We start from the raw sequence: 121,896 nt of genomic DNA, 5'->3' as shown, positions 1-121,896 counted from the left end.
GCCAGCTTTTGATGTTCATTTTGACCTTTGTTTACCAACTTTTGTTTGTTTAAACTGCCAGGCTGAAGTAAGCACTTTTGAGTTAATCCGGATTAAACTCCTGTTTAATCCGGTTTATTCCTTCGAACTGTTTTAGTTCAAACGGAGCTGTTTCTGTTACTTTTCACACTGAAGACAAGTGTTTGCCTAGTCCTTTGTTTTCTACGGGCATTTTTGTGTTCTGTAACTTTAATAAACTGTGTTGTACTCTATTTGGTGGTGTTCTGTCTATGACATGGTATTATTATTAGTATTATATTGTATAACATTATAATATTATTAATATTTTATGTATATACAATATATTATATTATTTAAAATGATATAAAATATTATATTATAAAACTGAGGGCGGGGGCCATGTAAATGACCTTGGAGGGCCGCATCCGGCCCCCGGGCCTTAGTTTGGAGACCCCTGATCTAGAAGAACAATGATCTATCAGGAATATGGAGGGACATCCGAAAGGAAGTGGGCATACAACTGTGGAGCAATGAAACACTCATTGTGGTAGGAAGACCTACTTATTATAGGGGATCCTTCTATATAAACATCGCTGAACTGTGATGAAGTAGTTTTTTCCTGGGTTTATTGCAGAGGTAGAGAATGTCTGGTCTCTCAGATGTTCTGAAGAGCAATTCCCATCAACTATGGTCAGTATAGCTAATTGTGAAGTACAGTATGAATTATCACTCAACTATAACTGGCATTCTGTTGAGCAATTATGATGCCTGGAATCTGTCTTACTACTACTACTACTTTTATCGACATTGTGCTATTGCAATACTTAGAAGTCAAACCCCCTAAATCTACTTTGAATAACTGTCAAAAAGAATAAAATGTCTTGTACTGTATTGCATGCATTATGTATGATCTTTTTGAGCTGAGACTCTGTATCTGACATCCTTTCAGGCCTGAAAGTAATAAACCTCTGCCCTTGTTGCCTTTAAACCAAGCTTGTATGTTGATCTGGTCTTCAAGACAGCAGAGCATGCCGGGCACCGGACTCTGGTCCCGCTTCTTTGGCAGGTAGCTGAATCTCGGCTTCAATTGCAGTGCAGGGGAGGGCTGCATGGAGAAATGTATCTACAAGACATAGCTATGCCTCCACATTTCATCTTGAGCAATTTCTGAAAGGCCACATGTTTCCCATCACTGGTTTTCTTTTTTTGAATGAGCTGCAATTTATTTGCCTATCTCTTTCATAAAGGTAACTCATGCTTAGCCAGGAGTAGAAAAGATTCAGGGCCTCTTTACACACTCAAAAGTACTGACACAGGATTTTAAAACGACTCCAGCATCTTATAGGTTAACTTCACTTCTGGTTTAATGAAAAAAACTCCAAGATCCTATGATGTGCCTACCCCTGATTTGAGCAATAGAATTGTGGAATTGAGGAGAGTTAAAAAAAAAGAAGGCATAGGGCCAACAGAGAAACATATTCCCCAAATAAACTGTATTTGTTTTAAATGCTCAATAAGCTTAGGAAAAAATGAATTATTTTATCCAAAGTAGGGTAAAAGTAAATATAAATACATTTAAAAGCCAGGCTTAGCACAGCGGGCAGAAAAAAAATCTGATGATCGAAAGGTCAACAGTTCAAGCCCAGGTCAGGGTGGGCATCCACCGTTAGCCCCAGCTCCTGTGCTCACCTAGCAGATCAAAAGCAGAAATGTGAATAGATAAATAGGTACTGCTTTTAGAAAATCTGTCTACTCAAAGTTAAGGCACGCTATCTGCACTGCTGTTTGTTCCTGCAAATGGCTCAACTCCAGTGAAATCTTGAGATACATTTTTCAGTTCTTTTCTGTTATAGCCAGAATGAAATTGTACCCATATACAGAGATGGAAAAATTTCTTTTGGGGACTCAAACTTTCAGAATTTCTCGGTCAGTAGCCCCAAAAAGTAACCCCTCTAAACTGTGCTCACATGTTTGTTTAATGCCCACAGGAATGGAGAATGCTTGGTACAAAAAGTTTTCAGTATAAGAATAAAAATTCAATTGGCTGTTTTACATGCATGTTTAAACCACAAATATGAAATTGGCTTGGCATAAGTAGATTAAAATATGAAAATACAGATGGGTTTGCATAAAACAAATTAATATACTGTGAGACTGGAGATATTCTAGCATGAAAATATTGCAGTAGTGCAGATATGGTAAGAATTTGTTTTCCTTGTTAATGTAAGCATGACTTTGAAAAGCATAATGCATTTCAGAAGGACCACCTGGATTTCAAACTAGGGACCTTACCAGACACTGTCTTCTCTACGTCTTCTCTCTATTTTCAGGCGCTGGAAAAACGGAGTCCCACAGAGGCCATGCCATGACACACAGCCACTTCGTGTGGCTGCCCTTGGAAATCCATGGTGCCAGTACCTGAAAACAGAAAGAAGACTCCGTTTTCAGGAGTCAGGTGCTACCCAACTCTTAACTGCAGAAAATGGGGAGGAAGAAGGGAAAGCACGGGAAATGATGGGTAATGGGAGGCCACCCCAAAAGACTGGGAAAGATGGTAGGAGATGAAGCTTTCCCTGTCTCATGAAATGACATGAAAACGTTCTGTTTACCTCTACAACCAGATAAGGACCTCTTTTCTCTCTTTTCTAATAAACAGGCTGACCTTTGCTGGGCCTGGGAACTTTCCCTTAGTTTACAGAAGTTTTGCCTCCTATCTTCTAGCTCATTAAGCTCTTTACCTGAGAATTCATCCTCAGAAGACAGTTCCCCAGAGAAAGGCTGCCGTGGGCTTCTGTCAGGAATTTGGCCTTCAGAATCTACAGGACAAACACACAATTCATTCTCAAGACTAGAAACCTTAGGCCTTTCAGCAAGGTCAGGTTCAGGCCTTTTAGCAAGGCCATCATCCCCAGTGACATCTGACACAATCTCAGGTTGAATTATAACATTTTTAGGGATTTGGGAATATCTGTATTTGCATATTCTGTATGTGGATCATGAGATATCCTGAAGGTAGAACACATTTCAAAACAAAAAATTAATGTATGTTGCAGGTACACCTTATTTACATTGCCTGAAAGTAATGAAAGTATTTGTAATAATGTTGTGCATGAAACAAAGTTTGTGTACATTGAACCATCAGAAAACAAAAGTATCATTGTTTTAGCCACCCATGTGGACAATTTCAGATTTTGAGTTATTCTGGATTCCAGAAATCAAGATAAAAGATAGCCAACCTGTATATGATTATCATCAGAATAATATTCCTGATCAGGGCTGTAGCTCCCGAAATTTTTCAGGTTTTTTTTTTTAATCTGGTTTACTAATGAATTTTAACTGAATCATAGAATCATAGAATCATAGAATAGTAGAGTTGGAAGAGACCACATGGGCCATCTAGTCCAACCCCCTGCTAAGAAGCAGGAAATCGCATTCAAAGCACCCCCGACAGATGGCCATCCAGCCTCTGCTTAAAAGCCTCCAAGGAAGGAGCCTCCACCACGGCCCCGGGGAGAGAGTTCCACTGTCGAACAGCTCTCACAGTGAGGAAGTTCTTCCTGATGTTCAGGTGGAATCTCCTTTCCTGTAGTTTGAAGCCATTGTTCCGTGTCCTAGTCTGCAGGGCAGCAGAAAACAAGCTTGCTCCCTCTTCCCTATGACTTCCCTTCACGTATTTGTACATGGCTATCATGTCTCCTCTCAGCCTTCTCTTCTGCAGGCTAAACATGCCCAGCTCTTTAAGCCGCTCCTCATAGGGCTTGTTCTCCAGACCCTTAATCATTTTAGTCGCCCTCCTCTGGACGCTTTCCAGCTTGTCAACATCTCCCTTCAATTGTGGTGCCCAAAATTGGACACAGTATTCCAGGTGTGGTCTGACCAAGGCAGAATAGAGGGGGAGCATAACTTCCCTGGATCTAGACGCTATTCCCCTATGTATGCAGGCCAGAATCCCATTGGCTTTTTTAGCAGCCGCATCACATTGTTGGCTCATGTTTAACTTGTTGTCCACGAGGACTCCAAGGTCTTTTTCGCACACACTGCTGTCAAGCCAGGCGTCCCCCATTCTGTATCTTTGATTTCCATTTTTTCTGCCGAAGTGAAGTATCTTGCATTTGTCCCTGTTGAACTTCATTTTGTTAGTTTTGGCCCATCTCTCTAGTCTGTCAAGATCGTTTTGAATTCTGCTCCTGTCTTCTGGAGTGTTAGCTATCCCTCCCAGTTTTGTGTCGTCTGCAAACTTGATGATCGTGCCTTCTAACCCTTCGTCTAAGTCGTTAATAAAGATGTTGAACAGAACCGGGCCCAGGACGGAGCCCTGTGGCACTCCACTTGTCACTTCTTTCCATGATGAAGACAACGCATTGGTGAGCACCCTTTGGGTTCGTTCGCTTAGCCAATTACAGATCCACCTAACCGTAGTTTTGTCTAGCCCACATTTTACTAGTTTGTTTGCCAGAAGGTCGTGGGGGACTTTGTCGAAGGCCTTACTGAAATCCAGGTACGCTACATCCACAGCATTCCCTGTATCGACCCAACTCGTAACTCTATCGAAAAAAGAGATCAGATTAGTCTGGCATGACTTGTTTTTGGTAAATCCGTGTTGACTATTAGCAATGACCGCATTTGTTTCTAAGTGTTCACAGACCACTTCCTTAATGATCTTTTCCAGAATTTTGCCTGGTATTGATGTGAGGCTGACCGGACGGTAATTGTTTGGGTCGTTCTTTTTTCCCTTCTTGAAGATAGGGACCACATTCGCCCTCCTCCAATCTGCTGGGACTTCTCCCGTTCTCCAAGAACTCTCGAAGATAATTGCCAGTGGTTCTGAAATAACTTCCGCTAGTTCCTTCAGTACTCTTGGGTGTAGCTGATCTGGCCCTGGGGACTTGAATTCGTTTAGAGAGGCCAAGTGTTCCTGGACAACTTGTTTCCCTATTTGGGGTTGGATTTCCCCCAATCCTTCGTCCATTCCGTGTTGCTGAGGTTGAAGATGGCTTTCTTTTTCTGAGAAGACCGAGGCAAAGAAGGCATTAAGTAGTTCTGCCTTTTCCCTGTCCCCTGTCGCCATCACCCCATCTTCTCCTTGCAATGGCCCTATCACCTCCTTTTTCTTCCTTTTTCTACCAACGTAAGCAAAAAAGCCTTTTTTGTTGTTTTTTATGTCCCTGGCAAGCCTGAGCTCATTTTGCGCTTTAGCCTTGCGAACCTTTTCCCTACAGGTGTTGGCTATACGTTTGAATTCTTCTTTGGTGATTTCTCCCCTTTTCCACTTCTTGTGCATGTCACTTTTGAGCTTTAGCTCAGTTAGAAGTTCTTTGGACATCCATTCTGGCTTCTTTGCACTTGTCTTATTTTTCTTCTTTGTTGGCACTGTTTGCATTTGCGCCTTGAGTATTTCACTTTTGAAAAACTCCCATCCATTCTTAACTCCTTTGTTTTTTAATATCGGCGTCCATGGAATGCCGCTCAGTAATTCCTTCATTTTTTGGAAGTTAGCTCTCTTAAAGTCCAGAATGCGTGTTTGACTTGTCTTAGTTTCAGCATTCCTTTGTATTGCAAACTGCAGGAGCACATGGTCACTTGCCCCTAAGGATCCAACCACTTCAACGGTATTGATCAGGTCTTCCACATTTGTTAAGATTAGATCAAGAGTTGCTGATCCCCTTGTTGCCTCTTCTACCTTCTGGACCATAAAATTATCTGCAAGGCAAGTGAGGAATTTGTTGGACTTTGTACTCTTGGCTGAGTTTGTTTTCCAGCAGATATCGGGATAATTGAAATCGCCCATGACTACTATATCTCTTCTTTGTGCCTGTTTCGTCAGCTGTTGACAGAAGGCTTCATCAAGTCCTTCATCCTGACTCGGAGGTCTGTAGTAGACACCCACGACAAGATCTTTTTGAGTCCCGGTTCCCTTGATTCTTATCCAGATGCTTTCAAGCTGGTTTCCCGGATTACAGTCTTGCATTTCTTCTGCAACGTAACTGTTTTTGACATATAAAGCTACTCCCCCTCCTCTCCCCTTTGTTCTATTTCTGTGAAAGAGGTTATAGCCCTCAATGGTTAAATTCCAGTGATGGGAGTCATCCCACCAGGTTTCAGTGATGCCTATGACATCGTATGTGTGGTGCTGTGCTAGAAGTTGGAGTTCGTCTTGCTTATTTCCCATGCTCTGAGCATTAGTGTAAAGACATGTAAGCCCCTGTGACCTCCCCTTGAACTGTTTATTTGGGATTATTGTGCTCTCTGTACTTGGTCCTTGCTGTGTTTGTGCAGCCCTCCGTTTAGCCTTTCGGCGGTTCCCTGTGGTCGTGGGTAATATAGTGTTCGCCAGGCTGTTGTTCCCCTCCCCCAGTGGATCTAGTTTAAAGTGCGCCTGATGAGGTTTGTGAGTCTGTGTGCAAAAAGATGTTTTCCTACTTGTGTGAGATGCACCCCATCGCTTGCCAGTAGTCCATCCTCTTGGAAGAGTAGACCATGGTCAAGGAAGCCAAAATGCTCCTCTTGACACCATTTTCTGAGCCAGTTATTGACCTGTACTATTTTTCCGGCCCTTGTAGAGCCGTGTCCTACAACAGGGAGGAGGGATGAAAAGATCACATGTACATTATACAGTTTTAGCTTTGTTCCCAGAGCTCGAAAATCATTTGTGATCTTTTGAAAAGTATGCCTAGCGGTGTCATTGGTACCTACATGAATCAACATAAGGTGGGGAGGGTGATGGGGCTTTAGGAGCCTGCTGAGCCTCTGAGTGATATGGTGTATTTTTGCCCCCGGGAGGCAGCATGTTTCTCGAGCCATCCCATCCGGTCTGGAAATGATGGCTTCCGTTCCTCTAAGGAGGGAGTCACCTACTACCAAGACCTGTTTCCTTTGAGGATTGACAGGGTCCCTTTTGTGCAAGACAGTGTGTATGTCCCCTGAAGAGTGTTCCTGTTGAAGTGAGTCATGTAGGTGTAAAGTGTTGTCCTCCTCCTCAACATCCCCAGTGCATTCATCAATGACAATCCATTGAGATACATCCGAGAGCCCATTACTCTCCCAAGGATGTTCCTGTTGCTCCTGGTCTATGATTGGGGATGGAGCATTTGCATGATTACATAAGTGTGACTGTGGTGATGCACTGTCCCCGTCAGGGCTATCCCCTGTGCATTGATCCAGGGTGGTCCACTGAGTGGTATCTAAGAAACTGTGGTCCTCCACAAGATGTGTTTCCTGATTGTATGTTAATGATGTAAGAATTTCAAATCTGTTGTGTAAATGCAGCTGAGCAGAGGAGTTCTGCGGAGGCTGCCTGGTCCTGCGTCTCCTTCTATGGGTGACCTCCTTCCAAGCCTGAGGGTTGTCTACCTTTGAGTTGATCTCCCCATAAGGTTCCTGATCATGGTCTTGGTGGTGTTGGTGTGATGCAGGCTGCTGATCTACAGCAGCTTGTTGTGCAGTGTCCAAGAAGAGCTCGAGTGCCTGAATGTCCTTAAGGGTCTTAATACGGTGCTCGAGCTGTTGGATCCTCTGCTCCATCAGAGTCATCTGTTTGCATTTGGAGCAGATGTAGTTGTCTAGTTTTTGTGTGAAAAAGCGGAACATGCCACAGCTGGTGCATGTGATGGGAATGTTTTGCTTTTGTTGCATCTCTTGGTGAGAGTGGTGGCCAAGTGGGATCTTTGTACAGTTAAGTAATATGCACGCACTTTATGTGCAAACTGCAACAAACCACCTCTTTGTGTATTTGTTTATGTTGCTTTGTTTCCTGTATGTACTGCAAAGGATAGTTAGTAAAGGTGCCTCAGTTTAAAATCTTAGCCAAATCTTAGCCAAATCCTACCTGAAGCCAGGGAGCAAAAATGTCCTCCTGCTGCCTCTGCTTCTGCGAGAACCAACTGCCCTTCTGGGATCAGGCTCTGGCAGAAACTCACACTGGCAAATAAAGCTTTCCCAGAAACTCAATTAACAGGGGACAATGCCTGCTGTCAATCAACTTAAGTACCTGGCTCTCTTTCAACACAACAGTCACACAACAGTTAGACTTTGACCACAGGAGCCAAGCCCACACTCAGTTTAAAATCTTAGCCAAATCTTAGCCAAATCCTACCTGAAGCCAGGGAGCAAAAATGTCCTCCTGCTGCCTCTGCTTCTGCAAGAACCAACCGGTTAACCAACCTATGAGTGTCCACTGAAGTTAATCTGTCATGAGTGTCCACTGAAGTGTATCAATGGAGCCTGATTTCTAAATTATTTTGTGTTATGGAACTACTCCTAATGATTTGCTTAAAAAAGGGTTTCAACACCCCCGCCCCAAATATTTTTATGGCTATGGTCCTGTTCCTGATATCACTTTATGGCAATCATGTGTTATCAACAAGCAATGATTATTGAGCTGCAATGATTTTTTTCTAGACTAAGAAAGAAAGAAAAGTGAATTAATCTAATGGAACATACTTTTTTTGGTCTATGGAAACAGAGGCTCTCAGTTTGTTTGAGCAGACCTCTATTCATGAAAGAAAGAACACCTAAATTCCCTTTCAAGAAATGTTCATCTTGTTCATATCAGTGAAAACAAAGTTTGTGGGAACTCACTGTTTCTCAGCGTGTAATTCTTGCAATAACACAGTAAATACTTCATTCCACATCACACTTATGACTACCAACACTTAATAATAGAGGTGCCATTAATCCCCAGCCACTTGGGTAGGACTCCTTGTCTGGAAACTGCCTGCTCTCATTACTGGAAGGCCTTCTGAAATTCAACATGTAGCCTACTAGTCATAAAACAGGAGTCCTCTGGTTTCCCTTTTAAGTGCAAGAAAATTATTAGCCCCGATTCTTTCTTGGCTGGGACTGTGAAAACTCTCCTCACATCTGTTTTCCTGCCACCTTTCTTTGATTTGATTTGAATGAGGCTTTTAGTTGACTAGGTCATAGACAGACAGGCTGGGTCTCACTGTGAAGCCTTCATTTCCTTAAAGGTCTACTAGGACCATGAGTGTATACAATTTTGCAATCAACTGGCTCAGTTTTATTATCTGTGAAAGGCTCTATAACTAGAGAAATATTAATGTTTGTTGGTTTTTCACAAGACTCAAGAAAGCGAAAGTCTGACAAACACATCATCATCATTGTCATGATTCCACTATATCCTGCCCTTCTTCTCATGAGCTCAAGGAAGCGTACATTGTTCTCCTCTCCAGAACTCACTAAACTGAGAAATAGAGAGTGATCAAAGGCCATCTAGGGAATCCAGTTTGAACCCTTTCTAACCAGCCCTAGTCCAGCCATATATGTTTTCTTGCTTTCCCATGTGAATTTGCTCTTATATGCCTGACATATGTCTGAGACCTGAGACATATTACCACTTGTGCATCAAATGAGTTACACAAATTCCTATTTCTAATATTTAATTTGAACCTGGAAGTTCCCTCTCTAGACAACAAGGCTAATTACTTTAATATTTCTTAGTTCTATCAAGCTTGTAAGCTCAACGGGCATGTTTAGCCTGCAGAAGAGAAGGCTGAGAGGAGACATGATAGCCAAATACGTGAAGGGAAGTCATAGGGAGGAGGGAGCAAGCTTGTTTTCTGCGGCCCTGCAGACTACGACACGGAACAATGGCTTCAAACTACAGGAAAGGAGATTCCACCTGAACATCAGGAAGAACTTCCTCACAGTGAGGGCTGTTCGACAGTGGAACTCTCTCCCCCGGGCTGTGGTGGAGGCTTCTTCTTTGGAGGCTTTTAAGCAGAGGCTGGATGGCCATCTGTTGGGGGTGCTTTGAATACGATTTCCTGTTCTTAGCGGGGAGTTGGACTGGATGGCCCATGAGGTCTCTTCCAACTCTACTATTCTATGATTCTATGATTCAATATTTTGGAAGCCAGTGGTTCTTTATTGGGCCACTTGGGACAGTTTTTCTCCACAGAATGTCATTTTCTTTTAATTTACAAAACAATGTACTTCTATATATTTAGAGAGGTTCCTAAGTAAATAAAAATCATTATCTTTTGGCTTGGTGAGGCCCCATTTCACTTCCACACTGACAAACATAATTTATATTCTATTATTTAATAGACAGAAGAAAATGTAATATCTTGGTGGAGAGGCACAGTGGTCTGAGTGTTCGGCGACGACACTGGAGACTAGGGATTGGTTCCTTGGGTGAGTCAAACACTCTCAGCCCCAGAAAACCCCATGGTAGGTTTGCTTTGGGTTGCCATAAATTGAGAAAGGCTTGAAGGCACACAACGATAATCACAATGCAATGTTTAACAAGATGGATAAATATTCATAAACTCATATATTCATAAACTCCAACAGTCCTGATTTGATATGGTTCAAAAATAATTCTCTACCATCCAATTTTCTCAACTTCTTTTAATCTGTCCCTGTTTTTCTCTCCTCCTTTCTAAAAACTGATGAAAAAGCAGAGTCATGGCCATTCCCCCTCATATCTGTCTCTAACATGGTTTGTCTTTTTTAAATTATCTCCTCGAGGTAATTAACTATCATGCCGGCCAAGGCATCCCGAATCTCAACAGTTCCATTTTTGCCCAAATCTTGACTATTCCAATGGATCAATCTTCAGTTGTTTCAATTCTTCAGCTGATTTTAAAATATTCTAGTGTTTCTCTCTCTTCCCCTCACTTTTCTCCTTTAACCTCAGATGACTTCAGAAATCATAAACTACAGAATGCAAAGGGTAGTAGGGGGACCAGAGAGGAGGGAGCCGAATCATGCCCTTCCCAGGAAGCCCAAGAAAGAGCAAACTGCTGCTCTCTTCTTCCTCAGTAGTATCTTTTGTCATCTTGACTTTGGGTGCATCGATATGATACAGGTTGAGAACCACTGCACTAAGCATTATTTGGAAAAGAAGGTTGAAGGCCTTATAAAACTACAGCCGGGCTGTGGCGCAGGCTGGAAAGCAAGCCAGCTGCAACAAATCACTCTGACCAAGAGGTCATGAGTTCGAGGCCAGCCCGTGCCTGCGTCTTGTCTCTGTTCTATGTTATGGCATTGAATGTTTGCCTTTATGTGTGCAATGTGATCCGCCCTGAGTCCCCTTCGGGGTGAGAAGGGCGGAATATAAATGCTGTAAATAAATATATAATTCCAATGATTTCATAGCATTAAAATGGCATCAAACTGCATTTATTCTACAATGTAGATGCAACCTACAATAGCTGACTGCTTGCATTCCATTTTTATGTGTGTAATGTCAGCAGGAGCCCCGGTGGCAAAGTGCGTTAAAGCACTGAGCTGGAGACCGAAAGGTCCCACGTTTAAACCCCGGGAGTGGCGGGAGCGGCCTCTGTTAGCAGTTCGAAAACATGCCAATGTGAGTAGATCAATAGGTACCTCTCTGGCAGGAAGGTAACGGCGCTCCATGCAGTCATGCCAGCCACATGACCTTGGAGGTGTCTACGGACAACGCCGGCTCTTCAGCTTAGAAATGGAGATGAGCACCAATCCCCAGAGTCAGACATGACTGGACTTAACGTCAGGGGAAAACCTTTACCTTAATGTCAGTAGGGATGCATATTCAATTGCATTCTTCCTTCAGATCTGTTCTCCACACTATCTGGAATGAGTTATCAAATGAATTGAATCTTTAGCATTTACAACCTTTTCATGAGGCTATTTATCCAGGGAGAAACCCTTCCCATTTAACCACTCTTGGTGTGCAGCTTCCTTCAGCCAGTGTTTGGAAAATGCCCTTTTATGGATTACAGTTCCTAGAAGCATATCTGCCAACATTTCACAGATGAAAACCAGGATGTGTGTGGTGAGCAACAACGGAGTGTGGTCAAAAGGATGGCCAGGCTACAAGAGGGCAAAAGTTATTAAGGAGGAAGAACACACAAAGCTACTCTGTTGAGAGAAACGAATTAATACACTGAGCTTCAGAGAGCCTGAAGGGGAAAAAAACCAATCAATAAATACAATACTCTTTGTGTATGCATGCATGCATGTATGAGCACAACATGATTCATAATAAAAATGTTATAGTATAATATATTATTCTAAAATGATAATGCCTTTATTAGACTTGTTCAGAATTACATTAACCCATCTCCTCTGCCCAAATGCACATTACAGATCAGGTCAAATCCTAGTTTTAAGTGGTTCTGTGAGAAAGAGATACAAATTCAGCATCCCTTATCAGGAATTCTGAAATCTGAAATTGTGCCCATGGGTAGCTGAGATAATCGCACCTTTGCCATCTGATAGTTCAATGTATGCAAACCTTGTTTCATACACAACATTATTTAAAATGCTATATAAAATTACCTTCAGGCTATGTGTGTAAGATTTTTTTCGTGTCAGGAGCAACTTGAGAAACTGCAAGAGAATTGGCCGTCTTCAAGGACATTAGACAGACCATCCTGTGGGAGGCTTCTTTCATGTCCTCACATGGGAAACTGGAGCTGACAGACAGGAGCTCCCTGGATTTGAACCACCAACCTTTTGATCAGCAGTCCTGCCAGCATAAGGGTTTAACCCATTGCGCCACCGGGCACAATTATTATTGCATTTTATGGTGCATTTTGAGAACAATGTTGAGGAAAATAAGGTATACAAATAGATTCTGAAATGTAAGGAGAAGCATCACACATCAGTAAGAGAATGTCATTCTTACAAAATCCACTGGAATATAGCAATTTATTGACTTCCACAGAAGCCAAAAATGCAACACAGAGAACGAGAGACAGAGCCTTCTCAGTGGTGGCCCCTCGGCTATGGAACTCCTTCCCCAGTGATATTAGATCAGCTCCCTCTCTCCTAGCCTTTAGAAGAAAAGTAAAAACTAGGCTGTGGGATCAGGCTTTTAGTGACTAGGGCAGTGCAATGACAGATATGGAAAAATATGGAATGACTACAGAAAGTCCTGGACTATGACTATGGTTGGCATAATTTCTTATGTAATGTAATGTTTTAAATGTTTAATATGTCTGATTATAATCTAATTTAATTTTAATGTCTGTATTATATGTTTTTAAGGCATCGAATAATTGCCTCTATGTAAGCCGCCTCAAGTCCCCTTCAGGGTAGAGAAAGATGGGGAAGAAATAGAGCAATTTACAAATTACAATTTATTTATTTGTCCGCAGCTCTTCTAAGGCATTGGTTTAACCTCTAGTTTGCTGCTAAAACTGAATTACTGTGTCACAAAATGATGCATGCCTAAAAAGTGTGTCACCAACATGAAATGTTTTGAAAGATCTGCTCTAGGTCTTCCAACACAACACTATGGTTAATTTCTGCCGGAATTTCACAGGCCCGGTTCTTCTTCTATCTCATTCCCCTTAAGTTTGGAATTTGAATTTGAAATTTGGTACTGCAACTTGGACATTTTGTCCTGTTTTGAAGCATTTGGGGAAATGTCCCTGTGAGTTATGGCTGAGACACAAACAACAGGATATACATGAACATATGCAAATACGTATTTCTATTACAATACAGCCAAAATGATGTAGTGGTTTGAGCATTAGACTATGACTCTGGAGACCAGAGTTTGAATTCCCACTCAGCCATGGAAACCCCATGGATAAACTTGGAGAAGTCACACTTTCTCCCTACTTCAGAGGAAGGCAAATCTTGCCAAGAAAGCCCTGTGAAAAGTTCACCCCAGAGTCACCATGAATTGGAACCAACTTGAAGGCACACACTGCCCTTGAATAAATATTACTAAAGTTGTTCACAAAACAGGCACACCAAAATAATTTTTTAAAAACACAGGGGAAAAGTAGTAAAATTTCAGTCTTAAATATGAAATGTTATGAAATTATACTAGGCAAAATCTTTATTGCCTGGGGAAATAAAGATTTTGCCTAGTATCATAAAGTAAACCACCCATGGCCTGCATAGGCAGGACAATACCACAGAAAATACCTCATTTATCAGCTGTCTTGTTGAAATAATCGGGGCCCTTAGAAAATGTCCTCTAAACATCAGTTGGTTGATTAAAGGAACCTTAGCTTGACAAGATTAAAGTACTGTAGCAATACTTTGAGGAAAGACATGGACAATGTGGTGCAAATTAATAACAAATGAGCTTTGAATGTGCAAAATCCCCAAATCTACCCAAATGAATGGAATAATAATTGTGTCCATTTGTCAATGTGCATATTATAACCACAACATGGATTATTTTGGCCATCGTATGTCAGAGTATATTTGCATTTTTATGACATGCATATCAATAGTAACAACAAAAAAACTTTTCCAGCTAATCGGCTCAGGACTGGGCATCTATCTGTGCTGGAAAATCTTGAAACTGTCAAAGCATCAATGATTTATTTGCACTCTGGTTGACCTAACATGCATTTTTATTATAGACTTCTCATAATTTTTTAAAAGCAGGTGAGACAACTTTATTTTGCATTCTTACCTCATACCATATGGGTGGTAGGTGAAAGGTATTTTCTTTTCACTACTTGGAGGCTAGAGCCTTGGTTTCCTGCCTTTCCCAGGGCTAACAGAGAAAGGGTGGTTTCTTGACCTAATTTTTGCCAGCTGTGCTTTCCTGTAAACAGCTTTATAAAAGAAGGTTTTCTTTACTGTAACTGATTGAATTGCATTGGGGTCATGGCTTCCTCGCATTGGAAAATATCTCATGAAAACTTTTCATTTATATGTATATTTAAAAATATGTGAATTGTTGCTTAAATATATAGCTTTGTATTAATAAATACAAGCATGTTGTGTTGATACAAATGCTTATCAACAGTTCCCAAATGTCTGAGATATTGGTCTTTAGGTTATGTGCTGCAAATTTATCCATCCTGTTTTAAAGGGCTACATCTTCCAATTGTTGCTTATTTCACATATACTCATTATATTTGGACGGCACATACACACAAAGATGTCATGACACACTGCTTGGAAAGCTCTGTCTAAGACTTTAGTTAAAAAGTAAAGTGTTTAGTTAGGAGCCCCCTGTGGCGCAGCATATTAAAGCACTGAGCTGCTGAGCTTGCGGACCAAAAGGTTACAGGTTTGAATCCAGGGAGCGGAGTGAGTGCCCACTGGTAGCCCCAACTTCTGCCAACCTAGCAGTTTGAAATCATGCAAATGTGAGTAGATCAATAGGTACCGCTCCAAAGGGAAGATAACAGCGCTCCATGCAGTCATGCTGGCCACATGACCTTGGAGGTGTCTACGGACAATGCCGGCTCTTCGGCTTAGAAATGGAGATGAGAACCAACCCCCAGAGTTGAACATGACTAGACTTAATGCCAGGGGAAACCTGTACCTTTTACTACACCCGGCATTGCCTGGGAGTTGTTGGTACCTCTGCCTGCCTACTTTCTTCTTTCTCCAGCTCTGAGAGGGCCTACCTAATAATATCTTCATGGTAACACTCTGCCAACAGTGTGCAAGCTCTCTTTGTAACTCTTTCTTTCCTTTCTCCATTTCCCTCATATATCTTTCCTTTCTTCTTTCCTTTCCTTTCCCTCATACTTCTTCTTCTTCTTCTTCTTTCTCTTTCTCTCTTTCTTTCTCTCTCTCTTCTCTCTCTTCTTTTGTCCATTCTTTCTTCCCTTCCTTTCTCTTCCCTTCTTTCTCTTTCTTTCCTTTCCTCATAAATTTTATATTTAGACTTCGGTCCCATCTCATAAATTATAAAATCATAAAGTTGGAACAGACCTCATGGGCCATCCAGTCCAACCCCCTGCCAAGAAACAGGAAAATGGCATTCAAAGCATTCCCGACAGATGGTCATCCAGCCTCTGCTTAAAAGCCTTCAAAGAAGGAGCCTCCATCACACTCTGGGGCAGAGAGTTCCAGTGCCGAACAGCTGTCACAGTCAGGAAGTTTTTCCTAATGTTCAGGTGGAATCTCATTTCCTGAAGTTTGAAGCTGTTGTTCTGCATCCTAGTCTCCAGGGCAGCAGGAAACAAGCATGCTCCCTCCTCCCTATGACTTCCCTTCGCGTATTTATACATGGCCCTCATCATACCGGTATCTCCTCTCAGCAGGCTAAACATCTCCCTGGAATGTGTCCAGAGGAAGACGACTAAAATGATCAAGGGTCTGGAGACCAAGCCCTATGAGGAACGGCTTAAAGAGCTGGGCATGTTTAGCCTGCAGAAGAGAAGGCTAAATACATACTTTGTGATAGATAGATAGATAGATAGATAGATAGATAGATAGATAGATAGATAAGATAGATAGATATGAGACACAGTAATATTTTATCCTATATTCAGGGCTTCCAGTGCCTACTTCAGGAGGGGCTGTAACACAGTGTTAGAATAGAAGCTTTGGAGTGAATGAGTCTCCTTGTGGAGAGAAAAAGCCATGTGGCTGGAGAGCAGCTGCAATGAATCACTGCAATGAATCACTCTGACCAGGAGATCATGAGTTCGAGGCCCACTCAGAGCCTGTGTTTGTCTGTCTTATTCTATGTTAAAAGGCATTGTATGTTTGCCTATATGTGTAATGTGATCCGCCCTGAGTCCCCTTCGGGGTGAGAAGGACAGAATATAAATGCTGTAAATAAATGAATAAATAAAAATAAATAAATAAAAATATAAATAAATCTCATCATCATCATCATCATCATCATCATCATCATCATCTCAGGTTCAGTTTCCAGCAGTTCTCAGGGCTAGAGAAAGATTGCTGTCTGAAATTGAGAAGGAAAACTTGCCAATTAATGGAGACCATTCTGATCTCAGCACTTGAGGAAATTTTATTTTGGACTATAAAAATATTTCTCCAAATCCCTTAGTCAGCATTTGTTTTCCTAATTGGAACAAGGGTCCCGCTCAGCATCCTCCTTCCTCCTCAGTCCCATTCATAGTTATCTTTTTGTCTACTTACTTCATTTATCTTAACACCTTTGCTGAGCAATCACTGAAATGTTAGAAGATATGTTTTAATCATGTTTTTCTTTACAAAAACCGACTTCCAGTTATACACGATTTTTTTTAATGCTTTGCAGTCAGACAGTGGTACCCTTGCTTCTGATTGTAAACAACCCCTCATTGTTGTTTGTTTGTTGTAAATGTAATATATTTACAAAGCTTTTTTAAAAAAACATTTACTCTCCAAAATCAGGGCTTTAAAAAAATATTTACATTCAAAAGCACAGCAGCCTTGTCTCTTACTTAAATCTGGCAGTTGTAGGCCAGTCAATGCCATCTAGTGGCCCTAATGAGCAAGTCAAAACCTTTTATAGTGGAACCTAATTGCAAAATTGAGAGCATTATCACACTGTGCTGCTATACCATCATAGCAACACATTATTCACATTATTGCCTTGACCTTATTGCATGACATTGTTTCATCCTGGCACTATTGCATTGCAGGGGCATTGAGAAGGCTTTTAAAAATAATTGAAACAACCTGATAAGGACCTTGTTTCTCCTAGCACCTCAAAAGCCACTTAAGGTGTGTATGTTTCATAGCACTTTCTTCTTTAAAGGCTCCATTAGTGGGTATGTTGTGGGTGTGAACAGGTTGTCCCATCCTCAAGGATTTCCAAGGAAATGTTTGGCAGATAAACCTCAGGCCACTTCTGGTGCCCATCAGATGTGCAAGAGCATTCTATGGGGGAACCTGTTTCTTAACTGTGTAGAAATACAAAGACTTATGAATCAACTCCAGATGGTTTTCTGTGCATTTAGATGTGATGGGAATTGTTTTCTATTCCTGTATTCTTTCTCGTGTGTGATATTTTCCTGTGGGCTTAGATGTGCCCCAAAGTTATAGTTATCACCATTATTGTAAGGCAGTGGTTCCCAACTTTTTTTTGACCAGGGACAATCTTCAACATTAGTACCAAAAGGGTTACAAATCAGGTTTAGATTTGGTTTGGTTATTTGGGATGCTGATTCAGAAAACTGCATTGGATAGACCACATCAGCTCTAGTTTCTAATACAGAACATATGCCATCCAGTAGTCATCACCTGCTCGCCCACAGAAAGCCATATTTAATAATCTAGAGCTGATGTGGTCTATGCAATGCAATTTTCTGAATCAGCACTCCAAATAAGTCCAGGAACAGGCCTAAAAATGAAGACACCAAGACACCCCTCACTTCCAGGTGCCATATGGAACAGCTCCACTCGGGGGGAAGGAGAAGGAGGATAAGAAGTCAGGAGGCTTGTTGTTGCATCTTTGGTAGGTAGTCAGCCTCTCCCCTCCCGACATCCCCATTGCCTTGGCACTATAAGAGGGTTTCGTGAGACCAGTCGCTCTCGTTGCAACAGTGTAGTAACAGTGAGGCCGCGAACCATATTTTAGTTCTTGGGGACCACTGGTGGTCCACCGACCACAGGTTGAGAACCAATGCTGTAAGGACAGCAGACGGAGTAGTAAATAATTATATTAATTTGCAATACTAAAGTAATGGTACTTTGCTGTAAAGGAATTAAGAAGTTCTCTTTAAAAACACAAGGGGAGAGAAACTGGGGGAAGCCTGAACTCTTCCGTGTGATGGCAAAGCAAACGGATAATTTCTATAGAAACGGGAGAAGGAAAACACGTGTGATGGGGTAAGTTCTCCAGATCCTCTAGAGATGAAGCAACATGCAACACCATGCTAAGAAGACAATATCCACTGCTCCCAATTGTGGAACGAAGTCCTTGGGGAGATCATATTAATAAAATTCACAAATAATCAAATTGGTAAAAGTGGAGGCAGACTGTACTGTATAATATATAATGTGGAGAATTTCTTAACAAATCTGACATCTTTCTATAACACTGCTGCCCTGGGAGTCATTTTAAACAAATTCCAAATCCCAGTCTTCAAACCACCTCTCCTATTTAAAAAACATGGATGAGGTTTCTTACTAACTGGGTAAGGAAGGAAAACATTGTACTAGGCAAAGCCTCAAAGGCCAGAGAGTCCTGATCATAACCAGCATATTCACAGGCATCTGACTGCAAGCTGACCAATATTGCCACTGGCAGAACATCATGTTTTTGCCACAGTGTCCCCTAGAAATGGGAAAAGTTAATTTCTTCATTTTATATAATATGCATATTTTTTCATCTAGCAGTCTGTGGATGAACAAACATCCCTTTCCACAAGAACGTTTACAAAACTGCTTATTACAGTCTTACTAGCAGTTCACCAAATGTAGTGGGTGGTCAAACATCCAGGCGTCCCCTGGGCAACGTCCTTGTAAACAGCCAATTCCCTCATACCAGAAGTGACTTTCTCAAGTTTCTCAAGTTGCTCCTGACATGAAAAAAAAAAAAACAACCTTAGGGTCACCCTAAGTCTGAAATGACTTGAAGGCATACAACAACATCAGCCAAAAATAAGCCCACACTTCCCACTGAAATGCTGATATGTTTATGTTTGTTAAATTTATTTTTCATTTTAAATATGGTATTTATTGGGGGGGGGGAGGTTGCACTTCAAATAAAATATGTCAGTGCGCATAGGAATTCATTCATTTTTTTTAACTATAGTCTGGGCCCCCAACAGTCTGTGGGGCCAGGAACTGGTCCTCTGCTTTAAAAAAATGAGGACCCCACATCTAGAGATTCCTGAAGAGAATACATTAATCAAATCCACAAATGATCAAATTGTGGGCTGAAAAGGGAGCTTTTGCACAACACATTTACTTTTATCAAAAGTCTGGAAAGGGTACTTTTCAAGGATTACAGCAACCAGGATCTTCCAGCCAGCATGCTCAAGTTCTTCTTTGGCCAAAGGACCCCAGTGTGTGTTCCCTGTCTTAAATCTATGCTTATGTGCAAAACCCCCACATATGTAGGCACAATGTTTTACAGAACTGTCTGCCAGAACTATCACCATAACAGCCTCATAAGGAAAGAGAAAAACACACATAACCTGCTTTCAGTAACACTGAATAAGCACAGAACTTGACAACACCATCTGTCCAGGCTCATTTCTGATTGAAATGGCCCTTTAAAGAAAAATAAACCTTCTTCTCCAACTGCAAATTCCTTTCCTGAAAAACACGATTAGGCATCAGATGCGTATTGCTTTAGTGTGTGCTCAGACTATTAAAACAAATTGCACTATGTCAGTATAACTAAGACTTATTCATTCACAAATAACGATGAAGGAGTGAGAAATATCCCCAAGGAGTGAGAGAAAGAATTAGCTCATTATAAGTCCAGACGCTGACTTATTTAAAAATCGATTTATTTTGCTAATACTGCAAAACGAGTCCCAAGAGAAAATAACATAAAGGGATCAATGCTGATTTCACATTCTGGGTATTTACTTAGAAGGAGCACTCATATTGCCATTTTCCTGAGTGTGGAATGATGTGGCCTTGTCCATTGTCTAGCAAACACCTTTTTTTTGTGAGCACCTTGTGAAAATTACAAAATTAAATTGTGTAGCACAGAAGCAATGGAATCCAGACTCTTTTGAAATGAGAAATACATTGAAGGCACACCAGATTTTTCTGGGCTATGGTCCCCATCATCCCTGACCATTGGCATCCTGGTAGGTGATGGCTAGACTTACAAACAGCAGTTTCTGAAATGCTGCAGGTTTCGAACTAGCTTTGAATTTTAAAAAAATTAACAGATGTGTAGTAAGCAAATAAAAATGTGCCTGCATAGATGTGCCAATTTGTATGAGGCAAGAAGGTTGTTATTATGGGATTGTACACAGAAAAGTAATCCAGGCTATAGTTACTTTTTTTTCGTGTCAGGAGTGACTTGAGAAACTGCAAGTCGCTTCTGGTGTGAGAGAATTGGCCATCTGCAAGGATATTGCCCAGGGGATGCCCGGATGTTTTGCCTTCCTGTGGGAGGCTTCTCTCATGTTCCCACATGAGAAGCTGGAGCTGACAGGTGGGATCTCACCCCACTTCCTGGATTCAAACCGCCAACCTTTCAGTCAGCAGTCCTATTGCCACAAGGGTTTAACCCACTGCACCATCAGGGGCTCCTGCAGTAGCTGCTGAAACATATCTTAGATGCCAGTAGAGAATTCCTATGCATATTGTAGGCTAAATACGAAACACATAGGCCAAGATCCTGCACTAGAGGCATAGCCGCAGTCATGTAGATATGCTCAATCTCCTGATCTGACCCTTGAATTAAAAGCCAGACAGACATTCTGAGAAATGGAGTTGGTAAATGTAATGCTGGTAAACAGGATGCTGGTGGATAATGTGATCAGGCTCCTCTTGCTAGTGAGGGTCCTGTGGCAAGTCTTCATTGCACTGTCACTCACTTGCAAGAGGGAACTGATGAGTAGCAGGCAGTAGCCACTGAGCCATGAATCCATAGAACCATTGTGAAGATGGTTCTATGGGCCGGGCTGTGGCGCAGGCTGTTGAGCAACCAGCTGCAACTAATCACTCTGACCAAGAGGTCATGAGTTCGAGGCCAGCTCAGAGCCTCATGTTTGTCTTGTCTTTGTTCTATGTTAAGGCATTGAATGTTTGCCTTATAAGTGTAATGTGATCTGCCCTGAGTCCCCTTCGGGGTGAGAAGGGCGGAATATAAATACTGTAAATAAAATAAATAAATAAGATAAAGGACCTCATCAGACAGGCAGGGGAAAAGCAAGGGAAAGTGGGAGGGAAGTGGAGGGAACCGTCCTCCTTTGTTCCCTACCATCTTTCCCCATATTCTGGATGACTTCCCATCTCATGTCATTCCTTTTGGAAAACCAGAATCTCTACAGCCGCTTGGAATTGTGACCCTTTTTGGAGATCAACTGGCATTCAACCTATTTGGAATAATCATAAACTTTTGAAAAGGCATGGCCTTGTTAGATATCATAACCCTTTTGTGAAGTATGATTTTCCTGGGAAGAGTTATAAACTCATCTGAGTCAATCTTCTCCTTAGTGGTAAATATCCACTAGGCAATTTAGGTTGGTTGCTCATTTGTTAGACTGATATCCCTGATTTTCTCTTTAAACTGTTAAGGAACAAAGATGTGCCAATGCACAAAATATATAGCAGACCTTCAGAAGTGTTATTTCAGTTACCCAAGAGAACATCTACTCTTCCATAAAATATATTGCTTTTAAATCATGCTCTCAAGTGACCAAAAAAAATAAGTAGTCTTAGTTAAAAGTTAACATGGTTGATTTACTTACAAACTTCATGTATTCAGCATTCAAGTACATTGCTTATTGGTTCAAAGTTTAAACACTGTGTTCTCTAAAACATTCTGTTCAGTCGAATACATTACTGAACATTGACTCAATGAAGACTAACTATACACTGCAGCATATTGACACTGACTGACTTCTAAACTGTACTGCTTCTGATATAAACTCTAACACACAATGTACTGACTAAGGTTTTAAACGGCTTTCAAAATGGAGTCGCAGATCTAGTCACATGGTTTGTAGTCTCTCCCACAACCTCAAACAACATAGAGTTAAGGGAAAACTACATACCAATATAGTAAGCAATCACAATCATATACAGTAGAGTCTCACTTATCCAAAATAAATGGGCTGGCAGAACGATGGATAAGCGAAAATATTGGATAATAAAAAGGGATTAAGGAAAAGCTGTGTGTTGCTGCTAGAAAATCAGCTGTTTGAAATTCTGTCTCCACCTCCCAAAGTTGGGGCTGCCGTGTGAACATTGTCCACAGGAGGTGAGCAAGGGGGCTGTTTGGGAGGTGTAACGTGTTTGTTTTGCTGAGCACTTTCCTTCCTTTACCCAGCTGTAACATAAATTTGCAGCAGTGTAGATTCCTACAGTAATAAGGTAAAGGTAAAGGTTTCCCCTGATGTTAAGTCTAGTCGTGTCTGGCTCTGGGGGTTGGTGCTCATCTCCATTTCTAAGCCGAAGAGCCAGCGTTGTCCGTAGACACCTCCAAGGTCATGTGGCCGGCATGACTGCATGGAACTCCATTACCTTCCCGCCGGAACAGTACCTATTGATTTACTCACATTTGCATGTTTTCGAACTGCTAAGTTGGCAGGAGCTGGAGCTAACAGTGGGCACTCACTCCGCTCCCCGCATTTGAACCTTGGACTTTTCGGTCTGCAAGTTCAGCAGCTCAGTGCTTTAATACACTGAGCCATCGGAGGCTCCTCCTACAGTAATAGACAGATGCAAATCCTAATTCGTTACATATTACTGGACATGACCCTGCTAATATTCATATATGCATTTGTTTTTAAAATTAAAAACTAAATTTAAATAGAGTTAGTTGGCTACTCCATGTTGCATATGCTGAAGGTGGAGAGGGACAGTGACATGTTGGAGGAAAGAACAGTGTTTGACATGTACACTGTTAGAGATTTATTTATTTATTTATTTATTTATTTATTTATTTATTGTGTCAGAAGCAAATTGAGGGTATAGTTATAACGTATTTTTAAAAAAGCAAAGTTAAAAACTTGACATTATACTTATTTCCTTTTACCAGAAGCTGACCACTTGGAGTGCCTCTGGTGTCGCTGTGAGAAGGACTTCCATTATGCATGTGGCAGAGCTCAGACTACATTGTAGTAAGTGGTCTGTGATTAGCCCTTCTCCTCACTCACATGTAGATCTTAGAAAGCTGTTTCTTGATTTAAGGCATTGGCATGCTGGCCAATATCTGCACAGAGGATGGCCCAGAGATGTCAATGCTTTGGTCCTTTCATTACTGGCTGCTACTTCCCAGCGGATGTCAGATGGTGCAATACAGCTAAACAATATAATTTCTCCAGTGGTGTAGGGCATAGACATCCTGTGATCATGCAACATGTCTCATTAAGAGCCACGTCCACTATTTTAATGTGGTGAGATGTATTCAATACTGGGTATGCGTATTCATCAGCAGAGTAGCAAAGCACGAGGGCAGATGCCTTCACTGTATCTGATTATAATCTCCTGGTACAGTGAACAGGGAAGCAGAGATGTAAATCTTCAAATGCAAGGATCAATATTTAAAGTAGTTTCCCCCCACTGCTGGAAAAATTGAATATTCTTCCACTGCATTCTTTGCATACTTGATTCTCCCATAGTGTTGCTCAAGAATTATTCCACATGCGTTTTGAAAGATTTTCTTTACAGAAAATATTCTCTGCCCGGAAAGCAGGGGGACTTACCCAAAAAACATGTTTTTCTTTCGGAATGTTCCTTCACAACAGAAAATTCTTGCTTTTCTGTTATTCTTCTCAACACGATTGCCCAATTTTTAAGATAATGGAATTTCAATGTATGTGTGTGTCCAAGGGAAATGTGTATTGGGCATGTAAGTTTTAAAGGTGTTCTGTGCTATGTTTTTATTTTAAGGCTTTCCCCTTAAAGCTCACTGACGTTTGAGTGTTGGACAGTAGAAGAGAAGGTTTCGAGCAACAGTTATGTTCTAAATCCTTGACTATGGGAATGCCAAGTGTGGTAAGAGACTCAAACTACTACTACATTGGGGCCTTGCTGGAACATGTCATTCAGAATATATGTATGTTTCAGATATATATTCATTGCCAAACTTTGCAAAGTCCATCATTCTCTCTGCTGTATTCATTCCAAAGATTAGCTCCATAGAACTCCATAGATACAAAGCCGCAAAACCTATAAAACATTTAGTGGTACTTTTTACATGTGTCTGCTGTTAGGCACCTTGTGTCCCATTACTGGGATAAAAATGGATAAAATAAATAAATTACATCATTCCCTGTTTAGTCACTGGGATACTGTGGCTTTGATTCATCCATGCAAATAACCACTCTTCTAAAATACAATTGTAATTCTTCTGGCCCGTTAACAACTCTGTATTCTGGGTTGTTGTGTGTTTTCCAGGCTGTATGGCCACGTACCAAAAGTATTCTCTCCTGATGTTTCGCCCACATCTATGGCAGGCATCCTCAGAGGTTGTGAGGTATATGGAAAAACTGAGAAAGGAAGGTTTATATATCTCTGTATTCTTCTTTGCAAGGTTGTAATCTGTAGCTCAATGAATAAATGCATGTAGAGTGTTTTATCTACCTAAATCTCCTTCTATTTCTCTAGCCTTAAATAACTGTTCTTAATTTCCTGTTCTCAGGTGGTTGGGTTGCTCACCAATTCAAACAAATACAGCTGCAAAACTATACTTTTCAGTGATGAATGAAGTCATATGGCAATGCTAGAATGGCATAAAGGATCTTCTGCTATGAAACTCAATGTGTAAATGTGTGAAGGGATTCTGGTGTTCTCATATGGCTGTAACATTCCTTTTATTCTGAAAAACACATCTTCAAAGGTCTGCAAACTATTATCTTTTTATTTGCTTTTCTTAACATGAGTGCTTAAGAATTGACCTTTCTTATAAATTCCAGCCACTTTGATTCATAGATGTATTTGGAAAAAATCTCTTCTATCCCAAAAAGCCAAAATAGCAAAACAGTAATTTGGCTAAAGTTAAACAACTTTCCTTAAGGGTCAATTTACATATATGGACATTAAAATCAGAGGTCTTCTTATTGTCTTTTGTGTACATGCACATGTATATACTTACTCTTAAGAACACTGAGTGTTAAGACAAACACTGCTATAGAGTGATTAGCACTAGAAAAGAAGCAAAATGTTTTATTTATATGTATTTTGTTGTTATTTATGTATCATGTTAGAAGTGAACCGAGTGTACAAGTTGTAATGTATTTGAAAACACAAAGTTTAAAAAACAACAACTTGGCATTATACTAAATGTCCTTTGACCAATAGCTGCCCACTTGGAGTGCCTTTGGTGTTGCTGTAAGAAGGTCCTCCATGGTGCATGTGGCAGGGCTCAGAATGCATAGAAATAGGTGGCCTGTGGTTTGCCGCCCCATTTCTTAAGACTGGCTCTGCATCTCGTGGTGCCAGAGCGCAGTCTGTTCAGAACCTTCCAAGTTGCCCAGTCTTCTGTGTACCCAGGAGGGAGTCTCCCCTCTGGCGTCAGCTACTGATTGAGGTTCCGGGTTTTAGCCTGCCATTTTTGGACTCTCACTTGCTGAGGTGTTCCTGTGAGTATCTCTGTAGATCTTAGAGAACTATTTCTTGATTTACGGTGTTGGCGTGCTGGCTGGTACCCAAATAGGGGATGGGTTGGAGATGTCACTGCTTTGGTCCTTTCATTCCAACTAAACAATATCATTTCTCCAGTGGTGTGGGGTGCAGATATCCTGTGATGATGCAGTATGTCTCATTAAGAGCCACATCCACTGTTTTAACGTGGTGAGATGTATTCCACACTGGGCATGTGTATTCAGCAGCAAAATAGCAAAATGCAAGGGCAGATGTCTTCACTGTGTCTGGTTGTGATCCCCATGTTGTGCCAGTCAGCTTGTGTATGATGTTATTTCTAGCGCCCACTTTTTGCTTGATAGTGAAGCAGTGCTTCTTGTAAGTCAAGGCACGGTCCAGGGTAACTCCAAGGTATTTTGGTGTGCTGCAATGTTCCACTAGGACTCCTTCTCAGGTAATCCTCAAAGCTTGAGATGCTTGTCCGTTTTTATGGTGAAAAACACACGTTTGCATTTTAGATGGATTGGGGATCAGCTAATTTTTCCTGTAATAGGCAGTATTGTTGTTAACTGCTATCAAGTCAACTTCAACTTATGGTGACCCTGTGAAAGAGAGACTTCCAGGTCACTGTTGCTTCTCTGATTGAATCTATCCATTGACAATGTAGTCTTCTCCTTTTCCTACTCCTGTCCATTTTACCAAATGTTATTTTTTCAGATGAGTGATCTCTTCTCATGATACATTGAAAATATGAAGCTGCAGTGTAGACATCTTGGCTTCTAGGAGGCGTTGAGACCTGATTTGTTCTAGGACCCCTTTGTCTTTATAGTAGGACACAGTATTCTTCCCTAGCACCACAAATGAGTTGCTTTTCTTCCTATCTGTCCAGTTTTACACCATTTATTTTAAACACAAATGAAAGTAAATAAAAAGGCTTTACTTCAGCCAAAATAAAGATAATGCAATAAGTGAAACAGAAAGTACAATCCCAATGGTAATGCACAGTCTTGAAACATAAAACAGAAATCTTCACATCAGACAAAATTAGAGTCTTTAATAAACAGGCTTATAGGTTGCAAAAACAAACGTCAATAGCCAAGAGCCTTCAGCAAGATCCGATGCTGGAATGGAGACACGGTGCTTGGAACAGGAACTCCCCCAAAGTAGGTCAGTTGCAGCCAGCACTGGATCCCTGACTTTGCTGCTAATTTATAGGCCTGAGCTTCCCAGCACAGCTGTCTCTAGGGTGCAGTCTGATTGCTCAGTGTTTTCTCTGCTAACCTAGCTGATTTCCTTCTGACTTCTTTCTCCCTTCGACATTCCTGAAACGTAGGGACTTGTGATATGTCTGCCACCTCTTCTCCTTCTTCCTCACCATGTAGCCCCAAATCCCAAGTGCTGCTTCTTCATCCACTTGTCCTCCTTCTCCCTCAGAATCAGAAGATCAGTCCACAACACCATCAGCTTTTTTCACTGTCTAGCTTACATAGTGGCATGAAACCCTAAGTGTCAACTCCACCTATTCTATGATGGCACCAAAGGTCTTTCACTCAGAGTGAAGACTGACCACTCTGGGGTTCAGTCTGAACTTTATAGTAGCCATCCAAGGTGGGAAATCTGTCTGGAGAAAGGCATACCTCACCTGAATAACTGCCTTAAAATTTGGACATAATGAAATGAGGTCACCCAAACACAATGTACAGTAGTGGTTTCTGTATATTCATGCAGTCTCCAGAACCTATTCTGTGCCCCACTGACACCATATCTATCAGCTGCCACTACTTCCTCCTCAAATGTAGCTCCACACCCAAGCTGAAAACTGCTAGCCTCCACCCCTGCTTTTTCATTGGCATTGCTTTTATTGTTTTGAATGTTCAGTTCCCCAAGAAGAACCGTATACAGGTAGATTTCTCATCAAAGGCTTTCTTTTTACACACACACATCTTATTAAAGTAATATTTTCCTGTATACTTGGGAAGTTGCATGAGTACACAGAAACCACTAACATTGTGTAGGAGCAGCCTGGTTTCATGTGCTACCTAGTGTGACACTAAGTCACCAAGCTTGCTGTACATGTCAAAAAGAAACTCCTTCCAGCAAACAACTTCTTGGGTTCTCCGTTGATAGACATCCTGTGTGACTTTATGAAAACCACTCTGCATTTCTCTACTTCATTTCCCCTAATGTGTTAAAAAAATCATGTTTCAGTCTTTGGTTAGGCTTGGCATTATGCACAGTGCTTTTAGCAACAACAGCCATTATGTTTCAGAAATAGAGATAAAATAAGCATTTAATATTTTGGAATGTTGTAGTGCTAAACATAGGTAAAGGTTTTCCCCTGACATTAAGTCTAGTCATGTCTGACTCTGGGGGTTGGTGCCCATCTCCATTCCTAAACTGGAGAGCCAGTGTTGTCTGTAGACACCTCCAAGGTCATGTGGCCGGCATGACTGCATGGAGCGCTGTTACCTTCCCATCGGAGCAGTATGTATTGATCCACTCACATGTGCATGTTTTTGAACTGCTACATTGGCAGAAGCTGGGGCTAACAGCGGGAGCTCACCCAGCTGCCCGGATTTGAATTACCAACCTTTTGGTCAGCATGTTCAGCTAAACACGGACAGCAGAAATCTTCCACCTTGCCATAACCTCAGATTTCCTTGTTTGTTGCACACTTGAGGGGGAGTTTGTTTACCAAGAGTTTACCAAGCCATTAACTCAGAAAATTCACACAAAATGCCACAATAACTAGGGCAAGGTGATCCAAAGGAAGACTGAGCAGTGGTTTGGATGTAGGCTTCAACTTCAGGCTGACACCCAACTGATAACCGTACTTTCTGCTATATTTATTGATCTCCTTCAAATGTACAGATACATCTGAGATTGTTGAAAAAGACATCATTTCAATAATGTGTTGTACAGTTGGATCTGGCAATCACAGCAAAATTGAAACTCTAGCAATACTATAATAAAATTTAGTAAATAATGGAACTCTTCCCCTCTTAAAACACTTCTTTTATAAAACAATTCAACTAGAGAGGTTTTTTTTCCTATTTCAGCCTATACGTTAAGACTGCCCAAGACAACTATTAAAATAAGAATGTTCTGCTTGATTTCGACAGAACAATGAAGCAGTCTTTATAACTGTCTCTTCACAGATTGTTCTAAACTGGTATCTAAATGCTGGGGCTTATAGAGGAAATGGAGAGAAAGAAGGCTTGCCATTACCAAATTGAATATTCAAGAACAGTGGGATTTTTGGAAGGATTCACTGGAGCCCAGGCAGAACTTCAGAATTGATCATCTCCACTTATTGTGTATCTCTATGTGAAATCATGGACAAGTCCATCCCAATTAGACAAAAACACAATCATATAAGAATTTTGATGGATAAATAAGGCAACATTTTTATTGGTTACAGCAGTAAAAGGGGTTCCTTCAAACACATAGGTTGTGGATCTGAGCATCAACCAACTCACCTGCTGATAAATTATCCTGAATCTCCAGCCATCAGCTGAAACATTTGGGATGACAAGAAAACAACTATGAGGGTGGATAAGCCGGGCATAATCCTCCCCCATCACCAGGAGCTGCCAGAACACCTTTTGCCTCTTGTGCTGGATCAGGTGCACCCTGAGTCCCATAAGAGAACCGCCAACTTTCACAGTGCCCAAAGGGAGCACTGGTGCTCAAGGTCCCAGATTCAGAACCATGCCAACTGCTCCCTCCAAAAGTATGACAATGACCGAAACACATAAAAGCAGCTGCAGAATAACAAAAGGAGAACAATTGTAATAAAGGGTGGGTGTGGTAATGCTCCAAAGGTTACTACCATGAACATTCTGCCCAACCAGAGTGAAGCCTCTCATGCACATCATTTTAGTTGAGCCCACCAGGCAATGAGCTCAAAGCAGATTCAAACTCCTTGCCTGGCAACTTGTGCCTTCCCCGGGATCACACCAGATACACAGATTCCTGAGATGGAGAAAAACAACACTATGCTGAGGCAGTTCCAGACCTGGAAGCGGCAACCCCCTTTTGCTCCAACCCACAAACTTTCTGCACAGTGAGTTGAGCATTTCCTTTTGCACAGAAGACAGCGAACTCTGGCTTTGCAACCAATGACAGTGACAGGAGCAAATGTAATGTTAGAGACAATGGGCTGTTGATGATGCAACTTAGGTGCACAAACCAAATTGTTTCCATGTTCAGTGGGAAGGAAGGTCTCTTTAAAGAAATAGCATGCCGTCTTCACTGTTACTAAGTAGGGGTTTCCCCCCACTTTTAACACATCTTCACAAAGCTTGGCCTAATTGATGGCTCATGTTGAACTTGAAAATCCCGGTGAGAAGTCACTTGCTTTGTCATAGATCACATTTTCCACTTGCACAAAGGTGGCATATGGTTGTGTATCACTCTCCTACAAAACAAAGGCACAGCTCTTGAGAAGAGTATAGCAAAAAGCGGTAAAGTATTTTTAAAAAGTGAAAGGAGCATCTGAAAACCCATTTGTTTCTTCCATTGCATGATATACAGTACATTGGTGAAAATCTTTAGACTTACCTTGCTATAAATAAAGTTAACCTTGATGTTATAGCACCATTGCATTGCAAAGTACACAGAGCTTTACAAAGTAAAGATATTTGACAAGCTCCAACACTTTTGGGCTTCAGAAGAGCCCTAAAAACATGGTTATGTGATCAGGCTACAATATATTGAAGCAATTGTTCCGCATTCTAGTCTGCAGGGCAGCAGAAAACAAGCTTGCTCCCTCCTCCCTATGACTTCCCCTCACATATTTATACATGGCCTTCATCATGTCTCCTCTCGGCCTTCTCTCCCGCAGGCTAAACATGCCCAGTTCTTTAAGCCACTCCTCATAGGGCTTGTTCTCCAGACCCTTGATCATTTTAGTTGCCCTCCTCTGGACACATTCCAGCTTGCCACTGCATCACATTGTTGGCTCAAGTTTAACTTGTTGTCCACAAGGACTCCAAGATCTTTTTCACACGTACTGCTGTTGAGGCAGGCATCCCCCATTCTGTATCTTTGCATTTCATTTTTTCTGCGTAAGTGGAGTATTTTGTATTTGTCCCTGTTGAACTTCATTTTGTTAGTTCTGGCCCATCTCTCTAATCTGTCAAGATCATTTTGAATTCTGCTCCTGTCTTCTGGAGTATTAGCTAGCTATCCCTCCCAATTTGGTGTCGTCTGCAAACATGATGATCATGCCTTCTAACTCTTCATCATGACATCATGACTCGTGACTTCTTTCCAGGATGAAGAAGAGGCATTAGTGAGCAGCACCCTTTGGACTCATTTACTTAGCCAATTACAGATCCATCTAACTGTAGTTTTGCCTAGCCCACATTTGACTAATTGCCAGAAGGTCATGGGGGACCTTGTCGAAGGCCTTACTGAAATCCAGATACGCTACATCCATGGCGTTCCCTGCATCTACCCAGCTTGTAGCTCTATCGAAAAAAGAGATCAGATTAGTCTGACATGACTTGTTTTTGATAAATCTGTGTTGACTATTAGCGATAACTGCATGAGATAAAAGCAAGGTTTTAAATTATTGCTATACTGCAGTGTTGTATAAATTGTATTGTAAAACTTTAATAAAAATTATATAACTAATTTTTAAAAGGTCTGTATTTACGCGGAGGATAAGATCCAGTATTTTAGGCAGCTCTTTTCTATAATTTAAAGCTCAGAGTGACCCTCCACTGCCTTCCTCCCCTTTTTCCTACTTCCTTATACAAAGAATACTAATTTATTGACCAGAAATAAAGTTAATACATTATAAAATCTAATAGCAAAAATTCTATTACAACACCTGGGCTTTGTAGGGGAGAAGGAAAAACTAGAGGAAGATATGAGATGTACACTCATCTTATGGAAACCTCAAAATTGCTGAGCATTGGAGGAAGATAACCCCACACAAAAGCTCAAGTCATTTCCAAGAAACATTTAGTTTTCACTGATTGTGAAACCTAACCCTTTGGTGCACATGGTTTTTTAAAGGATGTCCAAAACAGCTTTTTAAAAAAAGCAGCTTCCAAGTGGATGATGTTTAATAAAGCAAAAATTCATTCTGTGCACTTTTACAAAAAATGAAAGCTAGGAAAAAGCAGAAATAAAAAGAAAGACATGCAATGAATGGGGGGAAATGCTGTCAAGGTACACTTCATATAAAAGTTATTGTGTTATCAGTACAGAAGTACTAAGAATTTCCCCTTTTCTTCTCCTGTGTAAACGACTTCAATCTCACTCATCTACTACGGAAATGACAGTTTCCACCAATGACACTTGGGTGTTCTGAATAGTGATTGATAAATTCAAGGAACAATGGCCTCCACAAAGGAGAAAGATTGCAACTCACAGCACCCATCAGCCACCACAGAGATTTTGAGGCTGTATCTACAATGCCCTATATCCTAGGATCTGATCCCAGATTATATGGCAGTGTAGACTCATATGATCCAGTTCAAAGCAAATGCTGTATTTACTCAAGTCTAATTTGCCATTGAATCTAATGCGAAGCTCAGTTTTTAAAACCAAAAAAAGTATTTGCTTGTGAACGTAATGTGCAGCAGTAAAAGGTGCAGTCTTTATCATTTGCCCATTCCAGTTGCTGTCTGCATAGAATTCCTTCTTTAAAAAGAATTGTGTTACAACACCAAAGCTTTCAGTAATGGAAAAGAAGCCTTAGGGCACATCTATACTACAGAATGAAATCACTTTAACTGCCTTGTTTCAATGCTATTGGGTCATGGGAGGTGTAGTTTTACAAGGCCTTGAGCCTGCTCTGCCAAAGAATGTAGATGCCTTATCAAACTACAAATCTATGACAATTACATTACAGATGCCTTCCTTCAAATAGAAGCTCCATGTGCTTCTGAAGAAGCTTCCCCTAATGCTTTGGTTCAGCACTAAGATTGCCTTATTACACAAATCTCATGCGCACCCTGATTTTGGCAAAGCAATTTAACCGAAAATTGTGAGTGTTAGATTTGAATAAATACAGTAATCTGGGATCAGATCTTGGGATAGAGGGATCTGTAGATCCACTCTGAGATCTACAGCCAAGAAAAGTAACAATCCCAACCTCTGGCAAAGTGTACTAATTGGCTGGCTCCAAATTGGCCAGATGTGCTTGGTGACATCCCACCATCCTCAGCCAACAGCTCTAGGACTCTGTTTATAGAAGATTATGGAAATTGGAGTTCAACATATGATAAATGTGCCAGACCACTCTAGAGAATAAATATAGCTTCCTTTCTTTTGTGAAAGCATCTTTTGTGTTGTTAGGGTTGCAGAATTGCAAACCACAAAGCTAGATGCAGCTTACTAACCGCATGTTTGCTTTTTATTAGCCTTCGAGTTTTTAATGCTGACTCATGTTTTAACAGATCTAACTTTTAAGAAGTCATTTTTTACTTGATGTGCGATCTGTAAAAATTAATATTCACTGTTATTTCATATGTTTGAAAAGTAACATGTTCTGTACCTTGCTTTGTTGACTAATACTATTTAAAAATCAGACTTGATAAAAGAATAGCACGAAACTTAGAATATTCCACTAGATTTTTCTAAAATACTGTACTTTTAAAATTAACTGGAAACAGTAACTAGAAAAATATTTTTAATTTCCAAATTTAAATTACATTCATATTCATTATGTGAATATTGAAATGTAACACTATTACATGGCACTCATGCACTCATCTAAGCTCAGCTTAACCTTCTATGTCATTTGGTTTTAGGATCTTAATTGTTTTAATATTGGGATGCTGTTAACTACCTTGGGCACTCAACTTGCTTCTGACATGAGATAGATAGATAGATAGATAGATAGATAGATAGATAGATAGATAGATATCGTGTCAGAATCAAGTTGAGAATATACTGCAAGTCACTTCTGATGTGAGAGAATCGGGCATCTACAAAGAGGATACCCAGATATGTTACCATCCTGTGGGAGGCTTCTCTCATGTCCCCACATGGAAAGCTGGTGCTGACAGATGGAAGCTTACCCCATCTTGTGGATTTGAGCTGCCGACCTTCAAGTCTTCAGGTCAGCAGTTCAGCCGGCACAAGAGTTTAACCCATTGCGCCACCACAGCTCCTACTACTTTATATCATAAAGACACAAATGGCTTCCCTTTTTTAAAAAATATACCCAACATTTTAAACATATGGAAACGAGGAAAGCAAAGCAAAACGTGAACATGACTGTGCCGTCCGCCGGACAATAAAAAACTATAAAACTGAAACGTGCTGTCCTTTATCCGGGCGAACTGCAAATCCCTATAAGCTGTCCTATAGATATTGAACGACTGAGTCTGGATAACTTCAAAAAAGGATGTTTATTCATACAAGGTTGTAAACCTGGCACAGATCTTAAAGTTGCAGAAAATGAAACAAATTTCTATAGGTTTTAGGTACAGAATTATCCCTGGTTCCAGAAAGCAAAGGTGATTATAAAACCACTATACCCTAATCACGCTGCCTATATTAGAAGGAGAAACTCTTTCCTTCCCTATCTTTACAGCAAAGATTAGTTCTAGAAGCGACAGAATAACCCTGCTCCTCCAACTAGATTTCCTATTCCAGATCAATATAATTCAATACTTATCTAATTTGGATAGGCTTAGATTGGCCTGGTTTTGAGGATGATTTGTCCCAGTTAGCTTTGCACAGCTCCAGCACGTTGGAAGACTATAGCCAGAATGAAGCTCCAAAATGGAGACTAGACCCTGGTAAAAAGGGCGGTCCTAAGATGTTGCATTCTTTGACCAATCACTGCAAAGAAAACTGCAGCCAGCTCTTGCAGATTCCAAGCCACTTTTCCTAGGCTATTGCAGCCAGAGGCTCAAACAAAATGTAAAGGAGGGAAAACAAACAAACGACCAATAGGTAAGGCAAACCATCGTCCTGGGGGACGGAACACTCCCCGCTAAATTCCCAGGATGTGGGAATTTACCAATCAAAAACATACAAACACCTTTGTATACACAACAATACAAACACTAGAACTTTAAACATCTCCAATAAGCAACACGAGGTCACTAATTGGTCTGTCCAAAATGGACACTTTGCCTCTGTTGCAAGTCTTTAATTGAACTTTCCTGACCTTACCGTCCGGGCAAGGAAAGGTCTTTAATACAATGCCCATGGGCCATGCATGGCGGGGCAAGTCTTTGTCCTTTAACAACACAACGTTGTTAACCTCAATGTTGTCCTGTGGGCTTTGCCAGATTCTTCTAGCTTGAAGCTGGCTTAAGTACTCAGCTTTCCACCTTTTCCAAAAGTGGTTGGCCAAGGACTGCACCTGTTTCCACAGGGCACGGTGAGTTCCGTCCGGAACTGGCAACATGATGTCCTTCCATCCTGGCACCTTTTGTGTCAAAATAAGTGTAGGAGTCAGTGGTTGTAAGTTCTCAGGGTCACTGGTAAGGGGAACCAGCGGCCGGTTGTTGATAATTGCGGTAACTTCCGCCATAAGTGTCACCAAAACATCATGCGTCAATGACCTATGACTCAAAAGCATGGCATTAAGGATTTTGCGACTAATACCAATCATCCTCTCCCAAACACCACCCATATGGGAGGCGTGAGGAACATTGAAAGTCCACATAATTTGTTCAGTATTCGTAAAGTTCTGAACCTTTGGGTCTCTCCCAAACCTAGACACACAATTGAGTTCTTTGGTCGCACCTACAAAATTGGTGCCACAGTCCGACCGAATTGACTTAATTGGCCCTCTGAGGGCTATGAACCTTTTTAATGCGTTTAAAAATGATGAAGTGTCCATCCCTTCTATGACTTCTATATGGACAGCTCGTATTACTAAACAAGTAAACAAAACTGCCCACCTCTTGTTATTTACAACACCACCCCTGGTTTTCCTAGTGACAACCTCCCAAGGACCAAACACATCGATTCCCACATGGGAAAAGGGTGGGTCTGTCAAAGTCCTATCCTGAGGTAGTTCTGCCATCAACTGACTTTGACAGTTTCGCCTAAGGCGCCTGCATTTAACACATTTGAAAATACAACTGTTGACCAACCTTTTGGCATTAACTACCCACAGACCTTCATTTCTAAGGGCTGCCTCAGTTAGAGTTCTACCCTGATGATGGATCCTTTCATGGTGATGCCGAACGAGCAGCAATGCAGTGTGACTATTAGGGGGTATGATGATGGGGTTTTTTATGCACGCCTTGAGTTTAGCTTTGGCTAACCTTCCTCCAACTCTCAAAATACCCTCCTTGTCTAGAAATGGGTTTAACTCATTTAGAAGACTTTGATTAGGGATGTTGAGCCCTTGCTCTAGCCTAGCTATTTCCTGCTTGAAAGCAGATCTCTGTACTGACTTGAATATGACGCTCTTAGCCTTTATCATATCCTGGACGTGTAAAGGCTCACTATCTTTGCAAGCTAAACGATGTATAAGCCTAGCAACTGCTCTAAGAAGACTGTGCCACTCCGAAAAACGTTCAAAACGGTGTGGTTCCAGGCAAGATCTTTGGCCCATCTTGATTTCTGTGGTTGATTTGCAGGCTTTCACCTCTGCACTTCGTGAGACTTGAGCATTCATAATGTCCGAAAACCTTTGCTCATCTTTCGAGAGCGCTGTGGCTTCGTCTCTCTCAGAGACTTTGAAGATGGAGGAATACTCTGGAGTTATTGCTTGGCAGTAGACTGAGATGTGACTTAGGCAACTGCGCACAAGTGTAGGACGTCCACCTTTAAGCACCTGTGCTTGATTGGAGTCCAACGACGATGGTGGGTGCATCTTGTTTATGCACACTGGGCCTGTAACTGTCCAGCCTAGTGGTAGCAGCTGAGCAATGGGCGCCCCTGGAGGTCCCTTAACTTGGTCGTTCACATAGAACAAGTTCGGACAGTCCACACCAAGCAGAAGGGCAATGTCCACATCTGGACGGAAAGCAGGTATGGCATTCTTTAATCGTCGCAAATGTGGATGAGCCTCCACAACTTCTCTAGTTACAATTTGTTTTTTGTTCCGAGGGATGGAGGAACACTCAATCAGGTCTGGCAACTTGAACTGCCTCTTCTGGTTGCAAGAGGAAACAACAAAGCCGGATGCTATGCGACCCTGCAACTTCTTCTTCCCTACACAGGTGGACATGGTGTAGTCGACCGTCTGGGTTTTTATGTCAAACAGTTGGAAAAACTCTGGAGTCGCCAGGGAGGCGTCGCTTTGTGAATCCAAAGCCACGTAAAGTCTCTTTTTAAGCCAAGGTCTTCTGGCTGGATATACATCTGCTAGGCAGATGGGATGGCAGACTCTGAACTGGTGCACGTCAGAGCATAGTTCAGTGCAGGCGACTGATGGAGCATCCTCCTGCATCCGTGACGCGGCCTGCATGTTGGTGGCTTCAGTAGATGACCCTTCTTTGGAAGACGTGTCCCCTTTGGCACGGGAGACAGCGTCAGAGTTGTGCATCGCGGTGCAATGCTTAAGGCTGTTACACCTTGCGCATTTGACGTCCTCTTTGCAGTTGGATGCAAAGTGAGGAGTTGCTCCACAGCACCTAAAACATATGCCCAGCTTCTGTACAATCTGTTGTCTTTCTTTATAAGGCTTCTTGCCAAATTCCCGGCAGTTGGCCAAACTGTGAGGCTTTTGGTGAATGGGGCAGAGCACCTCCTTCACCTCTGACTTGGATTCGTTGGCCCTGTGCTGAGTTTCAACAGCCTTAACACTAACCGGTCTTTTGGCCTCTCTGGATGGTTTTTTCTCCACTTTAGGTGCCTTCTCTGGCTGGGTCCCTTGGTATAAGGTGGGGAGGCCCGTCTGCGGATCATTCCTTTCTCTGGCCGCCCTGGTGATGAACTGGACCAAATGAGAAAATGGAGGGTATGCCTGGGAGTGGGCCTCCTTGTAGTTGAAGACCTCCTGTCCCCAGCGTTCTTGCAAAGTGAAGGGCAGCTTGGTCAAGATCTGCCTCTGGGACAGGTGCTGATCGAGGCACTTCAAACCGGGCAGTTCTGGATTCTCCTTGGCCGACTCTAATTCCGTAAGGAGATCGCTGAGGTCCCACAAGAGTTTGAAGTCTTTGAGTTTCAAAGCTGGGAACCTTTGGAGCTTGTCCATAAGAGATGCTTCAATCTCTGTGCTGGCCCCATACCTCTGCTGCAACCTGGCCCAGGCCTTTTCCAGGGCTTTGTCGGGATCGGCTACGTGGGCTGCGTAGATCTTCTTAACTTGTGAGGATGAGGCTGGGCCCAACCATGCAGCCAGAAGAGTCAGTTCTTCCTCAGGCAATAACTTTAAGTCTCTGATTGCTCTCTGGAAGGTGGCCTTCCAGAGAAGAAATTCCTCAGGCTTGTCCGAAAACTTTTCGACACCCTTGTCCTTAAGATCTCTTCTGGGGCTTCTGATGATGGAGACAAGCTGGGACTCTGGCGTCGAAGGGAACAATTGAGGAGTTTGCTGTTGTGGAGTGGACTCCCACCGTGCACCTTGCGTCAACCTTTGGCCTCTTGGAGGGATGACATCGACCACTGACGAATCGGTGGCTCCCTGTGCAGCTGTCTGTAAGGGCCAACTAGCACTTGGCCTTGAGGCCCTGATTGACTGACCTAGGGATTTAGCAGGAGGCACAGGTAGCTCGGGCAAGGGTGAGCTCCCCGCTATGACGCTCTGCTCTGCAGGAAACTCAAAAGTGACTTTGGGGCCCTGCTCTGGGTAAGGAGAGAAGTCTTCCTGTTCCTCATCCGAAAACTGGCTGTTTAAGCTATTAAGATGCACAAGCACCTTGGAAGAAGGGTCCTGCTTCGGCAACTGACTTACATTTTCTTCTGTGAGTGGCTCAATTAGGGCCTTGGCCAAAGTCTCAGCCCTTACCCTTTTGGCTGCGGCATCCATCTTTATTCTAAGCATTTCTATTTCACATTGCCTTTGGGCCTGTTCTATTTGCATTTTGCTTTGCAGTCGTTGCTCTTCTTCTTTAAAGGGAAGGGTGAGATCAGCTGCCTTAGCATCAGCCTCCGCCCCCGCTACCTTGCTCTTTAGCTCCAGACGTGCAGCCTCCTTAATGTGCAAGGCAGCTAGGGAAGAGATGGCACTCCCAGCAGCAGAAGACTTGCTAGAGTGGCTATGTTTAGATGATGCACACTCCCTTAGTTTAGATACGTGGCTAGAGCGGTTGGACTTAAGACTAAGTGCCACAGCAGGTGATTTTAAAAGATTGGTCTCATGGCTGCATAAGGAAGACTGATTTCCTTTTGGCTCAGACCTTAGATTAACAGGTGGAGAACTAAATTCCAAGGCATCTAGAATTGCCCTCACCTTATTTTCTTTCTCATTAGTGTCAGCTAAGACACTCACTATTTCTAACTCTGAATCCTTGGCGTTAATGCGCTCGAGGACCTGGACTATCTTAGACACCAAACCCCTCCAGAGACCGAAGGTCTCTTCAAGGTCGGTCTGTAATATGGATGGCACCCTTGTAATACCCAAGCTCTCAATTCTGTCCATCAATGTTACAATTCGCTCCCATGCCGAACCTAACCTCACATGGAGGAGCTCCCTTTCATCTATTAGATGGGCTAGCATCTTGGCTGAAGGGTGCTTTATCCTTTGGGGCCTTTCATTCCTACTTTCAGCCTCAGAAGGAGGTATACCATCTGTATCATCTTGAAATTGCATAGACATTATGTATTCTTAATAGCAAGTAAATTTACAACAAAAGCAAATACAATATATAATACAATGCACAACACTTAACCATAGCAATATATATCACTAAGTAACTATACTTTACAAAGATTGTGACCTTTGGCGCCAGATTTTAGTGGGCAAGCTGCAAAATGCCAACTGACAGCAACTTGCCACTTGATACCTCCCTTGCCCGAGTGACGTAAACTGCCAAAATGGCGACTTCGCCAAATTTTCAAGCACCTCGTGCCCTGCGGCTCGAGGCCTGCCGCCGAAGGAGCACCGAGGCTGGCTTTGGAAAGGAGGAGAGAAAAGACGCCTCCTCCCCGCTGTGAAGGGAGGTCACCACCGCAGGACGATGAAGCAGGTCACCACCGCAGGACGATGAGGCAGGTCACCACCGCAGGACGATGAGGCAGGTCACCACCGCAGGACGATGAGGCAGGTCACCACCGCCAGGCGATGAGGCAGGTCACCACCGCAGGACGATGAGGCAGGTCACCACCGCAGGACGATGAGGCAGGTCGAAGCCGGCCGAGTGCTCCGGCCGAACTCGCAGCAGCGTTGCCAGGCCTGTCCAGGTTCTAGCCTGGTTCTGGTGGGCTTCACGCCTCAGAGCCAGCCAAAGAACTGTCGCTGGTGCTCCGCGGCTCGAGGTCTACCGCCGAGGGAGCCCTGGACGTTGCTGGGAACTGCACAGCCTGTGCAAACCCAGAAAGCCACTGGGCCACGTGCGCACACGCGAGCCAAATAGCAAGGAAATAGAGCCCCACTATTTGACTCCTTCAGGTCTGAGAGCGGGCTCCACTGCCTCAGACGCTGGTAGAGTCTTTAGGTATGCAGACTGAGCTCAGGCGGAAAAGCCGCGGCCTAAACTAAACTTCCTAAACTATAAAAAACTATAAGCCGTGCAAGCTAGCTCAAGCGGAAAAACCGCTGATCTACCTCAAAACTGTGCCGTCCGCCGGACAATAAAAAACTATAAAACTGAAACGTGCTGTCCTTTATCCGGGCGAACTGCAAATCCCTATAAGCTGTCCTATAGATATTGAACGACTGAGTCTGGATAACTTCAAAAAAGGATGTTTATTCATACAAGGTTGTAAACCTGGCACAGATCTTAAAGTTGCAGAAAATGAAACAAATTTCTATAGGTTTTAGGTACAGAATTATCCCTGGTTCCAGAAAGCAAAGGTGATTATAAAACCACTATACCCTAATCACGCTGCCTATATTAGAAGGAGAAACTCTTTCCTTCCCTATCTTTACAGCAAAGATTAGTTCTAGAAGCGACAGAATAACCCTGCTCCTCCAACTAGATTTCCTATTCCAGATCAATATAATTCAATACTTATCTAATTTGGATAGGCTTAGATTGGCCTGGTTTTGAGGATGATTTGTCCCAGTTAGCTTTGCACAGCTCCAGCACGTTGGAAGACTATAGCCAGAATGAAGCTCCAAAATGGAGACTAGACCCTGGTAAAAAGGGCGGTCCTAAGATGTTGCATTCTTTGACCAATCACTGCAAAGAAAACTGCAGCCAGCTCTTGCAGATTCCAAGCCACTTTTCCTAGGCTATTGCAGCCAGAGGCTCAAACAAAATGTAAAGGAGGGAAAACAAACAAACGACCAATAGGTAAGGCAAACCATCGTCCTGGGGGACGGAACAATGACTAAGCATATGCATTAAGAGAAGTTGATCATATGTTTAGAAATACATTTTTCTTGATATTGACTTTCAAAAATATATAAATTGATATACAACTTCTCTGCAACTTCTCTGCATATACTATTAGGAAAACAAATATATAGCCAACCAGCAAGCATCTTATCCAGCGTCATATTTGCAAAATATTGCAAAAAAATGGCAGAAAAGGGCAAACCTTCAAGCTCCTTCCGGGCTTCAATGCTTTTTTTGTACCCTGTTTGGTTTGGTGGATCTCATGTTTGTGCATGCATGTTATTCTACATTAGAGCCAATGGACCCACATGGTTTATGGGCTCAGATACATATGCATTATGGACCCAACACTGTTGGTGCAACCCAAGTCTTAGGACCACTTTACTGTGAATAAAAAAAGCATTGCAGTAACAATATAAAGATGAGAGGTGTGGATCCATAGGTAATTATCACAGACCATCTCCATCTGTAATGTTTTTCAGTATAGTCATTTCACACTGCATCACACTACTTTGCAATAGGCACCATGTTGTGAGATTTGCAGCCTGTGTCTGCCTACTACAGTATTGTAAGTATTACATTATCTTCTTTGTCTTACCTGGAAGCTCAGTCGTGTTGAAATTGTTTCAGGGATTTTCAGAACAGTGACATCTGTTTTTCTGTAATTGGAAGGAAAATGCAGTCAGATGCTATATTCCAGATTGACGCCATACAAAATGAGTTGAAATCAGCATGTTAAATATAAGATATAATTTCTTTATTTCTCTCTTTATTAAAATGTTTATATTTTGCCCTCTATCTCAAGGTCTTAGGGCAACATACAACAAAGCCACAAATGACTCATTTAAAACCGTGTAAGTAATAAAACAATGTTGGAAGGCTGAAACATATTCTACTATTTATAAAAGATATATGAAAATTGGTTAAAATATCTGAAAAGGATTCCAAATTATGTACATATTATAGTTTGTGTAAGTTAAGTATGTAATACCTTCCACGGAAGACCCTCCATAGGTAAATGAAAAGTAGAAGCATGAAGATTCCCAGGAGACAAATGAGGCTGCTATAGAGAATTCGCGTAAGATCTGTCCTTCCTGCATTGTTCATGGCTGAAGATTCAAGGTGTCAGAAAAAACAGTTAACAAATATCATAACTTTAAACTTAACCGAATACATGAATACCTTCTAGATTATGGAGTGGGTAATGTGCAACTTGAAAGCCAAAAAAATACAGACATTTTAACCACATTTTTTGGTCTCCTGGACCAATTTATGTCCTGGAAAAGGCTTTGTTTGATGTGAGTGGAATGTGATTTTTGACCACATCCTATTATTTCAAAAGCACTTTCCTGAGACATCATGAGAATTGCTCACAAAAAGGCCGTTGGAAATGAAAAACTTTTTTCTATTTTCATAGGACCAGGTTTTAGAACAGCAGATTAACCACCAGCTGCAGTAAATCTTGCCTGTCAAAAGGTTGGCAGTTTGAAGCCCAGGTCAAGGTGAGCTCCTGACCTTTAGACCAGCTTTTGCCTACCTAGCAATTCGAAAGCAAAATGTGAGTAGATTAATAGGTACCGCTTAAAAAAAACAGGGAGGTATTTTAAAGGCACCCAGAAAAAATGCCAGCAATTTATCAAAAAGGAGGAGGTTGACAAACAAAGCTCTTCAGCAGGGAGATGGAGTGACAGCACAAGAGCCGGAACCGAGCACAAGCCTCCAAGACGCCAAAATAGGAAAGCCTATATATACTTCTATGTATTAATGTCTGTCATGTCTGTGTATAAACGGCATTGAATATTTACTGCATATGTATGTTCTGTGATCCGCTCTACACCATCTAGGTACCTCTACACCAACATGCATAGGATCACACAAATAATACATACTTTTGATGAATCAATTTAAAGGAAACGTATTGATTAGGTTAGAATTTGTGCACAGTCCTCTGACATTCTTATCCATGACAAAAATATGTTTAGGGAGTTCTCTTCCAGTGTGTGTCCAAAGCAAAGTCTGGAAAGGTTTAGGTTTTTGTGTTTTTTTGGTTTTTTTGGCTACAGCTCCCCAAGACAGGACAGCTAAAATAACTGATTTTATCTGTATTTGCTGTTAATTACTCAGCAGCCCTGACAAGTAGAGATGCTATAAATAAACATTTGGACAAATACCGTAGCTAAAAATAGCTGATGACAAAATACTTACTAGGAAATAACTAATAACTACCCAGCCAACTAATCTCCTGAAAATAGAAATTGCTTGAAAACTCTGATATTACTAATTGTTATATTATTTTTAAAACAGTTAGTAATGTTAGTGATGCTTGTATACAAAAAGGAACACATTACAAGTAAGATTATTTTTGTAACGTTCTACTTGAAACTCTGCTTTCATAACATTTACATTTACTGCCTTTTTATTTTGGAACAATTGCTTATTTCCAACAGAACAGCCTCTACTAAATATACCTTGGTAATTGAAACAATTAAATATCTTCGCATCTTTATAAAATATCATTTCACCGATTCACTGTTAGGGACTGTTTTCAACAGAATATTCCCCTTTGTGGCATCATTGTGGAAGCGATTTTACCAAAGGAACAGAGGTGCAGAACATTAGAAAACCTACATCAGCCAAACCTTGCAGCAACCCAACACGTTCTTTAAGGATCTTTTAAAAACATATCAATACGATCATCCAACACTAACGTTCATTTTTTTCCATGCCAATTACTTTCATAGGAATAATTCCAAAGAACTGTTTCCAAATGAAAGCTCTTAGCCAGAAGAAGAAATACCAACCAGTTTTTGGAGGAGAATCTCCTTCTTTAAAATAATAATAATAATTGTAAGTCAAATATACAATGGCCAGTCATGGCCCATGGGATATATTTACAAATTGATCTGTGTTTGAATGAAGAGATACTGGCTTAAATTTAGGGTGCATCTACATTGTACAATTAATGCAGTTTGACACCAATTTCATTGTCATGGCTCAATGCTGTGGAATTATGGGAGCAGTAGTTTTACATGGTATTTAATCTTCTCTGAGTGCTAGTGCCTCATCAAACTACAAATCCCCAGGATTTAGCATTGAGCTATGGTTGTTAAAGTAGTGTGAACCTGCATTAATTCTACAGTGTAGACCAGTGGTTCTTAACCTGGGGTCCCCAGATGTTTTTGACCTACAACTCCCAGAAATCCCAGTCAGTTTACTAGCTGTTAGAATTTCTAGGAGTTGAAGGCCAAAAACATCTGGGGACCCCAGGTTGAGAACCACTGATATAGATGGATCCTCAGTCAACTCTAATTGGAGTAGACCCTTTGAGTCCATAGAACTTACAAAGGCGTTGAAATGTTTGTGTGTGTGTGTTTGTGCCTTCAATTTATGGGAATCCTATGAATTTCATAGAGTTTTCTTAGTCAAGAAACATTTAGAGGTGGGTTGCCATTCTCTTCCTCTAAAATAAAACCTTTAGCAATTACCAAGTTCTTACTAATCCAGTAAGTCTCCTCTAGTTGGGACTAACAACCATTGGTTTTTCTTCCATCTTATTTCTGTCACAGAACATGTCACAAGCTGGCTTTTGAGATAAAACATGTTTGAAGTAGTATATAGAAAATAAAAAAACATGCACCAAAATCCATTAACTGTTCCACCCAGAAAAATGGCACACAAAGAGAAAAATAAGGCCTAAATCCAACTACTAGTTCCAGTAGGAGAAAACTCACAGAATCAATGGGATTTCCTTAAGCATTTCAACAGTTCTTTAACATGTTAATAGTTTAGCATTTCAATAGTTCTTTCAGTGATTTCATGCTTCTTGAGACTAGCAGTTGAAGCCTGAGGTAGAAGCAGAAGCTCAAACATGAAAACTTATTTTTTTTCCAACTACAACACCACAGAATATCCCAGCCAGTTCTCATATTGGCAAGCGGATACTGGGAGTCTGAAAAAATGAATTGTTTTTGCAGGTTCTGGCAACAAGATAAAATCAAGTTAATTGTCAAACTTCAACACACGCTGAAGGGTAGGCACTATGGCGGAACAGTGAGGAAAAGTATCCAAGTACTTTGGATTGTGTAATTTTAACTGTTTTACTTGCGATGTTTTAATCTGTTTTTACTTAGGATGTTTTACATGCTATGGGTTTGACCATTTTAACACTATGTTCATTGTTTGTATAGTATGCTGTAAATTGCTTTGGGTCCCCCAGGGGAGGAAGGTGGTATATAAATGCTGTAAATAATAATCTTCTATACACATAATAAAAGTGAAAATGTGTATGTGTGTATGTGGAGGAGGAGTCCACTTAAACAGACAGTCTTCCACCTCCACAAACAGCTATAATTCTCACTGAGCAGGAGACACCCATGGCCCTCCCTCCACTGACATGCAGGTTATAGTGAGTACCATGTACATGAAGCCCAAACCCTGCCAGTGTCATCCACACACACCATTTTGTCCCCCACCCAAGTGAAGGCTTTCATGCAGGAACAATTTACTCCTACATGTTCTGTATTCCTCCAGAATGGACATCCCAGGGTTCCTTAATTTGCATGATCCCACCCTCTGCTTCTACCTTAACCCTTTCCTACCCTTTCCTATGGCATACAGTTAACAGAGGAATTGATCAGTAACAACAAGGGGTTTCGGGAGAATTCACCATTATTTACAAGAGTTGTACTTGACCTACATCCAGAGAGCACTGTTAACCCAACCAATGATGGATCTGGACCAAACTTGCCATTGGATGATGGGATTTGCAGTATCTTCACTGATACTGTGACCACCACCAACAATGGACTGGGACCAAACTTGGCACAGAGAAGCCCATGATCAACTGAACATACTGCAGGGGTTTGGGCGAATGGATCTTGATTTTGGGAGTTGTAGTTCATCTGCATCCAGAAAGCACTGAACCCAGCTGACGTCAGATCTGGACCAAACTTGGCACACAGACCCAACATGGCCAACTGTGCATACAGGCCTGGTTTGGGGGTGATTGACCTCAGATCTGGGAGTTGTAGTTTACCCTTATCCAGAGAACCCTGAAGCCAGCTGACGACGATTCTGGACTAAACTTGGCACACAGACCCAACATGGCCAACTGCAAGTACTGGCAGGGTTTGGGGGTGATTGCTATGGGAATCTGGAAGTTGCTGTTCATCCTTACCCAGGGAGCACTGAACCCAGTCAGCAATGGATCTGGACCAAACTTCAGTGATATTAGCTAACATCCCAAAACAAACAATGCCTTCTTCTAATAACCCGGGCACTGTCGGATCCCCAAGCTAGTAAATAAATAATAAGTAGTGTTACCTAATGAGAGATTGAAGACATGGGACTTTTCCCAGGCAGGATGTGAGACGATACAAGCTATGTCATCCTGAGTGGCATTGGTGACATAGTATTCACTGATGATTGTCTCTGTGCCCTTAAGTGAGACTTCAGGTTTCGTTTTATAATCTCCTGCCGGGATCCATGAAATCTGTGCAGCTGGTTTTCCAGCAGTTGCCTTGCACATAGGATTGCCATTGACGTTATAACTCAAAGACACTTTGGGAGGCACTGAAAGGGAAAAAAAGTCAGATTTATACCACAATTGAAGGGGTCATTTGGGGACACATGGAAATGAGATGCAAATGAACTGAATAATATTTTAGTGACTCACATAGAAAATTGCCTTGCCTTTTAAGAAATTTAAATTTTAGGATTTATTGTTATATTTGCTTATAGATGTATAGATACATATATGAGTGAGAATAGAACCTGCCTGATCCTGTAAGCTGAGCGGGGTCCGGCCCAGTTAGTACTTTGATGGAAGATCAGCAACAAATAGTAGGTATTGTAGGCTATCTTTCAGAGGAAGACAAAATCATTCATTGTCCAGGAATACCCTGTGAAATTCCTAGAGCCACCATACGTGGCAGGTGACTTAAAATCACATATGTACACTAATTGGATCATTGATAATTGTTATATATTTTATGCTGGTACTTACTTTTCTTTAGCACACAGATGCATCCTGGTATATATGCAAATTTCAAAATGTGTAAGTTGCTACCTTAACAAAGAGTGAAATGTTGTATGAACTACAACTCCAGTTATGCTTGCTTTTGGAGCCTGAGGGGCTTCTCTTCTTAAGACAGAAGGAACCTTAAGAAGATGAACAGTCAGGCAAATGAAGAAGTGACTCATTCTCAGTTTGGCAGCATCTCAGGAATTTGGCAGTATATTGCCTTGTCATCTCTTTCTCTGCTCAGCTTGCCCCCCATCCCCCTTGAGATATGCAATGCAGATCTAGCACGAATGCTGGAAAAGGATTGGTAGGTTACACAATCGTCAGAACTGAACTGAAAGGTCAGCACACCACATGCAACTGACACGTCTCAGTTTCACATGGCAAGGGCATGCAATGGGAAACAGTACGCATCTGGAGATAATGATCACATGTACATCATTTAACTGAGGGAGCAAAGTTAAGCCAAACGCATGAGATATTTGTTCATTTTAGTGCTGGAATTGTAATGACGTTTAACACCCAAGAGTCAAGAATGCCCCAGAGCAGTCAGTAGTAATAGGATTAGATAATTCAAGTGACCCAAAATGTTTTCCCTCCTTTTTATCTCTATCTATCTATCTATCTATCTATCTATCTATCTATCTATCTATCTATCTATCTTTCTATCTACCTATTCTGGTCCTTCTGTGATGTAAACTGATTTTCTTAGGGATGTTTCTGCATCCTTCTCAAAGCCTTTAGTTTATTCCTCCAAGCCATTTGTATCTTTATACCTTAACTAGGATCTCTGACTGCTGGACATACTATTAGGTAGAAATCCAGGCTTTGGTTATTTTCAGAGGTCTGTAAAAGGGTTAAGATACATCTAAGAGCAAGCCAGCCTTTGAGAACCACCTCCTAGAGTATTGAGCTTACAATTCTCAAATTGACAGGAAGAAACTTCTCAAACTGCATTTGAAGAATAGAACTGGCTCCCTACCTATCTAGGAACGACCTGGCTACGGTGATCCAGGCGATGGTCATCTCGAGGCTCGACTACTGTAACGCCCTCTACATTGGCCATCCTCTGTCAGTGATCCGGAAACTGAAGCTGGTGCAAAATGCGGCGGCTTGTCTTCTCGCCGGGGTGCCGGCGAGGTGGCCTATCACCCCAATTCTACAACAGCTGCACTGGCTACCGATTAAGTACCGGATTACTTTCAAGATAATGGTTCTAACCTTTAAGGCCTTACATGGTTTGGGGCCGGTGTACCTGAGGGCCCGCTTATCCCCCTACCAACCCCAGAGATTACTTCGGTCCGAAGACCAAAATTTGCTTGAAGTCCCTAACATACGGACTTATCATTTGTCTTCCACTAGGCAGAGAGCCTTCTCGATTATAGCCCCTCATTTATGGAATGCCTTGCTGGTTGAAACTCGAACTATCCGAGACCTACCTGCCTTTCGGAAAGCCTGCAAAACCTTGCTCTTCCGACAAGCTTTCAATGGGTGAAAAACTCAGGGCTATGTCTGTTTTTATTGTTGTTTTTACTGTTGTTTTTATTGTTATTTTAAAGCTAAGGGTATTGTTTTAATCTATTTCTGTAAACCACTCCGAGCCAAACTGGGAGTAGCGGTATACAAGTCTAATAAATAAATAAATAAACAAGCAAACTTCAATTAGCAAGAATCTGGTTCCTGGTTATCTGCAAAAAACAAGGCCAATGGATGCTGACAGGATCCCAGCATGGGAAGCTAAGAACCCAGAAGCATGTGGGCTCATTGACAGCGTTTTCACTAAGAGGACATATAGGTAAATTAGGAATAAGAAAACTGCTAAATCAATGGAAGGATATCTTGAAAAGATGCACAAGAGATTGTACACCTATCCACATCTTTTATTTAGAAGTACTCAGCTGGCAACTCTACATCTTCTGCTATCTGTCCAGTTCCACTTAGCCTGCTTTGGATGTAGGTGGAATTGGGAAATACATATGTAAGATGGCAGATTTAACATGCTATCTGAAGGAAAGTGATAAAGAAAGTTGGCTGCCTGAGGTAAAGGACAATATAGTAGATCTGCCATTGTGAATTCTTTCACATTTCTTGTTACCCTACAGGGTTTGGGTCCAAGTTCCCTACAGAATGGCCTTCTCCTGTATAATCCACCCCGAACATTGAGGTCATCTGGGGGGGGGGGGGGCATCTTCTCCAGTCTGGGTGGCAGCTGTCACCCAGAGGACCTTTTCATTGGCTGCCCTACAACTGTGGGGCAGAGCTGGTAGAGCTCTGACAGCTAGATCAGTTGTCGCAATTTAAGTCACAAGTGAAAACCTATCTCTTCCAGCAGGCCTACCCAGACAGTTTTAATGATACATTTTAAAATTCCACTCTATGTCTAACTTTTGTTTTGTGAATTTTAATATGTTTTTTATGGAAATATGTTTTATTATGTGTATTCTGCATAGTGTTTTTAAATGATTATGTGTTTTGATTATGTGTTTTATCAGTGTTGTAACCTGCCTCAAGCCGTGGGAGGTAAAAAGAAGAGGCATGTAAGAAATAATAATTATTATTATAGCATGTTTGTTCTCTCTCTGCCCATGAACATTTGTGCAATCAGATAATATTTCAAGAACACTTGTTATACAAATTTCAAGAGATGAATTGTGATATGATGCTTCTGTGCTACCTTTGTTTCAACCTGATCTTTCCCGCTCCCTTTATCAAACCAACGCACTCACCGAACACCCACATTAAAGCCTTTCTGAACTGTCATAAGCTTGTTTTAAACTTGCCTGTACTAGGCTCAGTCTAACGAGAAAGCCTCCCCAGATTACAAACCACTGGATTCTACTGGATATTCCCACGGGAATCAAAGTATTTATTTATTTATTTATTTACAGCATTTATATTCCGCCCTTCTCACCCCGAAGGGGACTCAGGGCGGATCACATTACACATATAGGCAAACATTCAATGCCTTTTAACATAGAACAAAGACAAGACAAACATAGGCTCCGAGCGGGCCTCGAACTCATGTTCTGCCTTGGTCAGACCACACCTGGAATACTGTGTCCAGTTTTGGGCACCGCAGATGAAGGGAGATGCTGACAAGCTGGAAAGCGTCCAGAGGAGGGCAACTAAAATGATTAAGGGTCTGGAGAACAAGCCCTATGAGGAGAGGCTTAAAGAGCTGGGCATGTTTAGCCTGCAGAAGAGAAGGCTGAGAGGAGACATGATAGCCATGTACAAATATGTGAGGGGAAGTCATAGGGAGGAGGGAGCAAGCTTATTTTCTGCTGCCCTGCAGACTAGGACACGGAACAATGGCTTCAAACTACAGGAAAGGAGATTCCACCTGAACATCAGGAAGAACTTCCTCACTGTGAGGGCTGTTCGGCAGTGGAACTCTCTCCCCCGGACTGTGGTGGAGGCTCCTTCTTTGGAGGCTTTTAAGCAGAGGCTGGATGGCCATCTGTCGGGGGTGCTTTGAATGCGATTTCCTGCTTCTTAGCGGGGGGTTGGACTAGATGGCCCTTGAGGTCTCTTCCAACTCTACTATTCTATGATTCTATGATTCTATGATTCTATGACCTCCTGGTGATAGTGATTCATTGCAACTGGTTACAGCTGGCTTGCTCTCCAGCCTGCGCCACAGCCCGAGTAGAATGATAACACTATAATTCCACTCAATAGAAGGAAGCACTTGCCATGTTTGGTCATTGTTCACTCTTGAGAAGAAGAAATGAATGTGTCAGGGAATTATGATAGCTGCATTAAAAACTAGACTGAGAGTCAAATTAGTCCTTAAAGTGCATGAATGTTGCCCTTTGAATCTGAATGATGGATGCAAGATTCACAACAAATACATGGAAATAGATTTTCATACATTACATAATTACATTCTCCATGGAATTTGTTTCCACAAAATGTTGTGAGGACTTTCAGTATGAGCAGTTTCAAAAGAAGAGTGAGCCAATTCATGAGGACGAGGCATTCAGTGCCTTCAAGAAATAACAGATCTATATTATCATCAGTGACATAGACGTTATGTCTCTATATATCTATTTCTGAAGTATAGAAATAGGAGTGGCAGTGTGTTCCTGTCCTGCTTGTGTGCTTCTCATAGGCACTTGGATGACTGCTGTGTGAATACTGGACTCATTAGGCTTTAGTCTAAGCCAACAGAGCTCTTTCTACAGCCTTAGAGCAATACAGCAGCCCCTCCATTTCACAGGGTTAGTAGTGTAGGACTCCCACAGAACCCATCTCAGACAGAAGTGGAATAAAAAAGAATTTTCTTACCTAACACTGTTAGATAGTATGAAAAGAAGAAAGTTCCATTAGTATCTGAAATAGAACATCGGTATAATCCTTCGTTGGAAATTTGGGCTGACTTTATCTGAAGAGAAGGCAGGTGCTCTGGTCTAGATAACCAATTTGTATCCTCGCTGCAGTTTTTGCTTTCCTGCCATTCATCAGTCCTGTATGATAAATGGCACCACATTCCATTATGTAAGTATACATTCCATACTGCCAGGTCATATATGTGATGAGGGCAATCCAATACAACAGCTGTGCCAATTACTGCAGACTTATTCACTTTACCTGAAAGGACAGAGAAAGAAATATGAGGAGTCACCTTAGTTGAATTCCTCAAATCTGGGTATATAATTGGCATATTCTAATTATGTGAATTCAGCACATTAGCTGCTACATTGTTTCTTCCATTAATATCATTTGCACCATTTTAATATTTTTACATTTTTACAACTGTTTAGGGAGAATCAGTGCAGAGTATTGTTTGAAGTGCTGGGCTTAGAAGATGGAGACCAAATTCAAATTTCTGCTTGGTCAATGAATTTACCATGTGGCCTTGGGCTACCACTGTTGGTGGTGGTGGTGGTGGTGTGTGCCTGCAAGTTGTTTGTGACTTTTGGCAACCCTATGACAAATCTAATGAGGTTTTCTTGGAAATAATTTTTCAGAGCGGGTCTGCCTTTGCCTTCTTATCAGATTGGGAAAGTGTGACTTGTCATGGCTGAGTGAGAATTGGCACCCACTTGGCAACATGAGTAAGAGCACATATGGTTCAATATTCCAGAGGATTATCACTGCTGTTTTCCTTATGCCTCTGACTCCTGAAACCATCAAACTTGTGTTGAATTGAACCTCAATGCTGGCAACAGCATCTGAAAGAAACAGTCTAGATGAAGGAGTAATGAGCAAGATGCATGGTATGCACAGCTCTCCTTGCCAATACTTTGCTACTTTTGTCATATTGACAGCATTTGCTGGCTGAGGCGGTCCACTCAGTAATGGTAGGACTGGCCCTACTTCTGGAGGTAGGAAAACAGCAGACTGTCTGAAGCTAATCTCAGATAATGGGCCATCACATAAAACTGAAAGGACAGGACCTTGCAAATTCCTATTAGTACTGTTGTTATGGATCCATAATGCAACATTTTGTTAGAACCATGTTTAATTTTGTTTTTCAACATATCCAGTTTACTATAAGTCATATTTACCATATTTTAATTTTGTTTTTAAAAATATCCTATTTATATATGGCTAACTAGTAATCATGTCTATAGGTCCTATTCTGCCTTCAGATCAAGTACTGTGTTATAATGGAGGAAAAAATAGAATATAGTAATGTAAAATATCATTTTTATATATTCTGCAGTGTTATATACTGTTCATAAGAGCAGGTATGTACAAGATGTATTATGTGTATACAGCATAATTATATACAGTACATTAAAATATCATTGTTATATGTTATGCAATGTTATATACTATTCATAAGAGCAGGTATGTACACGATGTAATAAGTGTATACAGCATAATTATATACATTACATTAAAATATAAATACAGATATCCAGAATACCTTCTGCCAACTGAGATGTAACCTTGTTCACTGTCACAGATCTGATGGAAATGTTGCCATGGCGCTGCATAGAATTATTTTGATTGGTCTGTCTTGCAAGAGATGACCCTAAGAAGAGTGATGACAAGAAATCATAAAATCAGGACCACTACATATACCTGTTTTTATTTCTATTTTTTACAGCATAAAGCTCATGACAATGCTACAAGCACTGAAATAAAATTATTGGGCAGATACATTTTAAATTAATTACATAAGCTTGCGGATAGAGGAATCCTGTCACAATCTGCTCCTGTAATTAACTTATTTATAAAGGAAGACCAGACCTTGGAACAGCTTCCACTATCATTCAAAGATCATTCTTGGAAATATAGGCATATATGGTGTATGTGTGTATATTTATTGCAGTTTCCATATGGCTCTGTCATGTGTTATTCTGCTGTACATGTATATGATAAAGTTGTTGTGGCTGGATGGTTGATTTACAACTGGGAAGATCCAGGTTCAGATTGCTATAATGTGTAAGATCTGATAGGAATATCTGGGTGGTAACAACCCAAAACCAGGCTCAGAATTCTATGGAATACAACCATAGTAATTAAAGTAGAACAATAATGCTATAATTCTGCAGCATGAATGGGCTTAGGTTATGTTATTAGGTATAATACATTAAGCATCAAACACAGTTGCACATAGTATGCCATTCAAACAAAAAGCTCCAAGTCTAAGGGAAATAGGCATAAACACAGTTTCCAAACAATTCTCGTCCTGAGATTCTTACCCCTTGAGAATTGGGAAATAGGTCCCAGTCCTGAGACCAGGGGACAATAAGGTAAAGGTAAATGTAAAGGTTTTCCCCTGATATTAAGTGTAGTCATGTCCAACTCTGGGAGGTGGTGCTAATCTCAATTTCTAAGCCAAAGAGCCAGTGTTGTCCGTAGACACCTCGAAGGTCATGTAGTCATGGCTGACATGACTACATAGAGCGCCGTTACCTTCCTGTCGGAGCAGTACCTATTAATGGACTCACATTTGCATGTTTTCGAACTGCTAGGTTGGCAGAAGATGGAGCTAAATGTGAGAGCTCACCCCGCTTCCCAGATTTGAACTGCCAACCTTTTGGTCAACAAGCTCAGCAGCTCAGCAGTGTAACCCGCTGTACCATCAGGGGCTCCTGAGAACTATAGTAATGCAAAACCCCACTAGATGAGATTAGATTTGTCACCATTTCTTAGCTTAACTTGTCCCGCTAGGGTCACTGTAAGGATAAAATTGCGTGGAGGCATGTTTTCCAAAATCTTCTGAAGGACGTTTATGATATAAATATGCTAAGCAAGTAAGAACTGAAATCAATAGACGCTGAACCAAAATCTCTACAAATACTATGAAGGATAAGCTTTGTGCTACAAGCAAAAATACCTATAAAGCAAAACCAATAAACCTTTGTTGGGTTAAAAACACACGCATGAGTCATTGAGAGCAGGGAAACAGTGGCATGTTTATTGGAGGGGGTGGTGGAGTGTTGATCAAAGCCAATATGCATCTGAAACTCTCAGAGTTAGGAAACCTCTTTGTAGGAAGAATGTGGTGAGAGAATGGGGTACACTCCTTACTGCTTCTCAGAAACACCTGCTCCCTCGCAGAGTGACTTTTCATGCCGAAAGAAAGGGCCATTTACATATCATTAAGCATGTAATATTTTACGAAGGCTAGGTGATACATGAAAGGATAAATTCAGTGTTGACATTTATGTGGGAAAGAAATAGGAGGTGCTCTGTCCAAAGGACTGTGGGAGTCCTGTTCCCAGAAGTGTTGGTTGATCCAAATGATGTATATGGGATTTTAGCTCACTTACTGCTATAACCACCAGGTAAATTTATAAATGTTTGGACAACATTCAGATTGGCAGCTCACTTTCCTCTGAGCATAATACTTTTAGCAGTTTTCCACCAGTTCAAACTGGTTTGGGCAACTGGCTGGTTGGCGAAGAAGAATTTGGCTTCCAATTGAAGGCTGGATTTCCCCTCCTCCGTTGTTTTGGCATTCTCTCTGGAAGGAGGTTCAATCTACTCCCAGGTAGGCAAAGACCTCCTTGTTTAAACAGACCTCCAGCCTTGGCTGACTGGGATGCCTTGTAACTTGGGTGCTTCTACACACTTTGACACCAGTGTAACTGGAATAGCTCAATGTGTGGAATTGTGGGAATTACAGTTTTGCAAGGTCTTTGCTTTCTCTTCCTCCCCAAATGACAAATTCAGTTGCAGTGAGCCATGGCTGATTAAAGTGATGCCAAACTGCATTAATTTTACAGTGTAGATGTACCCTATGATCCCAGAGACCAAGATTTCACTCCCCACTCAACCATGGAAACCCACTGGATGGCCTTAGGCAAATCACACACTTTCAGCCCTAGAACACCTTGATAATTTCTGCTGTTCCACCCAGATTTATTTCAAAGTTTTCTTTGTCCAGAGGAATAGAAAGGCAGTTGCCTCAATTCGAAATGCCATTTGTTAATTGATGAAGTATATTGAACAACAGGAAATTTTGTACACAACACAAACTGATTATAGGAACACATTTGATTACAATATGTAACAAACTTTGAATTTTTTTCTGTTCCTGATTTGAAAGTTTTATTTCCTGTTTAATTGTGTGATGCTTACTTTGAAAGTAGTTGTTATACTCCAGAAACTAGGTTTTTGTGGCTGCCACAAACTATGTTGAATTGGTTGAGACTCTACGAGATAGTCATTGGAAAACCATAGCAAAATTTGCTACAGGATATCCCGCAAAAACAAAGCTTTGGCAGTTTAATAAACTTTTTCCATGTTTTTATGATAAAACCAATTAGGAAATGACATTTATAATCCAGGAATTAAAATAGTGTTACATATTGTTATCTACCACGCACAAGGATTGAGAAATGCCTTGAAATTTTAGAAATCAGCCAAATCATTAGAAAATTGCTCTGAAATACAGTATAATAAAATTGTATAATATTCTGTTAAGAGTAACTGGAGCAGAACTGGAGAGAGTTAATACTCAACATCAAAATTTTCAGGATGATTCTCATCGCCTTTATATGTTATTGCTATGATACCAGTTACAATTTTATTAAAGAAAACCAATCATGGATATAGGATATCAAAGCCAAATGGGAAAAAAACATTCTTTATTGATAATATAAAACTATATTAATATAAAAGCCGCCTTGAGTTCCCACAGGGAGAAAGGCGGGGTATAAATAAAGCAAATGTATATTTGCATCTTTACATTTTGACCTATGTTTTGCTAAAATAATGTTCTACTACGACATGAACTTAAAGAAAGGCCAGCTGTCAAATGCTACATTCGTTCTTTACAAAATCTTATGTTTTCTGTATACATTTTGCATATTACATGTTACAATATTAAACCATGACCCTAAGTATTATAAATAAATTGTGAAGTTTAAGTTCCTGATGCCGGCTCTTCAGATCCTTTGAGAGATATCCTTTCATGTGGGCAAAACTGAAAGGCAGAGACATTAGAAGAAAAGATAATATCGCCTGTGAAAAATTAGACTTACCCATTACTGCCATGGCCAGTATGATAGGGAGCAGCAGGACATACATAGTACCCCATTTTGTAAAACAACTAATGCCAGATTTTGCATCCATGGTTCAGGCTTTTCATCATTCTGTAGTATGTCTAACCCACAAGCATCTTTGGGTACAAATGCTTCATTCCAGCCAGCATTTCTTTCCACGTCACTTGATTTCTGCGGTAACTCAGTATGTTCTTCACTGATTAACTCCTTTGGCTTGGCTTGGTTCCTCCTTCTGCCTTACCACTCTTTGGGACTTCCTTTGTGCTTAGAGTTAAAAGTGATCACTGAGGAAACAGACCAAGATACTTTTTTCACTGCTGTCTATGCAAAGATAATTGCCTACAGTAGTACTCTGTGAAAAAACTGAACTTGTGCATCAAGCCCAAGAGGTATTTATTTCAAGAGAATGACACATAATAGATGACGATAAGATGTTGGGTTGTTGTATGTTTTCCGGGCTGTATGGCCATGTTCTAGAAGTATTCTACTCGAACATGGCCATACAGCCCGGAAAACATACAACAACCCTGTGATCCTAGCCATGAAAGCTTTCGACAACACATTGACGATAAGATGTTTGTAGAATAGCCATATATCACATAAAAACAGGTCCATGATATGATCACAGCAGAATCCACCAAAGATACTTCTACAGTGTTTCTCATACATGAAGAAAAAGCACAGTTGCATGGCACGTTGTTCAGTTTCACCAGTGCTGCTGCTTATAGATGTCATTCTCTTTATGGATGATATAATCTATAAGCAGGGGAGGGGAGCTATATACACCTGTGTATTGTTAAGTTAGTTCCATTTCTGATGACTTTTAGTGGGTGTTTAAGATTCAGAATTTCTTTACTTAAAGGAAAACTTTGTTTTCACTTCCATGAAATGACTCAGTGTTATGTAGTAATTACAGTTGTATATGTGTGTGTTTTAAGTAAAAGCACGGCTCATCTTCCAGCAAGTTTGACCCCTTTGTGCTTCATCTCTGCTTTGCCCTCCCTTCGCTGATTGAGATGGAGACATTATATTCATGGATATCAGGGGCTGAATGCAAACTAGTAAGAGTTCATTGGCCTTCACATGTCATTGCAGTAGATGGAATCAAGCAAGTTGTGCAAAGGTAAAGTCCCAAGTAAGTTTCATGATCCACTTCAGAGAAGGCAAACCACAATGAAGTATAGATACTTTGTCAAAGGATAGAAACCGAGTACAAGCAGAAGTTGGAAATCCTTTTGCCCCAAGAATCACAAGCCAGTGATGGTGGACATAGCCAAGAGCAACAATACTGGAATCATGATCTGGCAATGGGCATGAAGGATGTCCAACCTAGGTTCTCAACCTAGGTGTTTTGGCCTACAACTCCCAGAAATCCCAGCCAGTTTACCAGCTGTTTGGATTTCTGGGAGTTGACGGCCAGAACACCTGGGGACCCACAGGTTGAGAACCACTGATGTAGGTAATGAGGTCAAGAAGCATGTTTGTTTCTATTCTATGAAAAACTGTGAAAGTTGTACACTTGGTGGGAAGACTGAGAAGATTATAAGAACTTTAATGTTGGCAACTGAAAAGATGACACTGTTGAAACATAGCTGGCATTCACTTTATTGAAGACATTTAGATCCATTGTCTTCCTCTACAGGATAGAATGCAAAGATATAAGCATGTTAGGGTTGTTGTGTGTTGTGTGTCTCTCCTGACGTTTCGCCCACATCTATGGCAGGCATTTTCAGAGGTTGTGAGGTTTAATAGCCATGTTAGTCTGTGGTATCCGTATGCAAAAGGATCTTCTAGCACCTTACAGACTGAAAGAATGAAGCTGGTATCATAAACTTTTGTAAACTAAACCCCTTTCTACACTGACACCATAATGCATAAGTGATCAGATTGCTATGCCTGGAACCAGTTCGAGGCCAGGAAGGTGATTACATTTACCATGGAACCTGATCTCAAACCTCTTTTGAGATCCCACCCCCCCACCCCCCAATCTCCCAGAGAGATGAATATCAGCCCACTGGAGGCATGTTGGGTGAAAAAGAGGAAGAAGGGAAGGTGTTTAATTAGTCCCCTGTTTTGGCAGCCCTTCAACAGGAGGAGGTGACTACAACCCATTCTGCATTTCACTCTGGATCTGGAATACACTGGAATCAGTTGAGATATATAACTTAAATCAGGCTTTCCTGAGACTTTTAAAATGTGCTGCTTGCAATTTTGATGTGCAGCTTGCTATGGCCACTGCAGTCTTATGTGTATATGGTTGAGTGTAGATGTGCTCTGAATCTACTTCCTCTCCTCTCTCCTCCTCATCATGGGGAAGTAGATTTAAGCTGATCTACACAGGTCAAAAGGGCAAGATTTAGGTAAATGGACTTTGTGGTGTTCACATGATGCATGAAGCAATTTGCCCTACTGCAGCAAGACCACTTAATGTAGCCTTGGCCCACATTACCCAAATTTGGGGGATGTTCCAAAGCTTTCCTGAAGCTTTGGAGCTCACTCACACCTTGGGAACATGTAAGCAGTTGAGCCTCTTCTGAGTTGGATCCGGCAGCTGCTGTTTACTCAGCCATGCAATTTTTCCCCAGTTCAGGAGGCTCAAGGACAGATGATGACATTTACTGTCACCATCCATCCTTCCCACAGTGCTAGCTACAGTATGCAAAATTACTGGTGATCACTGTTTGCTACAAATGCTGATGCTACCTGGAGTACCAGAGCAATCAGAAGGGGAAAAGGGAATGATTCCCTCCTTTTTCCTCTCCCCTCTCTCGAGTTGTTCTCACCTCACCCAGCATCAGCATTTGCACTAAGTGATGACCACCAGCTATTTCATTTGTCATCACTGCTACAATGGGTTTTGTGACTCAGGGACTATGTCCCATTCTTTCTGCTGTTCTAGTAACAGGCATGAGCAAAGCTATACTGTAACTCCCTCCATCTCTCCTTCCTCTGACACATATTGACCTGTTCCCACATCTTCCCACATTCAATGCTTTCCTCCTTTTCTCTCTCCCCATCCTTTATTGCATCTCCTCCCTTTCTGCTGCCCAGTTGAATATGTGTGTGTGCATTTGCCTGTCAACTTATGGCAACTCGATAATTTCATAGGGTTTTCTTAGGCAATAATAATAATAATAATCTTTATTTATATTCTGCCCTATCTCCCCGAAGGGTTTCAGGGCGGCTTCCCCCGGGGAGATAGGGAAGGTTACAAATAAAGTCTTGTTGTTGTTGTTGTTATTGTTATTATTATTATTATCCTCAAGAACTACAAAAGATATAAAAGAGTCTTCAACAATAATTATGTATGTATTCAGAGTTGACTTGTCTGTATATTAGGCATGTCCGATCGATGAAAAAAATGTTTCAATTCTCGTTTCTAAAGTAGGGGGCGCTGGTGCTTCGATATAGAAAGTATTTCCGATTTTTTCACTCAAAAATTTCAGATATTTCCAAAAATTCGTAATGATTCTAAATGTTTCTAAAATGGCGGACGCACATGCGCAATCGCCAAAAAAAAAAGGAACCGGGGGGGGGGGACTTTTACAGAGCTCTCCCACCCTCATTTCTTGAGCTATCCTCATCAAATTTGCAATGCCCTTGCAAGTTGTGCAAAGATACTTTGAAAACTAGAAATTCCCTTGCTATATTTGTAAGCAAGAAGGACACTGGAAATCAATGGTGTCTCTGGCTATGTAATCCCACAAGCCTCAACCCAATGCCTTCAATTAGAAATGGACCAGTGACCACCACGCCAAGCAATGCCCTGGCAAGGAGTGCAAAAATACTTTGAAAACTAGAAATTCCCTTGCTAAGAGAAAGAACCAGCAACAAAACCCTAACCCTTTCTCCAAACCCCTCTGTGGGAACAGCCAGACCAGGCCCCTTCACCCTCTCTCTCCCTCAAGACACGAGGCTTGCTTGCTCTCCGTTTGCAGACCACCACCCTCTCCACGCAAAGCCCAGCCCAGAATGGCTCACCCGGGCTACACAACAGGCTTTTATGGCAATCTTCCATGTGGATGCAGAGGACCCTAGCCCCCACCTTTGTGTCCACCGTAGAAGCTTCTGATTGGCCGGGGAGTGGCAGCCAAGTTAGGCTGCGCTAAGCTCCCATTCAAGGTAGGTTGCAGAAACAAAAATAAATGAAAAAATATTTTTAAAAATATATTTTTAAAAAATATTTTTAAAAATATATTTTTAAAAATGGGGGGGGGGGATTAATGAAACATTAAGAGACAATTAGAGAATGGGCCAACAATGGTTCGAATTACATTGCTGGTTGCGCTGTGAGACAATGTCTCGGAATGCATATCAAAAAGCGAGAACAATCCGAAATAATTCCAATATACGATTCAAACGATTATTTGGACATGTCTACCGTATACAGATCTTATCTGCTTAGTCAGGAACATTATGCCTTAAAAGCCTACTATAGCTATTTTAAGTGATTTAAAAAATCATCACATTGTCAACTATAGCTTGGCCTTCGTGAGTTTACAAAAGTGGGTGATGAGATAGAGTGGGGGTAGAAGAATGAGATGACTAATAGCTATGCAATAGTTGCATAAAAAAATGCTTGCAGCATTACAAAACACACAAACACCTTGTTATGCCCTAGCATTATCTTATTGCTTATCATTTTGATACATATACATGCCATGCATATTGCCTAGGTAGAAACTAACAATGATTATTAGCTCTGTATGCACTGAAATATGCTCGGTGTATCCTTTATGTAATTGCTAAATGGCGACTGCTTTCTTTATGATAGCTGTTTTCTAAACATCATTCATGCAAAGGACCTAACAGATGTGAATTAAATGTTACCATCCCTAATCATGAGAATTTGTAAAACTACAGCTTCTATCATTCCATAGCACTGGATCATGGCAGTTAAAGTGGTGTCAAACTTCATCAATTCTACAGTTTAGTTGTGTTATTAATCAAGGAAGCCATGGCCCTGAGTTTGCAGGAGTTGAACAGAGCTGTTGACATCAGGGAGACTTAGAAGTATTTCATTTGTAGGATGACCATCAATCAAAGTTGACTTGACTTCAATTAACAACAAAGTGAAGACTGTTTCATACAGAAAAAATGCATTTCTTTCTGTGAAGACTAAACCTTGACCTGAAGGAGAGCCTTGTGTTCATGTTGTCTGCATTGCTCATTCCAAGAAATACCTACAAAGCTAAAAAAAAAAAAAAAGTCTGACTCCTACAGAAGTGAAAATGTAGCTCTTCAATTTGTGGACTACATTTTCCCCAACTGGCAGAATCTTGGTTTTGTTATTTGCAGTGTCATGTTCACTATGACTTTAGCTCCACAATTAGAAGCTGTCTGGTGAGAGGAATTATAATTGTCAAGAGTGGTTTACTGACAAAATTCCTGTTTCCCATTTCTACCCGCAAGTGTCAGCAAACAGAGTTCCTGTTTTCAAAACATTCTAGACTATGAGCCAGGTGGCTACTCCAGCATAGTGCTGACTTTTCAACAATGTTCGTTTAAAATTTGGCCTTCATTGGAGACTTCAATGCTAAAAGAAAACTGTAGAAGACATCTTTATCTTGAGAGGTCTGACTGATCCAGTTCTTAGAAAAGTTACTTTTTTGGATTGTAATTCTCCCAAAAAAGACCTCTCCTGGGCCTAAAACAGTTGGAGGAACATGATAAATTGCACGACAAATTGCTATCCTTTAGAAGGCTTTTGGAAGTATTTACTGGGGGCAAAAGAATTGATTTTCCTTTCAAGGAATGTATCAGGAGTTTGGAAATGCCTTTGACTCTGCATTATAAATTATGGCAAATGATGTTTTGGCAGGTCCTCAAAACCAAATGATTAACAAATGCAGTATTTGAAGTTCAAGTGCTCATAATGTCACCCCCATCCCTCCAAATAACCAAGCTCCAAGAAAAACACAGAAAATACACCGCTATGTTAACTCACATCAACACAAAATTCTAGTAAGTAGGCACTTGTACCAGTAACAGGTCTTTTGTAACATTTATTTATTTATGACATTTCTACCCTGCCTTTCTCAACCCCGGAGGGAACTCAAGGTGGCTTTACACATAGGCAACTATTTGATGCCTTGAAAACAATGTACAATTGAGATAAACATTTTAAAATAGATTTATAAGATACATTAAAACATTTAAAACAATATCATCACTATTAATCATGCTATCCACAATCGTAATCTGGGCCATTCCAATAGTCTTTGCACATAAATCCATATCTATCTATTGCACAAGTTCTCCAAAGTTTGATCACAATGCCACGTTTTCACTCTCTTACAGAAGGTAAGGAGGGAGGGGTTTGATCTAATATCCCTAGGGAGCAAATTCCACAGATGAGGGGCCACCACTGAGAAGGCCCTGTCTCTCGTCCCTGCCAGTCACGCCTGTGAAGGACCAAGAGCAGGGCCTCCTCAGAAGATCTTAACCTCCGTGATGGTTCATAAAAGGAAATCCGTTTGGACAGGTAAGCTGGGCCAGAACCGTTTAGGGCTTTATAGGCTAAAGCCAGCACTTTGTTGTGCTCAGTAGCAGACTGGCAGCCAGTGGAGTTGACGTAGCAGGGGGGATGTATGCTCCCTGTACACTGCTCCGGTGAGAAATCTGGCTACCACCCATTGGACCGTTTGAAGCTTCCAAACAGTCTTCAAAGACAACCCCACATAAAGTGTGTTGCAATGGTCTATTCAGTATGTAACCAGAGCGTGGACTTCTGTGGCCAAGTCTGACTTCTGTGGCCAAGTCTGACATAACTGGCACAGAAGTTTTAATTGTGTGAATGCTCTCCTCACCGAAACCTGAGGTTCCAGGCTCAGCGATGAGTCCAAGAGAACTCCCAAGCTGCAAACCTGCGTTTTCAGGGGAAGTGTAACTCTATCCAACACAGGCTGTAACCCTATACCCTGTTCGGCCTTGCGACTGACCAGGAGTACCTCTGTCTTGTCTGGTTCAATTTCAGTTTGCTCTCCCTCATCTAGACCATGACAGCTGCCAAGCACCAGTTCAGGACCTCAACAGCCTCTTTAGTAGCAAGTGGAAAGGAGTGATAGAGTTGAACTGCATACAGATGACAACAAACTCCAAAACTCCAGATGATCTCTCCCAAGGCTTCATGTAGATGTTAAACAACATGAGAGACAGTATTGAACCCTGTAGGACCCCACAGAACAATGGCTGCGGGGCCAATCAGGTGTCTCCCAACACCTTCTGGGAACGGCATTACAGAGAGTGAGACACTGAATATCATTCATACCTAGAACTGTTGGCAACTATCTCTCCCTTTTCTGTGGATATCTACCTAACTCTAAATGCTCAATAGATATTTTGTATCAAAGCAATTCTAGAAATTTCAGGGGGCGAAGGAAAATTTCATTTGGAAGACAAAATTCTTATTTGGGGGCCATAAACTCATTTCCCAGTCCCTGTAGCTGCAGTCCTTGTGGAATAGTAGGTAAAGTCCTTTTCTTTCCACTTCAAACCTGTGAATGTTGCCTCAGCTATATTTATCATGCCCAAAGAAAGTCCCCCATTCTATTTACACAAATCTAGTTGTTTGCATTAGTCTTGCATGCATATTAATTTCACCCACTGCAAACACACTTAGGATATTTATATTAATTTATGGTATTCTGTGATTTTTCCAGCTTCTCCTTAAAACACGCCCTTTGGATTAATCCCTGAAGCCTTACTTCTAATTGAAAATGAGTTTAAATACTAGACATGTAAATGAGAGCTTGTGTAATAATTGAGCTTTCAGTGTTGGACTAGGACCTCAGGAGGCCGGTTTCAAATCCCTGTTTGGCAATGGCAACCCACAAAGGTCCACTGTAGAATAGATGCAGTTTGATACCACTTTAAGTACCATGGCTCAATGCTAGGGAATTTGGTGAGTTGTAGTTTGGTGAGGCGCCAGAACTCTATAATGGAGAAAGCTTTTATTTGGGGGGGGGGGGGGTCACCTTCGACTACAGCAGTTAAAGTCGTGTCAAACTACATTACGTTTATAGTCTGTAGATGCAGACGTATTCCCCACATCTAGTTTCAAACTCTCCCTATGAAAGATGAGACAATGTGTTGTCGAATGCTTGGCTGGAATCACTGGGATGCTGCGAGTTTTCCAAAAGCATTCTTTCCTGACATTTCACCTACATCTATGGCAGGCATCCTCAGAGGTTGTGAAGTATCTTGTAAACTAGTCAAATAGGGTTTTTATATATCTATGGAATGTTCAGGTGGAAGAAAGAACTTGTCTGTTTGAGGCAGGTGTGAATGTTTCAATTGGCCACCTTGATTAGCATTGAATAGCCTTGCAGCTTCAAGGTCTAGCTGCTTCCTGTCTGAGGTAATCCTTTGTTGGGGGGTGTTAGCTAGTCCTGAATGTTTTTTGTCTGGAATTCCCGTTTTTGAGTGTTGTTCTTTATTTGCTGTCCTGATTTTATAGGGTTTTTTTTATACTGGTAGCCAGATTTTGTTCATTTTCATGGTTTCCTCCTTTCTGTTGAAATTGTCCACATGCTTGTGGATTTCAGTGGCTACTCTGTGTAGTCTGACATTGCTTTGATGCTGCAAGGCCATTCAATGCTAATCAAAGTGGCCAATTGCAACATTCACACTTGCCTCCAACATAAACAAGAGTTCTTTATGCAAACCTGCACTTTCCACAGATATATAAACCCCACTTGCCTAGTTTCCAACAGACCTCACAACCTCTGAGAATGCCTGCCACAGATGTGGGCGAAACGTCAGGAGGGAACGTGGCCATACAGACTGAAAGACTCACAGCAACCCAAAGCAGTAATAGATTTCTACGCCTGCAGCAAAGGGCTTTTTCCTTCTCTCTATTGCCACCTAGTGTTGAACAGCTGGTAGTCATTGTTCATTTGTTACAGCTGGATAGAAATCATGCAGAACTCTGGAAGTTGTTGGAACAGGGCTCCCATCTGGATAGAGAGAAATGCTGAGACTGGGAATTCAACAACATCTGGTGAGTTGCAAAATTCCCATTCCTGTGTTATTGTTGTTTAAAAGCGGGATAGCATTACACAATGAACCCTGTTAACCAGAGAAATATAATAAATAAATTAATTAATAAAAATTTAGCAAATAATCTTGTTTACATATGTATCTTGTAAAAATGTGGCAATGCTATGTGCAGATGGTATATATATATATGTATATATGTATGTATGTATGTATGTGGACTTGCAGCATTTGGCTATAGTGATTCAGAGCAGAACAGATCCTCATTTGTATGATCACCACCAACTGGGAATTAAACTTAACAGCATTATTCACTAAAGGGAAATGATTCTGTTGTACGAATTTGGATATATGGGGACCAGATTAAAAATACAGAGCAGTACATTTGTTGAGTTGAGAATGCTAAATGTCCCCCCAAATTGCAAATCTCAGGAGCTCTATCACCATAGCTCTATAATTCTGTCATAGTCCTCGCATGTCAAAACCACTCTCACACATTATAGCTCTAGGTTCCACTCCATTGCCATGGCAATATCGCATGGATTCCTGGGACCTGTAGTTTAGGGCGGGGCGTTTGGAACGTTCAGCCAGGGAGCCCTTGGGCCTCACTGAACTACAAGATCCAGAATCCTACAGAGTGCCTTGTCTCCGCGCGGCAAGAATGATCCTGACGTCGGCCTTCTTTGTACAGCTCTAAGGTCGGCCTTAAAGTTGAACGCTTTCCCCGGACTTCCGGTTTTTGGATCCCAGCCTCCTCCTAGTTTCTGGAGCGTGAGTTTGCTGCCTTTTCTGTTGCTATCATTTGCAAAGAGGTCGGGGCGACAGTGAGCTTTCTTTCTGCCATCTGCTTAGAATGATTCCTGATGATATGAAGGACCCTTGTTGTCAAAAATCTTGCAGAAATCAGCATCACAAAATGCTTGCTGGTTTTGAGCCACTCTAAATGCATCTACACCAGGCATGGGCATGTTTTGGACTCCAACTCCCACAATTCCTAACAGCCGGTAGGCTGTTAGGAATTGTGGGAGTTGGAGTCCAAAACACCTGGAGGGCCAAAGTTTGTCCATGGCTGATCTACACTGTAGAATTAATGCAGTTTATGACCACTTTAACTGCTATAGCTCAATGATACAGAATCCTGGGATGTGTAGTTTAGTGAGGCACCAGCACTCTTTGGCAGAGAAGTATAAAGACTTTGTAAAACTACAATTCCCAAGATTGCATAGCAGTGAGTCCTGGCAATTGGAGCAGTATCTAATTGCATTAATTCCACAATGAAGGAGAAAAGCAGAGTACAGTTGTTGTTGCTATTATTATTACCATTACCTATAGGAATAGGAGCTGCAGTGACGCAGTGGGTTAAACCCTTGTGCTGGCTCAAATGCTGACCTGAAGGTTGCTGGTTCAAATCTCACACCAAAAGCGACTTGCAGTATGTTCTCAAGTCACTTCTGACACAAAGAAAACCTATAGGAATTCAGCATTCTAAATCCAAAATAGACCTGAGATTTGCTCCATCACATGCAGGTTAATATCCTTCATGTCTAATTATTTAAATGACAAAATATTTTTGGAAAACTTTTATACTCCTATTGTAATCCATGTACAACAGACTCTCAGTTAACCAGAATTCAAGTAACCAAAACACTCAAGCAAAAAAAAAAAAGACAATTTTTTTCACAAAGTATTCACAAAGCTGCTTTGATAATTCAGTAGAACTGTTACATTAACTTAGATTTGTCTTTATTTGCCCTTAATTACTGTGTTGCAATCTTAGCATCGAGTCAGTACAGTTAATAGAATGTTGCAGTATAGGGTGTAGTAATAGTTAGGCCTATTTTTAATAGTGACTCTCAAGCAACCAGAAAATATAAGTTGCTGTGTGTTTTCCGGGCTGTATGGCCATGTTCCATAGGTATTTTCTCTTGATGTTTCGCCTGCATCTATGACAGGCATCCTCAGAGGTTGTGAGGTATAGAATCATAGAATCATAGAGTTGGAAGAGACCTCATGGGCTATCCAGTCCAACCTCCTGCCAAGAAGCAGGAAAATCACATTCAAAGCAAGTGGGGTTTATATATCTGTGGAATGATCACCTCTCAACAAAGGATTCCCCCAGGTAGTAATCAGCCAGTCCTTGAAACTGAAAAAGCTAGTCAATGCTAATCAAGGTGGTCCATTGAAACATTCAGATCTGCCTCAAACAGACAAGAGTTCTTTTTCCCACCCTGAATATTCCACAGATATATAAACCCCACTTGCATAGTTTCCAACATACCTCACAACCTCTGAGGATGCCTGTCATAGATGCAGGTGAAACATCAGTAGAAAATGGTCCTGGAACATGGCCATACAGCCCAGAAAACTCACAGCAACCTAGTGATTCCCGCCATGAAAGCCTTCGACAACACAACCAGAAAATATATTTGTTTGGCATCTATCAATCACTAGGTTAACTGAGAGTCCACTGTACGTTGTTTTATTTGCATTGTGTCAATTGACACTTCCATTATTTTTACTGCAAAAGATTATTGTTGTGGCCTTCCTAACTAATCTCTCTTCTTTCTGCTTAATCAGCACTTTGAACTTGTGAACTCTAAGCTAAAGGCTGTATTTTAAAAATGAACGTAGTGCATTGGTCGATGAGGGATTGCAAGGCTTTTAGCCATCCATGGGCAAAGATGTTCCAGGCATCAAATGCAAGGACAGTTTTAGCGACACGCTGCTTGAAGCGGAGGCATTTCGTGTCAAAAAGCAGGACTCCTGTCAAATATGCTTCATTTTCAGAAGTTCAACAATTGCAGGAAAAACAGTTCACCGGACTAACCTTCCCTCTCCAAGATCTCACAAGATATCTCGCCCCTAACCTGGACACATCATGCTTTTGTATTTTCAATCCTAATCGAGATGACATCAACAAAGCAGAGAGATTTTTCATTCCTTCCCGAGAAAATGTCATTGATTATTACTCTTCTGCCGTCCGGATGGATCACGTCCCACAATTGTCCCTGCCAGAGGTGAGGTTAAATAAAAGGATAGTTTCATTGTTAGAAGCAAATCTGTTGCTATATAGATGCTTATCTGAAAGAGGGGCAAATGTAATCAAAGCTGTATTTAAATGTTGAGGGGGGTGACGTGTGAACAAGAATAAGGATACCTGTGTAACTCTTGATTTTATAATATGGACTTGAATGTAGCTGTCAAAAACAAGTTTCTGGTCCTCATGATAGAAAACCAGAAGCTGCTGAAGAAGACAAGATACAGATAATATTGTTTCAGATAACTGTCCTGACATCATAAGTAGATGATGTGCTAAAGTTTTTGCAACAAAATCCAAAGAATATCTTCGAATTGGAGATATTGGCTGGTATCTGAACTGTATCAGCTGTCCTTAAGATCAAATAAGTGGATCAAATCTTGAAATAAATGGGAATTTGAGCAAGCCTTCTAGTAAGATGCTAATCCAGGCTTCATTTATAACACCAAGTCCCACTTTTTTGTCACTACATAGAAAGGTCAAGGTTTTCCCCTGACATTAAGTCTAGTTGTGTCCGACTCTGGGGGTTAGTGCTCATCTCCATTGCTAAACCGAAGAGCTGGCATTGTCCGTAGACACCTCCTAGGTCATGTGGCCAGCATGACTGCATGAAGCATCCTTACCTTCCCGTAGAAGTGGTACCTACTGATCTACTCACATTTGCATGTTTTTGAATTGTTAAGGTGGCAGAAGCTGGAGCTAATAGCAGGAGCTCACTCAGCTCCATGGATTCGAACTGCCAACCTTTCGATAAGCAAGTTCAGCAGCTCAGAGGTTTAATCCTCTGCACCACCGGCGGCTCCTGTCACCACATACTTTGCATTATTTATTTTTGCCACAGCACTTTGTTGTGGTAGTGTGTCTTCAAGCCAAATTAAATTTATGATGACTTTCTCATGGGATTTCCTTGGTAACATTTATTCAGAGGAGGGAATGGAAACAACTACAGAGCACATGATTCTCAGCTGTCTTAAGATATCACTCCCACACACTTATTCTCCTTAGAGTTTGAAGAAATCTTGTCAAGTGAAATAATGAAAGACTCCATAAAATTTCTGCAAGGTCTCGAATTCCCAAAAGAACTTTCTTTTTACACATGACATGATGTACTGCGAATATTTTGATGCTACACAGATAATACATCCACATCCTCCGAGGAAGTGTAATAACTGCATTGGAAACTAGTGTCATTTACAACCACAAATTGGATTATACAGAGGTTAACAGACAACAGATGAATGACGGCTTGTTTTAATGATACACCTTTTTCATTGGCTGAGAAAGAAAAAGCTGCAGTAATTTTGACTTCTTTTCCAGGTTTGCTTTTTAGGAAGAAGTAACGTGGGAAAATCCTCCTTGATAAAAGCCTTGTTTTCATTGGCCCCGGATGTTGAAGTCAGAGTTTCCAAAAATCCAGTAAGGGGCATTTGAAGATTTATTATATTCAATATGGTGGATCCAAACTGAAAGCAAGATATTTTTGTTCTTTTTCCTATATTGTGAAATGGTTGGAAGAAGAGAGTTATAAAGTTGCCACTATTATAAGTAACATTGCCATTCTTATGTTCATCAAGCACTTGATCACTGCTGGCATCCCCAATGTGGTATGGAAATTATTTGATAGTTCTGGGTGACTAGAATTCTACCTAGAAAATTCACAAGGCTACATAATTGAAGCAGAGAAAATATATTTATTTAGTTGTCTGGAAGCCCTAAGATGCTGTTCTAGTTCCCTGCACACTTAACCTAATAATAATAATAATAATAATAATAATAATAATAATAATAATAATAATAAATTGTTATGCAACACTTTAGCATTAGATAATAGAACACAGAGGCAAGCAGGACATGAGCCACATGCAACCCCAGGGCCATTTTGCACATATTTCAAATTTTTGGGCTCATGTTTGTGTCTTCAACTCTTAGAATCATAGACTCGTAGAGTTTGAAGAAACCACAAAGGCCATCCAGTCCAATCTGCCACGCAAGAACACACAGTCAAAGCACTCCCAACAGATGGCCATCTAATCTTTGTTTAAAAATATCCAGAAAGGAAGACTCCACAATACTCCGCGGCGGCAGCATTTTCTACTGTTGAACAGTGTTGATTGTCAGGAAATTCTTCCTAATGTTAGGTGAACTCTCTTTTCTTATACGAGTAGTTTAAGAGCTTGTTGCTCTGTATCTGAATCCCCATATACATTGACCATTTAATGCAGTTTAAACTAGTACTGGTTTCACTGTGTAGTTGATTACATAGAAAATGCACATACAAAAACAAAAGGAATGGAAGTGGGGAGTAAAATCAACAAGGAGCAAGGAGACAGGAGCACTTTATTTCTAGTCTTAACTACAGTGAATAGGTTTTTCAAAATCAGTTTGTGGAGCCCATTTCTAAAAGGTACCACATCCATCTCAGTGAATTTTACATGCTGAGGATACCGGTATGTATTCTCATACAATATAATTTTCCAGCCCTGTACCAAAGTGATTTGATACATTTTGATAGTTTTGATCTGTACATCATCACTTCCTAACTTAAATAAGACAAAAGAAATACTTTTTTTCCTCCAGGGTCACACAAAAAAGATGAATTTCTTCAAAGTGGGAAAATTCTTCACCTTGGTTGATATGCCAGGCTTTGGTTACAGAGCACCCAAAGATTTTGCAGAAATGGTGGAACCTTATTTAAATCATCGTCCAAAGTAAGACTAAATATAACAGTTATGCTACAATCTGAATCTTTTGTACAATATGATCTGTTTGGGTTAGACAGTATAATGTTAGCAATCTCATTTTATAATGGAATAGTTGTAACTTCTATAGAGGTGCATGCTGGGGGCACTGGAAATAGATTCCTGTCCCCAGAAAAAGGTGGGATATAAAATAAATAAATGTCTGTCTTAAATGTGAGTGTGTAAATATTTTTAAACAAATAACTTTGCACCTCTTTAGAGGGAATTTGGCCCCCTAGATATTTTCCCTTACAACTCCTGTTGGATATGGCTAACAGGATTGTGGAAGTCAATGTCTGATAATGTAGAAAGCCTATTGAAACCCACCCAAGAGACAGAACTGTTACAGGATATCACCTGGAGTCATCTGATTGTCTTATCATCCTGCCAAGTCTTAAGCATCTAGTGTAAATGTAGGATTGGCTATATATGCTCTTGATCTAAACTCAAGATTTGTTGTTGTTGTGTGTCTTTTACAACCAGCATCAATTCTAAGGTTTTCTTAGCTATTGTTTCTTCCGAGGCTGAGGCCCCTTCCAGACAGGCCCTATATTCCAGGATCTGATCCCAGGTTTTCTGCTTTAAACTGGATTATATGAGTCCACACTGCCAGATACTCTGGGATAAACAGAAAACCTGAGATCAGATCCTGGGATATAGGGCCTGTCTGGAAGGGTCTTGAGAGAGTATGCTTTGCCTAAGATAACACAGTTGGTTTCATGGCTAGGTGGACTTGAACTCAGGCCTCCAGAGTCGTAATCCAGTGTTCAGTCACTGTACTATTGCTGGTTCTAAATTAGGAAAATAAAAATATTAGTCTAAAATTGTTGCTTACTATAGATGTGTGCCATTTTTCTATTTTTCTCTAGTTTGCAACGGACATTCTTATTAGTGGATGCCCAAGTAGGGATTCAAGAGATTGACAATATTGCTATCGAAATGTTGGAAGAATTTGGGATTCCTTATGTTGTGAGTTGTGGTTTTTGCTTAAAAAGACACAAAGTGGCTATGCAATATATTGAACTTTTGACTTAAACACATCTAGTGCAAATGAAAAAATGCAGATAAATGTTATGTCTGTAGCACACCAAACGGTTTTTTATTTAATTTTAAAATAATTTTAATTTAATATTTTGTGAGTTTCCAAATACACAAAAAAAGAAATTAGAAGTGTACAGTATAATTAAAAACAAAAAAAGAACAGCTAGAAAAAGAAAAGCAGTGAATTCCGGCTTCTCTTATAGTGGTCTATATATGCAAAATCTTATTTCTCCAGCAAAAAAACCCTTTCATATCAGGACCATAGCCAGAAATTTGGGGGGGGGGGGGGTTGAAATTTTGTTTAGCGAATCATGAAAATCATGAAAATTCCAGAATGCAAAATAATTTAGAAATCAGGCTCCATTGATAAACTTCAGTGGGCACTCATGGGGATTTGGTTAATCAGTTAAAATTCATAAGTAAACCAGGTTTTAAAATTTTTGGGGGGGAGGGTTCAAACCCCTAACACCCCCCCCCCCCCAGCTACAGTCCTGTTTCATATATTGGGTTGCTGTGAGTTTTCCGGGCTGAATGGCCATGTTCCAAAAGCATTATCTCCTGACGTTTCGCCCACATCTATGGCAGGCATCCTCAGAGGTTGTGAGGTCTATTGGAAACTAGGCAAGTGAGGTTTATATATCTATGGAATGTTCAGAGTAGGAAAAAGATCTCTTGTCTGCCTGAGAAGTCAGCCATAGCAGAGCACTTGATGAACCAACCTGGGCACAGCATATTATTTGAGAACACAGAAATGCTGGACCACTCTAACAACCACCATGTCAGACTAAACAGAGAAGCCACTGAAATCCACAAGCATGTGGACAATTTCATCAGAAAGGAAGTAACCTTGAAAATGAACAAAATCTGGCTACCAGTATTTTTTTTTAAAAAAAAACCCTCTAAAATCAGGACAGTAAATAAAGAACAACACTAAGAAGCCAGGGGAATTCTAGACATGAAACAGTTAGGGCCAGTTAACAGCTCCCAACAAAGGATTTTCCCAGGCAGGAAACAGCCAGGCTTTGAAGCAGCAAGGCCATTCAATGCTAATCTAGCCGGCCATTTGCAACATCCACACTGGCCCCAAACAGAGAAGAGTTCTTTCTCCCACTCTGAACATTCCACAGATTTATAAACCCCACTTGCCTAGTTTCCAACACCTTACAACCTCTGAGGATGCCTGCCATAGATGTGGGCGAAACGTCAGGAGAGAATGCTTCTGGAAAACTCACAGCAACCCAGTGATTCCGGTGATGAAAGCCTTCGACAAAACTTCATATATTTCTTCTGCTAGTACAAATCTACCAAAATTATCAAAACCCAATGTTACCTCACTTCTTTTCTCCTGAAACAGTGATAATCAGGGGTTCCTAATTTTTCAAAAATGTCTGTACTGACTTTTTGCTAAAGTGGCTAATTTGTTCATTTCAGCTAAATTGTTTAATTTTCATAACCAGTCTTCTTTTTAAAATACTGTTACATTCTTCCACTTTTGAACATACATCAGCACTGCTGCAGTGGGCCTATATTGTAGTGATATTCCATATTTCCATCAGATCTGAAATGTTCTGTTCTATATTTGACCCCCAAACATTTTGACTTTTTCACATGTCCACCACATATAATCAAATTTGTCTTTGTGCAGTGCACACTTTGAAATACCTTTATATATTTTCACCAGGTTTTCTGGAGTCATTGTATAAAAAATCTCTTCACGATCATAACACAAACGTTTATTTTAAAATATTATCTGTGATGTTGTTTTTTCAGCTTGTTTTAACAAAAATTGATAAAGCATCGAAACGAGTGATGGCAATGAATGTGCTAAAGATTCAGGACTTTGTAAAGGAAAAAACACAAGTTTGCTTTCCTCAGCTCTTCCCAGTCAGGTAAAACCTTCATAAGAACATCTGTGGTTTGCAAATGGAATAATGATGCTCACACTCACAAAATATTTCATCTTTGTTTCCACAGCTCTTTGTATTATTCTGGAATCCATATATTGAGATGCTTTATAGCACATGTTGCCGGATATCTTCCCTTGTCCTCATAATGATATTTTGTGACCAGAATCAACAAGGCTTGTCTCTGAATTAAATCTTCCTCATCAACTAAATGAAATTTACATGATTTAATGCTCTATGTATGTTTTTTTAAGCTCTGTAAATAATTTGGTTATAATAGATGCTATTTAAGTTTCGGCTTAAACAGCTTCGGCTTCAGTATTACATTACAGATTGGACGCATTTTCTCATCTCTTGTTTAAAATGTATACTTGAAAACAGTATATACTTCTTGCTCAGATTTTTAGTAAAAAGCCCCTTAAATAAGAGACTATATTGTGAATAATGGCGCCAATAGCTAGTTTAACAGTGGCCAATCTTGGAACACAGATCTGAGTGACTATTCTACTCATCATGACGGAATCAACCATATAGTTTTGTCTCAGTTCACGTTACACAGTTTACGTTGCATTATAACCTTCAGCCCGTGTTCCTATTTATGCCACTCTGCTTCTAGTTGAAGAACCAGGGTTTAATCAGAACAGGAGAAGTAGAATTAAATGCATCACATTCTAGCTACCTTGAAGTTGAATTTTCATACACGGTAGTATTTTAGATCCACGTGATAGCGCTGTGATCTTACATTGATAAAAAGGGTGTGACTTGATCACCCATGGAGTTCTCATTTCAAGGGTGAAAGGCACAGAAAAGAGAAAGCTGTTTTCTCAATTTGTCGGGGCAGTTAGGAAACACAGAGGTTTATGAGCAAAGAGACTTAAAAGAACTGATAAGACATCCCTTTGCTTTGCCTGGTACTGTATCAGAAAAAAAACACCCAGTCAAGGTTTTCAATACAAAAATTATTCACATCTAATTTTATGTTGATTTCCTGTTATCTGGATTATTCTGGATGAATATGTATAGTGGAATTGTTCTATGATGATGCAATGCTGTTTTTCATATCAGCAAAGCCTTTGTGTAAATACACCTATGATGATGCGATGCTGTTTTTCATATCAGCAAAGCTTTTGTGTAAATACACAAGGTCATAAATTGCTGTTCAAATCGCTGTACTTTAAGACAAGACTGCACCTTAGAAAGCTTTTTAAAGGGTTTTTTTTTATTTCCATTCTGCAGAATGCCACAATTAAGGCTGATTGATTTCCTATATTTGGAAGAGTTGGTACCTTTCCATTGTTCGGGCGGACTCCGAAAGGGGACCTAGACAGAGAAGGATAGTCCATTTGATATTGTTTCATTGTCCGGGCGGAAGCTACAAGGGATACGCTAGACAGAGAAAGATAGACCATTTTAAGGGGGAGAAAAGGGAGTTGAAGGAGTTAAACCATTTCCCCCTGTTTTCTTGTTCCACCCACACACAACAACCCATGTTTATGAAATGGGAAAGGGAAGGGGGAATAATCTGTGAAAATGGGAAACATGGTTTTCCTCCTTCAACTCCCCGCCCTCAATAAAATGAACTATCCTTCTCTGTCTAAGCCCTCTTTTGGAGCCTGCCTGGATAATGGAACAGTACCACTTCAGGTAGCATAGGGAAGAGTTAACACAAAGTCAGATGTTTGTAACTCTGGGACTGCCTGTATATATACTTGTGCATAAGTCAACCTTATATACGTCAAGGGCAGGTTTGGGGGCCAAAATTATGAGTTTTGCTATGACTTGTGGATAAGTCGAGGGTTGTTTCATGAATCATAGAATCAGAGTTGGAAGAGACCTCACGGGCCATCTAGTCTAATCCCCTGCCAAGAAGCAGGAAAATCATATTCAAAGCACCCCTGACAGATGGCCATCCAGCCTCTGCTTAAAAGCCTCCAAAGAAGGAGCCTCCACCACACTCCGGGGCAGAGAGTTCTACTGCCAAACAGCTCGCACAGTGAGAAAGTTCCTCCTAATGTTCAGGTGGAATCTCCTTTCCTGTAAGTTAAAGCCATTGTTCCGCGTCCTAGTCTCCAGGGCAGTAGAAAACAAGCCTGCTCCCTCCTCTCTATAACTTCCCCTCACATATACAAGGCCCTCATCAGGTCTCCTCTCAGCCTTCTCTTCCGTAGGCTAAACATGCCCAGCTCTTTAAGCCGCTCCTCATAGGGCTTGTTCTCCAAACCCTTGATCATTTTAGTCGCCCTCCTCTGGACACTTTCCAGCTTGTCAACATCTCCCTTCAACTGTGGTGCCCAGAATTGGACACAGTATTCCAGGATTTGGTCTGACCAAGGCAGAATAGAGGGGTAACACAACTTCACTGGATCTAGATGCTATTCTCCTATTTATGCAGGCCAAAATTCCATTGGCTTATTTTGCCGCTGCATCAAAGTGTAGGCTCATGTTTAACTTGTTGACCAGGATCTTTTTCACAGGTACTGCTGTTGAGCCAGGCATCATTCCCCATTCTGTATCTTTGCATTTTATTTTTTCTGCCTAAGTGGAGTATCTTGCATTTGTCCCTGTTGAATTTCATTTTGTTAGTTTTGGCCCATCTCTCTAATCTGTGAAGTAGGGAAAGCGCCTGCAAACCCTCTTTCCTCCTGTTAAATGGACTTCAAAGCCTGGCTGCTTCCTGCCTGGGGGAATCCTTTGTTGGGAGGTGTTAGCTGGCCCTGGTTGTTTTCTGTCTGGAATCCCTGTTTTCAGAGTGTTGTTCTTTATTTACTGTCTTGACTTTAGAGTTGTTTATTACTGGTAGCCACATGCTTGTGGGTTTCAGTGGCTTCTCTGTGTAGTCTGACATGGTGGTTGTTCCTTCCCAGGCAGGAAGCCACCAGGTTTTGAAGCAGCAAGGCCACTCAGTGCTAATCAAGGTGGCCAACTGCAACATTCAGACCTGCCTCAAAGCAGAGTTATTTCTCCCACCCTGGGCCTTCAACAGATATATAAACCCGACTTGCCTTGTCTCCAACACCTCACAACCTCTGAGGATGTCTGCCATGGATGTGGGCGAAACGTCAGGAGAGAATGCTTTTGGAACATGGCCATACAGCCAGGAAAACTCACAGCAACCTACGTATTAGTATTCCTATCCTGAGCCATAGCAGTTTAAGTGGTATCCAATGCCCATTAATTCTACAGTGTAAATGTGCATTGAAGTATGCCTTTATTAGAGCAGCGAAGGAGAAATACTAGAAAGGCTGGAGAGAGGCCCCGACATCTCTGCATAAGGGCAAAGCGAGGGCCTGCAGTGGCTTACTTTCCTCGCACGGCGCATGCGCAGGAATGTTTTGCGAAAGGACCAATCGCAGCGCAGGCGGAAGTGCTGCCTGGTTGGCCAAGACAAAGGGGCATTTCCGTCGCTTCCAGGAATCATGGCGGATGAAGAAGAAGACCCTCCTGTGAGTGAAGAAGAAATGGACTCAGTTTGGGGCGCTCATAGCATTATTTATAGACTTCCTATCCTTCCTGGCCGCTTTTTGGGAGACTGAGGGAGACGCTCACTGCCTTCAGAGCTTTCCTAATTCATGGCAAGACCGTGGGTGCATCTACACTGTAGAATTAATGCAGTTTGGCATCACTTTAACCGCAGTGGCTCGATGAGGTGGAGTGCTATGGTTTGTAGTTTGGCACTCTTTGACAAAGAACGCTAAAGACAAAGAACGCCAACTCCCAGAATTGAGACGTGGCAGTAAAAGTGGTGCTGTTAAAGCTAGACAGTATAGTAATGTTGCTGAACTAAACCCCTGAGACCATCCACACTACAGAATTACAGCAGTTTTACACCACTTTTAACTACCATATCTCCATCCTCTGGGTTTTGTAAAAAAAAATATTGTGGAACCGACAGAAAGGTAAATATCTCATAAAACTACAAATCCCAGAATCCCGTAGCATTCAGTTGTGGCAGCCAAACTGCTATAATTCTACACTGTGAGTATAGACCTGAATAGGTTTCTATGGAATTAGACTGTGAAGCTATAATAATCTTGTGCAAATTTTCCTTGGAGGAAATCTCACCCACTAATAAGAGATTTATGTTGGACAAGGAGTATTCAGAATTTGCCAATTTTGTCATTACACACTTGGTTATCTTGAAAATATATGCAAGAATTCTGTTTGATCAAACCAAAGCCATATTTAACCCAGCATTTTTTTCCTCACATTGACCAGCCTGATGTTTAAAGAAAGTCTGTGCACTATAGCACCCCAAGCCTACATGAACGCAATAGCACCCCACTTGCTTTCCCCAACAATTGTGACTAAAAGATCTTCCAATATTGGTTGCCATTATTACTAACAGCCATTGATTGTTCTATTCCTCACTGATTTATTTCTGTTTTAACACTTGTTGTAATTGGCAGCCTTCCCTATATTTTTTTCATAGTGAATACACTTTTTTGTCTAGTGTAAATGTCCTGCCATTCAGCTTTTTATATGAGTGGGTTTTATTGTGACAAGTGAAAGATAAAACCATTCCCTACTTTTCCCAGAGTATACATATTTTTACATATTTATGATGTATCCAACACCTTTATGTGGGAGTATCTTTAGCCCTTTTATCATTTTAATGACCCCCTTCTCCATTTTTTCTAGCATTACAGCATATCTTTTGAAGAATAACAAGGGGAAGTGTACATAATTCCCAGTGCATTCCCACTATAAATGTATGGTACAGTGATTTTATTTGTTGTAGTGTTGGTTATTCTTTAATGCTTTTTTCTCCTTCATCCTTGTTTCTGTTTCTCTTTAGTTTGAAGAAGATACTGAAGAGGCTGGAGGAGGCCCAGATGGTGGACAAGGGAAAAGGAAGAGACTTTTTTCTAAAGAATGTAAGTTAAGTGGTAGAGCACATGTGGGAAGCTACATCTTCCATCTGTAGTATGTATAGATAGCACTGGATAAGGCTGCAGTCAAAACTTCTGCTGAAATGTTGCCAGTTCACATAGACAATAGTACAGTGCAGTGATATAATTTGATGTAATACAGCTTCTTGTATTATTTGGTGCCATTCTTGTCTTCATTATCCACTTCTAATGAGTTCCTTTGCTATTTCTGCCATAATACATCATTTCATACCACTTGACAGTAAAACACATACGCTATGCTGTAAAGTATTGTAAGAGGTGTTTTATCTGTAATAACTGTGTTCCCATTCCATTACATGATCTTGATAGTTGATCATGTCTGTATGAAATCACCTGATATGTGAAGCCCAGAATCACTGATTTTTCCACAGCTAAAACTGTGTAAATTTATGTAAACATGCATTGGACAAAAGAAATGTCTATAGATCTGAGAGATAATACTCTAATGAATTAGTATTGTAGATCAGTATATTTAATTTTTACTTTCATCAGAACACTGCATTTCTGCAACAGTTAGTGTGTTGTATTTATGGATTTCCTGGAATCATCCGGCTGGCCACTGGAATTCAAAGATCTAATTCAGCATTCCTTTTATATTTGAGGTTTAAATAAAAATAATTCATTTTTGTGCATTATCCTTAATGTTGCACAGTCAACAAGGATAGTGGCCAATATTGTTTCAATTTAAGAGCTCTACAAAATTTAGAATGTACTTCCTAAATCAAGATCGTGCATGTGACATTTCTTAAACTTAGTTTAAAAGTTTGTATAGACATGAAGATGGGAAAAATACTCCAGAGAGCTTCCATTCCTCATCCAACTAAAAGGTTTTTTTTTTCTTTTTGTTCCACAGTGAGATGTATGATGTATGGATTTGGAGATGACCAGAACCCATACACAGAGTCAGTGGATATTCTTGAAGACCTAGTCATAGAATTCATCACAGAAATGGTAGGTTCTTCTGGTACTATTAGATGGTGAGAAACCTAAATGCAGCACGTGTTGCAAGGCACGGGCTCTTTGTTTCTGTGCAATAGTTTATATTACTTGGAGAAGAGAAAGCAGAATTTGAAAGGAGTTAAAGAAACCTATTGACTGTCCTGTTTTGTTCTTTGGAGTGGAAGCAAGGGGGATAAAGGCATGCAAGTCTTTTCATCCTGAACACTCTTCAGGGAACTTACATTGTGTCTCAAGTGCTCAGGGCAGAGTTGCAATGTGTTTGTATTGTATTGTTTTGGTGGCAGTCCTGTGGGTTTAATTAGGCTTAGAAATAGTTAATAGAATATTGGATCAGTTGTGTCTAAAAGGTTTTCAGTGTGGAGTGATCACATCTAACCACAACACTTGTGAAGTATCTGTAACATAGCTTCATGTTTCAGTAAAATTGTGACACAAAGCTGTATCTACACTGTAGAATTCATGTAGTCTGACCCACTTTAATTGCAGTGGTTCAGTGTTGTGAAATCAAGACAGTTTTACAAAGTGATTAGCTTTCTCTATCAGTGTCCTGGTGTCTTCTCAAACTACAACTCCTAGAATTCCATAGCATTGAGTCATGACATTTGAAGTGGGGTCAAACTGCATCATCTCTACAGTATAGATGCACTCACCCACACCTACTTGCATTATATTTCTGTACTTTTATACTTTTATATGCCTGCTATTTGAATTTCTTCAAAGAAAGGAAAACAAAAAAAAGCCACAAAAATTGTTTTTACATTGGCACTGTGGTGTTGATACAGCAAGACTCATGACTTAGCAATAAGCATGTTTACCTAGAAGTAGCCCTTCTGGGTTCAAAGTAAATTTCATCACAGACTTAGTTTCAGGTTACAGATGGGTCAAACTTCCAGCTTTACAATCCAGGATAATGAATATGGGCTGTTCATCTATCTAAAATGTCCTTAACATGAAGGATTCAATTTAAACATTTATCTAGCATGTGGATGGGCAGACTTCAACTCCCATGACTCCTAACAGCCTACCAGCTGTTAGGAATTGTGGGAGTTGGAAGCCCAAAACACCTGGAGGGTCAAAGTTTGGCTATGCCTACCTAGTGGGTTATAGCTTTCATCAGTTTCATTTGCAGTGCGAGCTCATCATATTGTGTAGGAGTTATTAATCAACTCTTATATACATTTTCTCTGCCTAGTATAGAGAGCAGGCATAATTAAACAACTCTGCATATTCTTCTGTTACTGGTGTTCTGAGGCTTATCCCTACTCTTTTTGAGCCTTGGATGAGGTTGTGTCTAGTAACATCTTCAGCAAGGTTCCTCTTCAGTGCCAACAGCAAGATAGCTTCTTTCTCCAGCTGATTGGCAGCAGTGATGTGCCTGGGTTTGGTCTTGTTGTTCTTTGAAGGAGGGAGGAACAGCCTTATGCTAGCAATAGAGACTGCTTCTTCCTGCCGTACAGATGAAAATCCAGACCGAGTCAGGTGATCAGTGGCTTTGGAGACAGATAAGTGCATTGACAGAAACTTAATCTCTAACACGGTGGTTCTCAACCTGTAGGTCCCCAGATGTTTTGGCCTACAATTCCCAGAAATCCCAGCCAGTTTACCAGCTGTTAGGGTTTCTGGGAGTTGAAGGCCAAAACATTTGGGGACCCACAGGTTGAGAACCACTGCTCTAACAGCATGATGTGCCATCTCTGCCTAAGACAGCAGGAAGTTTTATGGCCTATTGGAAAACAAACATAAAACTTGCCTTCAAATACAAAAGGCAATTGTAATTATTAGCCATTGATTATGATTCTAGAAAAGATGGACTTGCAAGTTCCATGTTGAGATATACAAAATGAAATTATATATATAATGAGAAATGACCTATACCAGATGCGAGTTATCTGAAAATAGCAATGGTTTGACAACAGTTATTTTTGCTCTAATTTAAAGTGTTTTTTTCCTTGATAGACCCATAAGGCAATGTCTATTGGACGGCAGGGTCGAGTACAAGTTGAAGATATCGTATTCTTAATCCGTAAAGACCCACGGAAGTTTGCTCGTGTGAAAGACTTGCTAACAATGAATGAAGAACTGAAACGGGCCAGAAAGGCATTTGACGAAGCAAACTATGGATCTTGAAGCTTTATGCAGGATGGTGTTTGCAAGAAGACAAACCTTAATTGCCTGACTTATCCTTTTCTTTGAAGCCAGCATGTATATTCATTTTGGATTATGATTTTTTAGTATGGTCTTCAAAACTGCAGGTGTCCTCAGATGTTTCCCACTATCATGCTATTTATTACAAATGACTTTTTAAAACAAATGTTTGGTTTTGGTTTTTTGTATGTGTGCTTTTTTGTAGCATAAGTAACCAGAACATCAAAGCATGAAAAAACCCAATTTTTTCAACTTCATTTGTTCAAAACGTTAATAGAATATTTTATTATTCAGAACCCCAATTTTATATAACACATCATGAATAAAAGTATTATAAACCTATTGCTTTAAAAATGTCATCAATGTCATCTTCATTCTCGATTTCTTTCTGTATAGGGGCATCACTTGTTTCTACTATAGAGGCAGAACAATCCACCTGAGCTTGTTCTTCACCAATTACATTAGAACTATTGTTAGTAGGAGTCCAAAACTGAGATGATAGGAATATTTCACCCTTGTTAAAGTCAGGAGTGTCTGATGAAACAGGTATGATAGAAGATGGTGTTCTTTTTGAAACATGTCTTGAGCTCCTTGAGCGTTTGCTCCTCATTCGCAGATGGGAATGTGTTCTAAGCATTTGATTGGGTTTCCTTCTGCAGCTTGAGAGTGTGAGATATTTACAGAGGGTAGCTTTAACACAGCCAAGTTTTCTCTGCAGCCTGTAAGGGGAAAATAGAATGTTTAGTAATCGGCAGTTTTTCAGAACTGAAGTCAGTTATTAGCTCTTCTGCACTAGACAGAGTTTGATGGGAGCCTGCAAGAGCTTTCTCCATTTCTCCAAGTTCTAAAATAAACTAGATATGAGTTAGCATTACAGTCAGCACTCCACATTCATTGCTGTTAGGGAGCACAGGACTCTCCGCAAAAGAAATGGGAAAGTAAAGGGACTTGGAATGTAAAATGGTTGAAGTTAAAAATTAACAAAGGGACCCAGATACATCAGTGAGAAATATCAGATGATACCGTAGTAATAGTAATACAAACCTGCAACCTTGTGCTTCTACATGCTGCAGCCGCCTAGTTTTCAAGCACTTCATTCCCAAGAAGAAAGCTTCTGATCCAAGTTTATTGTTTTTGCACCAGATAATTGTTGTTCTCAGTGAATCTGACAGCTCTTCAAAGGAGGTTGCTTCTTGAAATTTGGACACAAAAGATTTAAGATGCTGGGATCTCAGTGATTTGTGGGATGTAGATTTGCTTTTCTGTTTTGATCCAGGAAGTTTGACTCTGAATTTAATATTCTAAAATTAAATTAAAAGGAAGGAAATGAATACTGTGAAAAGGCACTGAAAGGTAAAAGTTTGTCAGCAAAGAAAGGGTTTATATTTTTTCAATTTATAGCATCTTTTGCTAGAATTGAAAGCAAAGAAATCAAATACCTGTAGGCGGTTTTCACTATTGGCTTAAAAGTGCTCTAAACAGAGTGCTAACACAAGATAGTAGGTTTCTGTCCTTTAATGGTAGAGGGCAAATTCATAACTGCTATCAATTATGACTCATAAGTGCTAGCAATTATTTCAGAAGAATTCAAAATGACCTCAACAAATTAGAGAGCTAAATTTCATTCAACAAGAAGAAATGTAGGATACTTCGCTTAGGCAGAAAAGACAAAATGCACAAATGCAGGATGGGTGATACCTGGCTCGACAACAGTCCATGTGAAAAAGATATTGGGAGTCTTCGTGGACAACAAGTTGCACATGAGCCAACAGTGTGATGCAACAGCTAAAAAAGCCAATGGGATTTTGAGCTGCATCAACAGGAGCATAGATCAAGGGAAGTTATGGTGCCTCTGTATTGGCTTTGGTTAGACATCACCTTTTTTCCACCTGAAATACTGTGTCCAATTCTGGGCACCACAGTTTAAGAGATGGACAAGCTGGTAGGTATTCAGAGGAAGGCAACTAAAATGATCAAAGGTCTGAAGACCACGAGGAGCATCTTAAAAAGCTGGGTATGCTTAGCCTGCAGAAGCGACCTGTGAGAGGAGATATGATAGCTATGTTTAAATATTTGAAAAGACTTCATGAGGAGGGAGCAGGCTTGTTTTCTGCTGCCCTGGAAACCAAGACTCGGAGCAATGGATTCAAAATACAGGAAAGGACATTCCACTTCAACATTAGGAAGAACTTCCTGACTATAAGAGCTGTTCAACAGTAGAACTCACTGCCTCTGAGTGTGGTGGCAGCTCCTTCCTTGAAGGCTTTTCAACAGAGGCTTGATTGATGGTCATCTGTCAGGAGTGCTTTGACTGTGTTTTTCCTGCATAGCAGGGGGTTGGATTAGATGGCTCAGGGGGTTTCTTTCAACTCTATTATTCTATGATCATAATATTGTCTATTGCAACTAGTAATGAGGAGCCAATGTGATGGTCTTATTGTTGGACTAGAACTCCTGTAGACAGTGTTTGAATCACCACTTGTCAATAGAAACTTACAGGGTTGTCTCTGGAACGTCACTCTCAGACTCAGAGGAAAATCAATAGTAAATCCTTAAGGTCACCAAAAACTGGAAACGACTTCAAGGCACAACAACTAGTAATGGTTTCCCCAAGTCTCATGGATCTTGCATGGAAAGATTTTAAATAACAAAGCTAGGACATTCCATAGAGGATCTAGTATTCCCTGAGAACCTCTTCAGATCCTAGCCATTGAAATCTCTGTGTGTCCAGTATAATTAGCTTCCTTAAAGTGTTTATAATCTCTTAGTTGCTGACAGGTATAAAGAATGGAGGGATGAAGTTGCTTATTCACATAGGTGGAAAATCTGTGCCCATCCAGATACCCCTGCTTTACAACTCCAATCAACTGTGATCAGAAATCCAAAACTACTTGGAAAGCTAAACATTTCTTAAATATATACAGAAGCAGAATTACTACAAGTAGAATATTTCTGGTACAGGATCAACAACCTTGCTTTCTTCCTGTAAAAAAGAAAAGCTGTAGACTGCCTTTTCTATATATTTTTCTGACCTATATTCTATAAATTTCACTTCCAAGATTAACTCCAGTGTGACAAAAATAATTGCATCATTGAAAGGGCTAGTATAGTTACAGCCCAATGAATCCAAGACCACCCCAAAATGTCTGGCAGAATACCTGAGAAGCCCTTATGGCATAAGTGCCATCATTCCAAGTGACTTATTCTTTGTTAATGGCCTAGCACTTCATTGTATCCTAAAGACTCCATCTGGTTTCATACGGAGTTCAGGATTGCTTCCTTATTATTTAGAAAGCAACTAAATGCTAAAAGTTAAATGAAAAATCTAATCAATTATACTCATGTACAAAATGTTGGCCTCACCATCTAAAACAGCAAATTGAATCCCTTCTCAAAGATAACTTCTACTCTCCAGTTTTTTTTGGGGGGGATCTTAAATGTAAAAGAGGGGTATGGAAAATTACTCTCCACAAAAACACAGAAACAAAATGGAACAAACCTTCTGTGGAGCCGGATGAGGATACTTGCATAATGTCTTGACATCAAACCTTGACACCTCCTTTCCCAGATCTAGAACAATGGGCAAAGTAATTATTTGTTGATGGGAGAAATTATTATTATTTACTTTATTTACACCCTGTCTTTCTACAAATAGGAACTTAAGACAGCTAACAATACCACACTTTGATTATATATTTAAAAGCACAATACAAAAATTAAAAAACAAATAATACATGTGAATTAACATATAATAAATACACTTAAAATAGCCTTTAAAAGTTGGCTTGGCTACAATCCTATGTACTTAACCTGGAACAAAATGATTTTGATATCAATGGCATGTTTTTAACATTTCAAAATTACAGTAGAGTCTCACTTATCCAACATAAACGGGCTGGCAGAATGTTGGATAAGCGAATATGTTGGATAATAAGGAGGCATTAAGGAAAAACCTATTAAACATCAAATTAGGTTATGATTTTACAAATTAAGCACCAAAACATCATGTTATACAACAAATTTGACTGAAAAAGTAGTTCAATACGCAGTAATGTTATGTTGTAATTACTGTATTTACAAATTTAGCACCAAAATATCACAATATATTGAAACCATTGACTACAAAAACACGTTGGATAATCCAGAATGTTGGATAAGCGAGTGTTGGATAAGTGAGACTCTACTGTATTCTTAAATTGTTTAGGAAATATGGTTGTGTCAGTCGGTACATAAGTATTCCAGCAAAATATGGCTAGCGGCTATTTTTAAAGCACATGCAACAACACTCTTGAAAAGAAACATATGGCATGGTAAGAACCATGTCGCCATTCCTCAGACTTTTTAGAGTAGCAACTAAACACACTGTTAAGGAGAAGCAGAAGTTTACACGCATATCAAATGGTCAGAAATCATTCATCCTGAATGAGAAAGAAAAGAGTGCTATCACCAGCTGTCCTAGAAGCTAATTCCAGTAGTGTCTATCACTCTGTTTAAAAGCTATTCCTCAGGCTCAGGATCCTAATAATTTTTAAAACCTGCACCTGAGTCTTAGTTTTCTTTCCATTCCCTCACCCAAATGAAAAGGCCAGTCTGTTACCTCGGTTAGTTCTATTGACCAGAACTGGTTTCCCGATATCAACAGCATTTTGCGAATTCCTCATCTTCCCTCCGACTGCTGTAGGACCGGCTGCTGTCTCAAGCTGAGACTGAGATGTGGCCTTGCTTGCAGCAAATAGTTTATTCATCCATCCACTTCTGGCCTTTTTCATCACAAATGCTCTAGGCATTTTCTTCTTAATCTCTGAATAAGAGGTTCCCACAAATTCATTTATTTCAGGAGGAAAAGCAAATCCTTTTATATAAGGACTTGGTTGTATTTCCGAAACTTCTCGATGTAATTCAAACAGGATGTTATACAAAGAACTGAGGCTTTTTAATACACCTCTAGAAAGAAGCCTAAGACAAAGAGGGAAGAAATGAAACACTTGTGTAACTGGTACATTTCTTAAATTGGGTTGACTCTTCCACTAAAATTTTCCAATGTTTTATTTCTTTTTTTGCTACTCCTAGTTTGATCTCAACAATATGACTTTACCAGTCCTTCTACTATAACAATCTCTGGTATCAGATACAGAAAACTCTGGTATCAGGTATCCAGAAGAAAAGGCTAAGAAGAGTACTCAAACACTCAATTCCTTGTTAATGTCATAAACACAAGAATATTTCAAAGCCTGCAAATCTCAGCAATTATATTCACCCAGGTAGAAGAACCAGAAATCCCTTTATGTACAGGCAATGTGCTATCCTTTATCATGGAGCTTATCTGACATTGTAAAAAAGTATTATAATTTATTGTGTTTTAAACTGCCATACAAACACACATATCTCTTACTGCTTGAAACGTGGGTACAAGTAAATTTACTGAAAACAATGGGATTTTGTTAGGGTTGCTGGTTGATAGAACAGCAATGAAACGTTTCCATGTTTTTGAAACAGCATCAAACATCAAGGCCTCTGCACACTCATTTCTTCTGCCAGTCTCTCTTCTACACATTCCCTTCAAAGAAATGGGCACCTTGGCCCCTGCCGCTAATCAAAGCATTGGGCAACTTGTCTATCTCCATACATAAGAGACATCATGGATACAATTGGATGTAACACACCTTACTCAACACCCCTCTCCCAATATCGAACTATTTTACTCCTCTAACTTTTACTTTTCTTCCACTCTGCGTCCTCTCTATTTTTCTTTATTTTAAATACAAATCGGGGTTACCCTCTTTTCAACACTGTCACAAGCACTGGATATTGGGCTTAATTAAAATACAATTTAATAGCATGCCACAATTCGTAATTGCTTGAAGATAGGCAAACAAGAAAAAGAGCAAAGGGATGTTTAAGTGGAAGAATGTTATAGCAGCTAACTGCACTTCTTTATCAGTGCTTGGGATTCTTCCTGGCAGTTTTGGCTGTGTGGAATAAAAGGGTTAGATCAGTTACTAAAAAAAACCCTAGGAACATGTTATGGCACCCACTACAATTGCATTCATGGAAATCATTATGTCAGTGGGAAGGGTTTATTGGCTACTACCTGCTATTTTCAGATAACATATTAAGCAAGCTCTCTACTCAAGAAATGCAAGTGTACAGATAGAAATAAGATAATCAAGGTGTTTAAACTGTTACATACCATAGTCGGCTCAGCAATCCTGAAACCAGAGTATTCAGAAGTATATGCTCTTGTAAACAAAGATGCTTAACAGACAAGCTAAAGAACTAAATTAAGGTTGGATAATAATGGATCAAAGGGAGAAGGGACAAAAATTAAAGACCAACTGTGTTTCACTGCGTGAAACTCAGAGAGCAGAAAACATTCAATCAAACCTGAGGGTAAGACTCAAGAGCTGTATGCTATTAAATCTTTAAATAATATTTAGGCTAATTTGTGAAGCCATGGAGGAATGCAAAGTTTGACACCAGACAAATAACAGAAAAAAGGATTAATTTGTTAACACTGTATTGGTTATTGTTGGACTATGACTTAGGTGATGCAGGTTCTTGTCTCCATTATGCTATGAAACCTTATCAGACCTATTATCCATAGGGATACTTTATGTGAGGAAGATGAAGTTGTAAGGTGTTCCCCTTAATCCCTTTACTACTAGAATGCTTTGTGTAACATTCTCAGAACTCAAGTGAATAAAACAAATTATTCAACAGAACTTGAAACATAAACATGATATAAAATATCTAAATCTTGATTAACACTACGTAAAACTGACATCTGTCATTCTCTTTTATTATACTGCATTAATACAGTAAAAATAATGCAGTTTGATGCCACTTTAATTGCCATGGCTCAATGCTATAGAACCTGGGTGTTTGGTGAAGCACCATTACTGATTGGCATAGAAGGCAAAAGACCTTGTAAAACTACAATCCCCTTGATTCCATAACATTGAGTCATGGCAATTGAAGTATCAAACTGTATTAACTCTACAATGTCTCTTATGGCAGATATACACATAATACACATAAATACACATAGTTTCTCTTGAAAAGTCCATAAGATCACATAAGAAAGCCATGTATACAAGCTTGAGTTCACTGGAAGACGTAAACACAATTAATATATGATTAAAGTCTGTTTGTTTTATTTTATATCTTTTCTAATAATGGACTTCCCATGCCATTTTGCATTTCTAAATGAGAACTGAGACAGTGTGATGCTTTGGGTTAGAACTGGAGGCCAAGGTTCAAATCTCTGCTCAATCCATGGAAGCCCACTGGGTGACATTGGGTAAGTCACACTCTTCAGAAGGCAAAGACAAATCTCTGAATAAATCATGCCAAGAAAACCCAGTGATAGATTAGAGTCACCATAAGTCAGAAATGACTTTGAAGAACACAGCAACAAATGAGAATTGCATCAGTTTCCAAATCAGTTCCATGTGCTTGTCTTACAAGGATACAGAAATGCGGCACAACAGCATTCAAGTAAACGCAGCACAAGCTTGCAACCACCCAGTATCTTCACCATCACAACTTCTATCACAGGTTGGCTGGGAACCAAACATTCTGCAGCATTTTCAGATTTCTGATACCTGTTTAAAATGATGAAAAATATAAGAAATAGATCATGTGGATCTGTGTTGGCATCTTCCAGCACTTAACTCTGACAAGCACCCGATCATTTGGAATGGCTTGCTCCTGTAATTTTTTTAAAAAAAATATTCTATTCCCATTAACTTAACTTTGCCCCATGTTTTTGCTTTTAGGTTTTATTTGTTTTTTGAAACTTTTCTTCAAAAATGCTTAAACTATCCAGCTGGGTACAAAGTATTGCTGATTTATTATGTTTGTTACACAAAAGAAGAAACAAAAACAAGCCGGGGGGGAGGGCACCTTTGCTTGGACTGACTGCCATTTGTGTAAGATTTCAAATGACACTCTGTTATCTACTGAAGTGTTCAGCATAGTTTGAAAACATTCTCTTTCTTACACCAAGAGAGAGACATGCAGAAGACATTTTTTGACTCTGTGTACCTCCAAAGGGCAACCCTTGTGCATCACTAAAAAACTAAAAGTGATGTTGTGACACTTCTAGTTTCTTTTCAGGAAATCAACCTTTTTTGGAGAGAGGCAAGTATTGTGGGAGGGTAAGGCAAGGAAACCGCAGTGTTTTCTAGTGGTTTGGGGTAGTGATCTGGAAAAAGTCACCTAAAAATGGGAAGTCCTAGAATTATAGAACAACAGAGTTAGAAGAGACCACTTGGGCCATCTAGTCCAACACCCTGCCATGCAGGAAAAGCACAATCAAAGCATACCCAAAATACAGTCATTCAGCCTCTGTTTAAAAGCTTTTATGAAGGCGATTCCACCACACAACAATCTAGCAGCTTTGGCAAGAAAAGAAAAGAATTTAGTTACTTTAAATTCTATAGATTTCAGCCAATATAAATTTAGCTAAAGTGCTTAACCTAGCAAATATAGGAAAATAAATCCTGTAAGACTTATACTTCCATAAATATCATCTAGTTTATGTCACTTACATGGGGCCCAGTTGTGTAAGAATTTGAATGGCCTTTCCCAGATTCATTAGATTTAAACGCTTCAAGCATTGTTCTACCTGGAAGAGAGTGGGAGCACATTAAGAGATTAGCTGAGAAATGAAACTTTTCATCTAGACACATTTCAGTTCACTAAATTTCTAAATTCATAATTGGTATGTATGAAATAATATGAGAGTGGCATCTATGGTATTCCCCATAGTAACCTATGGATGCGAGAGCTGGACCATAGGGAAGGCTGAGCGAAGGAAGACAGATGCTTTTGAACTCTGGTGCTGGAGGAAAATCCTGAGAGTGACTTGGACCGCAAGAAGATCCAACCAGTCCATCCTCCAGAAAATAATGCCCGGCTGCTCACTGGAGGGAAGGATATTAGAGGCAAAGCTGAAGTATTTTGGCCACATCATGAGGAGACAGGAAAGCTTGGAAAAGATCACGATGCTGGGGGAAATGGAAGGAAAAAGGAAGAGAGGCCGACCAAGGGCAAGATGGGTGGACGGTATCCTTGAAGTGACTGGGTTGACCTTGAAGGAATGGGTGGCGGTGACGGCCGACAGGGAGCTCTGACGTGGACTGGCCCATGAGGTCACGAAGAGTCGGAGACGACTAAACGGCTGAGCAGCAGCAGGCATCTTTTTATTCTACGCCAAGTCAATAACCGTAAGTCAAATGAACAATCAGTCAGTTAAACGCCCATCACTGTGAAAATCAGAGCCTAACAAGCAGTGATTATGTATTGGTAGACTACACTCTCTTTAAAAAAACTTCCTGTTCAAAGCTATTTGTACATTCATTTCTATAGCATCATGAAAGTAAGTGAATTCACGCATACTAAAATGAAGTTTGCATAATACAAACTTTTTTCGTGTCAGGAGTGACTTGAGAAACTGCAAGTCGCTTCTGGTGTGAGAGAATTGGCTGACTGCAAGGACATTGCCCAGGGGATGCCCGGATGTTTTGATGTTTTACCATCCTTGTGGGAGGCTTCTCTCATGTCCCCGCATGGAGCTGGAGCTGATAAAGGGAGCTCATCTGCGCTCTCCCCGGGTTGGATTTGAACCTGGCAGCCTTCAGGTCAGCAACCCAACCTTCAAGTCACAAGGCTTTAACCCACTACGCCACCGGGGGCTTGATACACACTGATACACACTGATAGATAGAACGAACCACAGCATTATGTTAATGAAAATTTTCAGAAACTGACTAAGGAAAGTATCAGACTGAGGCTCTCTTTGTAAAAAACATAGACATTACTCTATTAGATTCACACTATTTTTCCAGTGAGACAATGAAAAATATAATTTCTCCATTAAATGAAAGCAAGCTCAAGTTCTTAAATATAGGAGCATAAAAATAGTTTCTATCCAATGATGAATACCTATAAACTGATATTCTTTCTCAAGATAAAAGTTTCAAAAAGAATCAGAGTTGGAAAGATGACATGGGCCATCTAGTCCAACTGCCTGACATGAAGGACAAGCACAATCAAAGCACCCCCAACAGATGGCCATCCAGCCTCTATTTAAAAGCCTCTAACGAAGGAGCTTCCACCAGACTCCTAGGCAGATGTTCTTCCTAATGTCCAGGAAATAGATAAGACAATGTCCAAATGTGTTTCCAGGCAATTCTCTTATTCTGACCTGTTTGAGAGACTGATATGGCTTATGATGACTCATCTGGTGGCGGAAACGGTAGATGATGGCACGAAGGAGGCACTGTTCTGCAACCATGGCTTTATCTGTTAGTATGTTGTCAAGAGCACGGCCCTCTTTCTTAACAACAGCAAAGCATCCCACTGGAAAAGAGACAGTTGCCTGAATTTGCAAGAATCTGTTCAACATATCAACAACAACCTATTTGTACATTTTATCTGATGTCTAAATAAATATAGTTTATGGTATAGTATGGGTTGCAATATTAGTAAGGTCTATTTTTCATAGAAACTCTCATACAACCAGAAACTACATTTATCCAGCATCTACCAGGAGACTTGTTTAATGGAGACTGGATCTACACTGCCATATAATCCAGTTTCTGAATAAAGATTACCTTCTTTGAACTAGATTATATGGCAATGTAGACTCATATAATCCAATACAAAACAGATACATCTGTATTATATAGCAGTGCAGATGAAGCCTGAGAGTCTATTGCCTAAGTACTCTGCGGCACTTCTTCCTGTAGAGTACTTAGGCAATCTAATTATCCTAAAACATAGGAAAGCATTCTCTTTGGCTAAATTCAATGTACACCCTTCTGTTTTACTGGAGGGAAGATATAACAAAGTACCATAAGATGAAAGCCTATATTCTTGTGAGGCTGAGGAAGTGGAAACTGTGGGGCACATTTTACTGTACTGTTCTTTTTACTGAGACCTTTGAAAACATTTTATAAATCCAATTTTAGAAAGTTTCCCAGGGAGATCTGTATGGTTTTATGTTGATTACCTCCTGGCTGACCAGCACCCCAAAATTACTACCAAAGTCGCTAGCTTTTGTGCAGCAGCAATAGCTTATCAGCAAAAGATGATGTTACAGACATAGAAGGTTTTGATACTTATTTTGGTTTTTACCTTTGCCATTTAAGTACATAAATGTTTTATCTATCATACTCAATACTGGCCCTTAACTCTACTTTAACAATGTTTCCTAATACCTAAATCAGAACAGCCTCCTCACTCATCTCCTTCAAAAAATAACTAAAAATCTTTCTTTGTACTTTAGCTTTTGTAAAGAAAGAGGATTTATTTAACACCAACTCTAACCCGATTTACTATGCTGACAATGATCACATTAACTTATTGGAATAGCCAAACTTTATATTCTCAGATTTTATATAGATTTTAACTGCTTAATGTGTTACTTTTGAGACCTGACTGATAACATTCTCTGGTTAAGGTTGTTTTATTTATTTGAATCTATTTATTTTAACTGTTAATGTTAATTGTCTGTTTTGCTTGCCTATTTTGCTTAATTTGTTTATTTTGATACTGCACATGGCATTGAATGTTTACCATTTTACTTTTGGAAGTTGCTCTGAGTCCCTTTGGGACGAGAGAGTGAGTTAGAAATAAATTTTTTATTATTGCTGCTATTATTATTATTATTATTATAAGGGATAAACAAGCTGCATTACAGAGGAAGACAAGATTAGTTAGACATTATTTTTGAGGGACTATTTATTTCTGGATTACTTAGGTAATATTGGAAAAACTCTGCCCTAATTCCCTATTATTGTTCATGATATTAAGGTAAAGTAAAGGTTTCCCCCTGACATTAAGTCTAGTCATGTCCAACTCTGAGTTTTGATGCTCACTTCCATTTCTAAGCTGAAGAGCCGGTATTGACAGCTCCAAGGTCCTGTGGCCTGCATGATGCATGAAGCGCTGTTACCTTCATGCCGGAGCGCTACCTATTGATCTATTCACATTTGCATGATTTCAAACTGCCAGGTTGCGAGATGCTGGGGCTAACAGCAGGAGCTCACCCTGCTCCCTGGATTTGAACCACCGACCTTTCGACCAGCAAGTTCAGAAGCTGAGCGGTTTAATCTGCTGCACCACCAGGGGCTCCCACTGTTCATGATAGCCAATGAAAATCTTGAATCGCCCAGTTTCTGCCAAGGTGCATCTACAGCAGTCATGGGCCAACTTGGGCCCTTCAGGTATTTTGGACTTCAATTCCAGGAATTGTGAGAGTTGAAGTCCAAAACACCTGGAGGGCCCAAATTGGCCCATGCCTGTTCTACATCATAGGATTGTGTTGTTGAAGGCTTTCATGGCCGGAATCACTGGTTTGCTGTGAGTTTTTCAGACTGTATGGCCATGTTCCAGAAGCATTCTCTCCTGACGTTTCACCCATATCTATGGCAAGCATCCTCAGGGGTTGTGAGGTATGTTGGAGACTAGGCAAAAAAGTAAAGGTAAAGGTTTTCCCCTGACGTTAAGTCCAGTCATATCTGACTCTGGGGTGTGGTGCTCATCTCCATTTCTAAGCCGAAGACCCGACAAGGGAGGTTTATTTATCTGTGGAATATTCAGGGTGAGAGAAAGAACTCTTGTCTGCTTGAGACCAGTGTGAATGTTGCAAATGGACAGCTTGATTAGCACTATTAGCCTTGCAGCTTCAAAGCCTGGCTGCTTCCTGCCTTTGCAGATACAGTAAAGTCTCACTTTTCCAAGCTAAACGGGCCAGCAGAACCTTGGATAAGTGGATAATCTTGGATAATAAGGAGGGATTAAGGAAAAGCCTATTAAACATGAAATTGGGTTATGATTTTACAAATTAAGCACCAAAACATCATGTTATACAACAAATTTGACAGAAAAAGTAGTTCAATACGTAGTAACGGTATGTTGTAATTACTGTATTTACGAATTTAGCACCAAAATATCACGATGTATTGAAAACATTGACTACAAAAATGCTTTGGATAATCCAGAACCTTGGATAAGTGAGTCTTGGATAAGTGAGACTCTACTGTATATATAAACTTCTGAGGATGTCTGCCATAGATGAGGGCGACTTCTGAGGATGTCTGCCATAGATGTGGGCGAAACGTCAGGGGAGAATGCTTCTGGAATATGGCCATACAGCTTGGAAAACTCACAGCAACCCAGCATTCTATGGCACTAATTAACGCCACAGTGCAGATACACCTCGAATCCACATGGCCTGGCAGACAGTCATGGACAAGGGAGTGAGGGGCTGTTAAAAGGACGGCTGGCCCTCCTTCGCCTCCTTTTCTTTACCCGAAGCATGGTGATCCGGTACAACGATGCCGGCGCTGCAGCCCGGCCATGGCACTCGTAGCCGGTTCCACACCGCTTCCTCTCGTATGGGCGCCGCCATCTTTCCTGGATGAAACCACATTCCACTCAGGGGGAGGAAGGTCTTCGTAGGACTCAACCAAGTTTTCTGTCCCGCAGGGGGAGCCGTAGTTCAAGGCTCCTTTCCCCTGCCTTTGCTCTCAGCCGCCGTAAGGGGGCGTCAAGGCCTGCTTTCCTCTCATAAGGAAGAATTGCTCCAGCTTTAAAAAGCAGAGCTACAACACAAAATGCAAGTTAAAATAATATTATTGCCAAAGTTGCAGAATAATTCATCACTGAGTTGCTTTTAATTAGTTGGTGCAATTACTGAAGCTTGTTTGAGGGCTGGTCTATCTACATCAGGCATAGGCCAACTTGGGCCCTCCAGTTGTTTTGGACTGCAACTCCCACCATTCCTGACAGCCTCAGGCCCCTTCCTTTCCCCCCCTCAGCCGCTTAAGCGAATGGTGGGAGTTGCAGTCCAAAACAACTGGAGGGCCCAAGTTGGCCCATGCCTGATCCACACTGTAGAACGAATGCAGTTTGACACTACTTTTAACTGCCATGGCTCAATGCTATGGAATCGTGGGAGTTGTAGTTCTACAAGGCGTTTCGCCCTCTGCTAAAGGGTGTTGGCGCCTCAACTAATTGGAAACCCCTACAAAGTATAAATGTAGACTCAATGTAATTAAAGCAGCCAAATTCATAGCAGGACTGAAAATGCAATCATCAGATAAGAACAATTGTGCTCAAATACTAGAACAGTAAAGCCCTCCTAGTGGACAAAGTTTATCCATGCCTGGTCTAGAACGAGCTCTTCCAAAGATTTCATGTTGGTGACACACATTTTAGACATGCATCATTTCCTGACACAGTAATTCAGTTTCACTAGCAAGGTAAAGGTAAGGTTTTACCCCTGACACTCAGTCTAGTTGAGTCCGAATCTGGGGGTTGCTGCTCATCTCAATTTCTAAGCCAAAGAGCTAGCGTTGTCCATAGACACCTCCAATGTTATGTGGCCGGCATTACTGCTGCTTACATTTCCAACAAGAGGTATTCATGTCCTTATAATAACAACCTAATTTCTGTTTAATGGGCTTTTCCTTAATCCCTTCTTATTATTCAAGATATTTGCTTATCCAAGGTTCTGACGGCCCGTTTAGCTTGGATAAGTGATACTTTAGTGTATACTAGCTGTGCCCGGCCACGCGTTGCTGTGGCGAAGAATGGTGGTATGGGAAATAAAGTATTGAGGAATTGGTGGTAGTTAAGGTAAAGGGTAAACGTTTTCCCCTGATGTTAAGTCCAGTCATGTCTGATTCTGGGGGTTGGTGCTCATCTCCATTTCTAAGCCGAAGAGCTGGTGTTGTCCGTAGACTCCTCCAAGGTCATGTGGGATGACTGCATGGAGCGGCGTTACCTTCCCGCCGGAGCAGTACCTATTGATGCACTCACATTTACATGTTTTTGAACTTCTGGGTTGGCAGAAGCTGGGGCTAACAGTGGGGGCTCTCTCCGCTCCCCCAATTCAAACCTGCGGCCTTTCGGTCCAGAAGTTCAGCAGCTCAGCGCTTTAACATGCTGTGCCATCAGGGGATACAATATTTCTGATTGTTTTTTTTGTTTTTTTTGTCTGTTGGAGGCAAGTATGAATGCTGCAATTAGGAAAAATGATTAGGATGTAATGGCCTTGCAGATTTAAAGCCTAGCTGTTTCCTCCCTGAGTGATTTTTTTGTTGGGAGGTGTTAGCTGGCCCTGATCCTTTCCTGTCTGGAATTGCCTTGTTTTCAGAATGGTGTTGTTTGCGATATTTTATGTGCTTCTACTGTCTGTGGCCCTGAGAAAACAGAGGATTGGCCAGACTTTGATGATGGGAATACTTTGTTGGGAGGTGTTAGCTGGCCCTGATTCTTTCCTGTCTGGAATTGCCTTGTTTTCAGAGTGTTGTTCTTTATTTAGTGTTCTGATTTTAGAGATTGTATTGTTCTGTTTTATTATACCACATTAATTTTTATATATTCTGATTTTAGTGTTTTTGAATACTTGGAGCCAGATTGTATTCATTTTCACGGTTGACCGCAACACAATAATAATAATAATAATAATAATAATAGTAATAATAGTAATGATAGTAATGATAGTAATAATAATGACTTTGGTAATACATAGTGCTTCACTGCCTTCTCAGCTTCCTTTCTTGGGAGGTGTTAGTTGGCCCTGATTGTTTCCTTTGTGGAATTTCCAATTTCCTTGCTTTATTTACTTTCTTTATTTTTTTATTACTGTCCTGGTTTTAGAGATTATATTGTTCTGCATTATTCTATCCTAGAAATTATTTCATATCAAAGTAGAATCTCACTTATCCAACATTCGCTTATACAATGTTCTGGATTATCCAACACAGTCTGCTTTTTCATAATCAATGTTTTTGTAGTCAGTGTTTTAAATTCATTGTGATATTTTACTGGTAAATTTGTAAATACAGTACAGTAAAGTCTTACTTATCCAACATAAGTGGGCTGGCAAAATGTTGGATAAGCGAATATGTTGGATAATAAGGAGGCGTTAAGGAAAAGACTATTAAATATCAAATTAGGTTATGGTTTTACAAATGAAACACCAAAACATCATGTTAGACAACAAATTTGGCAGAAAAAGTAGTTCAATACGCAGTAATGCTATGTAGTAATTACTGTATTTATTAATTTAGCACCAAAATATCATGATATATTGAAAACATTGACTACAAAAATGCGTTGGATAATCCAGAACGTTGGATAAGCGAGTGTTGGATAAGTGAGACTCTACTGTAATTACTACATAGCATTACTGCGCGTGGAACTACCTTTTCTGTCAAATTTGTTGTATAATATGATGTTTTGGTGCTTAATTTGTATAATGATTACCTAATTTGATGTTTAATCAGCTTTTCCTGAATCCCTTCTTATTATCCAATATATTTACTTATCCTGCTGGCCTGTTTATGTTGGATAAGTGAGAGTCTACTGTATATTGATAATCTTATATTATCTGCTTAGAACTGGATTATATGAGGCCCCTTCTTCACAGCTGTATAAAATGCACACTGAAGTGGATTATATGGCAGTGTGGAGTCAAGATAATCCAGTGCAAAGCAGATAATATAAGATTATAAATGGGTTATATAGCTGTGTGGAAGGGCCTTGAGTCTACACTGCCATATAATCCAGTGCAAATTAGATAATCTGTGGAAGAAGCCTAAGTGAGGCCTAAATTTGCCTGTCCCCTAACTGAAACCTGGCTGTCCCTTGGTTGCTAGGCAACGAAGTGGGCAGAGATTAGCCCTCTAAACTGGCAGCAATTGGATAAAAACAATTATTGCTCTCCCTCTAATTAGGACTTTATTTTTCTTTTCTTTTTGTTGTATCAACCCTGAGGCATGTGTGATGGGTTGTGTTGTCAAATTTCGAGGTTGGGGGGCCTGTAGTTTTGTTGCTTTGTCCGCTGCCCTGATGCCATCACTCTTTTATATATATAGATGATTTGTAAGATAATAACATACATTTCCAAGGTTTTTGTAATTTTTCCAGATGCAGAGTTAGGGACGTTCTAGTCTAGGAGCAGGCTGCATTGAAATAGTTGAGAATTAGGTGTTTTCAGGATACAGGGGGGAGTTTCTTCCCAGTAAATATGAAATAGCTGGTTTTCACATAATGTGGTTTTTCCATAAGCTTTTATTATCCAAATCACATATCCATAGAATCTGGTCCTGAAAATACTCAACACTATCAGAGTTACCTCCCCGCCCACAAAAAAACCCACAATGTTTACTAGAAAGTACCTCTGAAGATGCCAGCCACGGATGCAGGTGAAACGTCAGGAGGAAATGCTACTAGAACATGGCCTTACAAGCCTTCAACAATACATGTATTGAATTAATTAGCTTTTCTGTTCTTGGTTCAGAAGTAACTCACTGTAAATAAAGCACATTGCAGAAGTCCAGCCCTGGGGCTACTAGTGTGTGAACTACCCATCTTTAAGTCCTCAGATTTTAGGAAGGGATAAAGCTGGCGAATCAGCCGAAGCTGGTAGCAAGCACTCCTGACCATCACATCTACCTGAGCTGACGTTTGGAGAGACAGATCCAGGAGTACTCCCAACCTGCAAACACAGTCTTTCAGGGGGAGTATAGCCCCATCCTGAACACACGTCCACCCCCAGGTTAGGACCCTTGATAGCAAATCCCTCTGTCTTATGTGGATCAATTTAAATTTGTTTTTCTTCACGCAGCCCATTATGTCCTCCTGACATTCATTCAGAGGAGAATAAAGTTTCCCCCATTGATTTTTCTAGCCTTGCTAAGGACCATTGTATAGTTTGGTCCTTATATCTGGAGCCTATGCTAGGGGGGAAGTGAGTCAATAAATTGAATAAATGTTTTATTACTTCTAAAGATAGATGGATACCTGTTTAAATCAATACATTGTGAAAATGGTATAGGAAAAACCAGCTGATTCCTAATCTATCTAAAACACAGACATGTGCTTTTCACCTTAAGAGCAGACAAGCACCTCCAGCTCTGAGGATTACCTGGGAAGGAATCCCACTAGAGCATTGCAGCACACCAAAATACTTGGGAGACACCCTGGACCTTGCTCTGACTTACAAGAAGCACTGCTTGAATATCTAGCAAAAAGTGGGCACTAGAAACAATATCATGCGAAAGGTGACTGGCACAACCTGGGGATCACAACCTGATGCAGTGAAGACATCTGCCCGTGTGCTTTTCTACTCTGCTGCTATGTATGCCCAGTGTGGAACACATTTCACCACGTTAAAACAGTGGATGTGGCTCTTAATGAGACATGCCACATTATCACAGGATGTCTACACCCCACACCACTGGATAAATTACGTATACTGTTTAGCCAGTATCTGACATCTGCTGGGAAGTAGCAGCCAATAATGAAAGGACCAAGGCAGCGACATCTCCAGCCCATCTTCTGTTCGGATATCAGCCAGCACGCCAATGCCTTAAATCAAGAAATACTTTCCTAAAACATACAGCTCAAAAGACAGTTTCATCTGTCGAGTAGAAAATGTAGGTACCGCTTTATGCGGGGAGGCTAATTTAACTAATTTACAACACCATAAAAACATCCAGCAGTATGTGGAAAGGAATGAGGAAGTACTCCATCAAGAACTTGGTGTCATAAGTGGTCGATGAAGCGGCATCTCCCCCTGTGGCCAGAATTGAGCATACCCTCATGAAGCCAGAAGCTGGAAAATGTTAAATTGCCTCTGTGCCTGTCTATAAGTTTTATGTCTAATGGCATTGAATATTTGCTATGTATATGTGCATTGTGATCCTCCCTGAGTCCCTTTCAGGGTGAAAAGGGCAGAATATAAATACTGTAAATAAATAAATGTGAGTGTGGAGAAGAGCAAACCACAGATCACCTGTTACAATGCAATTTGAGCCCTGCTACATGCACAATGGGGAACCTTCTTAAAGCAACACCAGAGGCATTCCAAGTGGCCAGCTCCTGGTCAAAGAACATTTAGTATAATGCCAAGTTTTTCACTCTGTATTTTTAAATCTACTACAACCCTCAGTTTGCTTCTGATACGATAAATATACATACTTTGATGAGACCGCGGAGGTAGTTAGTTGCCCTTTAATAAAGCCTGTTCCATTTTTTTTTTCAAAAACAGCAACCACACCTGGTGGAGATCTTTTAAGAACAAATAAAAGAGATCCCAGGAAGGCCTTTTGCTGTTGTTTAGTTATAAAATACTTAAGAGTAATACAACACAGAAATGGTAGGGGGGAAGAATTCTAGTAATGGAGATCTCACAAAGATCTCTCTGGCTGAATTTCTGAGCTATTATGAGCAGCCCATAAACGAGGAACAGGCGTGGGCTATTTGTTTCCAGTCTTGTTATAAAATGAAACAGATTTTAGGTCAAGGACTGGATTCTGTATCGCATATGACAATTTTAGATATTGACAACCTTTACATCCATTCTGATGGTAGCGTGTCCTTCAATCTACAGCATGACATTGGTAAGGAAAAATCAGGAAGTTTCCAATAGGTGTGTTCATGTTTCTCTTAATTCTACATTTGCTTTCATATTCTACCTCTTTCCTTATTGCTGTAGTTTTTTGCATAGTATTTCTTAAGGAGTTTACTACTTTTGACCTCAGTTTTGAGTAAATTTCTGTACTGGAGTCAAATGATCTTAGTCTGGTTAAAAATTGAGGAAATAAAATCTAGTACTACACAGCACTATAAACATCTTTGATTTTATGACTAATTTTGATTCCTATCATTATAAAATATAATCACTGTGATAATATAGTATGGCCTAATTTGTTTTATCCTAGTCCTTTGCAACACTAAGGAGTGTAAGGAAAGCTTCTAGAAACATTAGATTTGAATCAGTAGTAAAAAAGATGTTTAAACAAAGCTAATTTAACAATTGAATAAAAAGAGTGAGTAAACAAGATACGTTATTTTTCAAAGAAGACTTTGTTTTTTTTTATTATCTCTGAGTGCATATTTTAAACTAAGAGATTTCAATAGAGTGTATATCTTTTGTGCAAACTGCAATTTCAACTTCAAAAAAACCACCATCCAGAAATTCCAGACATGAATCAATCAGGGCCAGCTAACACCTCCGAACAAAGGATTCCCCCAGGCAGAAAAAACAAGGCCATTAATGCTAATCAAGGTGATTAATTACAACATTCAAACTAGCCTCCAATAGACAAGAGTTACTTTCCCCACCCTGGATTTTCCACAGATATATAAACCTCCTTTGCTTGGTTTCCAACATTCTGTACCTCACAACCTCTGAGGATGCCTGCTATAGATATGGGTGAAACATCAGGAGAGAATGCTTCTGGAACATGGCCATACAGCATGAAAATCTCACAACAACCAAAACAACCATCCTCTGCTAACCAAATATATTTTTGTAGTGGCATGTCTTTGTCCTTGGCATGGTTACATGGTTCTTCAGTTTAACAGCTAAGCTATCTTTGTGCTATTACATGAATGCTTATGAATATTACTTGTCGAAAGGGTTGACTTCTAATAAGGTCATGTCTTTTTTGACTAGTGTTTTTCAAAAGGTGGTCTCCATATGTTTATGGAGATTCACATTTGCCAAACGGATATGACATCATTTTTCTTTTTCAGTAAGGTTATGATTGCCATTTATTTCCAAAGGGATATCTGCCCAGAGACTGAGTGCAGTTATTTCCAATAGGTTATGTCCAATAGCTTTTGCTTGCATCTAAGTAATTCCTCTAGGATTGGTAGAACATGGTTATTTTGCAAACTAGAGTTTATAAATGTTGTTGTTTGGATTACAGGTCCTAGATTTATGGGAATTACAGTCTTAAAATTAACTTTCCAAAATGTATTTATTTCTATTTATTTCCAGCATTTATACCCCACCCTTCTCACCTGGGGGGACTCAACAATTATCTTGTGCAAATATGACCGGTTTATATCTTGCTGCTCTTCCAGCACAAGATTCAATGAAATAGTGTCTTTGTTTTCTGTGGCTATGGTGAAAACTCTTGGCTACTGGATGAAAAGAACAGAAATATTATTAATGGGCACATTTCACAGAGAGTTAATAAGACTGAAGGAACTTACCATTTATTTTACTTATTTTTTGTTTCAGAGAATCACATCAGTCTAGAACCCAATGATGCCTTAGAAGACAAGGTAAAGCTCTTCCATTTAACATGGCTTTCAGCATAGGGTTTAGCAAAGTGAAATTATTCTACATAATTACTTTATTCAGGTTCGTTATCAATGAATAAACCTTTGTCTTCTTTATACCGACCCTGGAGGAAATGATTTTATTGCAGTCAGGTCAACTTTGAATAAGAGACCTCCAAGTCACTCTAGCATCAACAACCCAACTGTGCCTTGCAGACTCAGTGCCATAGCTCCATGGCTTCTTCGATTGAGTCTATGAATCTGGAATACAGTCTTCCTCTTTTCCTACTGCCTTCCACCTTAGCAAGCATTGTCTTTTTTACCAAGACATGTCTTCTCATAATATGGTTTCTAGGGAAAGTTCATCTTGGCTTTTAGGGAGAGGTCAGGCATGATTGTTGTAGAACCCATTTATTTGTCTTTTTGGCATTCCACGATATCCACAGGACTCTTTCCCCAGCACCACATTTCAAATTGTCTTCCTATCACTGTTCCGGCTTAATTGTGGGACAAAACATTTGAAATAAAACAGAGGAATACTGCATAAAATATGTCATATGTCAAAGCAATATATATATATTGCTTTTGAGTAACCTTACCCTAGTACCAAGACTTAAAGTTGCCTCCTTTGCAGATGACCGAACTATTGGGAATGCTCATCTACAAAGCTTTGGATTGGGGGATTGAAAGTAATATGGAGAGAGAGCTTAGTGAGGACTTGGAGAAGCTAATCCGTTTTATGGTGAAATTGAACACAGGGACTACAAAAGCCACCATTGCTTTCCAGGATGTAATCAAGGTGATTATTTTCTTTTACTCTTTTTCTAGTTCTACAACTCCATTAAGTAACTCACTTAAAGGCATTTATACCTTGTATCTGATTAAAATTCCTAGAGTCATTAGCAGTACAGTGCATTTTTAAAAAAAAAGTTGAATTAAAATATTTATAAAATAATTAGCATACAAGCAGAAGCAGCACAAAACAATCAAAGCTCATAAAAGGCTAAAAGGTTAGGAAATAAAATTAGTCAAAAAAAAAACCCAGAGACCAGTCTACTACATTACATCAATGTTTCCCATCTACAACTCCATCTACACTGCCTTATAATGCAGTTTGAAACTTCATTATATGGCAGTTTAGGTGAGACCTACTTCTGTCACACTCTTAGTATTTGGTAGGGAACTTTTGAATGAAGGACATTGATGTTTCTGACACAATTAGAGAGCTGAGAAGGTGAAGATCAAGGTCTACATGGGCTGGAAGAATCATGGATGAAGTTGTGCTATATAATTATGATTTTCCAAAATCATATCTATAGCCCTTGTATTTAATTCCAAATATATTTCCTGATAATCTGAAATCATTCTGCACTTCCTGCTCAGTTATGAGACTTATATTGTTATCATTTGCAGCTATCCTGCCATTTCCCATTATTACTTATATTGATTTTTCTTTCAAGAGAAAATCCATGTAGGAAATGATGGAGTAGTTGTAAAGTCTTTTAGCTGATAAAACTAGCAATCCTTCTTTTAGAAGCACACTTTATCCCTGAGTATTGTATTTTCCAGATAGATTTACTGCTTTTCTTTCATAGCTGGACCTCTAGTATATTATTCATCATTGTTTCTTCTATGTCAGAAAGGTGATTACTTGACAAGGAGATGTTCTTCACTTGTTGCTTCCGTGCTAATTCTGATAGAAGAAAAAAAGATGGAACAAAGTTATGTCTCTGTTCACCTGTTGTCACCTTTCCAATATGCACTGAGTCTATTGTTTTCCACGTCATTTCTTTACTTTCATACTACACCAGCGTTTCTCATCCTGGGGATGGAGACCCCTGGGGGGTTGCGAGGGGGTTTCCAGGGCTGGCCCTGGGTAATTTTCAAGTGTAGGCGAACAGAATTTTGGCGCCCCCCAAACCAATCACTGAAAAATAAAAGCGTTGGATAAGTGAAAATGTTGGATAATAAGGAGGGATTAAGGAAAAGCCTATTAAACATCAAATTACATTATTATTTTACAAATTAAGCACCAAAACATCATGTTTTACAACAAATCAACAGAAAAAGCAGTTCAATACATGGTAGTGTTATGTAGGAATTACTATATTTGCAATTTAGTACCAAACAGTGAACTGGGATATAGGGCAATGTGGACTTAGGTAACCCAGTTCAAAGCAGCTATTGTGGGTTATTCTGCCTTGATATTCTGGGTTATATGGCTGTGTGGAAGAGCCCTGAGGGTCCTTCCACACAGCCATATAACCCAGAATATCAAGGCAGATAACCCACAATAGCTGCTTTGAACTGGATTATATGGCAGTGTGGACTCAGATAACCCAGATCAAGGCCGATATTGTCAGTTATAACTGCTTTGAAGTGGGGTATCTGAGTTCACACTGCCACATATTAGAGTTCAAAGCAGAAAATGTGGAATTTTTATCCAGCTGTGTGGAAGGGGCCCCAGATCGTTGCTGCTTTCTTACCTACGGGACCAACCAAGACAAGAGCGGTGGGGTGACTTCAAAAAGTTAATGGCTTGTCCTGGAGCAAAGAAAGGGAAAGAGCCAGCCACTGCAATAAAGGAAAAAAACCATGTTCCTCCGGTGGGCAGGAGCAGGAGGAGGAAGGGGAGGAGCTAGAGGGCAAGAGCAACCCCCTTTCCGAAGGGCACCCACATGCCTCGGTTGGACACCAGCAGCGGCTTGGTGTGCAGCAGCAGGAGAGGGCTCACCTGGGTCCGGCACTGGATGGCTCCCCCCAGGTGCCGGCAGGCTGCACAGGAGTGGAGCAGCGCCCCAACGAGCAGCCCCAGCCTCGCCACCTCAGCCATGGTGCTTTCCCAACAGCCCACCGGCCCGGGCGCTTCCGAGAAGGGGGGGGTGCTGGCAGCAGGGAGGCGAAGGAGGGTCAGAGGAGGAGGCGGGGCTAGCAGTGCCTCGCGCCACCCAGGAAGCCCCTGCCCCCTCCCACTCCCTCCCACTCCCCTCAGTCCCTGGCCTTGATAGGCGGTGGCGGCTTTGGGCTGGCCCTGGGAAGCTCGGCGGCGCCTGGGTGGGCTGAGGGGGAAGGGGAGGGTGTGAAGGGAGGGAGTGGGAGGGAGCAAGGGGCTCCCTGGGCAGCGCGAGGCACTGCCAGACCCTCCTCCTTCCTCCTCCTCTGACCCTCCTTCGCCTACCTGCTGCTGAGAGGTGGGCCCAGGCCAGGCCGCAGAGCCAGGCCCAGGCCATGGAGGCAAGCCAGGCCGCAGAGGGTGCTGTGGACTGAGTACCAAGAAGGAGGCCCAGGCACAGCCTTCCTCTCCTTCCGCTGCTTTGTCCCCGCCACCTTCAGCGATTCCAGGAGGGAGGAGGTCGGAGGGTGCAAAGAGGGCAGGGGAGCCAGGGAGGCATAGGGAGGCAGGCTGCGCCCTTCCGACTCATGACACCTTAGGTAATCGCCTAGTTCGCCTAATGGTTGAACTGCCCCTGGGGGTTTCAGAGGGGTTGGTAAAGACCATCAGAAAACACATGGTCTTAGAAACCCAAATCCCGCCAGTATTTTCTGTTGGTCATGGGGGTTTTGAATGGGAAGATTGGCCCAATTCTACCATTGGTGGGGTTCAAGGGGGTCTTTGATTGAAGGTGAAATATAAATCCCAGCAATTACAACTCCCAAATGTCAAGGCCTTCTTTCCCAAAACTCCACCAGTGTTCAAATTTGGGCATATTGAGTATTCGTGCCAAGTTTGGTCCAGATCCATCATTGTGTGGCGTCCACAGTGCTCTCTGGATGTAGGTGAACTACAACTCCAAAAACCAAGATTAGTGCCCAACAAACCCAGTCTTTTCTGTTGGTCATGGGACTTCTGTGTGCCAAGTTTGGTTCAATTCCATCATTGGTGGAGTTCAGAATGCTCTTTGATTGTAGGTTAACTATAAATCCCAACAGCTACAACTCTCAAATGACAAATTTAACCACCCCCAACCCCACCAGAATTCATAACAGTAGCAAAACTACAGTTATGAAGTCACAACGAAAATAATTTTATGGTTGGGGGTCACCACAACATGAGGAACTGTATTAAGGGGTTGCAGCATAAGGAAGGTTGAAACCCACTTCACTACACTATCATAGCAGTATGATTTCATTTTAACTGTCATGACTTCATCTTATGAAAAACTGGGTTCATATCCTGGTGAGGCATTTAGTTCTCTGGCAGAGCATTTTAAATGCCCCTTCCTGAACACTGCATATCAGGAGTCCATAGTGGTACTTAAAGTAGAATCATATTGCTACAACTGTATTAATGTACAATGGGCCTCTGTCTTCTTTAGGATTTAGATAAACATAAAAGCCATCTTGTAGTCCAGTATAAATCTTTTTAATATGAATCCAGAGCTGATGGCTATTTTTCATTTCAGATCTGTGAAGATCATTTTCTCGAACCTTCAAAAGCTGCCAGCCATTACACAGGGATCTGCAAATTGCTGTTTGCAGAGTACAGCGAATGTCAGAAACTCATGTTCACCATTCAAAGCTGCAAAGAGGTATTCAGAATGGGAAGGGAAGCAATCTTCAATCCGTCTTAAACTCTCCCCCCCCCCCCCTTGTTAAGAAACATAACTGGAAGCTGGAAAGCAGATACATTATCAGCTTTACAAAAAGCAAACAAGAAACAAAAACATGTCTTTCATTTATTTCAGGTTTTGAGAGAAATGGATATGGAAGACCACACTGAACCGCAAAAGGTGAAAAACTGGGTATAAATTACTATCTTTCAGCTTTCAGACTTCACTTTTTCCATGAAGAAAAAAGTGACATATTGTTGGATATCTAAAGTTTGCAAGCTTCTGTGCTGAAGGAAATCCAAAAAATTACTTTGCTACCTTAGCAACACAGGTTCATCTACACCAGTGGTTCCCAGCCTATGGTCTGTGCACCACCAGTGGTCCCCAAGAACTAAAATATGATCTGCGGCTTAACCATTACTACATAATTGCAGCAAGAATTATTAGTTTTGCGAAACTCACTTATAGTGCCAAGGCAACGGGGATGTCAGGTGGGGAGAGGCTAACTATCCACAAAAGGTGTAACAAGCCTCCTGACTGCTGTTTCTCCTCCTCCTCCTCCTCCTCTTGCACGGAGCTGTTCCATGTGGCACCTGGAAGCAGGGATGTCTTGGTGTCTTTGTTATTAGGCCTGTTCCTGGGGTTATTTGGGGTGCTGATTTAGAAAATTGCACCAGATAGACCACATCAGCTCTAGGTTATTAAATATTGTTTTCTGTGGGCAAGCAGATGGTGACTACTGGATGGCATATGTTCTGTATCAGAACATAGAGCTGATATGGTCCATCCAATGCAGTTTTCTGAATCAGCACTAAGAATAACCAAAGCAAATCTAAAGTTGACCAAAAACTGATTTGTAACCCTTTTGGTACTAATGTTGGAGAGTAGTCCCTGGTCAAAGTGGTTCCCAATCAGGTGGTCCCTGGTCAAATAAAAGGTTGAGAACCACTGATCTAGATTCTAGAGAGTCACATTTAGTTTGTCATTCCCCTTTTCAGGTTGACTTGTGGCAGGGTGTACTTGGTGATGTGCAGAAGGGGGTGAAGTTGCAAACGGCCAGGAAGCAACTTCCACATAAGCCCCTTCCCAACGAGGGTTTACAATTATCATATAGCGCAGTGTTGGATGATATAAAAAATAAGCGCTATGTCCTCCACAAAGTAAGTGATCAAGCTCTACATCTCTAGCCTTTAGTATCTATGCAACAACTACTTGAGAAAATAGTCTCTACTCTTAAACTAGTTTTCCAAACAAATTGCCTTGGCCATGACTGACAACCCTCAATGGATTCCTACTATATTCCCATCTATTTTTGTATTAGTATTTCTTGTCTGCATCAAGGTCCGAAATACCCAATGCTATATTGTAAAGCTGATTTCTAAACAAGCATAGACATTTAGCCATTTCTTAACATGACTCTTCAGTCTACTTCAACCTCAGTTATTGAGCTGAGATAGGACACTTTGCTTATTCCTTGTATCCTCCAGATTCAAGCCTCTTCAATCTGCGGCCCTCCAGGTGTTTGTGCCTCCAACTCCCAGAATCCATAGCAAGTTTGTTCAATGGTCAGGAATTCTGGGAGCTGAAGTCCAAAACACCTGGAGAGCCACAGGTTGAAGAGGCCTGACCAGAAACTTTTTTCTAGATATCTTCTGTTTGTTTTCTCCTTCTTGCCTATTTGTCCAGCAAACAACTCTAGATAGCAGTTTTCAGTTCATAGGTCAAAGTAACAGGATAAAAATAGGTTGGAAAACTGTAAGGATATGAAAGAGTAATTTCTGATAAATGGGTGATCTTATGAACAATGTATAAAAGCATGCAAAAATAACATTTGATAGAGCTACCAGCCTTTCCATACCTATATTCTCTAATTACTGGCATGCTTTTTTGTAGACTTCCTATTGTTTTACCATATCGGCTCTCTTCCTGCAGTAGTACCTTACATGCCCAATGCTTATTTTTTAGATCTCTGAAAGGACTAGACTAATATCTCATCCTTTATATCAGATATTGGCTAGATGTTGATTCTCCGTGTCTTGTTGGACTACAGCTCCCATGACTTAGTGGTGAGAAATGCTGAGAGTACAGCCCAATAATATTTGAACGGCCAACCTTTCTCCACATTGGCTTCATATAGTGGAGAAAAGATACAATTTATTTCTTTTATGACCAGAGAGTCCACTTGAATCGTGGGAAGGACTTGCATTTCCATCTGATACGTGCTAAAAATTAAATGAAGAACTAGATTTGTATCTTTTTATTTGGTAGGCATCGGTGCGCAAACGAAAAGAGAGACCTTATCAAAAGCTCAGCCTTCATGATCAACTCATGATGGAAGTGAAAAATCCACCAATGCTTCGCCCAACCCTTACAGAAAGAAGTCATAGTTATCGCAAAGGTATACCTGAAATAGTGGGTTTGGGAACTATTTTGACACTGCATCTGCTTATTTTAAAAACTGGAAGTGAGCTGCATACCTCTATATGGAGGTGGTCAAAGGCTGTATACTGCTGTTGGTGATTAAGGCCAAAACCAAAAGCAAATACAGTTGGCTTTCCATATCCATAGATTCTGCATCCACAGATTGAAAATGTTTGTTTTTTAAAATTGCAAAAAGCAAAGCTTGATTTTGCCATTTTCTATAAGAAAATGTCATTTGTATATGTTGGGGCTTGGGTATGAATATTGGTATCCATGAGGTCCTGAAACCAAACTCAAGTCACTACCAATGGTAGGCCCAAAGCAGGGACTTGTCATGGATGTCAGTTTTTGTCCCCGTTGTCTTATTCTTCTCCACTATCTGCTCTTCTTTTCCTCTTCTGCATCCATTTCCATGCTTTCCATAAAATTCAAAACACTCACTTTCATGCTTTTTGCTAACAGGCCCCTTTCCCTAAACCAGTGGTTCTCAACCTGTGGGTCCCCAGATGCTTTTGCTTTCCAGAAATCCTAACAGCTGGTAAACTGGCTGGGATTTCTGAGAGTTGTAGGCCAAAACACCTGGGGACCCACAGGTTGAGAACCACTACCCTAAATGTATTTAATTTGGTCAAATCTATTCCTATATGCCCATCCACTGCTTTTCAGGGGTCTGCTTTTTGATCCTCTTTCAACCCCTTTTAATATAGTCAGAATCCACAGTCTACTCTTTTATCATGTGTCATTATGCTTCCATGGCCTGACATGCATATCTAAGACTACACACTGATTTTATGAACCAGTTAGAGTGTTAAGATCACCTGGAGATGTCCTTCTCTTGGTCCTACTGCCTTCACAGGTGTGATTGGTGGGGACGAGAGATGGGGCCTTCTCAGTGATGGTCCCTCGGCTGTGGAACTCCCTCCCCAGTGAGATTAGATGGCTCCCTCCCTCTTGGCATTCAGGAAATAGCTTAAAACTTGTCTGTGCAAGCAGGCATTCGATGAATGATAACAATACGCATCCAGTTATAGGAAACCACGGGATCGATGCAATGTTTAAATGCCTTAATGTTTAATGTTTTATGGTATGTTTGATTATTTATATAGTTTTAATGTTAATTTATGGTTATATGTGACTGCTTTTAGACTTGCAATGTTGTTGTTTTTTAAAATATGGATGTGAGGCATTGAATCTTTGCCCTTTACTATGTTGTTTATCACTTTGAGTCCCCCGTGGGTGAGAAAAGTGGTATATCGTAAATGAAATAATAAATAATATTTCCTCTCAATTCATACTTATAAAAAAGCTTTTAAAATACTGTGTTTCATATTTTGAAATTTCTCTTTTTTTTGACAATGCTCTGGTTCCTAACCTGTTGAGTAAGTGATATTGTAGATAAATATTCATTAGTACATACATATTTTTGCTGATGTATAGCTTCTGTGCCTGGGATCCAAATCTTTACATGCTTAGCAATACTTTTGCTAAGTTCCAATAGAAGTGGAACTTGTAACAGCTCTGTATGTTTCATCATCAGATCACACTTTCCCCTTATATTGTGTTTTTGCATTTATGTGTTTTTCTCTTCAGAAAACTGTCAGAAGTTTGTCTTGAATTCTCCAAGTGCCAGCATCTTCTCTGAGCAGAAGAGCAGTACATTACACATTTCAAATGCTAAAAAGCTTCGGCTGGATTGTACCACTTCAGGCCCAGAATCTAAGGTACCTCTTCTTTCTTTTTAAAACTAATTTTGTAGATTTTGTTTAGACAGCACTTAAATAAACAATCATGTATTTTACAACCAAATAAGGCAAATATAGAATCAATTGAAAGAATGAATCAGTCTTACTGGTAATCCCTTTTAGCAGGAGGAAGGCATGCAGACTGTAAAGGAATCTAAGTGACTCAACATATTTCTTTTATATTTCCAAGTATTCCTGAATTCTCATTTAAAACATGCAATACTTAGGCAACCTAAAAGTGTTTTGCCCATTTTCTCCCCTCCCCAAAGTATATTCAGGACACTTACAGAGGAGAATTGGTAAACATTGTTAAGGACACTTGGTCCAAAAGGGGGCTAGAGCCCAGAAGAGGGCCTAGGGTCTGACTATATTGAATATGTTTTAGTCCTGTTCAATTAATGAAAGTCCCAGTGAATATTTTTAATGTTTTCGATTCCCAGTCACTTCCTATCTACAATCAGAAAACATATACAGCAGTATCATTACCAACCATTGCAGATTTGATGGGAACAAGATATTCAGAAATGAAAAATTCCATCCAGACAGATCTGTGTATCTCTTCAAGGGCTCAGGTATGAAGCGCCATTTGGTGGGCAGATGAGCAGGCGGATGGATGGATGGGCAAGCGAGTTAAGCACCCTTGCTGAAAGGTGGGGGGGGGGGGGCAGACAAAGCTGTTTAGGACAGGGCAGCAAGACACATGGAAGGGACTGTTAGATCTTTACAGCAGAGAGGCTGTCTAAATCAAGGATGCAACTATTAATGCGAAAAATCCTAAAATACTAATTTGGGTACCCAAAACAGGGTGTATGACTATTATGTGATGGTGGCTATTATGCGATGGAATATGGTATGTTCTGTATCTCAAAAACTAGCACTGGTAGGGGGAAACTGGTGCCATTTTTTATTTTTTTTATTTTTTTACAACATTTATACCCCGCCCTTCTCACCCGAGGGGACTCAGGGTGGCTTACAAAAATTGGCAAAATTTAATGCCCAAAATGCAATCATAAAAACAAAACAATACATACAGATCCATTAATAACATTGTTAAAACACATTATAAAAACCTTAAAAACATATATATAATTAATTCCATTTTTGGAATCAGTAGATCAAATATACCCAGAAACTTTTGGACTATTGGATTATGACCTGTTAGGATCATAACCTATTGGGGATTATGACCTATTAGGATCATAACGTATTGGGTAGCAGAGTTTCATGAGTGTTCTTTTAGTTTATTGGGTAATGGAAGATCACTGGGCAGTTAAACATCTTGTTTCTATTCGATGCTCTCAGCAGACAAAGATTCAAGTAGACTTCTTTAAAATAACATATTTATATATTTAAATATACAGGTACATTTCTTGTCAGGTTAAACTTTAAAACATTTCATTTTGTGTCTTTAACTTATAGTCTTTAACAGTCTCTTTAAAACTCTGTATAGCTCTCTTTTATAACAGTCTACTTCCAAGGGACTCAAGCCTTCTAGCTCCTAACACTGGCTCCTGCACTCAGACTCAAGCCTCAACTGTCTTCCTTTTAAAACTGCATTCTAAACAGTCACTGAACCAGTCACATAGTCTGCAGCCCCACCCTCTGCTTCAAGTACATAGAGCTAAGAAAACTGCAATCCAAAGAAGACATACTCTTCAGGAAATAAGCCCATACATTATAATACAGACAAAACATTAAATAGAGGAGGCTTGAGAGGGTTGCTATCTCCAACAGAAACAGGGCTAACATTTGAGGCACCAAAATGTGTGTTGGCCAGTGTTATCCATCATTATCCATATGAAGTCAATATATACTATGGTGTAGTATAGGCCAAGTATAGTATTAGTTAGGCCTACTTTAATAGTACAGTAGAGTCTCACTTATCTAACATAAATGGGCCGGCAGAACGTTGGATAAGCGAATATGTTGGATAATAAGGAGAGATTAAGGAGAAGCCTATTAAACATCAAATTAGGTTATGATTTTACAAATTAAACACCAAAACATCATGTTATACAACAAATTTGGCAGAAAAAGTAGTTCAATATGCAGAAATGCTACATAGTAATTACTGTATTTACGAATTTCGCACCAAAATATCATGATATATTGAAAACATCGACTACAAAAATGTGTTGGATAATCCAGAACGTTGGATAAGCGAATGTTGGATAAGTGAGACTCTACTGTAACTCTGAAGCAACCAGAGACAACATTTATCTGATATTTACCAATCTCCATGGGTGTCAGTTAACTGAAAATCTACTGTAGTTACTATTGTTTACAAATCGTGTATTCTCCTCTATAGGTTTGCCCCGTTTGCCGTAACCAGTACTTCATATGGCCTTATATGTGCCATCTCTGCAGCAGGTAAGTTGTACAAGAAGTACAAAAGATGTTAAAAAAACAACAACCAAAACTTACACCGAAGGTAGATTTGCATACAATATGTTCAAGGCTCTCAATAGAACAATGACAACTGGCAGCATAGACTTCTCATTATCCCTGCAACCTCTTACCAAAGCTGCTAAAAGCTGGTGGATTTAAGTGCATAGAAGAGTAGCAGGCATGCTAGTTTCCCTTTTCTGTGTGCATGATGGATATGCTGAAAATTGATTCTACAAAGGCACTTCATTATATGGTTGATGGATGCCAGTCTTTTCTGGCATTTTAGGCATATTCCAGGTGGTGTTGTCAGGTTTTTCTGACCCTGGAAGTGTACTCAGTATTCCAGCTCAAAATTGGTCAGTACATGTGCGACAGACTTATATACACTGTATCTCAAATCCCATGAAAGTACCTTACTTTTGCTGAGGTTTGCTTTTCCACCATCCTTGCATCTAAAGCATGGATTTTTTGTTTTACTTTAGTGTGATCTGTCAGGATTGCTGCATCAAAGTAAGTGCTCTTCAAATAATTCTTATATGTTTTACAGTTTATTTACTCACGCCATGATATGTTGTACTATCCCATGAATAGTTTTCGGAAGATTTTGATAAACTTGTTAAGAGAGTGTTTTGCCGTTTTGAAAACACATGTATGAAATCTGTACTCTATTGATTGATATTTTAATTTTTATTTATATTGTGAAGGCTTTAATCCTTTAACAATTTGTTCTTTAAACAATTTGTTTCTCATTTTTCTAACCTATTTGTGTTTTCTTTTTTGGCTTAACAATACTTGTTCCTTTTTTAACTTTGTTCAGGCTCCTATATTTACTTTTTAAAAGAAATACATAAAACTTCAGCAATAGTCTATATCTTAGTTTAGGGCAGAGTTTCTCAAATTGTGCTCCTCCAGGTGTTTTGAATTTCAACTCCCACAATTCCTAACCACTAGTAAGCTGGCTGGGATTTCTGGGAGCTGAAGTCCAAAACACCTGGAGGAGTACAATTTGCCAAACACTGGTTTAAGGCAATGGTGATAGAAATCTCTTTCTGCTATAAAACACTACGTAAATTCAATGTTTTTGTCTGTTGGGCTGGGAAGCCAGTACGCTCTTCACCATGAAGTTGGACTCTAATTCCCATAATTCCTGATTATTGGCTACAATCCAATGACAGTCCAATAACATCTGGCCATACGTTATCCTCTCCTAGTTTTAAATGTTTTCTAAATATCTGTCACAATATTCCTGTCTAGATATCTATGCCTGTAAGGCACTGTATACGCCTTCCACTTAACTTCTTTGAGGTCATACGACTTACCAAGAAAGAATATCTGGTCCAGAAAGACCAGAAAACTGCACAGCTATTATATGCAGTAGAACACTGGGATTCAACAAGGTAAGCACCTACCATTAATATTTTTTGCTCCCTCTCCTAATCTTTCCCTCAAAATGGAATGGTAGGAATTCTGTGCTTTTGAGAAAAAGAATGCCAGAGAAGATCCTCTGCTGAAAAGACTTTCCAATTTACACTGGTGGAATATTTCTGGCCTTTGCTATTAGCATCATTATCCCCTTTGTTGTATTTAGGAAAGTATTTGCTTAATTAGTAATCTTTAGTTTTGCTCAGTTCCTCCCTGAAAGACTTGTTTATCCACATTTGTGAATAAATAACACAGCTTCACATCAAATGGCAACTTGCTTCATAGAATTGGAATGGATTTATTTGTGGTTGTTACCACCAAATATACACAAAAGTACTAAACACTGGAAGTGCAGCTTTTTTTTTAAAGTGACACTTGCTGGTGCCCTTTTTTGCTATACGATACCTAAATAAGTGATTTAATCACCTGCTGCTTCCAGAGGCCCCATAAGTCAATGAATACAGTCTACCTGCATGCATTTCCTATGCCAGATAACCACATAGAATCATAGAGTTGGAAGAGACATATTAAATATATCCACACCAGGAAGCCCCCAGAGTTTATTAGAGAGACTACCTAAAGTAACAGCATCACGAAGGCCAAGGAATTATCCAAACAAGTTCAGGATGACATTTTGTGGGAGCGCCAATCATGGTTGGGTTATCATAAATAGAGCAAAAATTATTACAAAATCAAAGGACTATTGCTCAATTATGACATTGCCTTTAGAAGTCCATCTACCAAAGCACAGTAGTAGCGTAGGAGGGTATTAGTCTGAAAAACAATCAAGTGACCAAGTTGCTGTGAGGTTTTCAGGCTGTATGGCCATGTTCCAGTAGTAATCTCTCCTAATGTTTCACCTACATCCGTGGCTGGCATCTTCAGGAGAGAATGCTGCTGGAACATGGTCATACAGCCTGAAAAACTCACAGCAACCCAGTGATTCCAACTATGACAACCTTCGACAACAAATCAAGTGGCCTATGGCAAATTTGAAAAAAAAAATGATTATATTCACAGCTGAGATAGGAAAAAACATGGGATGGTTATCATCTGGACATTCTATAAAGCTGAGCTTTATGGAGACATGGTGTTGAAACAATGGTTTTAGAAAATGTGAAAATGCATGTGGGTGGGATAGCAAAATCAGAGAAAAGCTTAATCAATCAAACACAAAACTTTTTGGCCTTTGCACTACATGGTACATGTAGTGCAAAGTGAGCAGCACTTATTGTTCTGTGATGAAGCATTTGTGCTAGCATCATGTTGTAAGCATGCCCCTTCTTGGCAGGGACTTGTTCTTGATTGAGGACTAAATATATGAAGCCAAATACAAACAATTTTAGAGGAAAACTTGTCTGCAAGGGACCTGGTGCTGGGGTGAACATTCACATTCCAGCAAGAATATGAGCCTAAAAACATAACCAACATAACTGGTTCCTTACCTAATCTGATAGTGCTAGAACAATTTTGCCAAGAAAATCAGCAAAAAATTATGGGCTCCACAAAGTTGGCAGGGTTAACCAAAAGTTGCAGTTGTAATTGCTGCCTAAAGTTGTTCTACCAGCTATTGATTGTGAGTGTATATGAGAGGGAGGAGAATATTTAGGCAATATTTAGCATATTATGTGTAAATCGAATGGTAAAAATATTGAGTAAAATAATTTCAAGGCTGCAACACAACAAAAAGTGGGGAAGTCAATGTAGGGAAAAGGGTGATTACATCTAGTAGAGTATAGTCAGATAACACTGTACCTATTTTATCTTTTTTTTTGGGAAGTAGATGGATATCTACCTGTTTTTATTTAACCATTTGTAAATTCATACTCCACTTTGCATTTGTTGCATTGAGAGGGAATTGTGGTCTCCAGAAATATTTCAAAATAGTCTGAATTCTCTTTGTTCCTTCCAGAGTTCCTCTTGTGTTGGAGCCGCACTGTGTATTGCCACCCCTTTCTTCTCTTACAAAAAGCATGATGGATTGGCCTTTTATGGACATATGTACAAAATGTGAACAGTACCTTTTGAAGATCCTCTACCAGCAATCCTCTTGTACAAAAAGATCTGTGTTATCGACTGTGTTGGAATAAACAACCCACTACTGCAATGTATGATAATGTAAATAAGTGTCCTGAAAGGCCTAAAAAAGAAGCACCATGGCTAGTTATTTTCTTCTGTTTAGGGTCCTAGGGCAAGATACTGAAGGGTTAGATTTTTTTTTTTCAAATCGTGCACTTTAAAAACAAAAATGCATCTTAGTGATGTCATTACATGACACAAATAAATGCTGAACCATTTTTGCACATCATACCTTTTAACATCATATCCCTTTCACTTTGTAACTTTTTAAGACCAAGTTTCAAGGACATGATATGCAATCCATTACTTCAATCTTGTGTTTAGACTATTGATGACAATGTTGGCAGACATGGCTGACCACATTACCTGTTCTTCACAAATCCAAGGAAAAATAAGATTTCATCACAGCACTAAAACCTCACATTAATTCTCTTCACGAGTACTCCATAGAAACAGTCACTTGAGAAGCGTAACAAAAGTTTTAGCCCATTTTAGCAAATTGCTCACTGCTCATTAGCTTGCTTTCCCAAATACGCTTAGCCAATACCTAGAAACCTCCAGAGTCAAATCTAAGAAAGTTTATTTCATCTAGATGTTTTTATTTCATGGCTTTATACATCATACAGTATTTCCTCCAATAGTGAAGAGGTGAAGCAGTGCTCTACGCTATCAACTCCACTGGACTGGCCACGTTGTCCAAATGCCCAACCAGTCTCCCAAATGCCCAAACAGTTATTTATTTATTTATTTTTCAAATCTATATCCCGCCCTTCTCACACAAAAGGACTCAGGGTGGCTTACAGTAGTGGCAACAATTAGCTGCCCATACAAATCAATATAAAAACAGCACATAAAACAGTTAAAACTATTAAAATACATTATGAATTACAAAGCATACATTTCGAACATAAAATCAGATCCGTTCATCCTCATGCTTTGTCTATAGTTCAGTCCGTGTCATCTTCGCCATTTATTGATTAAAAGCCTGGGCACACAGCCATGTTTTAAGGGCTTTTCTAAAGCCCAACAGGTTGGAATTTGATGCATCTCTCTTGGGAGGGTATTCCACAGCCGGGGAGCCACCACCGAGAAGGCCCTGTCCCTTGTTCCCACCAGCCACGCCTCCGCAGCAGGCGGGACTGAGAGCAGGGCCTCTCCAGATGATCTCAGGGATCTTGCTGGCTCATAGGAGGAGATACGTTTGGACAAGTAGATTGGGCCAGAACCGTTTAGGGCTTTATAGGTCAAAACCAGCACTTTGAATTGGGCTCGGTAGCATATCGGCAGCCAGTTGAGCTGGCTTGACAAGGGGGTGGTACACTCCCTGTAAGTCACCCCAGTTATTGATCTGGCTGCCGCCCGTTGTACTAATTGGAGCTTCTGGGCCATCTTCAAAGGCAACCCCACATAGAGGGCGTTGAAGTAGTCCAAACGGGATGTAACCAGAGCGTGGACCACCGTGGCCAAGTCAGACCTACCAAGGAACGGGCGCAGCTGGTGCACAAGTCTTAGTTGTGCAAATGCTCCCCTGGCCACCGCTAAAACCTGGGGCTCCAGGCTCAGTGATGAGTCCAGGAGAACCCCCAGACTGTGTCTTCAGGGGGAGTGCGACCCCATCCAACACAGGCTGTAACCCTATACCCTGTTCAGCACTGCGACTGACCAGGAGGACCTCTGTCTTATCTGGATTCAATTTCAATCTGTTCTCCCTCATCCAGTTCGACACAGCGGCCAGACACTGGATTAGGACCTGAACAGCCTCCTTAGTGACAGGTGGAAAGGAGTGACAGAGCTGGACATCATCTGTGTGCAGATGACACCGCACTCCGAAACTCCAGATGATCTCTCCCAACGGTTTCATGTATATGTTGAACAACATGGGGGGACAGTATTGACCCCTGCAGGACCCCACAAGACAACGGTTGTGGGAATGAGCAGGTGTCCCCCAATGACACCATCTGGGAACACCCCTCCAGGAAGGACCGGAGCCACTGCAAAACAGTGCCTCTGAGCCCCATCCCGGCGAGGCGTCCCAGAAGGATACCGTGATCGACGGTATTTAAGGCCCCTGAGAGGTCCAGCAGAACCAGCAGGGACACACTCCCCCTGTCCAGTTCCTGGCGTAGATCATCGACTAAGGTGACCAAGGCTGTCTCAGTACCATGCACTGGCCTGAAGCCAGACTGCGCCGGATCCAGAAAATCAGTGTCTACCAAGAATGCCTGGAATTGTGCAGCGCAGTCTGGCTTCAAAGGCAGCCCCACGTAGAGCATGTTGCAGTAATCCAAATGGGATGTAACTAAGACATGTGCTATCATGGCCAGATCTAGCGTCTCAACATACAGACACACTTGGCACATAAGTTTTAATTGTACAAAGGCACGTCTGGCCACCGCTGACATTTGGGGTTCCAGGATCAGCGATGGATCCAGAATGACCCACAAGTTGCGAACCTGTGTCTTTAGGGGGAGTGTGATCCCATCCAGCACAGGCTTTATCCCTATACCCTGACCTACCTCCCAATTGACCAGGAGCACTTCTGTAATGTCAGGATTTAATTTCAATTTATTAGCCCTCATCCAGTCCATTACTGATGACAGGCACCGGTTCATCCTTGGCTTTTGGTGGAAAGGAGTAATAGAATTTCCAGCTTTCCAGCTTGTCAACATCTCCCTTCAACTCTGGGCACCACAGTTGAAGGGAGATGTTGACAAGCTGGAAAGCGTCCAGAGGAGGGCGACTAAAATGATTAAGGGTCTGGAGAACAAGCCCTATGAGGAGTGGCTTAAAGAGCTGGGCATGTTTAGCCTGCAGAAGAGAAGGCTGAGAGGAGACATGATAGCCAAATACGTGAAGGGAAGTCATAGGGAGGAGGGAGCAAGCTTGTTTTCTGCTGCCCTGCAGACTAGGACACGGAACAATGGCTTCAAACTACAGGAAAGGAGATTCCACCTGAACATCAGGAAGAACTTCCTCACTGTGAGGGCTGTTCGACAGTGGAACTCTCTCCCCCGGGCTGTGGTGGAGGCTCCTTCCTTGGAGGCTTTTAAGCAGAAGCTGGATGGCCATCTGTCGGGGGTGCTTTGAATGCGATTTCCTGCTTCTTGGCAGGGGGTTGGACTGGATGGCCCATGAGATCTCTTCCAACTCTACTATTCTATGATTCTATGATTCTATAATTGGGTGTCATACAATAATATACATTATCATACAACAAGATACACAGAATTAAAATATAAGTTAAAATCTATTGATGAAATGCAAATTAAAATTAACAACTTAAAATTGACTGGGTAGGTGTGCTGGAAGAGATGGTCTTCAATTGTGTCATAAATTTCGACAGCTGATCTAGCTGTTCGATCTTTTCCATTTCATATTTGTAAATGGAAGATGGCTACATGGAGCTTATGGTACTTTAAATAAACCATGAGATTAGTGATCTTGTCGCATTATAATATACTCAATTTCTGAGACTATGAACACAATTCCAAATGGGTTCTATCACATGACATTTGCTCCATTCTATCAGTAATTCTGTTGGAATCTGTCTGCAAAATGTTGTAGAAACAGAGTAATTTACACAGGCTTCTAATCATGTTTTAAAACATTTAATACGTTTCTGAGGCACTATTTTTACATGTGATCATAAAATCAGTATGCATTCCTGCAGCTAAAATCTCATGAGAACAGCAGTTCAAGACTTCCAG

General features: G+C 40.6%; 5 protein-coding genes and 1 long non-coding RNA gene across 16 annotated transcripts; 3 read left to right on the top strand and 3 right to left on the bottom strand.

Annotated features, from left to right (window-relative positions):
- Positions 1–2,259: 2,259 nt before the first annotated feature.
- Positions 2,260–14,489, bottom strand: LOC103278410 (uncharacterized). Its single transcript, XR_506024.3, has 3 exons — positions 14,384–14,489; positions 2,739–2,816; positions 2,260–2,418 (listed from the first exon to the last, which is right to left on the bottom strand). It is a non-coding gene; the product is annotated as an uncharacterized LOC103278410 (long non-coding RNA).
- Positions 14,490–29,271: 14,782 nt separating this feature from the next.
- Positions 29,272–57,095, bottom strand: cd200r1 (CD200 receptor 1). Its single transcript, XM_008107859.3, has 7 exons — positions 56,739–57,095; positions 53,168–53,275; positions 51,580–51,882; positions 46,590–46,838; positions 42,259–42,376; positions 41,866–41,926; positions 29,272–30,310 (listed from the first exon to the last, which is right to left on the bottom strand). The coding sequence occupies exons 1-7, from the start codon at positions 56,827–56,829 to the stop codon at positions 30,212–30,214; spliced, it is 1,029 nt and encodes a 342-aa protein (XP_008106066.2). The 5' UTR covers positions 56,830–57,095; the 3' UTR covers positions 29,272–30,211.
- Positions 57,096–65,622: 8,527 nt separating this feature from the next.
- On the top strand, positions 65,623–74,904 carry gtpbp8 (GTP binding protein 8 (putative)). 7 transcript variants are annotated; one of them, XM_062974780.1, is made up of 8 exons: positions 65,657–65,760; positions 66,448–66,527; positions 68,544–68,773; positions 70,111–70,209; positions 71,371–71,501; positions 72,401–72,500; positions 74,343–74,461; positions 74,547–74,904. In XM_062974780.1, the coding sequence occupies exons 3-8, from the start codon at positions 68,741–68,743 to the stop codon at positions 74,623–74,625; spliced, it is 561 nt and encodes a 186-aa protein (XP_062830850.1). In that variant the 5' UTR covers positions 65,657–65,760; positions 66,448–66,527; positions 68,544–68,740; the 3' UTR covers positions 74,626–74,904. The 7 variants fall into 7 exon arrangements, with proteins under 7 accessions (XP_062830847.1, XP_003219287.1, XP_062830850.1 ...); XM_062974776.1 differs by having other exon boundaries at positions 68,334–68,773; XM_062974777.1 differs by lacking the exon at positions 66,448–66,527 and having other exon boundaries at positions 65,623–65,760; positions 68,334–68,773.
- A 2,896-nt stretch (positions 74,905–77,800) lies between these two features.
- taf13 (TATA-box binding protein associated factor 13) lies at positions 77,801–82,833 on the top strand. Its single transcript, XM_003219240.4, has 4 exons — positions 77,801–77,919; positions 79,272–79,350; positions 80,240–80,337; positions 82,303–82,833. The coding sequence occupies exons 1-4, from the start codon at positions 77,893–77,895 to the stop codon at positions 82,471–82,473; spliced, it is 375 nt and encodes a 124-aa protein (XP_003219288.3). The 5' UTR covers positions 77,801–77,892; the 3' UTR covers positions 82,474–82,833.
- On the bottom strand, positions 82,749–95,981 carry nepro (nucleolus and neural progenitor protein). Of its 2 annotated transcripts, XM_016992593.2 has the most exons (9): positions 95,812–95,981; positions 92,702–92,856; positions 91,044–91,120; positions 89,964–90,095; positions 88,682–88,759; positions 87,089–87,447; positions 85,991–86,061; positions 83,536–83,792; positions 82,749–83,210 (listed from the first exon to the last, which is right to left on the bottom strand). In XM_016992593.2, the coding sequence occupies exons 1-9, from the start codon at positions 95,930–95,932 to the stop codon at positions 82,823–82,825; spliced, it is 1,638 nt and encodes a 545-aa protein (XP_016848082.2). In that variant the 5' UTR covers positions 95,933–95,981; the 3' UTR covers positions 82,749–82,822. The 2 variants fall into 2 exon arrangements, with proteins under 2 accessions (XP_016848082.2, XP_016848083.1); XM_016992594.2 differs by lacking the exon at positions 92,702–92,856 and having other exon boundaries at positions 95,812–95,979.
- Positions 95,982–101,588: 5,607 nt separating this feature from the next.
- On the top strand, positions 101,589–118,420 carry LOC100559058 (protein spire homolog 1). 4 transcript variants are annotated; one of them, XM_008107864.3, is made up of 13 exons: positions 101,593–101,915; positions 103,547–103,590; positions 104,222–104,386; positions 107,991–108,116; positions 108,273–108,317; positions 109,136–109,297; positions 110,406–110,535; positions 112,149–112,279; positions 112,741–112,872; positions 114,609–114,670; positions 115,171–115,198; positions 115,943–116,085; positions 118,023–118,420. In XM_008107864.3, exons 1-13 carry the CDS (start codon positions 101,669–101,671, stop codon positions 118,198–118,200), a joined length of 1,593 nt encoding a protein of 530 aa, XP_008106071.2. In that variant the 5' UTR covers positions 101,593–101,668; the 3' UTR covers positions 118,201–118,420. The 4 variants fall into 4 exon arrangements, with proteins under 4 accessions (XP_062830841.1, XP_008106071.2, XP_062830842.1 ...); XM_062974772.1 differs by having other exon boundaries at positions 101,594–101,944; XM_062974771.1 differs by lacking the exon at positions 104,222–104,386 and having other exon boundaries at positions 101,589–101,915.
- The last annotated feature ends 3,476 nt before the right edge of the window (positions 118,421–121,896 follow it).

This window comes from Anolis carolinensis, chromosome 3, assembly GCF_035594765.1.
Source record: "Anolis carolinensis isolate JA03-04 chromosome 3, rAnoCar3.1.pri, whole genome shotgun sequence".
Classification (NCBI taxonomy): Eukaryota; Metazoa; Chordata; class Lepidosauria; order Squamata; family Dactyloidae; genus Anolis; species Anolis carolinensis.
Note: the sequence above shows the minus strand (reverse complement) of the source record. Positions and strands in the feature narration are given on the sequence as shown.

What these genes read in the sequence shown, in the direction of transcription:
- cd200r1 (XM_008107859.3), bottom strand. Translation starts at nt 56,829, where the DNA reads ATGGATGCAAAATCTGGCATTAGTTGTTTTACAAAATGGGGTACTATG. An exon ending in ATACTATCTAACAGTGTTAG is followed by an intron (nt 46,839 to 51,579) that starts GTAAGAAAATTC and finishes TTTCCCTTTCAG; the next exon opens with TGCCTCCCAAAGTGTCTTTG. An exon ending in TGGAGGGTCTTCCGTGGAAG is followed by an intron (nt 41,927 to 42,258) that starts GTATTACATACT and finishes TTCCAATTACAG; the next exon opens with AAAAACAGATGTCACTGTTC.
- gtpbp8 (XM_062974777.1), top strand. Translation starts at nt 68,378, where the DNA reads ATGAACGTAGTGCATTGGTCGATGAGGGATTGCAAGGCTTTTAGCCAT. An exon ending in CACAATTGTCCCTGCCAGAG is followed by an intron (nt 68,774 to 70,110) that starts GTGAGGTTAAAT and finishes CTTCTTTTCCAG; the next exon opens with GTTTGCTTTTTAGGAAGAAG. An exon ending in AATTTGGGATTCCTTATGTT is followed by an intron (nt 72,501 to 74,342) that starts GTGAGTTGTGGT and finishes TTGTTTTTTCAG; the next exon opens with CTTGTTTTAACAAAAATTGA.
- taf13 (XM_003219240.4), top strand. Translation starts at nt 77,893, where the DNA reads ATGGCGGATGAAGAAGAAGACCCTCCT. An exon ending in ATGAAGAAGAAGACCCTCCT is followed by an intron (nt 77,920 to 79,271) that starts GTGAGTGAAGAA and finishes GTTTCTCTTTAG; the next exon opens with TTTGAAGAAGATACTGAAGA. An exon ending in TAGAATTCATCACAGAAATG is followed by an intron (nt 80,338 to 82,302) that starts GTAGGTTCTTCT and finishes TTTCCTTGATAG; the next exon opens with ACCCATAAGGCAATGTCTAT.
- nepro (XM_016992593.2), bottom strand. Translation starts at nt 95,932, where the DNA reads ATGTGGTTTCATCCAGGAAAGATGGCGGCGCCCATACGAGAGGAAGCG. An exon ending in ACCGGATCACCATGCTTCGG is followed by an intron (nt 92,857 to 95,811) that starts GTAAAGAAAAGG and finishes TCTCTTTTCCAG; the next exon opens with TGGGATGCTTTGCTGTTGTT. An exon ending in GGTCAATAGAACTAACCGAG is followed by an intron (nt 86,062 to 87,088) that starts GTAACAGACTGG and finishes CCATTGTTCTAG; the next exon opens with ATCTGGGAAAGGAGGTGTCA.
- LOC100559058 (XM_008107864.3), top strand. Translation starts at nt 101,669, where the DNA reads ATGGTAGGGGGGAAGAATTCTAGTAATGGAGATCTCACAAAGATCTCT. An exon ending in CAATCTACAGCATGACATTG is followed by an intron (nt 101,916 to 103,546) that starts GTAAGGAAAAAT and finishes TTTTTGTTTCAG; the next exon opens with AGAATCACATCAGTCTAGAA. An exon ending in CTTTCCAGGATGTAATCAAG is followed by an intron (nt 104,387 to 107,990) that starts GTGATTATTTTC and finishes TTTTCATTTCAG; the next exon opens with ATCTGTGAAGATCATTTTCT.